The 138,439-nt window shown below is 43.0% G+C and overlaps 1 protein-coding gene across 1 annotated transcript; it reads right to left on the reverse strand.

Moving 5' to 3' along the window:
• Nucleotides 1-4,999: 4,999 nt before the first annotated feature.
• Nucleotides 5,000-112,561, reverse strand: GPC4 (glypican 4). The gene is made up of 9 exons (XM_006057283.3): nt 111,886-112,561; nt 40,298-40,456; nt 25,888-26,279; nt 14,657-14,822; nt 9,410-9,540; nt 9,179-9,325; nt 8,360-8,496; nt 7,544-7,719; nt 5,000-7,438 (listed from the first exon to the last, which is right to left on the reverse strand). The coding sequence occupies exons 1-9, from the start codon at nt 112,043-112,045 to the stop codon at nt 7,236-7,238; spliced, it is 1,671 nt and encodes a 556-aa protein (XP_006057345.1). The 5' UTR covers nt 112,046-112,561; the 3' UTR covers nt 5,000-7,235.
• Nucleotides 112,562-138,439: the final 25,878 nt, after the last annotated feature.

Below are 138,439 nucleotides of genomic sequence, written 5' to 3' on the forward strand. Positions count from 1 at the left end.
CTTCAAATCGGACCATTTACACATTCTAAGAAGACGGTTTGCCTTGAGTCCTAGGAATTTGCTCTTCCCACAACATCTGGGGGTGCGGGTCACATGGCCTCTCAGCACCTGTCTCCGTAGACCAGTGAGGCCTTCACTTGCCTTTCTTTTGGAGGCAGAGCCCTTGGTCCCTGCTGGATTTCAATGACATCTCTCTGGACCTTGCATCAAGGTTGAGATTAAACACCTGAGTCAGAATACCTCTAGAGCAGGACCCTTCCCAAGCTTTACAGCACATACTGCTTGATGGGCACGCTTGGACATGTATTCAGGAAACCAATCAAAGCTCCCAGGTTCTCTCCCCTGCCCACCCCACCTTGCCCTAGGTAGCAAAAGGTGAGTCAAAATCTCTGGACGCTAAAGCACAGATTTTGTCTTCAGATGTTATCATTTCTAAGCAGCATGAAGACCAGTACAGCAGGAGGCAGCTTTTGTTACACTCCCCAGGCTGGAACAGTGCCTGTAAGCTCGGTTGTGCCCTCTCTCTAACCCGGGTATGACTTTGAAATCTTCTCAAGGGCTCTTTAAGAAGCTCAGATAATATTCACTGTGCCTTATTTATTGCAAGATGTATTTACCTCCTCACAAAACTCCAGTTGATTAAACAGGTGTGAATTTTTCCAACATAAATCATGGTATTCTTTTCACTACCATGGTATTCAGTGAGTCGCCTTTCTCAGCAAGGCATCTGTCTAGCACCCCCAGTACCAGTTCATACATGGTCACATGATGCTGTCCTGGGGCAGACAGACAAGGTCACATGACTTAATGCCGGTTCCGTACAACCAAAAGGCAAAGAACACGTGGTCCCCTTGCACTATCATCAAAGCTCTTTCTGATTTGAAGTCAGCTGAGCAAGGAGCCAGTGTGTGTGGTTAGAAAAATGTTCACTTCAAGATTTGTCTCCAGGTGGTCCTTGACTCTTCACCTTGTCCTCGGGCCAGCCAAAGTCTGCAGCCAAGGTCTGCCATGACCCTTACCCTGGCCCTTCCACAGGACCGGGAGAGCTCTTCATGCAGCAAGCCTGACAAGCACCATCCCTTCCTGCTGATTCACACATGAAATAACGGGGAAAGGGTAATAGAAGGAAAAATAGCGCCCAAGATAAGCAGGCCCTTGTGGCAGACCAAGCCCTGTTCCAGCTCTTGTTTTTGCATTTCTTACCTGTCACCCCTTGGACAAGTCACCCAACTTATCCCTTTGACACATCTGCAAAATGGAAGGGTTTCTACTCTGCAAGACCCTGTGAGATCATGGCCGTGGCCCAGCTTTAGTGCCAGGCACACAGGTTCATCCTGCCTCACTGCAGGTGAATTAATAGAAGTACAAAGGAATGACTGTTTTTTACAGTCAATGTGCTGTTTTTCTGTTCATTGCTACTGCCAAAACTTGTTGCAAAGTATTCAGAACTCCAACAACAGAGTAACAATTTTCCCTTATACTTAAATGAGAAGTGAAAGTGCTGGCTGAAAACTCAGCATTCAAAAAACTAAGATCATGGCATCTGGTCCCATCACTTCATGGCAAGTAGAAAGGGAGAAAGTACAAGCAGTGAGATTTTATTTTCTGGGACTCCAAAATCACTGTGGATAGTGACTTCAGCCATGAATGCTTGCTCCTTGGAAGGAAAGCTCTGACAAACCTGGACAGCATATTAGAAAGCAAAGACATTACTTTGCCGACAAGGGTCCATATAGTAAAAGCTATGGTTTTTCAATAGTCACGTATGGATGTGAGTAGGAACATAAAGGTTGAGTGCTGAAGAATTGATGCTTTTGAACTGTGGTGTTGTAGAAGACTCTTGAGTCCCTTGGACTGCAAGGGGATCAACCCAGTCAATCCTAAAGGAAATCAACTCTTAATATTCATGGGGAGGAGCAACACTGAAGCTGATGCTGCAATACTTTGGCCACCTGACTCAATGGACATGAGTATGAGCAAGCTCTGGGAGATGCGGAAGAACAGAGAAGCCTGGTGTGCTGCAGTCCATGGGGTCATAGTCGGACACAACTTAGTGACCGAACAACAACAACAAGAGAAGTGAGAGCAGGGCCACTGAAGACTTTTAAATTTAAGTCAACTGTAGTCAGAGTTGAGATCCTAGGGTGTGTTCAGAAAACCACCTGCTGACCATGATTTATTTCCTTCTGGCCAACTTGGCACAAACTGCCTCATGCAGCAAGTCACCAAGAAGAGAGGGTTATGGGCAGCTTGAGGCTATCGATGGTGAGGCAGAAAAGCAAATCCCAGGCACTGGTTAATCTAAGAAATTCTATCTGGAATGCATTTTATATGTGCATGTATTTTTTTCCCCCTTGGCAGGAGACTTACCTTCCTAATTATGTTTCCCTTAGGCTATTATTAAAATTTGTCTGCGTTCCCCAAGCATACACCACTGCCAGCAGGGAGAAGGCAGCCCTAAGTGACAGGGTAAAGTCTAACTGGGATTGTTTGAAAATACACAGATACACCTCTGTGTGTAGATACACACTCACAAACACACAGGACTTCCAACTCTCTCTGGTAAGAAACACAGCAACACATAGTAGGGCAAGAAAGTTGTTGCAAAACTTCCCCAAAGTGCAGGGAACTTAAATCAGTCTATAAGACCACAAGCTCTTTATTTTCTTTAATGATTTTTATTTTTTCTGGCTGTGCCAAAGAGGCATATGGGATCTTAGTTCCCTGACTCGGGACTGAACCCATGCCTCCTGTGTGGAGTCCCAACCACTGGACCGCCAGTGAAGTCCCAGACCATGAACCCTTTAGAAAAGCATCTTGTGTCATCACACACGTGTTGTTTCTTCACCTTTTATCAGTGTGCATCTGGCAGGATTGATGCATGAGAATCTTTTTCTTTCCAATGATCCTATACTTTCCCCCCCAGAATTCCTAATATTTCTTTAAGAAATACCAAAAGTAGAGTAAAATTGGGCATTTAATTCCACACATGGACCCTCAAGCTGAAAAATGAATTTCGAAATTTTTCTGATTACTTCTGAATTTAGAAGTCACTTCATGCCCTGATGAGTAAAAACTTAATTTTACATGAAAACTGAACTTGGACACATGCATATCCTAATGATTCTTTGACCACGAGACAGATAATTCATGTGGTATCCCAGACAATCTAGTTACACATTTTCCTAACACTCTCATCTCCTTCCTGTGTGGTGGCTGCTGCTATTTCAAGGCATTTGAGCTTGAGGAAACATTAAGAGTACTTTAATAGAATATGAGTCCACTCTAGGCCATGACATTTCCTTCTTGAACCATTTCCAAGCATTAACAGTGGTATTAATGTGCTGTGCTCTAAGAGGATCTATCCAGTCGTGCTGCCCAAGGTCGTCTTTGCTGGTGATGATACAGAAACAAAGTGCCAAAAATGAACCTTAATGAAGCACAGACAGCATCCTAATTGTGCACTCTGGGATTATAGTACTACAATGCCAAACTGCTCCTCAATTCCATGTTTATTTCTCGAAAAATTACTCCGATTAATCTGGGCCAAAGTGCAATAAAAATGCAAATTGTGGTGGCAGAGAAGCCATGCCTTTTGAACAGGAGTCCTTTAGGGTCTCCTCTTCCTCTCAATACTTTTGAACGTTATGAGAAACCTAAACAAATATGAGATGATTGGGCATAATATTCTACATTTCAGGTAAAGAGACAAAAAAGAAAAGCCTCTATTCATGAGATGATTGGGCATAATATTCTACATTTCAGGTAAAGAGACAAAAAAGAAAAGCTTCTATTCATATTTGCTTGTATTTGTATAAAGGAATTTTGGAAGAAAACATATAGAAATAACTAATAAGTTTATTTACGGTGTAGGGATAACTGAGCAGATGAATGCAGGAACAGGATAGAAACTTTCACTTTGTACTTTTGTAGTATAGGTTTTTGTTTTTAAACCCAGTCAATATACGACCTACTTAAAACCTCAATTAGACAAGCAATTCTTACATGGCCATTAGCCTTACTGATGGGCTTGAATTCCTGTATTACCATGTTCTCTTTCAGGTATTTTTCACACATATAAAAAGGATTTTTAAAATTAAACAATCAGGAGTTTAAAGGTAGAAACTGAATTTTTAAAGTATATCACGGAATGCCAAATTATATTTTTCCCACTAAGTTCTAATTAGAAGATTCTTCTCTGTTTTATTTCAAAAAGAAAGTTGTATTTGATAGTGTGGTATTTGCTTGAGAGCGAGTGCACACACACACACACACACACACACACGGGGGCTTCCTGTAGTAGATACTGTTATTAACATACTACCTTTTAGCTATGCAAATAGACATATTCTACCAACACAAAAGGGGAAGTAGAATTTTGTATAGCACCATCTATACCTATTTTTATTGTGGTTTTGTAATCACATACAGTAAGTTTTACTTTAAAGATTGTTAACTGTTAATTTTCGTAAAAAATTATGTGTGTATTGTTAGGTTTCTAACACCCAGGAAACTAAAGTTCAAAAATCTAAGTCCATTGTTTGTACAGTTTTAGCAAAATAACAGGTGCTAATTACTAGTTTTGAAAGAAAATACAATCTAAGAGTCCTAACATGTTTCTTAAGGTACAGAGTGGGTGAAGTGTTTGAAAGTAACCAGTAATTAATCAATGACTTTGTAAAGCACAAACTCTTCACATGCTATTAACTGAGGCTTTGGAAAAGTAAGGTCTCCTCACAAAGCTTTCCTTCTATCTCATATATGGAACTCTTAAGATTTTTAAAATATTCAACTTGCCTTTATTTCTGTTTTGGGGAGAGTAGGGGTGTGAGCCTGCCAGCTGGTTGGAAGCCAACAGTTATCCAGTCAGACCTGAATGGAAAAATCTATGATTTGTTTATTTCATAGTTCAAGTTCAAAGGCAAGAGACAATTTAAATAATAAAAGAGTAACAGGAAAAATTGCAAAGAAAGAAAACAAATCATTTAGACTCCAGAAGAACCTTCAAGAATATTTAATTCGGAAAATGTTATTGGTTTCGAGAACTTGACTGAAAGAAAACAGCTGGGCAGAGATCAAGGTTTTAAATTAAAAACAATCTAACAAGGTCTATGGGGATAACTCTCTGAGCCACATTTTGGAGACCAGATTCATTTCTACCAAGTAAAAGTAATAGCAGTCTAAGCTAAAAAGGAAATTCCTCACAACTGAGGTAGTTACTAAGTATCAGCACATATTCCAAGTTCTCAAAAGGCAGCTTAGCTATTTACAATCAATTTTTCCTCATACATAAATGGAGCGCCTTCTCAATTTTACGTCTTCTGTGATTTGTTTAAAAGAAACAAAACTTATACACATGAGCCAGAATATGCCTATTTTATTAACATCATGCTTCAATAAATAACTGGCTACTTCTAATAAAATTAAGCCTCTGTTTATAACAGCCCCAATATTTCATTTTGTCCATTCTGCAGAATTTGGTGTAAAAAGCTGAATGAAATGTAGACCCTGAGCTATCAAGTAATTACGTTTCAATATAAAAATAGAGAATTACTCTTATAACTGAAGATTGAACAGTAACACAAACAACCTCTCTGTGGGTTTCAGCTTTTGGGGAATTGGTTGGGATCTGAATGGCTGTCTAAAGCAAGAAGAGACTTTGCAGAGTGATTCTTTCTGAAGACTTCTGGAACTCCTTTTAATGTGATTTGTTACATTCTCACAGTTTTATGAGCTGTCATTTGGTAAAGACACAAGGAAACGGCCCCAAAGGGGCCAAGGCAGTGGTTACTCTTTGGTTTGGGACAAGAATTAATGGCCTTTGTCAGTTCACCTGCGTGGTTAAAGGTCACCCCGAAGATGTGATCTTCTCAGTTTTACCTACTCCCATTCCTCCCTGCCCCCCACTCAAACGCCCAACAACATGAGAAGAAAAATCTGGACACTCAGAGCTCCCCAACTGGGGTGCTTGGCTGATAGGGTAGCACACAGCTGTGAACCATGGCAAGACCTTTGGCTTTCAGATGGGGCAGGACTGGGCAAGAAAAAGACTCAATAAGACACTTTAGAATCTCTTTTTTTAAAAACAAAACACTGGATCCAAAACCAAATAAATGCAAATACACACGCATGGACAAAAACTTTTGAGTATTGATACTTACTGCCTGAGCCCAGGCTGTACCCCAATTCTGGCTAGCCCCCCAGATGGCTATGATTGGGTTTGGAATCTGGACCAAGAGGGACCAAGTGAGATTGCTAGCCACTTACTTCTGCTGGTGGGATATCACTTCAAAGAGGGTGGTCTATGGCCATACCACCCTGAACACACCTGATCTTGTCAAAGAGGGTCAAGTGTGGACACGAAGACCAGCACAGTGGCTTGCTAACGTGCCTGTATTAAAAAAAAAAACACCACCAAACCAAACCCACCCCCAAAATAAGTGTGATACCCTGGGATAGCCTGAATGCCTTATATCTTTCGAGGGAGATCAAGAATCTTCTAGACGGATAAGCGGCTTCCAGAAACGGACTGATCTGTGATGGAAGATTATACAACCCAGCTCAAGCAAAATGGGTAGTCTGCAGCCTCCTCCAGCCACCAGCTATAAATGAAGTACAACCTTCTTCTTGTATTGATGCCTGAACACAGCCTGACAATGGCTTGGAAGCCCCCTCGTGCCCTCACATTGCAGAAAAAAGATACAACACCTCCTCTTCTCTCCAGATAAGGCAACTAAAACAACAGGGATAGATGGCAATTGTACTGCTTGTTGGGCTTTTTCTTTTAATAAGATAACGTGATAAATAAAACCTGCTTCTGTACAGCTATTTAATATTTCAGAAATACGTACATGTTACATGCCAAGAAAGGACCCTGGTTTTCTTGTAAGAAACAAGGTGAGATCATATTGAAAGGAAAAAAACCCCACAAACAGAAAGAAAACAAACAGACAGAGTGATAAAAATCACAAATGCACAACTAACTACGCTCTGTACCTACACTGTTAGCCACATTTAACATGACTGAGGAGGCCGGACTGACCTTACGTACAATCCCCTTCTCCCACAAAACTGAATGCAAAAACAAAGTCAGCATCTTTTAAACCAGTGGCCACATAGTAAAAACTGTACATTGTTGTCCATTCATTTAAAAAGCAAAGTCACTAGGATGGTATAAAAGTGATAACCAGTGCCTTTGTAACTGACGATGAACACTTGTTCTCTAAGGTTGAGAATTATCTCCACTCTCTCTGCATAACCAGGGATAAGATGCAGAAGACAGGGAGGAGGTAGGGCCAGGCCGCAGCGGGGACCCCAGTGCTGCTGGCTTTATCATTGGCAGTCTTCCCAGAGTGGTCAGTTGCATTATACTCAAACTCCGAAGGACACTGCTGAGACTCACATCCGCTACCACTTCCTTCTCCACTGCTTTCGTCACCTATTTTGGGGGGGAAAAAAGAGGAATGTTTATTCTGCTCTTTCTCATCTCAAGTTGTACAAACAAACATGTAACAATTTGTTCTTCAGAAGCACACATGCTTACTGATATCAAAGAAGTCCACATCATTCCCATTGTAAGCATTCTTCATCTTACTGGTCATAACTCGAAGAGCCATGACTTGACGAAGGATCAGTATGTCCGGCTTGCTGGTGTCAACCTGCACCTCTGGATTATTGCCCTGGTTGGCTAGACCATTTCCTGTCACAGCAAACAAGTACCTGCAATGAGAAATGACCTCGTTAAGAGGATCAGTAAAACAAAAGCTGCCGAAGATTGGCAAAGATTCTTGCTAGGTTCTGGTATTTGCCACTTGCAGTGAACTGCAAGTGCTTGCCTTTTGAATAACTCGGAATCTCTCCTCTTCCTGGGGATACACATGTTCCTCCACTCTGGGACCTTTTTGAAAACTACCCATTTTGTGGAGGTTGGTGGGGCAGAGTTAAGTGGACACTTGTCTAAGTTACTGGGTATGTAGGGGAGGGACACAGAGCATCATCAGGGAAGACAATGAGACCTTTTGAGAATTGGTACTTGATGAGGCCACGCCATCAGGCACAGGAACACAGGTATTAAATATGAAAAATAATGACACTGTTAGAACAACTCAATCCTTGGTTGCAGCAGTAACGCTATCATATAACCACGGGCATAAACCTTTGCCCCAAGACTCTCTGCAAGTAGCTGGCGGCCTTCCCGACACTTCTACGCCAATTCCTAAGGGTGCTTAGAAATCTTCCACGTGTTGCCACGTGCTTGTGAAAGGCTTCACAATGCCTCGATGAAACGACCAAGCAAACCTTCTCTGAAAGTTCCCCATCATGGAGGGAGAAACGGCACACTTGGCCAACAACGGCTCACCTGCTTTGGCCTTTTCCGTTCCAGCAATCATCCTCATTGCCGCTCCCTGCAGCCATCCTCTCATCGTTGCAGACACTGCTAGGAAGAGAGGACCAGAACTTCTTGGCCTGCTTCAGTTTCTCCTTGACATCAGTAACCTCATTAAGAGAGAGAGAGAGAGAGAACACAAAAACCTCTGTAAAAACCCCAAACTATCTACACATGTGCCTTCAGATCATGTCTAAAGTATCTCCAGAGTCTCTCTGTAGTCTGAAGAGAAAAATGCAGATTTTTGGCTTGGCCAAAAATTTGTTCAGGTTGGTGGGAAAACCCGAATGACCTTTCTGGTCACCCCAATACTTCTATGTAAAATGTATAAAATCAGCACAAGAATTAACAGATGAAATGCAAGCTCTGGATTAAGTTGCCATTTAAAAAAAAAAAAGCTGCCTAGTGCCTGCACCCTGTCCATTCCTGTTCTTCATTAGAACTACCATCTGGGGCCTACCAGGTCCCACGCCCCAGAGATACACTGGAAAAACACAGTATCTTCTGGCAGGGCTTTGATGACTCAGGACCCAGCCTATGAGTTACCCGCACCGTGACATAAAACGTAGGTGTTCAGATAAGCCTCCGAGCACCCCACTTCCTAGCTCTATGGATGAACTTTCTGAGCGAGGAAATCAGAGAAGCAGGTTCACTGACATCGCTGTGCAATTTGCTGGAAAAGTTTCACCTGAAAAGACCCTGTGCTTGGAATCCTCCAAATCAAACTGCATTTTGAGCAAATGTCTTCAGGTTTTTGCCCTTAAACATAGCCATTGCTGCCCCAGGGCTCACCAATCGGTCCAAACTGGTGCCAGCTGCTGTGGTGGGGCGCTCCTCGGGATGGAAGGGCCTGAAGCGGGCACTGAAGGTGCCTTCTGAGATGGAACGGGAAATCCGACCAGCTGGGAGGGGCTTGGGGGGTCCACATCCCTGGAAAACCTGCATGGGCATAAACGTGGCCACATGAGGCATAGCAGGCTAGAGTGGGCCCCACCTCTCCAGTCCAGGACCTGCCTTCCTTACCTTCTGAGATACCTGCACACTGTTCTCCTGCATGTTCATAATAGCATCTGATATCTTCACATCGATGGGATCCATGACTGACTCAATGTTGAAAGGACCCTCCAGCCTCTCAGCCACCATCAGCATAGCATCTAACATGAGGTTTAGGGCAGAACAATACAGCATACAAAGTAAATCATTAGCTTGGCCTTGAGTGATCAGTCTGATTATTTTACTGTCTTTGTTTCCCTTGTGGGGGGGTGTTGGAGGGAAGACATGATTATCATTAATTCATACTTTCCTATCTTTTTCTATGACACAAAACTGCATTCAGTCGCTATGTACCACCAGCTCTCTAGAGTGGGAAGTGGCCAGATGAAGCCTTTATTCCCCCAGCAAGAAAGCACACAATTGGGAACCTTCTATTACACTGATAATTCATCCCTCCACGTGTCAGTAGCTGTCACTGCATAGCTCTGACCTCGCTCCTGCCTGACACACCTAAGGCTGGGAATAGAATAACATGCCGGCTCGCCCAGGGACTTCCACGGCTCTTCCCATTTCATGTTCGATTTACCAGAGTCAAAAACATAAACCACCTCAAATCCTGGCATACCAATTCTTTTCTTTCATTTTCTTAAATGAAACCCTTTCAGATCCTTGGGTACGCAGTTAGAAAATATAAATGAAAGTGTTCCTAGGAATTTTAGGCGCCTCCTTAAGAATTCTAAGGACTTGACAAATAATGGCATTTTGTAAAATCCAATTTTTGTATTAAGATAAACTTCCAATTTCAAATACAAGGGTCCTGAGTTATTTTAAAGCAAAAAACATGTGCCACTTTTTATTCAAATGAAAAAAAACAGACAGGGCACAAAATCTGTGTTTACAATTTGTGTCCTTCACTACTCAGCAAATCATTTCTACATTTTGGAAAAGTCTAGAATTTTTTTAGGACACATTGAATCTCTTAAAGAAAACCACCCCCTGTACTGGTTTTCTTGTCATCCATGGTTCTTGGGATTTAGTTAGTAGTTTTCCCTGATACTCATTGTGCAAAATTAGAAGAAACTGGAAAGGTCATATACAAACGAGAAAAAGGATGCCTCATTTATGACAAGCAGTGAACTTTTCCATGTGTTCTTTCCCCTTAAAGGAGAGTTAGGTCCACATACTCCACAGCCTTCAGGTAGTCCAAGGACGGCTGCTGGAAAGAAGGGCAAGGTTCTAGAACATAGTGAGTCCCTCTCAAAGCATAAGCCACAGCTGAACTTCTACCTAAGCTCGCAGGTGGTCAGCAACCTTTCACCTCCCCCAAGAACAAATGTGGCCCAACATTTTAAAGCTCGAGCTCACTTCTCTCAACCACATGTCACAAACCACAAGTAGACTTCCAAGCAATGCAAATTTGGGGGGAAAGTCATAATGAATGAAGTTGCAGGTCACATTGTGGTAATCACCAAAAACTGACGCTCCCAACCTCTAAGGAAAGCCTGCCGGCATGAATATACCATTTTTCCAGGAGAGGAAAAATGCGTTTGATGTGCTAATGAAAGGGGAGTTCTGTCAACAAGTGGAGCAAAACCTAAATGTGTTCATCACTCTCAAAGCATCAGCACCACCATGTCCACAGAGCACAGACCTTCAGAGCCAAGAAGTCGCCAGCTCCAGAGAAAAACCCCAAATACAGAGGTTTACATAGGAAGGAAACAGTGCATCCCGTCACTACTTATTTCCCTACGGGTGAGGAAAGGCCAGATCACGAACGTGCTTGTGAAAGGGAACACAAACCCCGATTCTTCTGGCTATTTGGCATCTGTCAACTCCAGGCCAGCTGGCCATGCACAAAGGCCTGAGAAGGGAGTGGGGCTGGAACTGTCATACCAGGGTTGCATGTGGTGTCGCTGAAGAATGTGAGTGAGGCTGTGTTTTGCCCAGAGCCTGCAGCCCGGGAGCCAAAGTCCCTGCTCAGTCCTGGGACAGGTCCTGCTAAGCCATCCACTGGGCGCGCCTCCATGATCTGATGATGTCAGATCCAGTGTCATTGCTTCTGATGAATCTAGGCTGCAGGTCTCCCTTTGCAGGATAGCTGACCAGCTCCTGCCTCCTGCCAGGAACTGGCTAATGGCCTAGCCAGCAATCCCAACCCCCTCATACTAAATCCCCAGTGGCAGCGACACGTGCTGTGAATAAGGTTGGCTGGGAGTCAAATGAATGTTAGCACAATGGTAGTATGACGGAGAGCAAGTTGTACCTACACATAATTTATGATTTGCCAGAAACTGACTTTTGTTGTGGGGGCACTATTTTTCAAAAAGAGGGTTTCCTATAACCGCTTATAAACCTAGTCCAAGGTGTTTTAACTATTTGGATCCATCTTTATCAAGGTGGGTGACATTTAATAGGTGCAGTTCAAGAGAGAGAGGAGGGCACAATGGTAAGGCAGACTGAAAAACACATCCTTAGTCTCCTTAAAGGTTCGAGTCCAACTGCAGCATTTCAGTGTTCATGATAGCTCCCTCCCACCCTGCAACAAAGCAGCCCCTTCTCACAAGAAAAAGTGATTCCTTTTGCTCTGTGCTGCTGATAATCACGAACCCACATCTTTAGCCTCACGACCAGACTGGATGAACAAAAGGCAGTTTTCCGACTTAACCCCATGATCTGATTTAAAGAAGCAGGGGGGAAAAGCCCTCCTTGACCATTCATTAACTGCAGTCATTTAAAGGAGGAAAAATTCCTTGTGAAGGAACAACAACAAAAAAACACTGAACTTATGGCACAGGCATGTAAATTGGGACTGAATTCGACAACCACAGAGCAAATTAATTAAACCCTTGTGAAAATCCATGAAAAAGCACTGGAGATTAACAATGTCTGTTACTCCTGGCCTTTTATATCAGCTTATTAGAAATAAAGAATAAAATACCCATTAAAAATTCAGTTTAGATAGAATTATATTCCTCCTCCCTCCAAAAAAAATATTTAAAATAAATGAGGAAAACTGATTCTGAAATCCTACCAATTTCCACTTGAGTTTAATTTTGTTTCTCAAGATAACAAATGTAATTTGTAAAACACACAGCAAGAACAGCAGCCATGGAAGTCCTCCTTGATTTAGAGTACGTGGCTGAAGACATAAATTAAGGAAGCCAGAGTATGGTTTTGATATGGACCTGTAAGCTCTTGGAAAAATATATAGAATTTGCTTTTTTAAATGTTGATTTTTACTAATTTATCTGGCTGCACAGGGTCTCAGCTATGACATGTGGGATCTAGTTCCCCAACCAGGGATCAAACCCAGGGCCCCAGCATTGAAAGCTCAGAGTCTTAGCCACTGGACCACCAGGGGAGTCCCTAGAATTTGTATTTTAAGACAAATTTATGAGTTACACTTTCTCCCAGACACGTCAGAATAACAGAATAGTTTACACTATTCATGACGTGCCTGTAGAAAAGTTAGCCAACCTAGATCACTGTGTGCGGGTGTTACTGCTTTGCCCAGAGAACTAGTGCATTCGGTGCTACAGGGAAACATGAAAAGGCAAACCATCTTGTTTCTTAAAAATGAATTAAGCAAAAGTGAATTGCAAACATGACATTTGCGGGTGGAGGTGAGAAGGTGAGTAAAAAAAGATAGAAAAGAAAAAGTATATCAACTTTAATTTAGATCTGGAAATGTCTTCAAGTAACAGTTTCTCCCATGGCTACCTTCTGGGCATGATGTGGCACTGGTGTGTGTGTGTCTGGTCTTCTTTCATGGGATCCTGCTTTTCTGTGTGTGGACTTTTTTTCAGGTCTTCTAGCTTTGAACTATTTAGCCTACAATTGTGCTACGGTGTTTAATATTCACATCTTTTTTTCCTTGTGTCAGTATTCTCAAGAATCTGTTGGAGCCAATTTATTGATGCACTTTCAGAGTTAATATAATTAGATCTCATGCAGACTAAAAAGCATTCCCCAGCTCCAATCCCCCCATTCCCCTCCCCACAAAAAACCCTCAGCAAATTGCATACATGTTCCCATGATGTGGACAAATAAGTGAAAAATAGGTGCTTACAAAGACACTCAAAATCTGCAATTATGCAAATGCAACTGGGGGATGGGAGAGAGTTTGTTTTGGGGTCCTGAGAGTCTATGTGTGCAGCCACACCGCTAGCAGCTTCAACACCTGCCACTAACATTCCAGGATTCCCATATGCATTAAGCAGGCATCCAGGGAGTTGATGACTGGATATTTCAATTATCCCTAATTTGTCATTTCCCACAAATCATACTTAACCCTCTTGGAAGCTGGCTAGGTCACTTCCATCGCTGTCTGGGTTCCAGTAATAGGTTTTCTAGGTTTCAGGTTGTAGGTGAGAACACTGACCTCTGAAATTCTCAGGGCAAAAGTCCTTCCACTCTCACCAGAGCAGTCTGTGATTGTTAAATCCTCTATAGAAATATAACTTAAATTTCCACAGTCAGATTGCACTTGACCCAAATATCTAAGTGGTATCTGGCAGGTATGCAGAAGATTCAGTTGCCATGTCACAAATGTAACATTTGAAAAGCTCCTTCCACAGATGAGTGATGGCTGTACTCCAGCGTTTACATGAGTATAAGCCTACGATGTAGAACTAAAAGTAACCTTTGGGGGAAAATGTCAAAAAGGCACTTTCTCATTATTGAAACTTGGTATTTGCTTGGTGTCCACTGTCTTCAGAAATGCCACCATTAGTTCAAGGGAACATTTACTTGTAGAGTGGTATGAACTTTGAGTATCATCAGAACTCCAGGAATCACTATATAATGAACAGAAATTCCATCGCTGACAATTAAAACATCCCTTGGGGAATTCCCTGCTGGTCCAGTGGGTAGGACTTGGCACTTTCACTACTGGGGCTAGGAATTCAATCCCTGGTCAAGGAACTAAGATCCCACAAGCCATGCAGCACAGCCAAAAAAAAATTTTTTTAATTAAAAAATTAAACATTTCTTGTGGCTGGAAGGTAAGCTATCTCTAATGAGTGATGTGCATGCGTGGGTGCTTAGTCGCTCAGTCGTGTCTGACTCTGGCAACCCCATGGACTGCAGCCCACAAGACTCCTCTGTCCATGGGATTCCCCAGGCAAGAATACTGAAGTGGGTTACCATGCTCTCCTCCAGGGGATCTTCCCAACCCAGGGGTCGAATCCATGTCTCCTGCATTGGCAGGTGAGTTCTTGACCAGTGGGCCACCTGGGAAGCCCGGGAGTGACACAAACACATTAATCGCCTGCTCACCTATGAAATTGTTCCATTCGAGATCAAGATCCCCTTGGTTGGCCAAACAGCCTCTCATGATGTTGGAGCAATAGTTGTAACAGGGTTTCACAGTCACGAGACCTTGGCAGTGGGAGCAGTACATCATCTTCACCAGGGCATGGGTACACTGGGTGGTGGGATTCACCTAATTTGGAAGAAGAAATAGACAATGGTGGGACCAAGATAGAGACAGCAACTACATACCTATTGCGAATCTATCAACTTGACTTTGAAGGCTTGGCCATGAATTTCACGTATGAGTCACAATGGATCACATGTAGCACAGCCTGGTGTGCTTACCAAAGAGGTGAATTACAGCAAGATTAGATAAAGAAAAAGGGTATGCTAGGAAGGCATGGGGAGGTAGGAATGAACATTCAGCCACTCAGCTGTATATGACACACACACTCAACTACTCCCACTCATTTTAGATGGTCATCACTGTGTGTGCCATGGCAGACTGTAATCTGAGCATGTCTTCTTTGCAAACTGCTAGAGAGCCCTTTCAAATGTAAGCCCCCCAGTCAAGGTTTAGAAGGGTAGCTCGTGTGTACTCCTTTCTGTGCCCATAGCTGCACAGAAGGCAAAATGGATATATCCTACATGGAAGAATATGAATAAATTTGAACTTGGGGTTATGTGAAGGCTGTCTGAGGCTTGGGACCAGCAAAGCATGGAGTGCTCAGGGCGCACTTGATAGAAGATGTAGGACTTAGTTACATTCCAAAGAAGGGGTTGATTTATTTATATCTTAAATTTTATTGACGTACAGTTGATTTACCATGTTGTGCTTCATTTCTGTTGTACAGCAGCGGGACTCAGTTGTGCATGTATTTATATTTTTCAGATTCTTTTCCATTATGTTTTATAACAGGGTGTTGAATATAGTTCCCTATGCCATATAGTAGGACCTTGTTGTTTATCCATTCTACATACAACAGTTTGCATCTGCTGATCACAAGCGGTTTAGATTGAAATGATCAAATGAAGGGAGAACACTGCAGTTAAGGGAGAATGAAATCAACAAAAGCATACATGGTACGGAGCAGATTGTGGATGGGGTTGAGGAATTCTGGGAAATACAGTTGCCCGCGTATAGGATGGACCGCGTATGTGACCAGGCTATTAAGGGGCTTAGACACCAGGCAGAAACCAAGACACCATATGGCAGGACACAGAGAGCTACTAAAAGTTCATGAGCAAGGGAAGCAGCAAGGATGAAGGCGGCACCGAAGTCAGATGCGGCTCGATGGCCTCTGCAGATAAATGAGACTTAGTTTCATCTTTCTACTTCTATAGGATGCAATTGTCTTGGGCATAGAAGAGCTGATCCCATCCTGCCATTCATTTCCATCAATGCTTAGAAAGGATCATGGCCAGGATCACGAGCTGGCAGCTCCCCAAGAGGTCCTGTCTTCTCAGTCTCTCGGCCCCACCCTCCCCTTTTGGAGTCAGTATCAGAGGATTACTGCATTCCTCTCTATCAGTACTAACCAGTTCTGCAAACAGACTTGTGAAAGCAGATACCACCGCAGGGAACAGATGCTGGGACACAGGGCAGTGCAGCAGTGTGCTTCACCTGCTCTGGAGTGTAACTTTGGATACCACTTATCAACAGTAGCCTTAGGAACAGGAATGAGGGATTAACACTGTCAGGAGAAAAACTTCACACTGTTAGGCTCCTATCTGATGTACACACACACTCTCTTATCTCAAACAGAACTCAAGTGTAAAGGGGGACGACTGTCCAGCAGGATGTAATTGTATACACTGAAGTCAAGGCTCCCTAGGAAGAATTAGGACTTTTCCACAGTTTTAACCAGTGCCAAATATTTTCCTAGGCACTAAACTGGTCCTTTTAACCACGTATTAATGTACAGTAAAATCTTGGCTAACCAATACCCTTAAGGAATAGCCATGCTGGAAAGCTAGGTTTTCTGGACAAAAAAAAAAACAAGAGCATGCCTTTAAAGTTACAGAGACTTAGGACTTGGATACTTTCTCACCCTCTCATTTGACAAAGGAACAAACAGGCCTGGAGGGAGGAGAGAAGGTGGTCAGAGAATCATAGAAGTCTTATTAGAGTTGGAGGAGACCCTAGAGATCACCAAGTATAGCTCTCACATTTAAGAGATGAAAAAACCAAAGCCAGAGAGAACGACTGACTTGTGGACTTGCCACTTGGCCGCATCTGACTCTAGCACTGCGCCTCAGCAAACACTGAAATCATTTCCCACATCTGTCATGTTGCTGCCTCTTTAAAGAGAACAATATGAAGCTTAAATGTTAAACATTGCTTGTTTTCTGATCTTTAATTAGGTTCCACACTGGTGAGACTGCTAAAACGGCTGGATTTTGGAGAGGTAAAGATTATTATAAAAAATGTCTGTGAAAAGCAGGCTAGGGCATGACATTTTTTCATTACAATGCTTATTAGGGGAAAAAAAGGACTTGGAGCAGAAAACAAGGTAGAAAGAGTTAAAATGTCAACAAGTAGTTACTGGGCACCTACTATGGGCCAGAGATTTTTCTGAAATGCATTTCTGATTAGGTAGCAAGGCAAGTAGGAATTTCTAGACTATGAGACTTGTTCTAGAAAACACAAAAGAAATTTCAAAATGGTATAGACCATTAGGAAATAGGCAAAAATTTAAACTCCGTAACCGTGCTCAAGAAACACTTTGGTCAAAGATAACTCTAGGATGGGTTCACCGTATCCTTGGTTCAACTATAAGCTAAATCATTTAGGCAGTAGGCCTTGTAGTACTATCCTTTCCTTAAATAGGTTGATGGAGGCTGAAGTTTTAAAAAGAGAGATCAAACCAAGTGACACAGTAGAGTTTTATGAAAGGAAGATTATGAAGCTGGGTTTGGCAGAGTTTTTCCATTTCATACTTTGGCTAAGTATTGGCTCATGTCCTGCACATGATTTGTTGTATAACTACTAAAAATGATCACAAGTAACTCAGCTATAATATGCTATGGGAAACACTAAATACCAGACTGAGAAGAGAGATGGGGAAATTATAAGAAAGCTAGGATGAGAAAGGACATTTGAAACACCAAACTTAGAGAAAACCTGTCTTTCTTCTTCCAAACACTACTCAGACCACCATGCAGTATTCTACATGAAGGGAATTCAGAACCTGGGCTCCAGTCCATGGGATGGCAAGAGTCGGACAGCACTTAGCGACTAAACCACCATGATCATGAAGGTTGAGATATAAACATTCAAGAGAAAAATATTCTCTTCAATGTCAGAATTCATTTTCTGATACCTTTTATTGGATTTCACAGATTTATATGATATTGAGTACTTACTATGTGTGCCAGGGTCCATTCAAAGTACTTTATGCATATTAACTCATTTAAGCTTCAGAATAATTGTAGGAGATGAATATTATCATTTCATTTCACAGATGAGGAAGCAGAGGCCCAAAGAGATTAAGGAACAGACACAAGATGTTCCAGTAAATACCCAAGATTTGAACTCGGGCATTTTGTCTGGGAGCAGGTACATTGAATTTCCTTAATGTGTTTCTTTTGAGTAACAGATTACATAGGAACCTTGAGGGAAGCCCACAGGGCTGGCTCTTCTCCACGGCTCCATGATCTAGTATAGGGTATCCACACACAGTGACTATCTCAGCTCTGGGGCTGGATATTTTCTAATGAGAATTTTCAGGCTTCAAATTTATTCACCAGTTTGTTTTTTTATTTTTTATTTATTTATTTATTTTACTTTTTATTCACCAGTTTTTAAGGTGGGAGAGCAAGTTAGGATGCAACTGTTCTACATGGAACAGTATATGACTGGACAACTATGGATGAGATGACACAGTTTGTAACAAAGATTAATGACGCATGCACTCAATGCTATATCGTTAGAATGCTTCAAGGTGCTACAGGGTAAGAAAGAAAATATTCACCATCAGTAGAGATACAAAGAACTCAAAAGCTCAAGTAAACACTGGTAGACATGGAGAGTAAAGAGGTTACTTGAACAAAACCAAGAGAATGGCATTGAAACATGTATAATACAAGAAATGAATCGCCAGTCCAGGTTTGATGCAGGATACAGGAAGCTTGGGGCTGGTGCACTGGGATGACCCAGAGGGATGGTACGGGGAGGGAGGTGGGAGGGGGGTTCAGGATAGGGAACACGTGTACACCCGTGGCGGATTCATGTTGATGTATGGCAAAACCAATACAACAGTGTAAAGTAATTAGCCTCTAATTAAAATAAATAAATTTAAATTAAAAAAATATATATATATTTTGCTGAACTTTTCACATTTTGAAAAACTTGCAGCCAAATGTAGCAGAGATGATCAATCTCTACTAGAACATGACATATCATTTACATGTGCTTAGTCACTCAGTCATGTCCAACTCTTTGTGACCCATGGGCTGTAGCTCATCAGACTCCTCTGTCCATGAGGATTCTCCAGGCAAGAATACTGGAGTGGGTTGCCATGCCCTCCTCCAGGGATCTTCCCAATCCTGGGATTGAACCCAGGTCTCCCACATTGCAGGTGGATTCTTTACTGGCTGAGCATAAGAAGAAGTTTTGGACATTATTTATAGAAGAATGGGATGGCTTAGTGTGTTTATTTTGGGAGACCTAAAAGATAGAAAGGCAACATCATCTGGACTCAATATTTCTTTATTAATGCAAATCAAAATCAATTTGAGCTACTGAGCATAATGACAATACATTAATAGCCAAATTACAAGCCTTATGAAATCCTCAAGACTGACTATGCTGTGCTTAGTCTCTCAGTCGTGTCTGACTCTTTGTGACCCCATGGACTGTAGCCCACCAGGCTCCTCTGTCCATGGGATTCTCTAGGCAAGAATACTGGAGTGGGGTGTCATGTCCTTCTCCAGGGGATCTTCCCGACCCAGGAATTGATCCAGGGTCTCCTGCATTGCACGTGGATTCTTTACCAACAGAGCTACCAGGGAAGCCCCTCAAGACTGACTAAGGTGTTTCTAAATGGTAAGATAAACAAGCATTTAGATCTTAGCTGCTAGTTTATGTTTTATGGTAAAAGTCCGTCAGGGTGGGGGGGGGGTCCTCTTTTCCCTTTTTAACTAGTAAAGACTCTTTAACTTAGTAAAGACTCTTGAAAATACTCGTTCCTACCTTCCTCAGAATATACATTTAACATGACAGCTGCATGCCATTTCTACTATAAAAAGCTTTTGCAGAAATGTCCTTTTCTCTGCAAAGATTCTCTTAATATAGATCAGGACTTTCTACCAAATAACCTGCATTTTCAAAACACCATATTAAAAACTACTGCAAGCTGCCTGAAAAAAGAGAAATGCTGGAGCCAAGCTCTTCACACAGCCTGGATTTCATTTCAGTAATTCAGAACGAGCCTTCAGCCACATTACACAGTGATGGCAGTCAACATGCGGCACTCAAGTTAAAAACACATTTCCTCCTAGTTTCTTCTAGTTCCTAACACACATTCACTACAACATTTTTTCCCCTGTGCTGCCAATAGTACTGAACAAACAGAAAGGGTCTAGATTTTTATCTGTTGCTTGGTAACATAAGCACCCAATAAAAATAACAGGAAATCGTTTTCCAAATTACGGTTAAAGAAAAAGATAGGGAACCCAAACACACTGTGAGATGTGAAGGGTTTATTCAACAATTTCCCAACTAGTTTTGGATTCAATACGCACACGTGCAAAGAAAGAAGGCAAAGACACTCCTATTTCCCTAATAATAGAATTTCCAAGATGTAACAAAAAACATGAAATCAGCTAGGATTCATTCAGGAGTATGTAGGGCCATGGTAGGTAGAACTGAAACTACATAAATGCTTGAAAATAAGTGTTGTGTTTTTAAGTAGACTTGTTAATGATAAGTCAAGGGGCTTCCCAGGTCGCTCAGTGGTTAAAGAATCCGCCCGCCAGGCAGGTTCAATTCTGGGGTCTGGAAGATCCCCTGGATAAGGAAACGGCAACCCACTCCAGGAATCTTGCCTGGAGAATCCCATGGACAGAGGAGCCTGGCAGGCTATAGTCCACGGGGTCACAAAGAGTCAGACACGACTTAGTGATTAAATCGAAGCATCCTTGTATTCCCACCTTGTAGAGGGCTCTATTACTGTTTTGAGAATCTTCACTCCGTGACACTTCCCATACCCCTACCTTCTTCATCTCTACCTCTGTATATATTATAGTGTAGAGAATATATATACCTCCCTCCTTCCTCTTTGCAATTCTAGTCTTTGTGACGGAAAAAGAATCTTAAGGGCTGAATATATATGTATGCTCAAAAGCTTTTTTGTATTGCTCATTTTTAAAATTTACATTTATAACAATTTGGGAAAACGGAAAAATAATTTGTATAGTACTCTTGTAGGTGTTGGTGCATTGCAAATAGAAATGGAAGAGGGATCAATGGATCTCATTTTCAAGGCAGGATAGTCATTTAGACATCACAATGCTAAGGCACTGATTTCTAATTATAGTCCCCGTGGTTTGGGGTGGGGGTGTAGACATAGCCCCATTATGTCAGTGTTAATTGAAACCATGAGAATGCAACTCTCTTTGGCATAGGAGCTATTGATTTTCATGGTGCATGTAACCACTTGTGCATTTTTGAAAGACCACAACAGACTTCACCCTTCCAGGCAAAACTGCTGCTGCAAGCAGGTAAATAAGAAATGTATCATGAACCATGACAAGTAAAGATGGAATAAGTAATACAAAGATGTGGAGCACCGGGGTATTCTTGAACCATCTGTTCCTAATTAAAGGAACTTTTCTGCAGTTTGAATTGCAAAGCTCAATGGAGTAAGCTGAAATCTCTGGATGTCTGTGCCCAGAAAAACTGAAGCAAGGCAAGTATACTTTAAGAAGTGACTTCTCTTGCTGTCAGTTAAGCCTGCTGGTGCTAATGGCCTTTAAAAGGCTTAGTGACAATCCAATCATTGCTCAACACGTAACCGCAACCCTTTTGTTGCACAAGTAAACTGGAAAAGCAGGGCATATGCTCATGAAGAGAAAGTGGGAACATCTCTGAGTTAAGTAAGCAATAACTAGCCCCAAGACCGCAATGGTCTTCATATTTGACTTTACCGACCTCTTGTTAGATGAAGTGGGTGAGGTGGGTCTTTTTAAAAAGATAATTAATTCTACTGGATACTAAAAGAAGGAAATATTTATTTCTTGGGTTGTTCTAGTCCACCTGTAAAATACAATTGGATAACAGTTGGCAGGGGTGGGAATCTATACGAAAAAACATTCCCTGAGTCCCCAAACTGTTAGAGCTTTCTTATTTTATTAATCAAATGTAGTTTCTTCAACATCTTCAATTTTAAATACACACTACACCTTAAATTAAAATCTGTTGAACTGGTAGTCATAGTCCAAACACAAATGTAATGAATTTACAACCTTCTAAAAAGTAACATTACATAGATGATAGAATTTTTACATAATTTGTCTTTTGGCAGTTTTAGAAACTGATTTCATACTTGAGTGTCTTATTATTACATAATTTAGATACAACTCAACCTAGTTGAAGAGTTGGATTTTAAATCAGTCCTTAGGTTGAGAAGATGCTCAGTAGCAAAGCAAATTATTATTTTTTAAGGTTTCTAATTATAAACATAACATTTAGAATAATCACATTTCTCTAAGCAAGACATACAGATGGCCAATAAGCACACGAAAAGATGCTCACCTTCAATAATCGTTAAGAGAAATGCAAATCAAAACTATAATAAGGTACCACCTCAGTCCAGTCAGATTGGCCATCATTAAAAAGTCTACAAATAATAAATGCTGGAGAGGATGTGGAGAAAAAGGAACCCCACTACATTGCTGGTGCGAGTGTAAATTGGTACAGCCACTATGAAGAACCATATGGAAAGTGAAAGTCGTTCAGTTGTGTCCGACTCTTTGCGACCCCAGGGACTATACAGTCCATGGAGTTCTCCAGGCCAGAATACTGGGGTGGGTAGCGGCTCCCTTCTCCAGGGGATCTTCCTGACCCAGGAATCGAACCAGGGTCTCCTGCATTGCAGGCAGATTCTTTACCAACTGAGCTATCAAGGAAGCCCCATATGGAGGTTCCTTACAAGACTAAAAACAGTTACCACATGATTTTGCAATCTCATTCCTTGGCTTATTTATGGCAAAAACTAATTTGGAAAAATACAGGCACTCCAATGTTCATAGCAGCATTATTTACAATAGCCATGAAATGGCAGCAACCTAAATGCTCATCAATAGACAAATGGATAAAGAACACATGGTACCTGTTCAATGGAATACTATTCTGTTATAAAAAAGAATGAAATAATGCCATTTACAGCAACATGGATGGAGCGAGAGTGTCACATTAAGTAAAGTACGTCAGACAAATACCATATGGCAGTATTTATACATAGAATCTAAAAGATGATGCAAATGAATGTATTTACAAAACAGAAACAGACGCACAGACATAGAAAACAAAATTATGCTTAGCAAAGGGAAAAGGGAATGGCGGAGGGAGAAGTTAAGAGTTTGGGATTAACAGATACATACTACTATATATAAACAACAAGGTCTTACTGTATAGCACAAGGAACTATATTCAAATCCTGGGATAAATAATAATGGAAAAGAATATGAAAAATATGTGTGTGTGTGTATATATATATATAAAAACTGAATCACTTGGTTGTACATGAGAAACTAACATTGGAAATAAACTATGTTTTAATTTAAAATGTTTTAAGTCATAACAGTATTTTCCACTAAACAATTGGCAAGTAATGTTTTACTCAAAGTAAACTGAGCTCTATAGCTTGTATTCATTGCATTCTCACATAATGATGCAAATATCTCTTAGGCAGACATGAGAATACAGAATAGGGATCAATTCTGAAAAAATCTAGGGTCATATTTGGAAAGTAACTTTCTTATACAACTTGTCAAAAGTAAGGTACACAGAAGTTTCTTTCTTGCTTAAAAAAATTCATATCAAAAGCAACATTGGAAATTGTGATTATTTCCTTTTGGGTCACATACTCTTTACAGCATAGGTAAGTAAGGGTGAATGGTCAGTCTTACTGATTGCCCACAGTTAATTCTGAAAACCATGTCAAGACGAATGCAACACAGGGAAGCTGCAAGTGTTCATTTCTCTCCCCTCTGGGAGGTGGCGTGACGAAGACTAGCCTTCTAGCCCTCAAGCTTCTAACCTGCTTCCTTGTTCTGACCACCACCTTCCTACTCCAGTTAGGGATTCTGGAATCTCAGTTCTCTAAAGGGGCCCCAACCTTGCTAAGTGAGGCTAACACCACAGCAGGCTTGTGTCAGCCTGGTCCTTCTTCCCAAGAATAAACTCAAAGGGAAGGGGGAGGTTAATGTAAAGAAACCACTTTAAAACACTTGCAAAGGGTTTTCTAGTCCTTGCTTTTCTCTCTGGCATGCACATGCACATGCACACCGACATTCAAAATCACACAGCAGTGCCTTACTGGCTACTCAGCCAAGGATGCTGCTGCTGCGTCGCTTCAGTCGTGTCCAACTCTGTGTGACCCCATAGACGGCAGCCCACCAGGCTCCCCCGTCCCTGGGATTCTCCAGGCAAGAACACTGGAGTGGGTTGCCATTTCCTTCTCCAACGCATGAAAGTGAAAAGTGAAAGTGAAGTCGCTTGGTCGTGTCTGACTCTTAGTGACCCCATGGACTGCGTGGCCCACCAGGCTCCTCCGTCCATGGGCTTTTCCAGGCAAGAGTACTGGAGTGGGGTGCCACTGCCTTCTCCACAGCTTAGGATAAATGCAAGGAATTGCTGAAAGAGGGCAGATGTGTGAGGGGAACTATGATGTCAATAACTTTGATCTGGACTCACTATGCATTGTTTAGGGACTCTGACATGAGCATCTCCAAAATTAATAATGAGTGCTGGGGTGGGCAGAAGTTCAAGAACCAGGCTATTCCTTTAATTATAACCATCATCTCCATACTTGCTCCCACCCAACTCTCCTATGCCCCAGCATTTCTTTTTTTTTTCTTTTTGCAATTTATGATGAAAATATCAGGAGGAAAAGGAGTGAACAAAATGTGCTGTAAAGAATTGTTTCCTGTCATTTCCTGGCTGGGAAATGTGAACACACACAAATGTAAAAATGAATGCAACCCATCAACTAATACACCATGCAACGCTAAAATGAAACATCTGATAAGCACCTAATTTTCACAATACATAATTCTTTACCTTCACTCTGTTAAATTAAGTTTCGTCTATACTCAGGGGGGCCATGAATCCTGGTCTGCCCATGTTGTCTGGGTATGACCCTTTGAGGGTCTAATGGTAATAACACTAAGATCAGTCCTGCATAGATAACTTTGCTCTGGAAGAGTCCGTCTTCACTGGCACTGAGTCACAGAAAGGTAGAGGCGGAAAGGCCTTCAAAACATTCTCAAATTTCACCGTGGGGAGGGGATGGGTGAAGAAGGCATAGCATTTTTCCCTCCTTGAAATCTTGCTCAAAATCCTACTACAGGGATTTTCAGTGGCCCAGTGGTTAAGCCTCCATGCTTCCAATTGCAGGGGTCATGGATTTGATCCCTGATTCGGGAACGAAGACTCCACCTGGTGCAGCCAAAAATAATAAACAAAAACAAAACCCAACCAACCAAAAAACCCTACTACATAAAACTGAGGAGAGCAAAGGTTTCCTAGGGCAGCTAGGAGGTAAAGGCACAGATGCAGAGTCTTGCCCACTAAGTCTGCATCTCCCTTGTCTCCTGTCAAGGAGGCCCCTGAGGTACCCCCTTAGCAGGCTCCAAAGAACAGTCTGAAAAATACTGGTCTCATCTGATTCTTGTAATTTACAAATGAGGAAAACATGGTTCATTGCATCTGTTCTTTCCTGCATACTACAATTTCATTCTCTTTCCTGATAATTCTGCAAAGCCATTAAGTCAAGAGCAGGTAGTGCCATTTCTAAGAATGGCTACCAAGAAAACCATGAAAAGAATGATGACGATACATGAAGATGTTCATCGCTGTATTGTTTATAGGGATACAGTGCTCATATCAGGACAAAGTGTAGGTGACAAGAGGGGAGAGAAAGAGAAGATGACTGTTATTAAGACAATGGAATTCTAGTTGTTTATTTTTCCATACCTCCCAAACTTTAACATGAAACAAAACAAGATCATGGACTGTAAACAGTACTTACCACTGAGACTTTGCTCACCACATCTCTTGCAACTGCTAAGCCCTGAGCAAAAGTGCGGGCTGCCACAAATGCACGAGTGACCTGGAGCTTCAGTTTCCGAGGGACATCTCCAAAGGGCTTCAGCTGCTCTGTGTACTTGCTCACACACTCCAGATACTCGTCTGTGAAGTGGTACTGGGAGTTCACCAGGCGAAACATGCGCTCCAGGAGGCGGGCCCAGAAGTCATTCAGCATTTCTTCCAGGTTCACGTTCCCTGCCACATAGTAGCGCTTCAACTCTTCAAAGAGATCTTTAAATAGCTCAGAATTCTGCATGTACAAGTGGCCGTATGTCTTCACAAACATGTCATTCAGGGACTTTTCCGCATTTTCAAGTAGTTCTTTGAAGAATTCTAAACACAAAACCAAAACGGAAAGGGTTCTCAATAATTAAATAATGGGAGTGCTTTTCAGGTAAATCTGAAAACTGAAAAAACAAATCCTGATATTAAATTGGAAAACATGCTTGTATATAGGGTGGATTTCTTTGGGGGAATTTGGCATCTCTGATTGTTTTTCATTGAAGGGAAACCTATGTCACAAAGACACCTACATAAAAAAAGAAACTTAAACCCAATTTCTCAGGACTCAATATAAAACTGTATCCCTCCCTCCCTTCTTTTCTCAGTCAATCACAAGGTAAATAAAGAACTGGACAAAAATGAATACATAAAGTTTCCCTGAATTTTTTACTGTAAGAATCTAAACTGAAGTGAATAATGGCTCCTCATTGTAACCTGACACCGGGGCAGGTGTTGTCAAGATGTGCTGTTTACTTAGACATGATTTTAACCGCCTTTCTCCTCCTTACATCTACATGACATATAAGAAAACTGCCTAGGAAATGCTTGAGGCCAAGAAACATAATGAAACACCCCACATAAGCAAGAAAAGAAGTTCTCAGGTATTCCCTGTGACATCAGTATAAATCAGGGTAACCCAGGTGGCCTTGGGTTCCTAAAGGATTCATACAGTAACACCATGAGATTCTTTCCAGTCCAGAAAGACAGAAATGAAATGCATAACAGATTCAACCATAGATCTGGTATATTTATAAGATAACATGGGAAAATAAATAGGGAAAAAAGAATACCTGTCCCCCCTGCCTCCCAGATTTACTTTTTGGCCATCACATACTGCCCCTGCTGCTAAATCGCTTCAGTTATGTCCAACTCTGTGCAACCCCATAGATGGCAGTCCACCAGGCTCCCCCGCCCCTGGGATTCTCCAGGCAAGAACACTGGAGTGGGTTGCCATTTCCTTCTCCAATGCGTGAAAGTGAAAAGTGAAAGTGAAGTAGCTCAGTCGTGTCCGACTCTTAGCGACCCCATGGACTGCAGCCCACCAGGCTCCTCCGTCCATGGGATTTTCCAGGCAAGAGTACTGGAGTAGCATCACATACTCCCACAGCCTACATGTTAAAGACTTAATCTCTTAAATACAAATAGTAAATTAGTTTCTCCTGAATCTTTTCTCAGGAAGTTCACTGAAAAGAGAAGTTAACAGTCTTCTGCAACATTAATCATTCTTAGAAGGCAATGGCACCCCACTCCAGTACTTTTGCCTGGAAAATCTCATGGACGGAGGAGCCTGGTAGGCTGCAGTCCATGGGGTCGCTAAAAGTCGGATATGACTGAGCATCTTCACTTTCACTTTTCACTTTCATGCATTGGAGAAGGAAATGGCAACCCACTCCAGTGTTCTTGCCTGGAGAATCCCAGGGACGGGGGAGCCTGGTGGGCTGCCGTCTATGGGGTTGCACAGAGTCGGACATGACTGAAGTGACTTAGCAGCAAAGAATCTATGTCTGGTATAAAAATAAACACCTCATGGTATCACGTTTATAAGCAGGAAATGTAATAAATACCAAAGCAAAATATAAGGACTGCATCAAGAAAGAAGCTGCCTCCAAGTGAACATGGAGCAAAAGAAAAATAAGACAACTCCTTCAAAGCTAGAAGAACATTAGTGAGCTTATCAAAATGGACTAGCGCTACAAAACCCTTCTCTACTGCTTGCCTTTTATTTCCTGAGTTTTCTTCAGTGAGAGAAAGGGAAACCCCCATTATACTGTACAGCCTGGCATTTTTACCAAAATTCTCTCCCTGAAAGGACATAAAGTACAGAAGGAGCTAGGGGAACCATATGAAAAGAGTTACAGTTATCAGGTACCTGGGAAGAGGCTCTCATTCTCAGCAAGATCCCAAGTGGTTCTTAACTGTGGTCCCATGGTATAGACATGCATCGACATCACTGGGTCATAAGTTCCTGGATCCCACCTTAAACCTACTGGATCAGCAACCCTGGAGGGAGGGGGCAGCCATCTGGGACTCTGCTACACCCTACAGTTTGAGAATCAAGACTCTCAATGAGGGGTGGGATGGGGAGGGAGATGGAGGGGTTCAAGAAGGAGGGGACATATGTATACCTATGGCTGATTCATGTTGAGGTTTGACAGAGAACAACAAAATTCTGTAGAGCAATTACCCTTCAATTAAAAAATTAAAAAAAAAAAAGACTCTCAATGAAACTTGTTCCATTTTGCCTCTCACTAGCAGTCACCACCAGTTTAGGAACTGTGCTGAATGTGAAGCATTCAGGGTAAGGGTTAATGCTTTAATTAGAAGAAAATACATTTCCAATAAATTGGGTTTTAGCTTTTTTTGTTGCTTTCTTGGGGGTCATTTCTTGAAGGTGGTTGGGGGTGAATTTCCTCATGTGGAAGTATCTTGAAACTAAGAGTCAGGATGGAGGTAGCATTTTTCTAAGACTTCAGAGTTGGGGAAAGTTGGGGTAAGAAAAGACGTTAAACGTCAGCTGGTCCACTTGCCATACCGGCCTTGAGTTATTAGCATCCTTGCCAAGTGGTGCTGGCTCTCACATACTGGAAAAATAAAGCCTGGTCACTGATATCAATATGGGAAACTTGTGTCAACCCAGTGGTACTAATATTTCACCATCCAAAAGAGCAGATGGCAAAGACGACCACAGATCCTTCCCTATGCTGGATCTTTACTATATTGCTCATAAAATTGGCACACATCATTTACTGTAGAAACGGGAAGTTGAGAATGATTTGACTTGTGTTTTCACGACTCTTTAAATAATTCTGAATACTCACATTTCTAATGAATGGTTTTTAATGGTTTTAAAACCTTGGTTTTTAAAGGTGGGGGCAGAATGATATGGATAGCTTGGTTTTAACTGAATACCACTATGAAAGGTCAGAGTTTATTTTTTTAGGCTTAAAAGTGTTCGAGGTCAAAGAATCACTAAGACACTGCAAATTTTATGGTAAAAATAAAACATTCTCAAGACTTCCTCATTTGTGTCAAAAGCCCGTGGGTCGGTATAGATATATTTATATAGCTACACTGAGGTACAAGATCAATGATCCAATGAAGAACAGATCTGATTTTAACACAGCATGTTCTCTGCCTAATACCACAATGGACTTTATTTCCCAGGACTCAAATTCTGTCTAGGAAGGTTTTGTGTGTGTGTGTGTGTGTGCATGCACATATGTGTGTGATGTTAGCTTATATTTTTCAGAGTTTACTTTGGTGCTACATACATATTAGGCTCTAATTCATTTAACCATTCAGAAAATTGATTTCCTTTTCTTCACATTTTTAAAGATTCTTTAGTGTGGCCATAACTTGCAAATATAAAGGCTGAGTGGATTATACATAGAAATTCTATAACACTGATATAAGGAGTTAGAAATCTGGTAATTTTCTCTCTCCAAACTATGCAATTTCACAAGTACGTACCAAGTGGTTGCTATGTGCTCAAATCAAAGCACATGGTTTTGCCATGCATCTTAACATTCCTGCCCAAGCAGACTGTAATGAAAATTTCTAGGAAGATGAATTTTCTCCATCCAATTCACCTTTACTATCCTGCTACTTTCCGCACATGCCTTTATGGAGGCACCGGATTTTTAAAGCGTCTATAAAATCCTTAATCTTTCATTTCATATAGCAAGTTTTTTTTTAATATTCATCTATTTCTCACCTACAAAGTCAACAGAACAAAAGTCAAGTGATCCAAGAGACTCAATCTCATTTCTCCTTAGATGTGTTCTTTTCTAAAAAATATTTAGTTTTTTATCTGGCCGTGTTTGGTCTTAGTTGTGGCATGTGGGCTCTCTAGATGAACATGTGGGATCGAGTGCCCTGACCAGGGATCAAATGCAGGATTGTTAGTATGGAGTCTTAGCCACTGGACCACCAGGGGTCCTTCCTTAGACATGCTCTTGATCAGTCGTTTTAGTCGTGTCTGACTCTTTACGACCCCATGGAGGAGCCCCACCAGGCTCCTCTGTCCAAGGGGTTCTTTAGGCAAGAATACTGGAGTGGGTTGCGGTGTCCTCCTCCAGGGAATCTTCCCAACCCAGTGATCGAACCTGCACCTCTTCTGTCTCCTGCATTGGCAGGCAGGTTCTTTATCACTAGCACCACCTGGGACACCCCCCTCCCCGACATGTTGTTATCAGCCTGGTAAATGGGACTATTCCACCTATGTTTTTTGTCTCAAAGAGATCTTTTAAGGATATGGCAGACATAATTTAGATTCTAAAATCCATACCAATTGGGTACAATACCAATCAAAGCATAACAATTTGCTGTAAGGAAAAAAGGGGGGAGGAAAGCTTTTGCATCTGTTCCTCTTACCAAACTGGCAGCTCTCATATGTTCTTGTAGATTTCTTCACATCCCCATCCCCCTCTCTTCCTACATTTCCTTCTACAGTGGGGTACAGAACACAAACTAGACATTCAGGACACGGTCCCCAGCCATCAATAGCAATTTCATTCATTGCTGCAAAGCTCATCTCTACTTTATACCCCATTATTCAAAATCAGATCTTAACTCCCGAAGAAAAACCGAGTGGGCCTGAGATACCTAGCAATCATTCCTTCATAAACATTATGCCTAAAGCCAATTGTAAGACAGTTGGTGGCTAAAACAGAACCAGTCAGGGGCAGTGTCAACCAGAGTTCCACCACAATCAGAAGCTGAATTAATTGGAAATCAGATCTCCCTTGTAAGAACTGCTTGTGTTCATGAAAAATGCTGTTCAGGGAGTCAGTTTTAAGTGATGCCATTGGTGTCTGAAAGAAGAATCAGAGAGGAGACAGTTTATAAGCATTTGAAATATGGTGTCTCTGATCAGGGTTTATTTCTCTTTCAATTTTCAGTTTGGGGGCTTAAGGGTTTATGTTCTAAGGATCAAACAGCTGCTACACCTAGGGCTCATGAATGACCACTTAACATAGCAATGGAAATAAACAGTGTAACATGCCAGGATCTAAAGCAGCATCACACAGTGGGAAAGGCATGAGACCTCTCATTTATGAGCTATGTGACCTTCATGGGACAGAGGATCTAAACCTCACCGAGCCTCTGTTGCTTCTTCCTCCATTAAATGGGACTATCACTGCTCCCCTCATTATGGATCATGCCTCACGCATAAGAGCTGCTCAATAAATGCACACCATACGTGATACATGAAATGATACTGTCACCTTTAGAGTTTCTTTATATATACAATCATTAAAAAAAAAAACTTTCAAGGCTGGTTTTTATCTTTCTTGGCAGAGTCAAATATTATCGATCTTGGGCGAACATAAATTAAGCCAAAGCTGCTGGAGAACAGTTAAGACCCAAGACCTTATAAAACTGGGAGCAATTTACCCAAAGATAAAGATGCTTAATGGCTGCAGCTTCCAATGCTGTAAAATGTCCCAGACATCCACAAGGGTGGAGCAACTCCTGAGTGAAAAACATGGGATGGAGAAATCCAAGGAAGAGATTACACATGATATTACAACAGAATATCATATATAGCACACACACACACACACACATATATATATATATTGCGTTGGCCAAAAACGTCATTCAGGCTTTCCTGTAAGACAGTATGGAGAGACCTGAATAAATTTTTTGGTTAACCCAATACAAAAAGATCAAGGCAAAGAATTAGGGAAAGGAAAATGAGGAATTCAGAAACAGTAGGTCAATGCTCCACCCCCATGTATTTCACCTACGTTCTTTGCCAGAAGCAGCTCAATGCAAGGGTTGAGCTAAGAGACTGGGACTATCTTCCACCTTTACTATGTGATTATTCCTTTTTGTAAAGGTGATTATTCTTCTTGTCAGTAGTACCCATTCAAGATGGGAAAAACTACCAGAGTGAAAAGGCAAAACTTTTCCATATAAAAGTTTTCTATGTAAATATCCTGTCTTTTACAAAAAGAACATCATGTGCTTTTGGAACTTCTATCCACTGCCACTTGTCTTGCATCAAATAAACATTCAAAATTCTTGAAATGGGTCAAAAGGCCTTCAGTTCTGCTATTAAATGCCATTAGTTACTACTTTATAAACAATCGACCGGCTATTGATTAATGAGTTAGAATGCATTCTAGAATTAACCCGTGACCTGAAGAGACTGGGAGCCCTTTCTATTCAATCCATTTGCTTGGTGCTATAAATTACCCCCTTGTATTTATGTTATTAGGAAGCTGCCTTTTACATATAAGGATTAATTTCCTCTTTACTGTAAAGGCCTTATTTCACAGCCCTGGTGTGGTGTGCAAACAGTAAGTTACCACATCCACAAAATTCCTGAGAAAGAAACCTCCTGGTAAATGCTACAAATCATACTTCTCACAGTTAAGAAAACTCAGAGAATTATAGCTATCCATGCTTTCACCCAAGGTCTTAAGTATTTGATGAAGAACAGCTAACACAGGCATCTATAAATGGAGGCGGGGGGGAGGAAATTAAACAAGCATTTTACTGACCAAAGCAGACTGAAACTTGGGCTTCTGACTATCTCCTCTGTCTTGCTTTTCTGGCCAAATCCATGTTAAGTTTTTAACAGGCACTGTCCTCCAGCTTGGCATAATGTCCCTCCTCAGGAGTGCCTGCTAGGGAGGGCATGGTGCACTAAAAGGACTTGTACTTGACTAATGTTCCTCAGCTATCGCCCAACAATGGACCTCTCCTAGGCTGACAAGGCCATTGCCAGCTGCGGCCCTTATTAGGGGCTGTTAACATATGAAAGGGGCTGGGGGATCCAGCCACAGTAGGAGCAGCCCTTTCTTCCCAAGGTTGCTTTCAGTAGTTAATGCATGTTGAATGCTAAAGCTCCTTTCCTTTCTCTCTCCCAGGCAACTTGGCCCAGGACACAAGGCTCACTGCTGTAAGCCCTTCCCCTGGACCTTGTTCCATTTCTAGTAATGATCCTCCCAGCACCAGCTAGCCAAGTCACCTTAGCACAGCTGTATCCCTTCTCACTGAGAATGGCCCATGGGGGCAGGTTTAAGAAACCTCCAACAAAAAAAAGAAAGAGGCTCGAGTACTGTTCCAAGTGCTCCATATACTAACCTCCACGTCTATCTATTATATGATATGACCTTATACACAAACCTCATATACAGTCTATCTGTTCATGATCTAATATAAAATGAAAAATGAGGATGCAGAGTAGCATAATCAGTTATGATTCTGATTTCTATGTACATACATACATTATCTACCTGAGCAAAAAAGGATGAGGCATACAGTGGTGATGGTGGGGTATTGGGGAATCAGCGTGATGTTTTTCAATATGATTCTCAATTTTGTTCACTCCAATTTTGCTCACTCCAATTTTGCAGTGACATAATCAGAAAAGTAATCCACCTCATGCTTTCAAAAATGACTTTTTCCCTTATCATATTCATCCAATTTAAATGCTTCAATGCATTTTTTTCTACTTTTTCCTAATTGTCTACAGTGAGTATCATGATGCTGAAAATAACCCAAAAGTGGCAAAACACCAGAGCAGTTCTTACATTTTTTGTTAAAAAATACTGTTTTTTCCTACAAACTATTCCTTTGAAGTCGTAGCAATGTGGAAAATATGGCAAGGTATGAAGAAAATAAAAATTACCCATAATCCCACCATTAAGAGACAACAACAATGGTTTATTGAATTTCTTTCCTGTCTTTTCTATGAAGGAATGTGTTGTCACACGGTTGAAGTCATACTGTATTTATACCCTGTTCTCATGTAACATTGTATGGTTAGCACTTCCGATTTGATTAAAAAGCTTCCAGAAATATCATTTTTAGCAACTGCATACTATGACACTATATGGCCAAATCATAATGTAATCACTATGGGATGTTTAGACTGATTTCCTATTTTTCATTAATGACAGATAACACTGTGCTGCACATTCCTGTACATAAACCTGTATGCAGATTTTTCTTTCCTGGTGATCAATACTTAGAAGCAGAATTATTGAATCAAAGGGTAAGAATGAACCTATGTGACACATCTGACATACTGCCAGTGACCTACAGAAAAGGTGTGCCCATGTATCACTCCCTGCTTGAGTCCCCTTTATTATGAGAGAGACAGAGAGAGAGAGGTGGAGATGGGCCAGGACAATGAACAAGAAAGGCCTGAATGGCTTGGGAATTCTCTCCGTCAATCAGAGTAACTGCTAGATCAAATAAGCCCTTTTCTTCGCCAGGACAGACAGACGCATGGAAAAAAAGGGTGAGCAGAGATGATCAACAAGGTTCTCAACTCCCAGGCTCAAAGCACAATGAACCAACAAAAACAGATAAAAGCAGTTTGGCTCAAGCTCTTCTGTGTATTTACTTGCCTCCAAACAGATCAGCTGCTTCTTGAAGCCACAGCTAATAGCAGAGACCCAAAGAGAGAGTGCTCAGGGCGCGCTGAAAGCTGCACAGGATTTTCAATGAGCCAACGCCACAGCCACAATTGGTCACACCTGAGATAACAACTCAACAGGCAGAAAACCTCTGTCAATACAGAAACGTGTGCGTTTTGTCTGAGCTCTTGATTTGATTACAGTAAACTGGTAGTGGCTCATTCTAGTCACGTTTCACAGGGAGATTATCAAAGAATTAGAAAAAATACCCAGCTTTTCAGTCTCTTTTGCATGGAGAGAAAAAACAAAAGAAAGAAAACAGAATTGTAAAACATAGAGTAGCAGTGCTTTCCAAGCACAGTATGATCTGAAAGGAACACTGCATTTGCAGGAAAGCCAGAGGCCTCATGTCTTTTTCTATACTTTTTGTGGCTACATCTTGCCTGCTGTGCTTTTCTAGAAGTTTTAAGAAGCAACAAATTTTAAAAAGACATCTTAATGAATGAAACCCGAGGTAAGGCTTAAAATTAAAAACAACACTATGTTTTGTGTATGTTACACATTTCTATGACACGTGTATCTTAAGGATGTCTAAGACTTAAACTAGAGACCCAGGAAGTCTTTAGTAAGTTGGTATGGCCTTGCAAAGGACAGTAAGAGAACTATACAGTTGAAAAATACTTATGGTCAGGGGTCAGGAAAATTCCAGAAATTTCAGCTTAGCTAATGGCCATGAAGTTTAGTTGGCCATATATTTTTCATGGGCATGTGAATTCGAATGCCTTCAACTCGCTGAATCTCCACACTGCTTTGCCTACTGGCCTAATGAAGTAATGGCAAGGATGAACCATGGAAAATTTTTAGTCAGTGATTAAAACACAAATTTGGCTCAATCTGAAGAGTGGCCACCCTTCACTTAAGCTCTCCAGCCCTCTTGTTTTCTATCATTTCACAAAAGCAGGACATGAAGCACTCTTCAGATAGATGGGACAGACAATTATTTCTTTTATGTGCGTTTTAAGCTAATTCAGAACATTTCTACTATTATTCGAGTTAACAAGCTTCAGGCCCATGAGAGGGTTTTCAAAGACCTGGTGAAAGTAGCAGAGGGTTAAGAAATGATAGGAGGAAAATAGAGGGGACCATGCAGACGCCTAATTAACATCTTGTAAGACCTTTCACTGAAGCAGCTGGTCTGGTCACATGTTTAGAAGATTCACAGAATTTGTAGAATTGAAAGGGTCTTTAGAGAGCATCCAACTCAACCCCTTCATTTTATGGATGGGAAAACTGAGACCAGTTAATTGCCCCAGGTCACAGTGGGTTCACAGCAGAAGCAGGCTGATAACTCGGTAGGCTCCACCTCCTGCCCAAAGTTGCTACATTTGCTCCCACAATGGCAAATGAAAGCAGTTTCCCCAATGGACTACCGTCGGACAACACTGCAATTTCCTTAAAAAGTCTTTTTGAACCTGCAAAACAACGTGCAAATAATTTGATTTAGAGAGTCTGTAAGCAAGAATCTATCTTTGTGGTTGTTACCATCATTTTTACTATGTCACTTGGAAATACACGTAACATGGCAGCTCTAATCTTCTTAATCTATTTGGGTTGTTTGATTTAGCTCTGATTCTTTTAAAAACAACTAGCCTCACAAAATGTGACATTTGGGGGCGGGTCTTTATGTTGTGGTCCCCAAACACGGATTATGCCCTGCTTCTATTATTTCTAGTCCTTTTGCCAAGCAATTCTTTCAAAGCCCCCTGAACGGAGTATCTGATTAGCATATTTATGAGACAACTGATTCAGCTATGTTAATTAGCAGTTCTATACTTCAAAAAAAGAAAGAAAGAAAGAAAAATTCCCAGAACTGACCAAGAGGGGGAGCAGCTAACTCTGTCTGGCTCCATGTCTCTAGCCCAGGATAGAAGATTTTTGGTATTGAACATTCTAAGTCAAAGAGTAGATTAAAGTATAGGAGAATACAAAGGTGAGTCCTAAATTCAGAGGTATGGCTTTAATATATGGGATATCTGAGAATGAGAGGTGTGGTTGGGGGGACTGATGCCTAAGGAAGTTCTATACTTCAGTTGGGTCTCAAAACACACACGTGTTTCACAACTTAAAAACTGGTTTATACACTGTACAGGTGCAAAGAACAGAAAATTAAACGTGTAGAACAATGGACCTTAGAGATAAGGGGACTCACTGATTCCAAAACACCAGAGCTGGCGCTCGGACTCTGCCCAGAGCTCATTGAGGCAGTATGATAATGGGATGCTTTCTGGTTAAAAAGGGGGAATTCCTGAAAAGCCTCAAAAAACCTTGTTTTTATTTGAAATTTTATTTTAAAAAAAAGTACTTGTTCCTGCCTTAGAAAAACATGGTATCTCATAAACATGACTGAGGTTTTGATGATAGAGGAAGTTGCCTGAGCTCAGGATAGCCACTTTGAATGTATACTATAAGCTTGGAGATGGCCAAAGATGCTTCTTTGAAGTAGTCTGACCTCCTCTGTTCCCATGTGTCCCTCACTGTTTTCTCAGTACTTATCGCTAGCCTTCTTTGTGCCACCTTGCTGCCCCATTTTCTCTCTCCAGTTGCCATCTTGTTACTCTGCTCAACTTCCTGCCTTCCATTCACATCAATAACCCTTGGTTTGGCTTTTACAAAGGTGGTGACCACATCACCCCACCCTTGAACTTCTGAGAGTCACAACAGCCCCTGTACAACTTCACTCAACATAATCTTTAGGCCTGGTGGAGTACTGGCAGGTCATAATTGCCAACCTTAAAAATCAATCAATAAATGCAGCACCCACCAGAGGATGATTGTTTCTTGGCTACCATTCAATTTTTACCATATAGAAGCAGTTAATTGTCTCAGAAAACCTAACTTGGGGATGGGGGGGAAGCAAAATATCCAAGCTCTGTTCTGATTTGCAGGTCAAACACATTTTAGCTACTACACCTTCAAAATAATTTAAATCTATGCTGCCTACCTTTATTGTCTATGCCATAGTCTAATGTGAAGTCAGAAAAAACAAGCTGGAGTTTCATAATAATTTTTCATGGCCAGTTTTGAAACTGATAAAGAAACAGTGCTAAACACATATATTGAAGGTGAAGCCTGGTAGGGATGGGCAAGAGAAACTGTTTTTCTCTACCTTTTTAAAAAACATATGTTAACACTTACTGATAAAGTTTCTTTGTATGGCTTTTTAAAAACTACACACTGGAGTCATACGAATTATGCTATAAAACCATGGGGAATGTGAAGGGGAGAGAATAGGAAAACCAGCAGGCCCATCGGCAAGAGAAATCACTATGTCTGTGCTCCACACCAGGAGGACACATGTCTAATAAGAAATGGGGTGATCTGGAGGTGGTGACCTTGGAAGTTAACAGCTTCATCTCCACTCCAGCAGGCTACAAACAGGCTGCTGCTGCTAAGTCACTTCAGTCGTGTCCGACTCTGTGTGACCCCATAGACGGCAGCCCACCAGGCTCCCCCGTCCCTGGGATTCTCCAGGAAACAACACTGGAGTGGGTTGCCATTTCCTTCTCCAATGCATGAAAGTGAAAAGTGAATGTGAAGTCACTCAGTCGTGTCCGACTCTTAGCGACCCCATGGACTGCAGCCTACCAGGCTCCTCCATCCATGGGATTTTCCAGGCAAGAGTACTGGAGTGGGGTGCCACTGCCTTCTCTAGCCACTTCTAAAGAGCTGGAATTTTCCCTTTTAAGTCCCATTAGTAAACCCCCAAGTAGTAATTTTTAATTATCAGCATCTCATGTTTTGAAAGATGAGCATCTGACTATCTTCCTAAGTTTTTCTCAGTTATTGTCTTGAATGGGAAATGCCATAGTCAAGGGAATACCATTCTTTTCAATGATCATACTGATAAATTTAGTGACCAGGAGACACAGGTGGTCTAATGATGTCTTTTGCCAATAACACTCATCTCCACGTGGTGTCAACAGGATACAGAAATATATAAATTATTTCCATCTATTTAGAGAAAGGAGATACAGACTAAGCATAATTCCTCATACAAAGTGTTGGGGAAAGTGGCACAAAAATTGGTACATAGAAAAATTTAGTTCACCTACATTACAGTTTAATTATCCATTTGTCATGTAGCCTGGGAACCTACTAACACTTATTAAATCAGTTATCAGTTTCAAATAACGAATCTCAAAGCCAACATTTGAAATACAACCTGTTCTAACTGGGGGCTGCCTTATCAGCTAGATCAAATCTAATTTAGTCCCACTTCTCACCATGGTAATGAGCCCTTTGCAGAAATGCTCAAAGACATTTCACATCTTGAAAATTTGCCTTGTACTTCTTCACCACACAGAATGTCAGGAAAAGCATGCTTCAAAGGTACTATGTAATTAGAATGGCCTTTACAACAGGCACAAAGGAAATCATTTCTATTAAAATTAAATCTACTTCACAACAATCTTCAGATTGAGTGAACAGCACCAGAGAAAGGAATCCTGAGGTGTTTGGGACCACATAACTCTAGTTTTGAAAGTCTGTTATCTATTACATTGCTTCAGATATGTTGAAGTCTCATCTAACTCAGATTGGCTATTTCTTCACTCTGAAAAGATGAAGTGTGCATCTGAGAATCCATATTTGGCACAGGGGACATTATGAAATGGGTTTGTTTGTGACTTTAACATGGATAGACCATTGCTTCTTGGCCTTTTGGCTAAGATCAAGTGTCACATAGATAGACCAAGTGTGAAACTGAAAGTGTTAGTCACTCAGTTGTGTCCAGCTCTTTGCGACCCCATGGACTACAGCCCACCAGGCTCCTCTGTCTACGGGGATTCTCCAGGCAGGACACTGGAGTGGGCTGCCATGTCCTACTCCAGGGGATTTCCCAACTCAGGGATCAAACCCAGGTCTCCTGCACTGCAGGCAGATTCTTTACCATCTGAGCTACTGAAGCTCCAGCTAAAATGAGGCTCTGGATGGAGCCCAGTATACTGAAGACTAGAGCCCAGGAGCTATCTCTGGGTTGCCGCTGGATGGACACTCGAGAGCTGAGCTTTATTCCTGTGTTCTACAGGGTTTCTAGGAATTCTGGTTGGCTTTGGGGGAGCCATTTTGAAATTAAATTTGAAGTCCAGCATCTGCAGAATATCTATGGCTATTTTGGCTACGTTTTCAAATGCCTGTTTTTTATTAGAAAGTTTTTTTTTAAGTGACTTGCGTCAACAACACTATTGAATAAACGAAAATAAACAAAAGCATTTAAACTACTTTAATCTCTTCCTTGGCTTCTTGTGACCATATTTCCATAATGGCTACCAGACCATACAGATCCTAGTGTATCTGGAAGGATTCTAGCACTAAAGCTGTAAGGCTCACTTGCCCCTGGGACCCAGGAAGGAGAGCATCTTGAGAGAAAACGAGCACTGAGAGAAGGGCGCTCAGGGAGAAGCAACTGTACAAATTTCACTGGCAGCTCATGGATGTGACTTGACTAAAAGGTATAAAATGAATTCAAGGGAGTTCCCTGGCCATCCAGTGGTTAGGACTCAGCACTTTGCTGCCGTGGTCCAGGTTCAATGCCTGGTCAGGGAAATAAGATCCTACAAGCAACATGGCGAAAAATAAATAAAAAAATAAGCAAATGACTACACTTACTGAGACCAAAGTTCTAATACATACCATCAAACTTCTTGTAGCGGGAGGCAAAGACAGCTTGTAAATGATTGCACTGTTCGCTGACCACACTTTTGAAATCCTCCTTACTTTGTAGGCTGTACTTCTCCTCCATCTCTTGCGAGCAGCAGGTATAACCCTGGAGACAGATTTTCAAATGATCACCTGGAAGATAAAATGAACAACAATCAATCTCCACCATAAGTCATCAAGTTCAAGAGGGAAGAGGTTGATTTAGGTGCCCATGCTTGGCTTTATCTGTCTGTGATATTCCTGCAAAAGCCCAGATGTCAAGATTTTCTTGTCCAGCATCTTCTGTACAGGTGTTAAGACACTAGAAGATTGACTTTATGACTGTGTGTGGTATAGTCACTCATTCATCCAAATAGACTAATGGCTCTCAATAAACGTAATCTTCAGGTAGCTCAGAGTCAAGGAAAATGTCCAAGACACATTCACTTCATAGCAGCTCAATGCACAAACCATCTGCCTCCCCTACACCAACAGCATTCTGTTTGTGGTTTTGACATCAGAGTCTAGAAAGCTGCTTTTTTATAAACCCCAAACTTCACTCCCGCCTTGTTCCTCCTCTGTCACAGACCAAAATTTACCCTTCGAACAGACCATGCCTCTCTCTCATAATGACCAAGAGATACAGCACCACTCAAAAATAATCCTACCAGGTACCATCACATTAGTTCTGCCAATATTAATTGTTTAGTATAGGTACCCTTGTATAATTTTCTACTGATGTTTACAAGGATCTACCTTCACTGTTCCTCCTGTTGTTGCAGTTCATGTTCCATGATAGACAAAAGGGTTCTGAAAAGACCTAAGGCCTCAGGAACTCAGGAAGGCGTATGCTGAAGACATATGAACCTTTCAATGGTTAAGTGTGAATAATAAATCAAGGGATGAGGAATGGAGAGTAAAATCTGTGTAACAGCACTAATCATGGACATGAACTGGGCCAGGAGCCGACCACTGCTGCTTCTTGGCTGTGGGTGCTTAGAAGAAATAAGTCTTCACCTCGGACAGATGGCAAAGTAGCCTTGTGGCAGGGGCAGACTTTAGATTACATGGTGTTGGCAATTTATTTGACTAACACTAGTGTTGTCAACTGCACAGATGCAAATAATTACATAATCAGATATATTCCTGATCATTCTTCCTTCCTGGCAATTAAAAAGTAGGGAGAGTGTTACTGCCAGACAAAAATGGGTTTGCAGCAGTAAAGGGCTATTTAAAGAAGAAGAGAAGGGAAACAATCTTCAAATAACTTCCTCATCCAGAAACTAAAAAATGCTTCTTTTGCCATTTTGAAATCTTTGGGGTGGGGATGGGGTCGGGTGGGGGCTAAGGAAGGATGTGAGCGAGTTTAGAGCTGTGAGGTTGCCGAACATCTTAGATCTCATTAGTGGAAGAAGCCCAGTTTTCTGGAAACACCTTGTTACCAACCAAAAACAAAACTGCCTCCTCACTGGCTTATCAAGTTCACAGCAGGTCTTTTGGTACTGAGACATCTAATTAGCAGAGAGATACCCAGTTGTCTCCTGGTTTCAGGGTGGAGGATTCCTCCCTCAACACAATCTTCATGCAAAAAATAATGCGAAGGTCCCCAACTACTACAGCAACTACAAGTTACAGTACTTGCTGTAACTGTGTTTAAAAAGAAATCCATATCACACTCATACCCCACATAGAAAATGAACTGAAATACAATGAGAACTTAGGATGTACAAAACTACATAAATGAATTATAATAAGAGAGTAGCTACTTTTTAAGATTTTCACAGGCTAAAAATCATCACAGAGCCACTTCTGCTCATTTGAGCCCTGACTACACCACATAATCTGTCTGCATTTCTAAAAAGTGTTACTTGAAAATGTAATGTGACATTCTTGCCAGAAGCCCTGTCCAAGACACACTTGTGAATTAAATCCCAAACCATACTTGGGCTACTAGGGATTTGGTGCCATAACCAGTTTTGGCTGATGAGAAGTTCAAAGGGAGGAAAAGGGACAAGTCTTGGTGCATCTGAAGAAGAAATTATGGCCCTGCACACTGGTAAGAACTCAAGCAACTCGTTTGATTTTTAAAACATAAATAGTTCTACTTTAACACCAAAAAACAATTTCTATGATTCAAAGCCAGGCCATACGTATCGATGAAAGACATTCCACTTTGTTGGAGGTTGCTTCTACAATGCTGGGTCTGAATGAGAAATGCCTTTTGTTTCTGGAGATCTCCTCTGAACTTGGTGATCCTATGTACTTCTCATTTAAGAAGGATGTCACAATTGGGTCTTTAGGCTGAAAGAGCAGAGGACAGGCACAACAGGATCCAGTGTCGACAGGTAGACAACAGCCACTGCTGGGCCGGGGGTGAGGGCATGTGAGGAGCTTCTGACACACGCCCTTTCTGAAGAATTCTAGCTTCAAAGCCTGAAGCATTAGGGCCACGGAAGCCTTGGGAGTCTTAGTTCATCCAACAGTTCGAGTAAACATGGTTATGATCTACAACCGTCATTTGCCTCCTCTACGTCCCTAACTCAACCTCCTGCTCCTGGGACCCTGGCTGAGTTCTTCATAGCCTTCTTCGGGTCCCTTACCTTTTCACCCCTTTTCACTCTTCTCATCCTATTCTCTCTTAACCCACTCCGCCTCTTTTAACAGCACATAATGAGAAACTGGAGGACTTTTTGTATTTGTTATACTTGTTGAGAGTTCCCTGTTCGTAAGTTCAAAAGCAGGTGTATTGAAGGCTTTATGGATTTCTAAGGAAGCACCTAAATTAAGTTGCTTTTTGTACATGGCCCTTGATTAGGTTTTTTTCTTTGTGGGTCAGTGGCCCTCAAAAGAAAAAAGGTCCCTTAGCCTTGTCCTCAGAGGCTTGGATGAGAGTCAATGAAGCGTGCTTTTAAAGCCTAACTCTGCGGCATTAAAAACAAAAAAATCACTCGAAAGAGCCAAACTTTTTTCAATCACACCAGCTCGATGTAATTTCTCCTTAGTCCTAATATCAATGCCTTCGTTTTTCAAAGCTGAACAAAGACAATCACAATAAATTACTACTCAATCCTGCAGAGTGTGGATTGGCTCTTTTTTTTTTTTTTTCCCCTGTAGCACTTCAAATCAATGGTTAAAGAAGCAGGCATTGAATATGAGGAATCCAGTCCATCCTTTAACATGGCTCTGCAGCGGGCAATCTGCAGAACTGGGCTTTCTCATTTTATTTCATTTACTCCTCCCACCAAAGCTGGCTCTGATGTACAGATGAGGTGCAGCTAACGTCCATTTACTTCTAGTTACTCATAACCCAAATGTTATATTAAAATGTTAAAAATGGTGGTGAGTTTCTTAGCCAGTTCCCAGCCTATTTACTACAAACCTAAGTACTGCTAATTGTAATTTCATTTTGAACTCCAACTAGAAGGCAAGAAAAGGTCTCTCAGATTCTCACACATTTGGAGGGAGATGGTTATACAGGAATACTTGTAATTACTACTAGGGTGTCAGCTTTCTGTACCTGTAGGAGACAGAATACGTCTATTCAGGATTCCTCTGTCAGAGTCCTAAATGGAGGAAACAGCAGCCAGTGTATGGGACACAATGCAGAAAACGCAGGCTTGCCTGCGCCAGCACAATTTGGAAGGCAGACATTCTCTGATGCCCAACTGATTTTACTCAAAATGCAAACCAAATGCCTTTGGTAAATAACAAATATACAAACTGCACCCTAAGGGTGAGCATTGCAGTGAGGGGCATTTGAGAAGAACTGACTGGAAAGTCCTTAGAAAAACTGCCAATGTAAGAGGTTCTGATTTTGCAAAAGCCTTTCAGGCAGAAAGGAATTTGGAGAAAACTCAGCTTTGTTTCTGGGTTTTTGCTTTATTAATTTTACTGAAGTATGGTTAATTTACAATGTTCTTTTTAATTTCTGCTATTGAGCAAAGTTACTCAGTTATACACACACACACACACTCAAACATACATGTATATTCTTTTCCATTATAATTTATCACAGGACACTGAATATAGTTCCCTGTGCAATATAGGGAACAACCTTGTTATTTATCCATTTTACATATAATAGTTCACATCTGCTAATCCCAAATTCCCAGTCCTTCCTTCCCCCTTGAATGTAACAAGTTTGTTCTCCATCTGTGTCTCTTTTTGTTTCATAGATATGTTCATGTGTACTGTATTAAGACTCCACATATAAGTGACATCATATGGTATTTATCTTTCTCTTTCTGGCTTAGTGTGTTAATCTCTAGGTCCATTTGTGGCTAATGGCATTGCTTCATTCTTTTTAATGGCTGAGTAATATTTCATTATATATAAATACCACAACTTCTTAAACCAACAGTCTATTGATGCTCACTTTGCTTCCATGTCTTGGCTATTGTAAATAATGGTGCAATAAACATTGGGGTGCATGTATCATTTTAGGAGTTTTTAATCTTTTCTGAATATATGCCCAGGAGTAGGTGTGCTGGGTCATATGGTAGTTTTTTTAGTTTTTTGAGGAACCCTCATACTATTCTCCATAGTAGCTATAACAATTTACATTCCCACCAATAGTGTAGGAGGGTTCCCTTTTCTCCACACCCTCTCCAGCATTTATTGTTTGTAGATTTTTTGATGATGGCCATTCTGACTGGTGTGGGGTGAGACCTCATTGTAATTTTGATTTGCATTTACCCAATAATTAGCAATGTGGACTACCTTTTCATGTACATATTGGCCATCTGTATGTCTTCTTTGAAGAAATGTCTATTTAGGTATTGTCCATTTTTAAAAAACTTTGGTTGTTTGGGGGTTTTGTTATTGAATTGTGGGAGGTATTTGTATATTTTGAAAATTAGGCCCTTGTAGGTTGCATCATTTGCAAATATTACATCCCAGTCTGTAGGTTGTCTTTTTGTTTTGTTTATGGTTTCTTTTGCTGTGCAAAAGCTTGTAAATTTGATTAGGTCCCGTGTGTTTTTCTTTATTTCTATTGCCTTGGTAGAGTGATCTAACAATGGCACAATTTATGACAGACAATCTTTTGCCTATATTTTCTTACAGGCGTTTTATGGTATCTTGTCATTTTTGTGTATATTTTAAGAGTGTATTCTAGCTTCACTGATTTACAATGTACTGCCCAACTTCCCCAGCACCACTGAAGAGAATCTTTTCCCCACTGTGTATTCTTGCCTCCCTTGTTGAAGATTAATTGTCTCTAAGTGTGTGGGTTTATTTCCAGGCTCTCTATTCTGCTCCACTGATCTAGATGTCTGCTTTTGTGCCAATACCATACTGTTTTGATAGGTGTAGCTTTGTAGAATTGTCTGAAGCGTGAAAGGGTTATGCCTCCTGCTTTGTGCATTTTCCTCAGAATTCCACTGGCAATTCTGGATCTTTTGTGCTTCCATATAAATTTTAAGATTATTTGTTCTAGTTCTGTGAAAAATTTCATGGGTAATTTGATAGTGATTGCATTAAATCTATAGATCGCTTTTTGGCCAGTTTAACAACATTAATTTTTTAAATCCAAGAGCATGGAATATCTTTCCAATTCCTTGAATCATCTTCAATTTCCTTTACTAATGTTTTATATTTCTCAGTGTATAATTCTTTCACCTCCTTGGTGAGGCTTATGAAAACTTAGCTCTTGACAAGCAGTTTTAAAGAAGTGAATTTTAAAAACCTCCAAATACTTGATACTATCTGAGTCTTTCATTCTTCAGGTCTAATGGTAGTCTGGGGATAAGAAGACTGATATAGGGAAATATGGGTTTGAATCTCAGACCTACATGATTCACTGTAAGCTCTAGGAAAAATCACTTACCCCCTGGAGGCTGAGCCCTTTGTAAAGAAGGAAACATTATGAATACAGTGCAATAATACAAAGACTTACATGCAAATGTTAATAGCAGCATTATTCATAATAGCCAAATGTCCCACAACGGATGGATAAACACAATGGGATGTATCTGAACAATGAAATATTATTCAGCCACAAGAAGGAAAGAAGTTCTGAAATGTGTTTCAATATGGTGAACTCTTGAAAATACTATATTAAGTGAATGAGCCACTTGCAAAAGTCCATATATTGTATGATGCCATTTATGTGAAATGTCCAGCCTAGGTCAATCTATAGAGACAGAAAGTGGTTGCATGGAGCTGAGGTGGGATGGTGGCGGTCAGGGGTGAGAAGGAAGGGGTTAAAGCTTCAAGGTATGATTTCTCTCTGGGATAATGAAAATGCTCTAATTGATGTTGGTAATAAACACAATTCTGTGAGTATATTAAAAGCCATTGTATACTTTAAATGGGTGAATTGTTTGGGTAATAAATCATATCTCAATGAAACCATTAATGTAAAAAATCTGCTGCTTGTTAATAATGCATCAATATTGGTTTATCGATTGTGTCAAGATACCACAGAAACATATGATGTTAATAATGGGAGAAACTGGATGTGGGGTACAGGAAAACTCTGGGCTCTATCTTCCCAAATTCTGTAAATCTAACACTTCTAGGATAAAGTTTTTTTCTTTTTTTTTTTAAAAAGCAAGCTTCAGTTTTCAAAGTAAAAAGGATAAATATGTGGGGGAGTTGCCTTTCATCAGTATTACATCAAACACTTGATTTAATCCTAATATTGGGGAATCACATCAAGCTATTATTTGCTGGGGTAATTTTCCTAATCCCTCAATTGCTACTTTACTCTTTTCCTAATTTTTATTTGTTCTGAAGTAAACAATTCCTAGCCATTGGTCTCAACGGTTACCAAAATAGTTTCTGTTCACTTTCTCGATCTAAATTCATGGAGCCACAAAGTGAGCTAAAACACAGGTTGCTGTATAACTCCAGCCCCTCCAGGCTACCTAAGAACCCCAGGAGGAATATACAATGCCCTGCTTCATGGGAACAAAGAAACAAAATCTCTAAAGGTTTTAATGATCCCAGGGGGGTGGGGGAATGTATCTATTAATCCATCCTTCCTCCCTTGCAAAGCAGCAGTGAAATGGCCGCAAGTAAAGCGCTGTGCACATCCAAAGCCTGAAGTCACTCGGCCTAAACCTTAATAATAAAGCACATAAATTATAGTCATTATGGACATGTATGATTTGAGATCACCTACCAATCAGTAGGAGAAATGCAGCTAGTGAGCATTTTGCAAAACCTTGCCAAAATATAGCTCTGGAGGGCTTAGCTGCCAATTATTTTTAGGTCCACTAATCCTGCAAGGTACTCTAGAAGGCCAATCAGAAACACATACATTTCAAACGTCAGTTTTATTATATTTTTCTAAGAATACTTCATGTAAGGGTAGTTGGAAGAGTTAGGGTTGCTACTTTCAAACTCCACACTTCATTTCAGGGAGCTTGCAACAGCTTTAAAACCCACTCCAGATTGAAATCAAGCAGGGCTTTTTATTGCTTTATACTGATAAGCAAATTATGAACCTAAGGTTTTATCCGACAATCTAAAAACCCCATTTTAACTGTACCAAAGGTTTACTAAAGTAAGGCACATCAACCAAACTGAGTGAATGGCCTGAAATGCATACTTTGACCTATGTTACCATTACTTTAGAGCAGCCAGAGTGACTGCATCTATTTTGCACATTTCCAACCACTTCATCCAGATCTAGGACTCAACAGGAATAATAATACTGGCAATTAACCCAAATCTCTTCAACAATTCTGAGGATCCAGTAAATACCACATAAACAGTCGTTTCTAATAAAAGGCTCACTGAAATGTATTGGGGATCTTGGATCAGGGGAGGGGGAGCAGGAGGCAGGAAAAGAAGGTCTCTCACTCGTTTTGCAAGTAACAAAGAACTTTCATGTCAATGAGTCAGGTGCACATACCAAGGGTAGCATCATTTCAGAGTTTCTTGCAAATACTAATCTATGATTTCCATTGGGCTCATCATTTAACAGAATGCCTGAGACCAAATATGTCTATTTCATATTCAACTACAAATAAAAAGTAGCCTAGAGAGGAAACACTACTGGCTACAACATTTTTTTCTTTGGTGCCCAATGGTACTTCTTTATGGAACCTATGTACCCACGCCATGTGTCCGAATTCCTGGTAGACCAAGGCCTCGGGAGGGCCATTTCTAAGACAGTTCAAAGGTCTCAGACATCTCTAAGACCAGGCTCAGAGGAGTCTCAGGATGGGATTCTCAGGATGGGGCCATGCTGGCCACCAACATTTTGTCCTTTCTCTGCACCCCTAGTGTAAGTCTTAAGATGGTCTCTGTGAGCAGTTTCCTGCAGGCAAGCACATCAGACCTCAGACAAAGGCAAGGAAGAAGGCATCCTCAGAAAAAACACTGGCTATGTTCCTTTCCCCCTCCTCCCAGGGGCTGATTGAACACCACACTTCTAATAGGGAGCTATTTTCCTTATTATTTCCCACTCATCTCTAAAGAAACCCCCAAGAGCCTCATTCTAAAATAATCTGCCACAGCCATTGAGGTTTCACAGCAAGATGAGAAAGGGTCAACATCTGGGCACCAACTTTATTCCATGTGTCGGAGAAAAAGGCAGTTGGTGGGCATCCCTTATATGGTGGGATCTAAAAAGAAATGATACAAATGAACTTACTTACAAAACAGAAAGAGACTCAGACTTAGAGACTGAACTTATGGTTGCTGGCGGGAAAGATGGGGGGAATGGATAGTTAGGCAGTTTGGGATGGACAGGTACACACTGCTATATGTAAAATGGATAACCAACAATTACCTACTGTATAGCACTCAATGTTATGTGGCGACCTGGATGGGAACGGGGTTTGGGGGAGAATGGATACATGTATATATATGACTGAGTCCCTTCTCTGTTCACCTGAAACTATCACAACATTGTTTGTTGATCAGCTGTGTGTGTGTGTGTGTGTGTGCGCGCGTGCGCGCGCATGCACACTAAGTCGCTTCAGTCGTATACAACTCTGTGCGACACTATAGACTGTGTAGCCCGCCAGGCTCCTGTGTAGCCCGCCAGAAACATGGGATTCTCCAGGCAAGAATACTGGAGTGGGTTGCCATGCTCTCCCCTCCAGGGATCTTCTGGACCCAGGATTGAACCCATGTCTCTTTTGTCTCCTGCACTGGCAGGTGGATTCTTTACCACTAGAGCCACCTGGGAAACCCTGATCAGCTATACCCCAATACAAAATTAAAAGTTTATTTTAAAAAATGTAGTTGGTGGGGAGGCTTATCAATACCAGACACTTGATCTAATACAAATATTAATACCTTCTGTTTTATAGACATGTTACAGGTTGTGTGGGTCATGAATATTTTTAACATTATTTTCTCTCTTTTTTTCCATGCTTCTTTTCAGCTTTGGTAACTAGAAAAATAAAAACCCTCCTAAGCTTCTCTTTACTCACCCCCTTTCAAGACATACCTAAAATTCCTCTCTCCGGAATAGTGTGAGAATAGGTTTTCAGTGAATCTGCTTTCTAGTGAAAATATACCTAAAGAACAAAATGGTCATTCCTTAGGAATTCTCCCAAAGATATTTCTCCAAATGGCTATTTAGAATGCTTTTACTTTGAATGATAACAAAGTTCACTGACTCACATAAAGAGAAATGATTCTCTAACAACAGATTTCAAGCCACATGAACCAGTCTTTAAAATTCTAGCCAGGAGACTTTCCCCAGTGAAGGGGGGCCAGGTTCAATCCCTGGCTAGGAAAACTGATCCCACATGCCACAACTAAGACCTGATGCAGGCAAATAAATAAATAAATACACTGAAAATTCTAGCCAGATATCAATGAAATAGATTAGTTTGCACTTCATTACAACCCTTAAAATCCACTTCCACAAAATTCTTGTTAAGGGTCACAGTAAGTTACAGGTTACCCTAATACAGAATTGATGCTTTCAGACTGTGATACTGGAGAAGACTCTTGAGAGTCTCTTGGACAGCAAGGAGATCAAACCCATCAATGCTAAAGGAAATCAACCCTGAATATTCATTGGAAAGACTGATGCTGAAGCTCCAATACTTTGGCTACCTGGTATGAAGAGCCAACTCATTGGAAAAGACCCTGATGCTGGAAAAGACTGAGGGCAGGAGGAGAAGGGGCTGACAGAGGATGAGATGGTTGGATAGCATCACCAACTCAATGAACATGAGTTTGAGCAAGCTCCAGGAGATGGTGATGGACAGGGAAGCCTGGCAAGCTGCAGTCCATGGGGTCGCAAAGAGTCAGACATGCCTGAGCGACTGAACAACACTACAGATGCCCACGTCCATGGACCACAGTTCAACAGGGGTTCATTTTTATAACATGAGAGAAAAACTCAGCCTCAGCACATCTTAGCACAGACAGATGGAAGAAAGGCAGAGCCCTCGTTTTGAGGGTTTTCCCCAACCCTCAAAAAAGCTCTCTTCACCATTATCAAGTATCCTAACACCTGGGCCTGCCACCCCTGGGACAGACCCCTGGAATTCATTACCATTTTGTTGCCAAAAGTAAAGTACATTTCCTTTCCTAGGCCATTTACTAGAGTTTTACGCAAAATTTTCTCCATCCTAATTTTGGAGAGAATGCCACTTTAATGTAGCTATACAGAGACTTGACTTATCCCTCACCCTCTGCATCCTGTCTCTAAGCCAGTCGTAGAAGTTGGTGAAACAGTCTCACAATTGTATGGTGATGCCAGTTACTTTACGTTGCCTTGGCTTGCCGTGCAATCCCAAGAGAAGCTTTTTGAAAGCCTAGATAGATCAAGTTCACTGGTTTCCCTTCATCCACATACGCTTTAGTCTCTGGTAAAACACAAGGTCATTAGTCAAGCAGAGACTCCACTTATAGAAATGATCTTGGCCTTCCTAGAAGATTAAATTTGCTTAACTTTCCATGGTCCCATTCTTTATTATATCTTCTACCTGCTTGTCTTTATAAGTGAGGCATCCCAGGTCTAACTGGGATTTAATGGCCATCTCCCTATTTATTCTAATGACTGTCTCCTCGACACCATCCAATCCCCAATCTCACTTTTCAGAATCTCTCCTTTAGGCTCAGACTTGTTGATCAATTATATTTTGTTTGTTCATTAGAATTAGAAAACTCAGTGTGTTTACTACTTCAACCAGTCCACCTCAAGAGATGAAACCCTGTCCTAAAAATTTTCCCAAGTCTATATCAAAGTATTAATTCACTTCTCCAAAACTAACTTTTGGCTTAATTTGGCAACACAAAAAATTTGGGGTGCTTAATCTAGTATTTTCACCCAGTGTGTCTTACATGCTAGATGCCACTCAGTGCAGAGAAGCCAAAATGCTTGGGCTCCACCCTCTTGAAAATGACAAGATTATCTGACGTGGACTTTATTGCTGTTCTATAGGCTTTTTCTCTCTCCCTTTTACTGTATATTCTGAATTACTCCACTCCTCCATCCCCTCCCCAAAAGATCTCTGTGGTCTTCTGATCTTATCTCGAAACAACTCAAGTTCAAAAGACAGGAGAAGAGGTGATTCTATCCCAGGTAAATCCACAACTCATGCATCTTACACTGAGGTTTCAAGAGATGTGCCTTATAGTAGGTCCTTTGGACAAGCTGGGAGAAAGTTACATATTCATATATAATACATTGCCAGATACGCTGTGACCATTTTTTTTGAGTCCTCAACAGTAACAGAAGATATTAGTTTAGACTCAAAGCAAAATCTTGCAATGAGCAAATTCCTGAAGGATATAGTTCTGCTGCCTTTCTTGGTCAATAAAGCAAAATCCACAAAGGAAAAGCTTCACACAAATGCTTTAGCTATTCGGCTTGCCAAATCAGGTCACTAACCACTCAAATTAATTTTAAAACCCCATCTTTCAGACAATGTTCATGCTTTGATTTTTGAAAAGTCTGTGAATCTAAACCTGATCCCTTGATGATGAACTTCCCTAAACTTAATATCCAACAGTCAGTAAATCACTGGTGTGACACCCCATTCAAGTTTTGCTGCTGTGGTCTCAGGAGAGGAGCTTCTATGCCCTCAAGTGACTGACGCACCAAACAGCAAAGGAACTGAGATAGTCCACAATTTCTCTCTACTATGCTAGGAAAAATCCCTGTTTGTTCTGGGCTCTGAAACTCCAATAAAAAGGTACTTAAATGTAAGGTATCAATTAGGAAATTTTTCGGCTGGGCTGCCATGCCAGTCACCTACCATTTTCCTCTGGTTTAAGTATCACAGAGAAGGGAAAAATAAGGGCAGATCTTGGGCACTAAATTAACGGATTAACATGATTACTTATTTATGACACAAACAAAAATTTACTTCCTTACAGAAAAGATGGAAAAGTGATTGCCCTCACCAGCAAGTGACAAGGAAAAGAGAAAAACCAGTCGTTTGCTCTGTGTTCAAGTCCCCACAGGCCTATTCAATTCCTGACCATCCTCAGATATAGGCCTGCCAGATCCAAGGCCACAGAGATAGATATGAATGTTCCAGAAAGCAACTAGTATATTGGAGGTGGCCTGGCCCTGTTTCCTATAGAACTGTCAGAAAACTAGGTATAATGGGGTTTCCTGTTCCCATTTTTCGCTTTGGGTGGGGATAAAAGGAGAGAGGCCATTCTGGTTTGAGCCTCAAAGAAGACAGGAAGGTTCCTGCCCTAGAGCTGCCATTGGAGCCCCTGTCACAGGACCTGAGAGAGCCACCAGAGCATCAGAACCTGAATCTGGCCAGGACACAGTCTGGAGGCCTGCTGTTCACAAATTCAAATCATCAAACAGCTGTCCACGGCTTGGAGCAATGGGAGCATAAGCATCTGTTTCATTATTTCAATATCCAACTTGCTTTCCTTCAATCTTTGGGGCCATGGGCCAACTACTCACTCATAAAGCAAATGATCTGGTCAAATATCTGATCCCAAAGAAGTTCCGATTACTCCTCCAGTCTGAGAAGGTGACCTATCAGCTTAGGGGGATGGGGGAGGTGCTGGTGGCAGGGGGAGGGAGAGAGAGACAGCAAGAACTAAAGAGAAATGGGTCCAGGGAAAGACAAAGAAAAGGAAACTGCTAGAGGACCCAGGGCTGAGGACTGGGAGGGCCACCTAAAGCTGATGCTAGTGGCAATCTGGCACCAGGGCCTCAAGTTCACGGCAACTCCCATCAAGCAGAGGGACGTGTTTTTCTCTTTAGTTTCCATTACACAGAGCCTGCAGACGGCATACTGCATTACTACTGCAATTATTGACTATAATTATTGTGAAAAGTCTTTGAAGTGATAGCAAAATTATTAAAATGGCTCCTCTTAGAAAAGAAGGGCAATAAATACAGTCTCCTTTGGAAAATTCAAGGACCCAGTATCATATGCCAGAAAAGAGTATGTCACTTTAATATACTTGTTTTTGGCTCCTCTCCTTGAAGATGTTTTATCCTATGTGAAGAACGAACAATGGTATGTGGTTCAGGATATATTTTAAGAAGATACTTAAAGGTACTTCAAAGAAAAATAAAACTAAAGTAACCTTCTCCTTGCAGACACACATATATTTGTGCAAGTTCATAGTTTTTCCGGATCCCACAGTAACCCGAGAGACAATTTTTAAAACTGTCTTTGAGGATGAAAACAAATGCCAAGTGACATTAAATGTCCACCTCTTTTAAAGATAACACTGTGCTTATCTGTTTGAATTAGAAAACATTTTAGTGTACTTAAATGAGTATTGGTAACTAGAAATAATGAACAGAAAATAGCTTTCTTTGTCCCTTTTCATTGAACCATAAATTGTGCACTTGAAAGATTTTATTTTTACTTTTCACTTGAAAAATAAAATCTATTTAACCTTACGTTCTGAGTCAAGGTAGCATGATCCCAAACTACAGCCAACGTTACAGGAGCACATGCATTGTTGTTGTTCATTCGCTAAGTCGTGTCTGACTCTTTGCGACCCCAAGGACTGCAGCACGCCAGGCTTCCCTGTCCTTCACCATCTCCCAGAGCTTGCCCAAACTCATGTCCATTGAGTCCGTGATGCCATCCAACCATCTCATCCTCTGTTGCCCCCTTCTCTCCTGCCCTCAATCTTTCCCAGCATCAGGGTGTTTTCCAATGGGTCAGCTCTTCACATCAGGTGGCCCAAGTATTGGAGCTTCAGTTTCTGCATTGCCACAGTTCAAGATTTTCAATCATATTCTGGAATCGATTTCAATGTAGTGAGGAAAGGCCATTTCAATAGCTGAAGCCCACTCAATGTCCAGCAACGATTTATAGAATATTTACATTGTGTTAGGTATTATAAATAATCTACAGATGAGTTAAAGCATATGGAACGATGTGCCAGGATGTGTTGTGGATTTTGGTTTTCTGGGGGATCTTGTAACCATAAACCCCCCACCCCAAGGAATGGCTGTATATTTCTCAGAAGGGGGATCCTTTCTATACCTTGGGGTTCAACTACATTTAGTTAAAGGAAGAGTATTTTCCTGTTGTGATTATTACTGCTGCTACTACTACTACAGGTACTATTATTAGGCTTAGGAACCATTATTTCTAAAAATTACAGAAAAACAGGAATTTAGCTTTATTTAGCCAAAACACAGACTGTCCCTTGGTAAAAATTCAGGCTACAGCAATATCACTTTGGGATTACAGGTTAGAGAACCTTTCCTTTAGTTTTAAAATGACTCTGGTATACTGTTGGGAGATTAAAAATAAGAAGAAGAAGAAAGGTTGATTCATATGAAGCTGCCGTTATTTCAGGTCAAAAGGGTGAAATACCAGCAACAGCCTAGCCTAATATTTTGAGGAATCAACTCTGCATCAATATCTAAGTATTCTTACATGTAAAGTATGAAGCATTTGCATTCTAAGACTCCTGCACTCACAAATACAAAAGGTTGAAATAAGACACTCCTATTTACTTACTTAAATAAGCATCTTACTTTAAAAAAAGCAAACGCATGTCTTGAGTACGTACCATGTTAACTGCACTATGCTGACAAATGATCAGTTCTTTCTCACTAGCCAATCATTTTGTTGAAAGAACACTCTGCTCTATAAGATAAAGGTGGATGATTCAGAAATTTAGAATATCTAAGAATAAATGTGTGTCAAAAAAACAGAAAAAAAAAAAAAAAAAAAAAAAACCACTCACCCTGAGATGAAGGGAATTCGTTCCCTATCACATCAAAGGAAGGGAGAACAAAGATGGAAATGACAGCTCCCTGCACAATTGTGGTGCATTTAAGTGCTGATTTTTTGATGTTGCTGATGAGAGAGAGTATATTGACCTCAGAGCGTCTGTCAGTTTATTACCTGATCACCTCCTTCTACTTGCTTTATTTCTTTGCTATTTCTGTCAAACAGGTCTTCCTCTACCAGGTTTTAGACTGGGACCATAGATTTCTCTCCATTATGCCTCACAATTGTGCCTAAGATTTATGGACATGAGTGAGAAAAGGAAAATTAATCACCATAATACTTACTTGCCAGGATGTGTAGGCAAAGTTTGGAGAGACAAAAAATGCTTCCTGAACAAGTGTTTTTACGTTGGGGGAGGAGGGGTGTGCAAGGAGGGAGGGGAGAACAAGGGCCTGAGATGCCCTGGCCTTGATCCTGAGTGGTATACAGAACTCAGGCACTGAGGAACAGGATAGAGAGTATGTGATGGGGAGCACAGCCCTGTGCAATTCAGCAACTCATCGGGGGAGGAAAAGAAAAGTGCAAAGCACAATGCATGGATTCCCCCCCCCCCCCCCGCCCCACCGCCCATTTTAGAGTAAGAAGCTATGACAAAACCAGGCATCATTGAGGGAGGGAAAAAAAGGGTTCAAAAAGTAAACAGCATGCAAGATATCTGGAGGCTAGTTTGAAAATCCGGGGTGAGGGGAAGAGTCCTTTACCTGTTACTTCAGAGATAAGTGCTCCCAAGCACTTATATTTTGAAAGAGGGCTGGAGAGAGAGGGGGGAGAGAGAAACTTCAGCACAGCTAAAAGGCCAGAGTGAAAAAGAAGTGAAGGTATCTTTGATGAAATAAAAAGCTAATCCCAGACTGGGTATAAAGAAAAGCCCAAAAGGCATGCACGTTAGACACAAAATCAAAATTAGGCAGGAGCAAGTTGCAAGAGATTGCCAAGTCAACAGAGTAAGAGGCTCTTTCTCTCTATCAAAGGGAGGAAGCCATTTAGAGCATCCAAGGACTCACTTAATCACAGTCACAGAGCTAAAAAGGAGACGGGTCGAGAGACTGAATGAATTCTTTGTCTTGGAGGTTCGCATTACCAAACCAGAACACTGAACTCGGCAGGTCAGAGGTACTAGATCAAATAGTGGTAAACACGATGCTATGCATCTAATCACAAACCAGGAGTAGATAAATCACTGGGACCAGATGGTATCCACCAGTCAGTTTTGAAGTAACTCAAGGGTGAAACTGTTTTGACCAACATGTGTAGGCCATCTTTACAAACAGCCGCTGCCCGAGAAACTGGTGCTTGTCAATGCAATTCCTATTCATAAGAAGGGTTCCGAAGGGGACCCTGGGAAGTAGAAACCAGTAGGGCTCATCTCCCAATCAAGTAGGCTGGCCAATTTTATGATAAAGGTGAAATCACTGCATATTTACAAAAATAAACCCTATGGAGGAGACAGAACAACAAATATTTTGGCAAAGGAGAAAACTCCTGTTCATCTAATAAACCAGAGCTTGCAGGGTTGGTGAGGCAAGGAGAATATGCATTTGAATAAATGGGACCCTGAATATACAATTTACGGAGGGTGCTAACAGAAAGCATTATCGTGTACCCGTGCTCCCATATACTGCCACTGAACTTTAAAAGATACAAAAGAGATAAGCAGAATTCCAAAGTTTTAAAAGAGGCTTTAAGAGTATTCTTTTTATTGACTCCTCATATATTAAACTCATTCAATAAATAAGCCCAGAAGCATAGCAACCTCTCACTTACACACTGCTTCAACTTTTGAGACAACCCAATGAGCAAGAGAAGCCTGACTTTAACCACAACAACGGGGGGTGGAGGTGGGGTGCAGGGAGAAAGTCTGTGAAATTTACTGTAGAATATTGGAGCCACCCTCTGGGACATAGCCTTTATTTTGCACACAAATATTCCAGTTGCCTATTTAACCCACTCTGCTGCTGCTGTCTGATTTCTAGACATTCAGTTCTGCCTTGGGTGAAAAAGGACAAAGAGTGAACCCAAATCAATGACAGCTCAAGTGACCGCTGAAAAGGGAGGCAGAAGCAACAGAGGCAGAACTGTATGGGGCCATTTAGCTTAGGGGCAAAGAGTTCCCGTCCTTCAAAAAGCCCTAAGGACAGGACTACGTTAGAGAATCATTTATTACATGATTTTCATGATGGCCCTGGGTCTTCTTTAACTAGTTCATTATGATTTTTTATCATTCTATTTAATTAGGCAAGAGAATAAATATTTCCAAGATATTTTCACAGAGATGTTTAGAACATTTTATAAGTTTGTTTGATCTGTAAGAGAATAATTATCTAGAAAAATCTGTTACCCCAAATATTTCCTTTTCAGAGGAAGCAACACAACCAACACATAACATTTTAATGTCACAAGGGTAAGGTCAACAGTTGTCTGAGGCTACAACTCAAGAGCTTCACAAAAAGTTCTAGATGTGTTCAGAGAGAGATCAATGGGGCAATTCATTAGGGAAAACTGGCTTCTTTCGTATACATTTAAATCCTTAGGTTTTTTTTGTTTCAACAAAACATTCCTCTTCCTCTCACCTGAGTGTGGTGTCCATACCAGAGATACAACTGACCAGAGTGCTGTTTTTTCCTTTCAAAGGACATCAACCGGCTGATTCATATTACCAAAAATATTAATCCCAGAAGATTTAAGAGAGAAGAGTTAAACATGAAAATAAGGTTTATTTCTCAAAGTGGGCTTATTTCTTCAAACACCTACTTTCTCATCTGGGGAGAGACACTCTGCTATCTGCCCTTCAGATTGTTCTTTATTTCTCTCAAGGCAACCCGATCTTAGTGAAGGAAATTGATCTGAAACATCCAAGAAGAAAGCAAAAATAAGATCCTGAAGTGGAGTAATCTCTCAAACCACATGCCTTTAGAAGAAGAACACATCAGGAAAAACACCACTGCTGTCTGAAGTACTCCGGGGAAATGAAATGGAAGAAAACCTGGGTAATATCTAAGAGCAAAATAACCAAAGTTTCTGGAAAACAAAATTGCATAAGTTTTCTCATTCGTTCATTTTACAGTACACATGCAAAAGTTGCTCATCTCTCCCAAAAGAGAACAAGCAACAAGGCAGGACTCAGCAAGGAAAAGACCCCTAAACAAATTAAATACAATTTAAAAGTCACTCAGTCGACCCCATGGACTATACAGTCCATGGAATTCTCCAGGCCAGAATACTGGAGTGGGTAGCCTTTCCCTTCTCCAGGGGATCTTCCCAACCCAGGGATGGAACCCAGGTCTCCCGCATTGCAGGTGGATTCTTTACCAGCTGAACCACAAGGGAAACAAAACACAAACCAAAACCATGAAGAAAAAGGACAGAGAAGGGAAGAAGCTGGAGCAAACAGTAACTCACTATTTCTCATTCTAAAACTGCCAGGACCAAATGTCACTTGCCATACCTGTACCCTACATGTAACACAAACACAATACAAATGTTCTACACTGGTAAGAACAAGTTCAGAACGGTTTTACAATTTTAAAGGACCCTGATTTGGATACTGAGTAATGCCTTGCTAAAGAAGGTATGGAAAGCCTACATGCTGCCAGCATTTCTGAGGGGAACGAGCCTCCTCAATGAGAGATGTCCTGAAAACACTCCTCTGGGATGGCTCGCGCACACAACCTTTATTTCCTGAAAACCTCCACGATGATGACTTTTCAGAAAAAGCTCGTACACTCCTTGCTTCCTCTCAGAGCCATGAATGGGTGCTGCTGTGGATCTGCACAGCTGCCTCCCACTACAAAGTACAGGGAAGTCAGGGACTTCCCTGGCAGTCCAGTGGTTAAGACTGTGCTTCCACTGCAGGGGGTGCGGGTTCCATCCCTGGTGGGGGAACTAAGATCCCACAGGCCCCTTGGCCAAAAATAAATAAATAAAACAAATAACAGGTAAGTCAAGTCAGGCAAGCCAGCCTAAGGACAGAAGGAGTCTGGCGGGGGGGTGGGGGGGGGTGGGTCCCAGAGATGATGCTCCTATTGGTAAAAAATGGTTATGAGGGACAGAAAACTGAGGAATGACTGAGAGCTGAGAATGCCATGACAGAGAGGCCAACGGGTACATGGGTAAATTATTGTCAATTCCTGGCCTGGATCACTAATACAAATTACCCTGACATTCGTGCCCTTGCCTAACAGTCTGAAAAACCATATTTGTTTTTTTAAACCTATAGCTCTGCTATCGGCTGAATGTTTGTGTACCTCCACCTTCCAAACTCCTATGTTGAAACCTAACCCCCCAGTGTGATGGTATCTGGAGGTGGGGCCTTTGGGAGGTGATTAGGTCATGAGGGTGGAGCCCTCGTGAATGGGATAAGGGACCTTATAAAAATACTCCAGGGGCTCTCACTAGACAGTGACTCTGTTAAGTCGTTTCACTCGCGTCCGACTCTGTGCGACCCCATAGACGGCAGCCCACCAGGCTCCTCCATCCCTGGGAATCTCCAGGCAAGAACACTGGAGTAGGTTGCCATTTCCTTCTCCAATGCGTGCTTGCATGCTAAGTCGCCTCAGTCATGTCCAACTCTGTGCCACCCTCTGGACAGCAGCCCACCAGGCTGCTCCATCCACAGGATTCTCCAGGCAAGAGTACTGGAGTGGGCTGCCATTTCCTTCTCCAAGACACTGCCCCTAGACACTCACTAGACTCTGCTGGTCTGGACTCCAGAACTGTGAGAAAAAAATTCTGTTAAGTCACCAAATCTATGGCATTTTTGTTATAGCAGCTCAAAGAGACTAAGTCAAGTTCTTTTTCTTTCTTTCACCCTTCTCCAGACATCCTCAATTCTTCTGTTATGAAAAAGGATATGCTGTTTTTCCCACTGCTCATTTCCCAACATCACCCTTCATTCTCTGGGAATGGAAAATGGTGAAATAAGCTTGTATGTTAGTAATGCCATCAAAGTTTCCAAGTACTAAAACCCAGAAGGGACTTAATGATCTTGAGATCGTGTTTCCTCGGTCTATAGAAGAGAAAATGAAGTTCCCTGCCAATGTGGATGAATTTGTGCAAGGTGGCACAACTTATTTGGTTATGGAGGAGCCTGGTGGGCTGCCGTCTCTGGGGTCGCACAGAGTTGAACACGAATGAAGCAACTTAGCAGCAGCAGCAGCAGCAGCAGCAGCAGCAGAACTCTGGTCTCTTGTGGTCCAGGTTGTAATTCTTGAATCCCATCAGTTAGGTGAACCCTGACATTAGCCATTTGAGAACTAGACATCAGAAATGACACTAACATGCTTCTTTCCATACCCATCCCACCAACTTCTAAAAATCCTAATATAATTCACATACTATACACTTTGCCCATTTAAAGTGTACAATTCACTGGGTTCTGGTATGTTCATAGAGTTTTGCAACCATCACAACTATCTAATTCTAAAACATTTCCCTCGCCCCCAAGAGAAATCTCATGCCTATTAGCAGTCACCATCACTCTCCCCCGTCCAACTGCCTACACACATCAGCCGCAGGCAGTGAAGTGAAAGTCGCTCAGTCGTGTCCGACTCTTTGCGGCCCCATGGACTGTAGCCTATCAGGCTCCTCCGTCCATGAGATTTTCCAGGCAAGAGTGCTGGAGTGGATTGCCATTTCCTTCTCCAGGGGATCTTCCCGACTCAGGAATCGAACCCAGGTCTCCCGCATTGCAGGCAGACACTTTACCGTCTGAGCCACCAGGGAAGCCGCAGGCAACCAGTCATCTATTTCCTGACTCTATGGATCTACCTATTCTGGACATTTCATATGGAAGGAATCATACAATATACAGTCTTTCTGTACTGGCTTTTCTCACAAAGCATGAAGATTTCAAGGTTCATCTGTGTTATAACATGTATCAGTGCTTCCTTCCTCTTTGTGGCTATATAATTTTCATTGTATGGACACAGCAAAGAAGAATATCTCAGAAATACTGCAGGTTTGGTGCCAGACCACCACAATAAACTGAATTACCGCCTGAGCCACCAGGAACCCCGTGTTTACACTGCACTACGACTTAATTTTACATTCCTTCTTTAATACAGACCTTAATTTTAAAATACTTTACTGCTAAAAAATGCCAGAACCAATTACAATAGTAACAAAGACTCCCGACCATAACAAATATAAAGTCTGAAATAGTGTGAGAATTACCAAAATGTGACACAGAGACATGGAGTGAGCAACTAATGTCAAGAGAATGGCACTGACACATTAGTCAACATGCGGGGTTGCCACGACCTTCCATTTGTTTAAAAGACACGCGCGCGCGTGCGCGCGCAAGTATCTGTGAAGTGTAATAAAGCAAAGCACAATAAACTGAGGCAGGCCTGTGTTTTGTTTGTGCGTTCATCAGTTGATGGACACTCGGCTTGCTTCCACCTGCTGACAACCAACTGTGGGCAGTGTTGTCACAAACATTAAATTAGGCTTTTCTTTTGATACTGGACACAAACATTAAATAGGAAGTCATCTTTACAACACTAAAATCTCAGCAATCCCCAAATTTACATGTTTTGTTTTTCTTTTTTCTGCCCAAAAGGCTTCATTTCTCTTAAGTATGTACCTAGGAGTGGAATTACGGAGTCAATCAGATAGGCCAAAGAGTATGCTGAATGCCACCCAGGGACATCTTAGAGTTAAGAATACCATCTGAAATGGCCTCACATACAAGTTTAACACAAGTTATTGGTCTCCACAAGCTGCTCTGGCCACCAGAAAACAACAATGCCATTTAAATTGGGAGTGATGACCAAAACAAACTCCAAAACATGGGTTTTAATCCCTCAAATAAGAAAACACTTAAATATAGTCACTACTTCCTGTTTTCATCCTAGAATTTAGCCAGAGCATTCTGAACTTCCATACACACACACACACACACACACACACACACACACACTTGTAAAACTGCAATGAAATAGTAAATAAGAATCAGATAACACTCTCCTCGTTTTTTAATAACTCTTATGTGAATCACATCTTTCAGAAATGGTAAAAGGAACACATAATCAACTTTCTGGATCAGAATACAACAAATTATCCCAAAGATATCCAGATATAAATGCTGTTGAAAATCTAAGAATATCCACTGCTTCTGACACAGCTAAAACCTGAGTAAGAAATTTAAGACAGTCTCATTCTCTAACAAGAGATACTACCAAGGCAAACATTATCAATTCATTTTAGAGGAGAATGGCTTGGGTGGGTAAAATGTCATTTTTTTTTAAATATAAATTTATTTATTTTAATTGCAGGTTAATTACTTTACAGTATTGTATTGATTTTTGGCGGATTCATGTTGATGTATGGTAAAATGTCATTCTTAAAGATGCTGGGAGGCAGCAATTGGCCTTTCAATGGAGAGTCACAGAGCTTATTTATTTATTTTCATTCAGAAAAATTCTTTTTATTCATTACTCAGGCTGCTGAGCTGAGCTTTTTCTCTGATCACAGCTGCAGAATTTTAGCCCCAAAGACAACTAAGTAATTTTTTCAACACCTCCAACTTGTTTTTTCTTAATCTTTCATTCTATTTCAACTGTAGTTTTGGTGACTGCCTATAGATACAACCTGCGGCTTCCACCTAATTTTTAAAACTTCCCTTTTTGATCCCGGTATCATTAGTGATTTACTACTACCTTGCTTGCTGTACCTATCTCCACCAGTTTTCTTTCTCTAGTCACTCAATGAACATTTACTGGGGACCCAGTATATGTCAGGCATGGTGCCAGATGGTGAGGAAAAAAAATGAGCATACTCTCTGACCTAAAGGAGCTCGGAGTCTAGTATGGATTATCCCACCAACCCACCCCACCCATTTCCATTTCCATTGCAGTTATAACAATATCCTACCAAGATTCCATGTCAAAACCATCTGTTAGAAAGCCTGTTGAATTTGAGGTTTCTTGCCAGAATATCCTCTGACTTACTGATCTCTCATACTCAAATTACTCCATTTTTATTCTGATGTTCAATAGAAACACTGAGTGGTAAATCTCTTCAGAACATGAAAGTCTGAAGCATTTCCATCATTTAATAAACAAAAGTTAAAGTGATTTTATTTTCAAAAGTCTTCCAAACCTACAGACTGATTATTTTCCTTTATTTTTTGTAAGAAAAAGAAACAAGTCTGTTAAAACCTGCAAATATGCACTATTTTCTGCATTACTCATCTTTCCTAAATAGTTGCAGCTGTTTCACATGCTTTTTCCCTGCAAAAAGATGGAGCAACATCCTCTACTGGATGTTAGGTTAGAGGGCGTGCTTTTTAGACAGTAAGATCAGAAATGGCAAATGACTGGCTGATGAAATGTTAAGAAGCAATCCCTCAAGAGCTGGACAACAAGGACACAGCAGGACATTCATCAGCCCTCCAAGTGTTTACATGCTATCAGAGCAGCCTTCTCAAGTCCTTATCAGCTTTATGTATTTCAGGTCAAAAGTATGTAATGAAGGCATGCATGGATCAGGTATGCACCAAGGTGACTCAAGTTTAAAAGCATTTCAGATCATAACATGAAGTCCCAAGACCAAAGCACCAAACGTTATCATTACATTCAAGCACACACACATGCTTTCAATGGTTCAGTTCAGTGGTTCCCAACCTGTTGGTCTTAAGAGACGTTCCCAAACATCTATGGATTTATAAGTCTCCCAAGTTCTACTGAGGCCAAAAAGAGAGCACAAGTGGCACGGTATCATTTAAAGAGCAATAAAGATGAGAAGCCTTGGTCTGTCAACAAGAGACCTGGCTCTGCAACAAGGCAGCTGGATGAAGTGTGGCAAGTAACTGGCTGTCTTAGTCTCAATGACCTCGTATGTTAAATGACTTTTGACCTCCCCTCTGGCTCTAACGTTCAAAAGAGCTCTAAGATCTTATGTTCCCACGATTCTGCTTCTCAGGGGCACCCGGAGACTTCCAGTGGAGGGCAGAGCTGAGGAACATCGGCCCCCAAATGAGCTCCTAGACTTAATGCTCCTCTCGCAGTCAACAGTTTCTTTTATTTTCCTGAGTGTCCTTAGGGCCGCAGTACCTGGCTGAGTTCTCAATAAATGAGTGAATGAATAGGAGGGCTGGGAACGGCCTCCAGACTAAACCTCTGATTTCTTAGTCAACGGAAGTCCTTAGAGGTTCTTAGGTAGATCTCCTGATCACTTTGAATTCTTTCTGCAGTGTACTTTCTCTTCTCCAAGCCCTCGAGTTCAAAGGCAACTTCTACATTCTGCATATAGTAGCAGGCCAAACAGAGTAGCTGTATTTTTGTAAATTATGAGACTACAGTTTTGTCTACCTCTGTGGGGGTGGTTCAGTTCGTACATTCTAATGTACGAATGCCAAAATCTGGGAACTAGCAGAGTTTTCGGTCCATTACGTCTGCAAGGCTGGACGCCTGCCAAGGCTAATGGGGGGAACATTTCTAGACAAATAAATGGAGCCCCTTTGCAGACTTGTGCTTTGAAAACGAATTTTAAACTTCTACCACAAACAAACAGAAAATGATTCCCATTCTATCAAAGGGTAGAGGACTGAAAAGCAGTGATGAGTTAAACGGTAGTAAACTAAAGCAAAGCATTCTTCCCAGGAACACTGCCAGACTAATCTACTCTCACTGCCAGCCTAGCAGGACAGAGGTAAGTCCCTAGGACCAACTTCATAAACTGTGTCCAAGCAACAAACTTTAAGTTTTGGGCTAGCTCCAGGTCTAATATACTACGGTCTTTCTCTATTGAATATTGAAAAGAATCGAGGCCAAATCGCTTACAATTGATTAAGGTAAGAAAAGCCTAAAAAATGTTCTAATCACCACTGACAGTCAGCAGGATGAACATAACCTGTGCCCATGACCATAAAGGTCCACAGGTGAAGCTCTCTGACAATGAACTCCAAGGGGACAGGGCTCCACAGAAAGCAGGCTGAGATGGTCCGAATCTGGACTTAATGAACGAAGGTGCTTTTAAAACATGGGGATCTGTGGGTCTGTCCTTGCTCCTTGCCCTATTCTCTCTGTCATGTCTCTCTGAACCACGCTGCTTAAGCAGCACTTTCTGATTGCTCCAAGGTAATCCAGGTTTCTCAACTGAGATACTCTACTCGTAAATAACTTGTTAACTGCCCTACCACTGCCTACCAAACTAGGTTTTCCTACAGTCAGCCAGGGCTGGACTGGGACCCCATCCTGGCCCAATTTAAAGCTTCCCCAGAGGGGCCTGCCACTCAAGGCTCTAGTTTAAAACACTGCCCTGGAAAAGGAGCTGACCCACCCTAGTGCCCCAGAACTAAAAATAGTCCTGCAGGCAGGCCAGTTCCAGGCCCTCTTACCTCCCACCGCACTTAGGTTGCACATTCCTGTCCGGGGAACTTTCCGCATTCGGAATCTCATTCTGCTTGGGGCAAGGGTTAGAGCTGAAGGCACTTACAAAGCCCTCCATGACCTCTCCTGTTTTAGCAAGTGAGACACAAGGCTGAGTGAGTGAATACATCTACTGGAAGCCAGCACTTCACTCCTTCAACCCCAGAAGAGGATTTCTGTAGCCTTGTTAAGCCTCAAGAAATAGAAAAGGGACCTAAAGCACAGAGGGATTAAGTGACTTATCCAAGGTCATCCAGTGTAGCCTGGAAATCAGTCTCCCAGCTCGAAGTCCACTAAACTACATGCCATCATAAAAAACACATAAATCTGATCCAAAAAACACCTCCTCTGCACTGTTTGGATATTTCTGTACAACTTGGGTATTATGGTGTTCCCTAGGCTGAGGATATTTGATCACTGGGCACAAAACCATAATTCATAGTTTCGCCCTATACTATTGTAACCAGTTTTTTTTTTTTTTTATGCACAAACAAAACAGCAAAGAGCACTTCTTTGCCGTTCTTTGTTGTTCCCTGGAAAGAGGTTCACAAAGAAGAAAAGATTCCCTTTATTGGTCATTTCAAAAACAAAAACACTGGCAAGCCCTGGAGGAAGGCAGTTGCCTATTCAACTCTCAGGCAGAAGCACCATGGAGGGAGGAAGACACTTGAGAGCCCACAAAACCCCTCCCAGGACAGAAGCCCTGACTGTTCTGCGCCTACTGCACCTGCGTGCGCAACCAGCAACAGAGTGCTATTCACAATGGTGGCCTTGGAATGTCATCAGAATCAATTCTGAGTGATTCTTTCTAGACATCATCTAGATGGCTTTCTTGCCTCTAGTGTTCTTCCTACATACACAGAACCCGCCAGGACATCAATCTGCTGCTGCTTCATTCCTCAACCTTACACTAAGTCATGTCTAGAAAAGATTTGCAAGTTCACTTACCCACTGTTTTTTTTTTTTTTGGAGCAAGACTCTTTTAAATCATTTTAAATTATCGAGTTCTTTTTGTGAATATACCATTTCCTGTCCTTAAGGTGACCGTAAATTACAGTCCACACCAGGACACATTAAGAGAGTGAAAAGAGGTACTATCAACAATCACGCTGGCAACAGGTGTAAACCTGGCTGGACTGTGTTGGGCAAACTGAAAAAATGAGCCCCTCCCTCACCTATAATATTTCAAGTAAAGTATTTGCTGAGATTTTCAAATAAAAGGGGTAAAAAAATGCCTAGTGGTTAAACTCTATGCTGTCTATCTTCCAGCTGTGAATCATCTTGAAACGGAACTGGGGATGAAATGTATATGCTATTACTTTTCCTGGCAGCATCTGAAGTCTTAATTTAATCTCAATTATCTCAATTATCTGGATGGCCAAACCATCCTTCAATCTCAATTATCTGAATGGTCAAACCAAACCCTTTGATAAGGATGTGTGCGTGCTCAGTCACTAAGTCATGTCTGACTCTTTATCATCCCATGGACTGTAGCCCACCAGGCTCCTCTGTCCATGGAATTTTCCAGGCAAAAATACTGGAGCGGGTTGCCATTTCCTTCTCCAAGACATCTTCCTGACTCAGGGATCGAACAGGCATCTCCTGCATGGCAGGCGTTCACCACTGGGCCACCTGGAAGCCCCAGGGCCAGTGATGCAGCATATTTTGGAAGTTGCAGAACTTCCAACATCCATGCTGAATACATCACATTCTTTCCAGCCACCACACCAAAGTCTAACGGAATGTCTTCATTTCACAAAAGCACTATTAAGAAAAGTATTCACGTTTCAACATCTTTTGTCCTCTCATTACTTATCATCTAAAAGACTTTATTGATTCACTTAGAGCTTCATTCTCAAGATCTTCAATAAGATGGTAATTTTGTCATCTAAGAAAATATTGACAACATTACTTCAATATTAAGGGATATAAGAGAAAACGTCCATGGCAAGCTAGCGGTTAAGACTCTGCACTTCCAATGCAGGGGGCAGGGGTTCGAGCTCTGGTCTGGAGAAGTGGTGTGGCAAGAAAAAAAAAATTGGATCTTTAGACTTTAACATGGCTTCTTGATTTTGCTCACATATCCAAGTGTAAATCCTACTTATGTGTGCTTAGTTGCTCAGTCGTGTCCGACTCTCTGCGACCCAGGGACTGCAGTCCACCAGGCTCCTCTATCCATGGAATTCTCCAGGCGAGAATACTGGAGTGAGTAGCCATTCCCTTCTCCAGGGGATCTTGCCGACCCAGGGATCCAACCGGGGTCTCCTGCATTGCAGGCAGATTCTTTACGATCTGAGCTACCTGCTAAGTCGCTTCAGTTGTGTCCGACTCTGTGCGACCCCATAGACGGCAGCCCATCAGGCTCTCTCGTCCCTGGGATTCTCCAGGCAAGAACACTGGAGTGGGTTGCTATTTCCTTCTCCAATGCATGAAAGTGAAAAGTGCAAGGGAAGTCGCTCAGTCGTGTCCGACTCTTAGCGACCCCATGGACTGCAGCCCACCAGGCCCCTCCGTCCATGGGATTTTCCAGGCAAGAGTACTGGAGTGGGGCGCCATTGCCTTCTCCACATCCTTGTAAAGACCAGGTCTACTCCCATAATTTACATTTTAAGACAACAGAAGGTTTAATCCAGAGACTGTCCTTAGGCAGGATACATTATTGTTATATAATCTTAAGGAATGTGGAGAAAGAAAAAGTTTGTCCTTTCTTCTTCCTTGAGAAGCTACCAGGAAGCCCAAATCCTACTTATACATAGATGTATATGTGCAAGATGTCATAAAATACAGTAAAGACCGTTCCCAACTTACAGTGGTTCAACTTACCATTCTTCCACTTGAAACCACACTTCAAAACTTTGAATGTTGATCTTTTCCTGGGCTAGGGATATGTGGTAGGTGATGCTGGGCGGTGGCTGCCACTGAAGCTCTTGTCATCCAGGGATTCATGAGGGAAACCATCCATACACCACTGTACCCAGACCACCATTCTGTTTTCCACTTTGGGGACAGTATTTAATAAACTACATGATTTTTTTCAGCACTATCATAAAATAGGCTTTGTGCTAGATGATTTTGCCCAGCTATAGGCTATTTTTAAGTGTTCTGAGCGTGTTTAAGGTAGACTAGGCTAAGCTATGATGCTCTGTAGGTTAGGTGCATTCAATCCATTTTCAACTAGATTGAGAAGATCTGTACCTTTTGATATGCAAAAACAGAACATTTTTAGCCTACTTATAATTAAATAATTTTACATAAAACTGCATCCTTTAATGTCCCCCCAAAGCAGGACACACAACTGATTTCACCTTCACTACTGCTATGTTCGCTTTCAGCCCTGTTACTAAACAGCCCTGTTAATCAAGTGCTCTTCAAACACTAGTTTATCAGTTACATTTGCCTCCTCTGAGAAAGGTTATGACCTTTTTATACCCTGTGGGGCTTTTGACCCTAGTTCCTGTTTTTTTCTTATATTTCTGTGAAGTTCTAGTTCTCACAGAGCCACTGTCACTTACATGAGATAACCAGAGTCTGTCTTAAATGATATTAAATGTATACACATTAGACCATTGGAGCTAAGCTAAGAAACCTAATATACTATTATGAATGACAAGAAACCTAGTCAAGAATGTCAATTTTTTTCAAATGCTTTGTTTGCATGGTGAATTATAATGCAGTCACTCCATCCATGGTACTAGTCTCTCCTAAATGAATTTAAATTGAATTCAACACCCCAGTATTTACAAAGCTTTCCTTCCAGGATACATAATTCTTTCTGCATATGATATGAACACTGAAATGAGGAATTCTTGAACAGCAAGTAACTAGAGGTACAGTACTGAGCATTTAATTATCCTAAGGCACTGGGGGAAAAGAGAGGTCAAGAATTAGGCTTTAAATAAATCATTTTCATCATAAAATTGTTTAGTGACCTATGAAACATTCAACCAAGGAATCTGGAATCAAGCACTCACAGCCCAGCTGTGACTAATATTACTATTACCAACCCACCATTCAAGAGGCAGATCAAAATAATTAACACTCGACTTGATAAAAAAAAAAAAAGGCCAAATTACTCCCATATGATTGCTTTTAAAATAAGCAAGTTATGTCGACCAGTTGATTACTTAGTTAAAAATGAAAGCTGACACGGTGGATTGAGCAGAGGTGGGAGGTCAGAGTTCTCAAGCCAGTACATATGAAAATAAAATTTCAAAGTCAAGTGTCTTCTTACCAAATGCTTTAAAACAAAAACAGAAAAGCGCCTCAAAACCCACCCACATTGCTCCCAAAATAAGTGTTTTTGCCCTGAGAATATGGGACATGCAATCTGAGGTTTTTGTTCACCTCACAGCTACAGCAGCAAAACCTGTCTGCAGCGCTCCCCCCGGCCCAATTTTCTGGTAAAGTTAACAGTCTGTCTTGTCTTTTACTGTCAACCCAAAACAAACCATGGGTGGAAGGGAGGGAGGGAGAGGCTATTTTGCAAGAGTTGGTTAAGGGTTCTGGGCTGGTTTATTTGATGGAAAAAAGCAATTTTCTAGAGAACCACTTGAAATAAAAAGCCAACAAGCAGACACTGGAACACTGGGAAAGCTCATCATCTGGACGCATCTTCATCAATTCAGAGTTCCCATACCTAAGTTTTTCAGGTTGCTTGGAGATCCTTTCTTCATACCTTCATTGTTCCAGGTGGACAACTCCTCCACTTTTCGACTTGGGTCATACTTCCAGTCTTCCCCAAGAGATGCTTTAAATGCTCCAGTTGTAATAAGCCATTCTTTCCTCCTCGGATGTTCTTCAGCCTCCAGAAGCCACGTACAGATTTAACTAATTTCCCTTTTGAGGACTGAATGACCACTAGCTCAGTAACTATTTAAGGACCTAGTCCTACATTCAGAAAAATTCCATAGAACTGCTAACCAAAAGAGAGGTTCTTTTAAGACTAGCTCTTGGGGCGGGGGAGGGGGGGGGCGGGGGTTTCGAAGCAAAAAGGAAGTTTCAATTACTTTGTGAAGTGAAGCAGAAAAATTAAGTGAGATCCAAGCAAACTTTATTAGCTATGACAAGCAATCCTTAGCTTGTTTCATGAGTGCTCTGAAACCTTTGCTAAAATATTTGAAAAATTCATCAAGCTGTGGCATCCCAATTTAGCTGCTGTGTGTGTGTGTACACACATATATGAAATTAATCTTTCAGCAAGTTCCCCTTCAGTGTGTTTTATGAACATCATTTTTCCTAAAAGTCCTAAGCCATCTTCATGTTCAAATAATAAATGTAATTGGAAACTATGGCAAATTTTGAAACTGTTCATTAAAAGTCTACTTTATTCTTGACTTCCAGGCCTAAACTAGCCTCAATATTTCTTCTCTCAGAGTCTATCATGACCCCCACAACAAACAAGACAGGGCAGAACTACAAAAATTGCTAAGAAGCAACTCATACTCACCGATATTCTTTTTTTTTTTTTAATTTTATTTTATTTTTAAACTTAACATAACTGTATTAGATTTGCCAAATATCAAAATGAATCTGCCACAGGTATACATGTGTTCCCCATCCTGAACCCTCCTCCCTCCTCCCTCCCCATTCCATCCCTCTGGGTCGTCCCAGTGCACCAGCCCCAAGCATCCAGTATCGTGCATCGAACCTGGACTGGCAACTCGTTTCATACATGATATTCTTAAGGCAAATATGCAGTCCTTTGAATCACGGTGTTCATTATTTTAAATAACTTTCAGTTGCAGGACTAAACACACACACACACACCTCAAACTTCTGCTTTACTCAAATCACTACTGTCTTTTGCGGGGAAGTGTCAGTGTCCTCCCAGTGCTGAAACATGCTCAGGTTTTGGAATCTAAATCAACTCAAAGAGAAGCCTGTAGCCATCATTTCTAAATATAAATAAAGCCATCTTCATACACAAAGCTTGTCTTTAATGGGCATACCCTTTCTTTGATAGAAAAAAAACAAGCTTGAGTTGATTTCTCTTTTTCCAAATTGGTTCATATAAATATAAGAAAACCTTTAGGCCATTATATGAATTACAAGGTTTCTCACAGGGAGAGGCAATTCACTGACCCAACAGAAACTGAGGCTGCAAGATAATTTGCTTTCCAGGACATTCTACAAGTCATTCTAAGATTGAGCCAAGGGCTGCAGGTGTTTTCAAAGCAATGAATGAGGCCACCTACCCTAAATAAGCACCTCCTTCATTCAACACCCAAGGCCAATACCAAGCCACTCCACCCAGACCCTGGCTCAACAGTTTGAGGCGTCTCCACGAAGCCCAACTTTGGCTTTTCAATTTATGTCTTTTTGTTTTTTAAAGAGGCCCTAAGGGTATAAATTAAGGGCAATCATAACATGCTGGTGTTCATTTTCTGGAACGAAACCTCCTGAACCATTCTCAAGCTTAACACTCAGGCCCCTCTCTTCCAAGTCATCTACCCCTACTTGTGACCAACGACCCCCAACCCGCCCCCGCCACCAACAGTCAGCCAGCTTCAGGACTACTCCTGACAACCAAAACTCTCAGATGTTCATGGAGAAAACATCAGCAAATGTGGTTTCTGGTTCAACAGTAACACCTAACTTACTAGTTCCTTCAAAATTCTTTCCGTTTCTTGCATTTTCTGAAAATGAATAAAGATTGAAACACATGGTATAAAGGAAAATGTGTTCCCCCTCCTCACACACACACATGCGCACACACACACACTCCCCACTCCCCCAAAAAGCAAATTATAACATTTTCCTAAATTCCAAAATATAGTAAAAGATTTTTATTCCCCTGTCACATGTTAGAGAAAAACAGCTGTGGCCTCCATTTACTGATAAACACTATTTGTTCAGCCTTCCTGAGGAAGATGGAGTTATTTCAAAATTCTTGTTGCTGACCATTGTATTTGCAAAGTTATAGATACTTCGCATCTCTGAAAACATTCCTCTGACCTGCTCTTTTACAATCTACTTAAAAGCTTCTCAAGAAATACAGATCCTAATTCTAGGAAAACCAGTCATTACTTCAAGGTCACAGACACCCAGATATGCGTCACTTATTTTCCTAACACAAAATTTGTCTTCTGGACTGTTAAAAAGTCCTTAATAAGAATGAACAATGAAAGCAATTTCTTTAGAAAGGCTTGATTCCTAGCGTTATCAGGTTCCTAAATGGAGCCTAAGGTGGAGCAGCAACAATCCAAAGCTTAACATGAAGCCAAGTGTTCACCGATGGGGTTAACATTGTTATTCATAAATTATGAGCTCTCACAGCCTGCCCAGTGGGGACAGTGCTCTTGGAGGGAAAGTTCTGGTGGCTCAAAAAAGAGGGTCCTCTCAAATTCCTGCCCCTTTGCTTCTCAATTCCTTTTCCACTCTCTGTCCACCTGATTTGATGAGAGTTACATGAAATGCTCATTCCCCACCCCTACCCCATGCCTCAGAGGTTAAGCTCAACTAATACTCATAATTGCCAAACTGGAAGTTTTGCCAAGGCCTTTGATAAGGTCTCTGGTACAAATTAGGAGCATTTGAGGCGTTTGCTTAAGAGCAAGCACATGTCTTTGGAACTGCTACATTCCTGCTTATCACGTTTTGAAAGTTGCCGGGACAGCTGAGATAGCAGGGTTTGCAAGTTCAAAGCAATTTTCAATATTGTGCTCCGTAGTGTGTGGCTTTTCATATCTTATTGCAGGACAACATTAAAACCACATGATCCTACAGGTTTCACTTTGGAGTCTTCACCAATTTTAGAGGGATGTGAACATGCGCTGAGCTTCAAAATGCCCTAAACTCCTGCACTCTCCCCATTAATGTTTTATCGACACCTCAACTTGGACGCCAGGCCCCCTGTTACGGTACTCAGAGGAATTTGAGATAGAATCTCTGAATACCACTTATTTTCTGAATGCACAACATGCATGTCCTCAATGGCAAGTAAAAGCATTCCTTACCAGATGCTCATCCTCAGATAAAGGAGAACAATGCTAAAAGGAACCAAAGCAGCTACATGGAGTATATCTATAGCACTAGTCCGACTGTATCCTCTAAACCTTCTGTTTTTTCCCTTCAAACAGACAGAGCACCAGACTCACAACAATACACAAAATGGCTGAGAGAAAAGCACCCATGTCTCACTAGTACACAAAATGAGATACATTTCAAATTTGTTCTGACAACAGCTTTACATGCTATTTTAAAAATGATTCCAAAGTTGGGTTATTTAAAGAAAACACACACACACACAATGGCATTCATCTTCGTTAATATCAGCGCATGCTAAGTTACTTCAGTTGTGTCCGACTCTGTGCGACCCCATAGACGGCAGCCCACCAGGCTCCCCCGTCCCTGGGATTCTCCAGGCAAGAACACTGGAGTGGGTTGCCATTTCCTTCTCCAATGCGTGAAAGTGAGAAGTGAAAGGGAAGTCGCTAAGTCGTGTCTGACTCTTAGCGACCCTATGGACTACAGCCCACCAGGCTCCTCCGTCCATGGGATTTTCCAGGCAAGAGTACTGGAGTGGGGTGCCATGTTCACTTATTTAGCCAACACTGAGCATCTCCCATGTGGCAGGCATGCACTGGGCTCAGAGCCGGGGAAGTCCCTGCCTTAAGGAAGCTTCCAGTCTTGGGCTTTCCCATTACCAGGGCACCGAGGCAAAGGGGATGCCATCATCTGACAACAAGGTTGCAGGAAGTCAGACATCAGAAAGGGAGGCTCTGCGAAGTCCAACTGTGGAGCCTATAGAAGAGGAATTGGAATACAGGGCACACTCATCTCGAAGTTATTGAGGGAAAACGGGCAAAAATCAGGAAGGCCAATGTCCACGACTCCTCTTATCACAGGGAAAGGACCCGAGACAGGGCTCTCAGGACGCCCCTCTGTCCACAGAAAGCAGATGTGTGGTTACCTAGGACTAAGCAGGGGCTAAAGGGAGACTGATTGCTAAAGGGGTTTCTTTGGGGAGGGTGACAAAAATGTTCTAAAATAGTGATGCTCACACAACTCTGTGACTATATTAAAAACCACTGAATTGTACACTTTAACATGGTGACTTTCATAGTATGCCTTGTAGAGCTGGGGGAAAAATACTCTAATCCATGAGACTGCTGTGGTTGGGGAAGGCTTTGAGAAACCAGAACAAACACTCCCCTCATAGCCACCAAAGGAAAAAGAAAGTCCTACTCTTTAGACAAACCAAAGGGTAATTCATTTGTTTCTGGAATATCATCTGCTGTTCTGAAACTACTGAACACTATCCAGAGACTTTCTAGAGAAGGGCAACAACAACAAAATGAAAGGAACAAGAAGGGAGAAGGCAGATGGGAGAAAAAGACAACTGGAGGAAGGTGAATGGAGGAAGAGAAATGTGGGAAGTCACAAAGAAGGTGGCCAGGGTGAGCCAAGGCTTTCTTTGATCACAGAAACCTTCAAAAGGGTTGAAAGTATCCAAGGCGTGGGGGGCCCCAGGCAAAAGCAACCTCTATACAGACTGTTACATATGTTGCAAGGAAGCAAGGCTGATTCAATCTAACTCTATGACCTTGAGGACAAATCAGTGACCCTTCTTGGGCTTCCACTTCCAGTCTTCAAACACAATGTGATTCCTAATTATGCTCAAATCCTCTCCCATTAATCAAGAGGAGCCCTTAAAGACCCAGGAGCTCCTTGTAGCAGGGCTATCCTATTCCACAATACAGAAACTGACTAAGGAAGTCAATCAACAGGTAGGTGGGTGACAGAAATGAACTAACATTTCACAGCAGATATCAAAAACCCATCCACAGGGAGTAAGACCTTGGTGAAACCTTTGACAAAACATTGTTGGTTTAGGCTATAAAAACTCTCCAGGAGCCTTCAGGTTTGTTAGGAGATTGCTGCAGCCTGTTAGGAGACTGTATTTTTTGCTGCCTGGTTAGCCAATAGAGTCTAAAACACTTCCACTTTCACATACTGCATAATAAAACATCTTCAAAGCTTCTGACCATTCTAGACCTCAATTTGTAAATATCAGCTACCATGCATGACGGAGTAGCTCACAGGATTAATACAATCATGGAAATTCTGCCAACATTTGTGTATTGTGGGATTACAGAAACTGAACTCCACACCTCTGGTATGTATATATGCAGTCGGTTATAGCTTTTTGATTTGTTAATGTGTCCTCAAGGTAATAAATCTAACAGAAGCAGCTCACAGTTAAGTTCTCCCCAAGATACCACAAGAAACATGGCTAACAAGATGGATAGAGGCATTTATCTCATATTTACACCAAAGGGCAGTTTATGGAAAATGGAAAGATCTGTCCATCTATTTTAATAATCAGATGCTCAGAAAACAAGTTATTCATAGTCATGGAGTAAATAGCATTTTTTTAAAAAAGCTAAAAGCCATTAACACTAATAAAAAAGCTTAATACGAAACCTCTTTACAACTGAGGCTATTTCCATTTCTTACGAATATTAAACCGGGAAAAGTACAAGTAGTTACACATTCTTGAAAATGGCCCACTTGTATTTGGGGATACCATAGCCTTTGGCCATTTAGTGATCCGATTGTCAAGCTCTGTTCAGGGGAGCAAAGCCTCCCTTCTTTTATCAAGGCACTGAAAAGCAGACTTCTCATTTTCTTTAAAAAAAAAAAAAAAAAGAGAGAAATCCTAACCTGGAAAAGTTAGCACTGATTCTTACTAGTCCAACTGTTAAAAACAAGTACTGAGATTTTAATTTTCCTTCATATTGTCCATTTCAACAGTCCTTACCATATTTTATTGGTCCAGATACTGGTCTAATCCCCTCCATAGCTGCAAAATCACAAAAGTACACGCGGGGATTATGCTGTAGGGTTTGCAACAGTAAAAACCCATTTAGGAAAGTAGAGAAGAATGTCACTTGAACTAAGACAGAGAGAGATGGCCCCTCTTCAAATTTCCCAGCACAGCATTGAGAGCTGTCCTATAGCCAAGTCTCCCCGGGGTTCTCCTAATCCTCTGCAGCCACTGAAGAGAGCCAGGATGAAACTTCTTTCGGAACAAAGAGAACTGAAAAGGGCCAAGTCTCAAAGTCACAGGTTCCTAGCTCGCCACTGGCTTGGTGCCAAGGAGCAGCCCGCGGGCACCGGCCGGCGGTCCTGCAGCTGACGGACAGACAGCAGACTGGGGAGGGGCTGGCGAGCAGGCAGGAAGAAGCTGTACATCTGAGCCCACAACCACCTCCCCCAGGGGAACAGGGCTGCACGCTCCAGCCCCCAGTCCTTGCCAATGGCATTTCACACTTGCCGGCATCCTGGCAATGTAGCTGCCGTGACGGCCCAGGGCCTGGGCTCGGGCACGGTGTGTGCGTGTGTGGCTTCAGCTGGCAGAGGCAATCTACCCCGATGATGGAATCCAACACAAATACCCTCGCAGAAGCAGACAGCAATGCTGAACCATCTCTTGGTGACAAATCACTTGGCAGGTCGGGAACCCAGGGTGTTCCCAGCTGTAAAACATGATCAGTCCATGCAGGACACTGGGTTATGGAAAGGAGGCACAGAGATAGAAGAAAAGCACCCGGTGAACCTAAACACAACCATATTGACTCTGTGGGCACTTGATACACTCGGTTACGGCCAGCCTGTGGCACTTGCGAGCTTGTTCTCTGGACGTGATCTTCAGTCCCTTTATGTGTTTTCTCTGAGTCTCTCTCAAGTACTAGGGGGAGGGTGGCTGTCTTGGCTCGTGTGTGCCCCTCCTGCGGGAGGCTGTCCCATGCCTGGAGTCTGCATGTGTGAACACAGATGATGGCTCGGCTCTCTCTGGAGGCCCTTCAGCCTGAGAGCAACTGGACCAGCAGGAGCAGCTCGGCATTTTGTTCAGCTTTCTTTTTCACTCACAGATCCTTCTCTGTCCGTTAGGTACCTGCCTTCCATCCCATTCCAGCCTTTTCCTCTGTTGCTCTTGAAAAGTGGCTGCTTTCTTTGCTAGCACGAGCACTTACCACCTCCCAGGTTCCTGGGGATGGGATACATTAGGCGAAGCGAGAGGAAAACCTATCCAAGGGAGCTACTCTATACCACGACTCCTCCACACGAGGACTCCTCCAACTATCAGATCGTGACCTCCAAAGGAACTGGAGAGAATTCCAAGGGGGTCAGAGGCCCTGGAGCCCAGGGCCCGAGACCTCCCAACATCTGTTGTCAGTGAAGGCAGAGCAGCCTTTTTAATACAATTTCCTCTCCCACATCAGTACCAATATTCTTTTTCTAGCCCTTAGGTCTACCCAACACCCCCTGCCACATGACCTCATCTCCCATTACTATCCGAATTATTGCCTCATTACACGGTCCTGTGTTGCTGATTGCCCTCAGCAGTAGGGTTGAACTAAGAATTCAAATTTTAAGAGGAATTTTACCTATTTCCTGTCCTAATTGTCCCATCATGAACACCATCTATCAGTTGGATCTTCAGAAACTATTTTATGATGCTAATATTAATAGTTACCAGCATGCACCGAGCACTGGTTCTGTGTCAGGCACCATGCCAAGCACTGTATTATGTATATTAGCCTCTTTGATCTTCACAACTCTATGAGGTAGGTACAACCTATTATTTTACCACCTTTTACACATACGAACCCTGGAACAGAGGCACTAATGAACTTGTCTCAGGCCAGAGCTAATAAGCAGCAGTAAGGCTCCAGAGCCAACTCTGGTTTTTAATGTTTTAATGAGATGTTAATATAATATGTATCCATTTAAAGTAAAACACAGGGAATTTGCTGGTGGTCCAGCGCTTTCACCGCTGTGAATGCAGGTTCAATCCCTGCTCAGGGAACCAAGCTGAACAGTGTGGCAAAAAAATATATACCACACAATGGTTTTTTGGGTTTTTTTTTTTTTGCTTTTTTAATTAAATTTATTTATTTTAATTGGAGGTTAATTTCTTTATAATATTGTATTGGTTTTGCCATACATCAACATGCATCTGCCATGGGTGTACACATGCTCCCCATCCTGAACCCCCCTCCCACCTCCCTCCCCGCACCATCCCTCTGGGTCATCCCAGTGCACCAGCCCCAAGCATCCTGTATCCTGCATCGAACCTGGACTGGCGATTCGTTTTGTGGAGATTCCTTAAAAAACTGGAAATAGAACTGCCTTACTACTACTACTACTACTAAGTCGCTTCAGTCGTGTCCGACTCTGTGCGACCCCATGGACTACAGCCCACCAGGCTTCTCCGTCCCTGGGATTCTCCAGGCAAGAACACTGGAGTGGGTTGCCATTTCCTTCTCCAATGCATGAAAGTGGAAAGTGAAAGTGAAGTCGCTCAGTCATGTCCACTCCCAGCGACCCCATGGACTACAGCCCACCAGGCTCCTCCACCCATGGGATTTTCTGGGCAACAGTACTGGAGTGGGGTGCCAGTGCCTTCTCCGTAGAACTGCCTTATGACCCAGCAATCCCACTGCTGGGCATACACACCAAGGAAACCAGAATTGAAAGAGACACATGTACCCCAATGTTCATCACAGTGCTGTTTACAATAGCCAGGAAACACAATGGTTTTTAGTATAATTACTGCAACCATCAGCACAGTCAAGATCAAAATATTTTTGTGACTCCTAAAAACTCCATACAACAGTTGTTGCTCAGTTAGTTAGTTGCTCAGTCGTGTCTGACTCCTTGTGATCCCATGGACTGTAGCCCACCAGGCTCCTCAGTCCATGGAGTTCTCCAGGCAAGAATACTGGAGTGGGTTGCTATTTCCCTCTCCAGGGGATCTTCCCCACCCAGGGACTGAACTCGGGTCTCCCACATTACAGGCAGATTCTTTACCATCTAAGCCACCAAGGAAGATACCACAGTTATCACTCCCTAAATCCTAGGTAGTAACTGATTTGCCCATTCTGGGTATTTCTTGGGCTTCCCTGGCAGCTCACACAGTGTGTGGTTCCGGCACCTACACTCTTCACTATCTGACACGGAGGAAGAGGAGGATGGCAAACACCTGTTCTTTTCCCCAAGCCCAAGTTGTAATTACCAACAACTTCCCCTCACAACACAAGACCTCCTGAAACCTGCTTCTGTTGTTGGCTGGAGGGGACACCTGGCAAGGGGCTGCTGGAACCTTTGGGGACTTATTATGAGATGGTATGGCCTAAGAAAATGAACACAGCCTCTGGCTTCAGAAAGACCTGCGTGCACCTCACACCTGCTGATGGGAGTGTGAAACAACGCAGCCACTGTGGAAAAGTTTGGCAGCTCCACAAAGAGTGAAACATAGAATTACCATATGACCTGAAACTCCACTCCTCCATATAGACTCAAGAAAAATGAAAACAGGTGTTCAGACAGAAACATGTACATGAATGTTCATAGTACCACTATTGAAATTGCCAAAAGCTACAATAAACCCACAGGTCATCTATCAAACGAGGAATGGATTACAAATGTGGTATGTCCGTACAACGGACTATTATTTGGCTGTATAAAGAACAGAATACCAATAGATGCAACCGTGTGGATAAACTTTGCTAAGTGAAGAAGTTGGACACAAAAGTCCCAACATTGTATGACTTCATTTATAGGAAATATCCAGAAGAGACAAGATGCTTACAGACAGAAGGCAGATTAATGACTGCCAAGGGTTGGGGGGCACCCGGCAGATGAATTTTTGACGTGAGAAAAGAATTAGAGTGTTGACTGTTGCACAACATTGTGGAATGTACTAAATGTCACTGAACTGCGACATTTTAAACTGGTGAAGTGGTTAGAACTCTTCGTTTTTATTGCTGAGGGCGTGGGTTTGATCCCTGGTTGCTGCTGCTAAGTCACTTCAGTCGTGTCCGACTCTGTGCGACCCCATGGACTGCAGCCTACTAGGCTCCTCCGTCCATGAGATTTTCCAGGCAAGAGTACTGGAGTGGGTTGCCATTGCCTTCTCCATGATCCCTGGTTAGGGAACTAAAATCCCACAAGCCGCATGGTATGGCCAAAAAAGAAAAAAAGAAGGAAATGGGTGAAAAATGGTAGATTCCCTATTATATGAAATCTAACGCAACACCAACAAAGAGTTAAAAACAAAAGTTTTGGGTTCAAACTGCATGTTGCTTGATCCAGTGCAAGGGACCTGGAGCTAAGTCCCGTAAGTGGCAATTGTGGAGAGAAGAGTAATTTTACAATGTTTTGTGAGGATGAAAGGAGAAGCACATGAAAAGCAGGGCTGAAATGGAGCTTCTGTAGAGAAGAGAGTGGTTCTAAAGAGCAAGTAATAACAGCCAAATATGGGGCTCCAGGAGAACTACATAGCTTTGACCCGGAGATGGGATGGTCCTAAATTTTGTTCACAAAACCTTTTTAAAATGTTAACTCCTAATTCCAAGGACCCATTCCCAATCAAGCAGAGTGGTGCCATACCTTTGATGTAGATCCCAGGTAGCAAGAAGTTTTAAGGCTACAGACCTATCTGTCTCAGCCAATCTACAGGAAACCCCAAAGTTTCCCAAGAATGATAGAGCCATGGCATCTTTAGTGAGGGGGATCACTGGAAATACACATAGAGCAGAGCATCTGTCTTTTATGGAGAATCCCTCCCTCCAAACAATAATGTATTTATTCCCCAGAACAGAAGGGCAACATGGTGGTGTTGTTAGAGCACTTGTCTATATGCAAAGTGAATGTCTATTTTTGAAAATAAATTCCTCTCTAAGGTGTTGTTTTCCCTTGGAAAACGAGGTTTTAACATGATTGAAAGTTCTCCTTAGCAAGAGATGGTTTCTATAATCCATAAGGGGAAAAGTGCACAGAAAAAAGACACTTGGAATCCAGTCCTGTTACAATCCATGCCAGAGACTGCAAAGAAGACCAACTTTCAATATGCTTTTAATTACTCTAGGAAGACAGTCCATTTGAGGGCTCAAATATGCAGCCAGCCTTACTTAGACCAGCTCCAGCAAAGCCTGTTCGCCACTCAGTGCTGGCCAATGCCTCATCCACACCAGCAATTTGAGTAAGCTAGAGGTCTTAAACAACCTAGCATTCTCCCATCAATATAAAACCAGAAATCACTCTTTGCATGCTAACCAGCTTCCCCAGGCAGCACGAGAGGCCCCTCGTGGAGGGACTGACTGGTGATAAGAGCCCTGGTCGGTGGGCCCTCAAGAGCAGCTGGACAAAGAAGGTCATATGTGAGCAGTTACTCTGAGGATGAAATTAACCCCCCACACACCCTGTTCAAGAAACTGACTAGTCTAATAGGGTACAATGCTTATTTTGAAAATGTAAATTTCTTCTACTTGAGACTGTTGTATTAGGAAACAATTTGGGCATAATGTGAATTTCACAGCTCCCACATGGTTCCTTCACTGGTGATTTCATCAAGAAACCCTAGGTAAAAAAAAAAACAACAACAAAATAAAGCAAACAATTCCACCAGCTGAAACAAATCATGTAGGAATCCACAAAACGTGTATGGAAGCACACACATAAACACACAAACATCGACCAGTTCCCTCAGTTCACTGTGCTGAGTCACACCCATTCACATTCATTTACATCTGATTTCAGATAACCTTCCATTCACCACTTTACCATAACTTACAGGCTGAACCCTTCTGAACCCCCATGCAAACTTGAGGTGGTTCTTTAAAGTGTCATATTTATTGTAGTTTGTATATATTTTTAGACCACTTAGAATGTACAAAACTAGGTTATTGTTTTTATTAGGTTTCTTGCTATTTAAATGTGCCACTGGTGAAGATACTTAGTGTTGTACCCTAACCCCAATATTCCCATTAAGGCCTCTGGTTTTACTGCACGATTTTGCATAGCACAGTGATTTTTAAGAAGGAATACATTGTGTTATATATAGCAGAACCAACTGGGCTTATACATTCAACAAGTTTATACATTCAACAGGTTAACTGGCAGCTGCACACTGAGTTGATCACTAACTTTTTACTTGCCCTTTCACCAGAATCGTGGTAATAAAAGTGAATCCTTCAGCAAACCCAGGGGGAACATTTACCAGGCATGATCTGCCTTAAAGTCTACATATCTTAGGTGAGATATGTAACCAAAATCAAAATGCCCAGCTGACAGTTAGAAGAGAACAAATGAACATCATAGGATGAAAAAATATTAATGAGAAAATGAACAACCTGATTAAAAACATGAGACTTAAGAAGACACCTCACCAAAGACACATAGATGGCAAAAACACATTTGAAAAAATGTTCCATGTCATCACTGGAGAACTGCAAATTAAAAGAACAATAAGATACCACTACACACCTAGCAGAATGGCTAAAATCCAAAACGCTGACAACACCAAATGCTGGTGAGGATGTGGAACAAAAATAACTCTCATTCATTGCTGACAGGAATACAGAACAGCACAGTCACTCGGGAACAGTTTGGAAGTTTCCTATAAAACTAAACATGCTAGATGGTATTTATCCGTGAGCTGCAAACTATGTCCACTCAAAAGCCTGCACAAGGATGTTTATAGATTTATTCATGATTACCAAAATTTAGAAGTAGCCAACACATCCTTTGGTAGGTGGATGGATAAGCAAACTGTGGTCCATCCAGACAACGAAATATTCCTCAGTGCTAAAAAGAAATGAGCTATCAAGCCATGAAAAGACATGAAGGAAGCTTAAATGCACGTTACTAACTGAAAGAAGCCAATCTCAAAAGACCACATACTATCTGATATCAATTATAGGACATTCTGGAAAAAGCGAAACTATGGAGACAGCTGGAAGAGCAGGGTTTGCCAGGGGTTGGGGGTGGGGTAGGTGGGTGGCAGGGAGGAGGGAAGGATGAATACGCAGAGCACAGAGGATTTTTAGGGCAGTGACACTATTCCATGTGATATTGTAACGGTGGATCCCTGTCATTATACATTTGTCAAAAACCCACAGAATGTACCAGAGAACCCTAATGTAAAGAAAGGATGGGCTTTGGCTGATGAGGCAGGCTCACTGATATAGCAACGTAGGTTCAGATTGCAACAGATGTACGACCCTGGTGCAAGATGTTGATAGTGGGGGAGGCTGTGCATGTGGGCAGGCAGGAGCTATATGGGAACTCTTTGTACTCTGTGCTCAAATTTGCTCGGAGCCTAAACTTGCTCTAAAAAACAAAGTCCATTAAAAATATTATGAGGTGCTCTTAAAGTTAAAAAGCCCTTTCAAAAACATGTAGCTTAGTATTGTGATCATGCAACATGAGAATTTTCTTCAGAGAACTAAAAATGCACAAAGAATTGCACTTTAATGTGTCCATAGGAACCCACCACCTACAGCAAATGGCCATGCACAAAATAAAAAAGCCCTAACTGATTGGGACAATTCTGACTCCTTTATGAGAAGGACCCATACAATCTTTCTCCTTTTTCCTGGAAGGGATCATGCTATCAGTTTTTTACAAGTTAATAAGTCTTAAGGATCTTTGTCAAACAAAGGCCATGTCCTTCAGCTGAAGCTGGGAGCAGAGCCATACCCAGTTGTTAAATCTTTAGTGAATTAAACTCATTTCTTAAAAAACAAACAAACAAACAAAAAAAAAAAAAACACACAACCCCACCCCTACCCTGGATCTCAAAGTTCAAACTTTGAAAGGGGAAAGACAGAGGATAAGATGAGAGGAACTTTAGGGTTGCTATAAATGTCTCAGTGTTCAGTTTGAAAGGTTACTTAAGGATGCACAATTACCTGAGTGGGAGGGAGAGCCCAAGCCAAAAGCAGACTCTGGCCCTTGTCTTTGGCACATGTAAAGTGTTTCTGGAAGGCTTGAGACCTTGGGCTACACGTACAAGCAAGAACCTTGAAAGGTCCTAGGTCAGACATCACTCCCCGGGGGTGTCATCAAAGACCTTACCAGTAACCAGGAGCCCTAAGAAGATCCTGGGATTTCCTGGTAGCTCAGCTGGGAAAGAATCCACCTACAATGCAGGAGACCCTGGTTTGATTCCTGGGTCAGGAAGATCAGCTGGAGAAAGGATAGGCTACCCACTCCAGTATTCTCGCCTGAAGAATTCAATGGACTGACCATGGGATTGCAAAGAGTCAGACACCACTGAGCGACTAACACTTTTCACTTTTTCACTTAATAAGGTTTTCTTATCTCTCCTTGAGGAAATGGCAACTCACTCCAGTATTCCTGTCTGGGAAATCCCATGGACAGAGGAACCTGGCAGGCTATGGTCCATGGGGTTGCAAGAGTCATACATAACTTAGCAACTCAACCACATCTCTCCCTGCTAATCTCTGGAACTCTGCATTCAGTTAAGCATATCTTTCCTTTCTCCCTTGCCTTTCCTCTTTCCTCAGCTATTTTCCTCTTTAGACAACCACTTTGCCATCTTGCCTTTTTGCTTTGGGATAGTTTTGGTCCCTGTTTTCTGTACAATGCTACAAACCTCCGTCCATAGTTCTTCAGGCATTCTATCTACCAGATATAATCCCTTGAATCTATTTGTCACCTCCACTGTATAATCCTAAAGTCATACCTGAATGGTCTAGTGGTTTCCCCTACTTTCTTCAATTTAAGTCTGAATTTGGCAATAAAGAGCTCATGATCTGAGTCACAGTCAGCTCCTGGTCTTGTTTTTTGCTGACTGTATAGAGCCTTTCCATCTTTGGCTGCAAAGAATATAATCAATCTGATTTTGGTATTGACCATCTGGAGATGTCCATGTATAGAGTCATCTCTTGTGTTGTTGGAAGAGGGTTTTGCTATAACCAGTGTGTTCTCTTGAAAAAACTGTTAGCCTTTGCCCTGCTTCATTTTTTACTCCAAGCACCTATGCGTAATCAGAAGTAGTTGTCTCAATAATGGCACCTGGTATGGTTCATATGGTTCTTGAAGCATCTTTCCATATACTGTTTTATTCTGTCATCACCAGAAGCCCTGAAAATAGTATCCTATTTTACAGTTAGAAAAACTGATGCTCAGTTTCTGATCAGAAAAATGAAGAAAAAAATAATCATCTTCTAAGATGCTTATGAAGTTGATGAAAGATTCCCTGAGGCTTATCCCAGAACAGGTGCTCAGTACTAGTCACAATGCAGGTCATTTAACTGCTGAGGTCCTTCTTCTGCTCTGACCTACATCTCCAAAAGTGAGGGAACCAAAACTCCCTCATGTTTGATTTGTGGCTGGCTTATCTTATTAAGCTTATGCTAAAATTAAGGGCTATATCTAAAATAATAATAGTTGGGCAGAGGGGATAGGATGGGGGTTTCAGCTTTGTGCAGCAGCTTTCGATACGGGGGCCCCATGGGGAGGTAGTGGGCTGTGAAATAGCAGTAAGGGCACTGGCATCCATTTCACTTGTGTTTGGTGGTGGAGGGGTGTTTTTTAATTTTTTTTTTTTTTTCTAAATCTCAGCAGTCTTTCAGAGGATTCTACCAGGGACACAAATGGAATTGGAAAATGTTTAAACAAAGAATACACAACTTGCTTGTTTAAATTAAAATTCACTTCTAGGCGATTATCAAGAAACTTTATCTGCAAAAGTAATTGGGCAAAAGCACCACGGCTCTTAATTTTAACACATCATGTTTTAAGGAGAATGAAAAGAACATGATTTTATTCCCTTTCAAAGAACAGCCATAAAGAACCCTGATGGTCCTGTATCACACACGATACGCAGCTCTTAATGACGTTAATGGAAATGGGAGGCAGGTGCACATGCTCAGAGCCTAAAGAACAACCTGAGAAGTGGCTATTAAGTCAGAGATCTGTCTATTCAAATCCCCCTCGCCTCCCTTGTTTTAAGGGCCGGCTCAATAACTAGCTGAGTTGTGAAAGCATTAATAGTGCTAATTCACGCTGACACATTTGAAGTAAAAGTACCTATTCTCTGAGTACAAAGGACAACCCCCCCCCCACCGCCCAGTTTCTACTCCGTTTAGTTTATGTGTTTCAGACGAGGGCTCGTTTTATGCAGAAATTTGATTTTAGGAAGAAAGAACTCACACCCGGTGCTTCTGGACCCCAAGCTAATTCTCATGGCGATTAGAGAGCAGATTCTGTCGTAAGCCTTGAAGAGGGGCAGCAGCCAGAAGCCCCCAGCACCTCCCTCTGAGGGCTCAATCAAGAAATTTCATGCACTGCAGCCTGCTAGTGGTAGCAGAGGTTGGGACCTGCAGCCCACAAAGGCAGATACCTGCGCGGCTGGCCAAAGGGCTGTTCAAGTCTGCTATGTGACTTCTGACCAACTGTGTCCTGACAGGAGCCTGTTTGCACAGATGTCTGCTAAATCATCCTTGGCCAAAACACACCGGCCTCCATTCACGAGGGCCAAGTAGCTTTATGGGAGAAGGCCTCCAGTTATCCTTGGGGTGGGCTGAGCGTGTCTCCTTTGGTCTCCCAGCATTTCCTGTTATTGCAGTCATGCCCCGTGCAAACAGCAGTGGGTTTCAATTATATGCTGCAAATAAAGCATTTTGTAGTGATATTAATTCTGTGTTATTTATAGTTGTCTGCCAGAATGGAAACAGCAGAGAACTGGAAGCAATTCTGGTGAGTAAAGGTTAATTTTTGAACAATAAAATAAATAAATAAGCAAGCAAGCACAGACGACTAAATGAAATTTCCACCTTGTTAGTGAATTATAGCTTATGGGTTTCAAATATTATTTCTCAAATTCTTTCCTGAAAGGTTTAGGAATAATTATATAGCACTTAAAGGACAGGCCTTGCCAGATAAACCTAATAAGTCTATAATCTGTACTAGAGGCAGCATTTCCTGTAAATGAGAGCTGGATTTAATTTTATCATTGTACTTCGAAAGGCTTGCTGATTATTAATCATGTGACCTGTGAGGTAGCAGCCCTTCAAATTCCATGCAGCACTTATGCTTGAATTAAAGGGCTCCAATGCTTGAATTGAATTCCCCCAGTAAGTTCTTCAGTTGCTAACTCTGAACACCCATTTACCCTCAGCGTAAATTATCCCTAGCTATATTATTTTCACGCTAGACTTAAGCTCAAGAACTAGATGATTAGACGTTGTTTTTTCCAACACTGCTGTGTGGTCTAAAAGCCTTATTCTTCCTGGGACAATTCTTCTGCTGGGCTTTCCTACAGCTGAGTAGATGGCATCAAATCTTTTCAATAGATGCATATATTTGTAGCTAAAGCACTTTAGAAACTCTGGGCATAACAAGATTGGTGGTGGGCTGGAATGTGCACTTATCCAGGAGTACGAATGGGCACAAGTCCTTTCTTTGAAGGCTTCACAATAAAAAGAAGACCCTTTCAGTACCTGGCTGACAGTGACCAGTGTTTTCAGTCCACTTGATGTCGAGGGCACTATGTGCTTCAAAGACTAACATGCCTGCTGTTGTTAGATCAAAGAAAGCATCAAGCCAAAGATGATGGTCTGGAAAAAGCTTCTGGGAATGTAAGCCCGGTTTTTTTTTTTTTTTTCATGGGCAGAAAGTTGGGTGTTTTTCAGATCAAGCTAATAAACACTTATGGAGCCCCTGTACCGTGTGCAAGGCACGATGTGGGGGATTACAGAACTGAGCAAGACAGGGTGCCTGACTTCAAGGAGCTTCCAGACCTGAAGAAGTAATAAAACTGATAGCCAGTTTTAATAGGTGAGGATTATTTCCTTGAGGACTGAGATGCGGTCTTTTTATATTCCTAGTAACTGCCACTTAGTTGGGCACATAGACAATGTTGCATAAACACTTACAGAATAAGTGAATGAATATTAATTATTCTAATGTCCACTCATTCGTCCTTCTATTCCTTCCTCGCAAAATGCTACAGGTAAGCAGAAGAGCTGTCCAACTGTGGGTATCAGAGAAAATGGATGCAAAGGTCTGAGAGAGATGCAGAGACTTCATTGGGCAGAAACAGTGACCACAAAATACACTGTGTGGCCAGCGCCCTCGACTGTTGGTTATGTACTGCTTATTGGCCTGATGGCCAGAGAGACTACTGTGCCATAATGATGAATCCTTTGACTTCAGAATAAGGAAGCATATCGGGATGTTAATGCCTAGCCATTGAATTTGCTGAAGGGCTGCTGCTAAGTCGCTTCAGTTGTGTCCGACTCTGTGCGACCCCATGGACTGCAGCCTACCAGGCTTCTCTGTCCATGGGATTCACCAGGCAAGAACACTGGAGTGGGTTGCCATTTCCTTCTCCCTTGCTGAAGGGTTAACTCGATTCCAATTCCCCCTCTGGGACTACGCCCTGAGTCACAGGGAGCAAGATGTCTGTGGCCTTTCAGAAGCTCACATGAAACATTCCAGGCACCAGCCAGACAAGCAAACCCTGAACATACACACATTTGCTGGGGCAGCCTGCGCTTGCCAGCATCCTGCTTCAAGCAGAGAGGCACGCCCGGGGCACGTTTCTCTTTAGAATCCAAGCATCCAAGCTACAGTGTGACTCCAACTTTCTCAAATAGCTCCTCAGCCTAGCTCTTCACCCCAAACCACTTTTTTTGTCTTTTAAAAAATTTTTTTAAGTTTTTTAATTGGAGGGTAATTACTTTATGGGGCTTCCCAGTGAATCAGCAGTAAAGAATCTGCCTGCAATGCAGGAGCTGCAGGAGATACAGTGTTCGATCCCTGGGTCAGGAAGGTCCCCTGGAGGACAGCACGGCAACCCACTCCAGAATTCTTGCCTGGAGAATATCAATGGACAGTGGAGCCTGGCAAGCTACAGTCCACAGGGTCACAGAGGTAGACACGACTGAAGCAACTTAGCACACACTCACGCATACATATATACCCTCCCTCTTGAGCCTCCTTCCTACCTCTCCATCGCCCTCACCCCAGTTCGTCACAGAGTACTATACAGCAGCTTCCAACCTATATAGCAGCTATCTATTTTACACATGGCAGTATATATATATCATTGCTAATCTCTCAGTTCGTCCCACCCTCTCCTTCCCCTGCTGTGTGTCTTGCCACAAGTCAGTTCTCGACGTCTGCGTCTCTATTCCTGCCCAGCAAACAGGTTTATCAGTACTATTTTTCTAGATTCCATATATATGTGTTTATATACACAATTTGTTTTTCTCTTTGTGACTTACTTCACTCTCCAAACCACTTTCTTGATCTTTTACAAGATGAGCCGTCTGGCTAGGCCCTGGGATACACACTGCCTTCCCAGCCCCTTTCCAGTCTCAGTGCATCCTAACCTCCTCTCATCCACCTACTCTTACTAGTTAGCTTAGAGAAGAAATGTGCTTATTATTAACTACACTAATGTCTAGCCTGAGACAAACAGGGATAGAGTGACACACAGCCTATCTGGAACCTAAAAATAAGCCTCCAAAGGCTCTGATCGGCCAAAGGGTCATAGGAGAGGCCCTCCCCCCATGGCTTCTGTATGCTTACTTGGCACAGAGTCCTGATGAGCGTAATGCTACGGTTCCTAAGACCACAAGGGAAGCAGCCAAGACGGGGGTTGGGGTGGGTGGGTGGGGGGGACGGAGAGGAGTTGCTAAAAGCGGGCATGCTGACAGCGGTACAGAATGACAGCTGACAGCGAGCAAGGAGACAAAAACCATTCAGAAAGCTCAGTTACCCAGAACTGCTCATTTCAAGGTTTTATTGTACTCAAGAATACATATGCAATGAGGAAAGGGCTTTCCTCATATTCCTCTCATCTTTCCAGATCATCTCATCAGCTCTCAACACATTTGCAGTGAAATACAGAGTATCAGAGTTGGAAAGGATCTTAGGGATGATCTAGTTAAATGCCCTCCTTTAATGAACACCAGGGACAAACAAGACCCTGATATGATGAGTTATTGAACACCCATCACCCTGCTGGTCAGGGGCCAAACAGGGCACAGGACCCAGGCTTCCTGAGTCACACATGGTCCAAGGAAGGCTCTCTCCTGCCTGGCAGTGCTATATTTCTGTGCTTATGTTATAGCTTGTGTCCACTTAGGGGAAAAACCAAACCAAACAAATTGGCTTAAAGCCTAATGTAAACATTGAAATTGAATAGCATAATGAAATACCTCAGAACTTCGGAAAAGGTCAGCAAAGGAATTAAAAGCTATTAAAAGCATACTGTCAAGTTTCTTGAAACCCCTCCATAAAAAAATTAATAAATTACTGTTGCCAGCACCTGCCTTCACTTAGGAAACTGAGCCATCTTCTTTGATATCAAGGCTCTTTAATTTACAGTGAATTCCTAAAATCCCAGGTAACAAGCATCCTCCTTCATGATAGAAGGCTTGTGCTGCCTCAGCAGATGGCCCTCTTTCCAAGATGCCTTTGTTATTACGGTATTCTAGTAGAAAAAGGCAACATGGACCATCTTCTGCTCCCTGCTTTCACCCTAACTGATCACTCTGTATCCTCCCACGAAGCCACTTGGAAGCCCGAACTGGCCTAGAGCAAGAAAAGGGGGTCTGAAAAAGAACCTCCTGGATCTCGAATCCTTTCAGTTTTGAACTGTCTGAGCTTCACTTGTTTTACTAGTTAATTTTTTAGACCAGTTTACATCTTACATCTTGTTCTTAATTATTAACAGGACTTAATCTATTAAATGTAGTCGAAAACACCATAAATAAAACTGTTCCTGAAACTAGGGAGGCTGTAGGAATCAAAAAAGAAAATATTCTCCTCCTTTTCTTCCAACCACCTGGAATATTGTTGTATAATTCTGAGTTGTGCGAATGAAACAAGACATAAACTGAACCGACAGCTCAGGAAAGAGAAGCTGAAGTGATAAAGAGTCGGATGTAGAGTGGGAAGAGGGGTGAGGGCAGTCTGGTACAGGAGAGAAGATGTAAGGAATCCACATGTTGTTCTAATGCTTCAAACATCACAAAGACCCATGAACCCTACAAGTGGCAATCTCTGGAAGCTACAAATAACCCAAATTTAAATGACCTCGAGAGTTGCTTCAGTTATAACAAAGAGGCACTACCTTATCCAGTAAGCAGTCAGTAATTAGCCATCCCCAGGGGTGCTATAAACTAAAGCAACCGTGGCTAAAGCAAGTCAGGACTGCTGGAAGATATCCTGGAACACCAGAGTCGTTGAGACCACCTGAGATACCATGCTGGCCTGGCCTCTGGGACTGATCCAAAGTGACAGGTCCTCGGGAGAAGGATACCTTTTGAATGATTCATCACTCCTGTGCATCATTGCAGCCAATTAATCTACACAGTTGCATCTTCTACATATCTTAATTCTGTTCCCCAAAACCCCAAAATGGTTCTAAAAAGGGTACAGCTGTCTTCCAACTGGAGGACTTGTTGGCAAACTCCTCCTTCAACACCCCATTGAGGAGAAAGAGCATCATAATTACTTGCCGTTGTGTCAGAAAGCCCCAGAAGCAACAGCCAACCATTCTCCTCTTCCTGCACTCAGATGTCCCTCCTTCTTTACCCCACCCTGTAAGCGCCTCTTTCACCAGCCACCTGTCAAAATAAAGCAAGCCCCGGATCTTTCAAAAACTGACCCTGGAAAGAAGCCGTTGGACGATTTTTCTTCTAGGACCTGTTGAAAGATAAAAGATGAAGCGGACAATTTAAAAGGCGAGACTGTACCCTCCCGATCACAAAGCTGAAAGCAGACAAACCGTGGAAGCCAATGACAGAGGAAACGCCCTTTGACCAGAGACAGACACTAGGCATAGCAATGTTATTTTCCATAAAGAATAAGAAGCTGAATTAAGCCATTTCACAACTAATAGTCATAAAATCTTTTCATTGTCAAAAACTGAGAGAGGAGTGAGAAGGAGGGTTATTACTAGCCCCTCCTTTGAGAAACAATGGCACTGCTTTCTAGGAAGTTCTGTTTAGATGATAAATGTTTTTAGGACAGGTTTTGTTCGGGTTCCCCCACACACACCTTTTTTTTTAAATAGGACACACAAACATGTGGGAAACTTTCCTCCAAAGGGCATAAGAACCACAGAAAAAGGCCCTGCAAGCAAAAAATCCATACTCTCCTTCAGGTTTAATCGCCATCCCCCCACCAGCCAACATTTGAGCTGTTTCTCGAAATACTGCTGAACTACGTTCTTAGGAAGCAAAGTATGTGTAGGTTCCTGGCAAGAGCTGAGAGAGAGTGCATGTGGGAAATGCTGGAAAAAACTGAACTCTTAGAGCTGACCAAGTCCCTAGGTTAAACCTCAGATTTCCTCTCTCTTCCCTGCACACCTGAAACAGAGGAGTCTGGTGTGTGCCGCCAACAGGCTTTAAACACCAGAGGAATGTGTCGGGGTTTTTTCCCCCAAGCTTTCTGAAAGTTTTTTTTTAAAAAAACAGATTTACATAAAATTGAACTGAAGGAAGTTCTTCAACAGAAGCCAAACACATAGGTGTGTAGATGATCACTGTTGCGCTCAATGTACTACCCAACACACATAAACACGTGCATCCACAAACCACCAAAAATAACTACAGTCATATGACATAGGTAAAATAGATTCTAGTGCATCAACTTCACAGACATCTATGTGGCCATTAGAAAATCTGCACTGTATAGAACTACAGAAGCACTTCTCATATTCTGTTTCAAATAGCAGATACAGGAGGAATTGGATGAAGGTGGTCAAAATGTACAAATGTCCAGTTATAAGGTAAGTACTAAAGATGTAATGGACAGCATGATAGCTGTATGTTATATATAAAAGTTGTTAAAAGAGTAAATCCTAAGTGTTCTCATTATAAGAAAAAGTTCTTTTCTATTTCTTTAATGTTGTATCTACACGAGATGATGAATGTTCACTAAACTTGTGATAATCACTTCATGGTATATGTAAATCACATCATTATGCTGTATGTCAAAGATACCTCAATAAAACTGGAAGAAAAACAGCAGATACACTAAGCACTATAATTTCAATCACATAAAAACGTGTTCATGTGAATAGGGTTTGAACTATGATGTGAAAAGGACATAAAAGTTACTCTTTATTATTGTCATATCATCTTTTCAATTGGAAAAAATTTAGCCTACTATAAACAGTAACTCTGGAGACCAATGGGCTTCCATGGTGGCTCAGACAGTAAAGAATCTGCCCGCAATGAGGGAGACCTGGGTTCGATCCCTGGGTTGGGAAGATTCCCTGGAGGAGGAGGGCATGGCACCCCACTCCAGTATTCTTGCCTGGAGAAGCCTATGGACAGGGGAAGCCTGGCAGGCTATAGTCCATGGTGTCACAAAGAGTCAGTCACGTCTGAGTGACTAACACTTTCACTTCTGGAGACCAAATGACACTGTGACAATTCTGAGGGCCAGGTACAAAGTCCTGAGAGCAGAGTTAATCAGGACAGGGAGAAGGAAAATGGCTGAAGAATCAAAGATGCTGTCCAGCTTCCCTCAAATGGTTTCAATCCCTAGATCTAAAGTGGCTTCAGTCCACAGGCTCTCACTTCCCTTGCTGTGTAACTCTTCCTGGTTTTCTGAACATTGCAGGTGGCTGTAATGGCTGCTATCAGGGGGCCATTACAGGAGAGCTCTGACTCAGAAACCAAGAGATATAAATTCATACACGAAAAGGAAGCAGTTATCTAGAATGATAGAGGAGTTGAATTCTTTCGACTAAAGATAATCCCATGGATCAAAAGCCAGACTGAATTTCTCAAATGCTGTTTCTTGGGGTTTTATGGGAGATCAGTACAAGAAATGAAATCATGTTGACGACACTGATTATTACACTGTTTGATGTCTTTTACTTAAGAACCTATATCATAAATTCTTTCTAGGTTTAGTAACAAGGAAATGTCTTGTCTTAAGAACTGTCAGGTTTCTTTTTTTCAATGTGATTTGATTTATATTTTTTCTTTTCTTGTTTTTAATTTATTTATTTTTAATTGCAGGACAATTGCTTCACACTATGTGTTGGTTTCTGCCACACATCAACATGAATCAGCCATAGGTATACATCTGTCCCCTCCCTCTTGAATCTCCTTCCCACATCCCACCCCATCCCACTCCTCTAAGTTGTCACAGAGCCCGGGTTTCAGCTCCCTGAGTCATACAGCAAATTCCCATTGGCTGATAAAAGCTACCTAGAAAGCCTACTGGCTTGCCCATTCACTGGCATAAGCCTCTCTTTTAGAATTCCTCATTCCTCTCTCCTTCCATGTGTCTTTTTATTTTGTTTATATAAAATCGGTTAATCTACATAATGCTTTCCCAAAAGACCCAAGGCGAGTACTCAGTATACACTATCTATTGTAACTAAAATAATAATGATCACTATGCTTGTAGGAATCTTACTGAATATGGATTAATGATCTTAAGTAGGTAGGGTTTATTTTACAATTAAACTTTTAAAGCCTTGGAAGAAAATGACGTGACTTCTCAAAATTTCAGACCCTGCCAGATTTTTAAAAATTAAAGACATATGGCTGAAGACTCGGTCACCAGCTCCTTTTAAAACTTCACCCTTGATGTTGAAGGGACCAACAGATTCCCATTAGTAAAGCAATTAGAAAGCTGATGAAATCATGTTAGCCTCTTCTCGGCTGTTTTTTTTTTTTGATGGGAAAAATATATCAATATTGACTGATTAAACAAAACAAATATTAGGAAAGGAAGAGAAGAGAAAGGAGGTCAGAAAGGTCCCATCAAGGTTACAATAAACTGTTTAAAAAGGAACAAAAGCACAAAGCCAACTGCTTCAGTGGACAGAATCCAATATAACCAAGAAACATACCAGAGTGATGCGGTATCTAAAGAAATTGCCAGCATTTTACATTTAGCTGGAGTAAAATGCCCTATACTTCCTTTTTTTTAAAGTTTTTATTTATTTATTTGGCCACTCTGTGCAGCATTGCAGGATCTTAGTTTCCCAACCAGGGACTGAACCCATGCCCCCTGCAGCAGAAGCAAAGTCCTAACCACTGGACTACCAGGGCAGTCCCTATTCTTCCTTTTTAAAATTAACAATCAAGATTGTCCTTCATTTCCAAGAATGACTCTCATAAGTGACATACCTTAAGGAGGCTGTCCACAGTTGGCATTCTTTCTCCCACAAGAGTGTCCACTACTAAATATACACTATGATGAAAATTGAGGGTTTGATCACACATCAAGTAAATTGAAAATGGTGAAAAATTCCTTTACAACCAATTTTTGTTAAGAAAAACACTTAATATTAGAGGCAATTTATATTTGGCAAGATACACAATCTAAGTCTTACATTTCTGAAATGTCACCCCAGGAAGCCACAAAGCACTGGCATAGCACTCCAGCATATAGCACAGATTCAAAGACATTTCTGAAATTAATAACTATGCCAATGCAATCATTTCCCTTTATTCTTAGTGATCAGCTTGCATTCCTCTCACATGAAAAACACATCTCAATTTGGGGGGCTGTTTTTCCCTCCTGCAAACTCTGAGGATACAACAGCTGCTGGGATTTCAAGAAAGAAAACAAATATCCTACCCTAACAGCAGAACTGCCATTAGTCACTCATGTTGCTATGGTCAATTATAGAAATGCCTTCTATAAATTTGACTAATTGGAGGGAATATGGGTTGAATTATACAATATTTTAAAGAAACGCAGACTTCTCACTTTTTAAACACAAAGTGACTTCTCCCCATACCCCCCGCCAAAGCTTTAAAGCAATTTAGAGACCTACTTCAATAAACAGACATATTTGTAACGAACACAATGGTCTCAATGAAAATGGCTGTCCTTGAGGTGTTTGGTGATAACTCCCTTCCCCTATGCAGGTGTCAAACATCTCCTAATGTACTTATTCATTTGCTTAGCAAACCCTTTTATTACAGACCCAGCAGAGATAAACAAGCTTAGCCTCAGCTTCCTTCATCCCAGAAATCTCTCATTCTAAAACTTAGAAGATATGAAGAGAAAATCTCCGGGCTCCAAGAGAAACACTAGGTTATTGGCAAAAACGGTCCATGCTGTGTCTGTTTTAAAATAAAAGCAGAGACAATTAATCACTTCTCTCTAAAGGTAAAGCTATGCTTAGAGAGCTAATGATTGGTTTGCCTCAGCATGAACCTACATATCTTAGTCCTCACCATGAGTACTTCATAGCATATGAACCATTTGCTTGTTTGGACAACAAGAAACAAAACACTTATGTTTATTTTTAATCAGGCAACTTATCCTTATATAATGACAGTGCAAGCCTATATTATTTAGAATAGGACATATACCAAAAGCTTTATATTTTAATCCATATTTAAAATAGGGCACATGTAAATCTGCATATCTAAACAAGATTTAGTCCTTGCATACAACCTATTTACTATAGATGCAGTCAGTTCACTGCATTAAGTCAAGAACTTGGGACTCCAGCCTTCAACACTGCAAAACACTGGTAATCCTGGGATCTCATGACTACTTGTGTACCAGTACGTAAACCTGCCAAGCATGCAAGGTGCTGCCTATGCATAATTCAGCCTCAGGGTCCCTCATTAGAGCCTGGAATTTCTGAACATACTAACAAAAATAAGGCCCTATTTTTATCCAGAGCACTCATCCAAAATTCTGAAAACTATCAATCCTATTGCAATTTTTTAAAAAATAAAATAGTATCAAACTCTGAAATGGAGTCAACCCTGTTCTGAGGGGCACAGTGTATGGCAGGAAAGGCTCTTTCCCATTCTGTTCCCTTGATAACTGCGGGAACACTTATCACTCAGACTGCATTTGCTTACAATCCCATCTTCCTGGCCAGCCTCCATGCTCACCGCCCCCCTCTCCACACACACACACAGCCAGGGAGACATGCACACTTGGTTGCCATTCATAAAAGCTTGGAGAGGTAAGGAATCCTGCTGCCGACTGGCAGGAGCATCAGATCCATTTCTGCTGAACCAGGATTCTACTGGAACAGTCTCCATGGGGCCAGAGGGCTTTGTTCTGAGCCACTTGGTCAAAAAAAACCCTAGCATTTCAATTACTACAGAAAGGCAATTCAAAACTAAAATGAGGCACCACCTCACACCAGTCAGAATGGCCATCATTTAAAAGTCTACAAATAATAAATACTGGGGAGGGTGTGGAAAAAAGGGAACCCACATACACTGTTGACTGGAATGTAAATTGGTACAGCCACTATGGAAAAACAGTCTGGAGGTTCCTTAAACTAGTAGAGTTGCCATGAAAAAGTGACAAGTGTTAGTCGCTCAGTGGTGTCTGACTCTTTGCAATCCCATGGTCAGTCCATGGAATTCTTCAGGCGAGAATACTGGGGTGGGCTGCCATTTTCTTCTCTAGGAGATCTTCCCGACCCAGGGATCGAACCTGGGTCTCTCACATTGTAGGCAGGTTCTTTACCATCTAAGCTGCCAGGGAAGCCCCAGAGTTGCCATATAATCCTATAATGCCATGCCTGGGCATATACCCAGACAACAGTATACTAATTTGAAAAGATACATGTACCCCTATATTCACTGCAGCACCATTTACAATAGCCAAGATATCTAACCATCAACAGATGAATGGATAAAGCAGATGTGCTGTATACACATACGTGTACACACATACACACATTTGTTGTTGCTTTAGTTGTTAAGTCATGTCCAACTCTTTTGCAACCCCATGGACTGTAGCTCACCAGGCCCCTCTGTCCATGGAATTTCCCAGGCAAGAATACTGGAGTGGATTGCCATTTCTTTCTCCAGGGGATCTTCCTGACCCAGGGATCAAACCTACGTCTCCTGCTTGGCAGAAGGATTCTTTACCAACTGAACCACAGGGGAAGCACCACCCCCCCTGCCCACACACACAGAATATTATTCAACCATTAAAAAGAATGAAATAATGCCATTGGCAGCAACATGGATGGACCTAGAGGTTATCATACTGAGATAAGCCAGACAAAGACAAATACCATAAGATATCATTTATATGTAGAATCTAAAGTACAACACAAACGAACATATATGCAAAACAAAAGCAAACACAAATATAGAGAATAGACTTGTCAGGGGGGAGGGGTTTCTGAGGGAAGAATTGGGAGTCAAGGAGGAGGGATGGCTGAGGGAAGAATTGGGAGTTGGGGATTAGCAGATGGGTTGGATGGCATCATTGACTCAATGGACATGAATCGGAGAAAACTCTGAGAGATAGTGAAGGACAGGGAATCCTGGCAAGCTGCAGTCCATGGGGTCACAAAGAGTCAGACGTGACGGAGGCACAATGAGACACAGATAATGTCAAAAAAGCTTAGATAATATTAAACCAGTCAATCCTAAAGGAAGCCAACCCTGAATATTCATTAGAAAGACTGAGGCTGAAGCTCCAACACTTTGGCCACCTGATGTGAAGAGCTGACTTATTGGGAAAGACCCTGATGCTGGGAAAGATTGAAGGCAGGAGGAGAAGGGGACAACAGAGGATGAGATGGTTAGATATCATCACTGACTCAATGGACATGAGTTTGAGCAAACTCTGGGTGACGGTGAAGGACAGGGAAGCCTGGCGTGGTGGAGTACACGGAGTCACAGAGTCGGACACAACTGAGAGACTGAACAACAAAAACAAGATGCAAACTATCACATGTAGGATGGATAAACAACAAGGCCCTACTGTATAGCACAGGGAACTAGATTCAACATCCTGTGATAATCCATACTGGGAAAGAATATGTATAACTGAGTCACTTTGCCACACAACAGAAATTAAATACAACACTGTAAATCGACTATACTTCAATAAATGTTTTTAACTTGCACTTCTGCGGTCTCTACAGAATTAAGAATGGACACTGAGCTTTCACAGAAACCTGGAGGGTTCAGGACTCAAGAGTGTCTAGTGGTTCCTCTGCAGAGCACTCTGAGGACAGAAGACAACGCTGCAAAGTGACACAAGAGTTCTCTGCATTTCCCGGTGCCTACGGAAGCCCCGACTCGAAAGTGATGGCCAAGGGACAAAACGAGAGAAGAGTGCTAACGCAGGCCCATCTCCCCTGTGCTGCCCCAAGTGCTGCAGACTTACATTTCAAGACCCTGCCATTCAAGTGTATGTGGGGGGCGGGGGGCGGGGTGTGATGGTGTAAAACGCACACCTCCTAGGAAGTGAGAAGAGCCCTATGGGCCTAAGTGCAGGTTCTAAAGTCCCAAAACACTCTGCTTCACTCTGATCATCATTCATCCAAGCTCAAGGGCTTCTCCTTGGAAGAAGTTATCACAGCTGTCACTAAATACTGATTTGGAGATTTGTCAAGTCAATATCAGTCTCCTCATTGAGACCGTGAGCCCCATGCATGTGAGGCCAGGCCTGTATAAGGCACTAGTAAGGCTGCCTTACCCCCAGTGCCCAGGATGATGCCCCTCAATTCAGAGGCACTTGGTAAACAGTTGTTAAATAAACCTTCAGCCTAGGCACCCTCTTTCTACAAAGGGAGGGTAAGGTATGTAGCCTCACACTGACAAGTAGGATGTTCTTAGGAAAAGGCTTTTGGAGGGTAAACCGCATGCTACTTGCCAGGAGTACTCACTCATGCATTCATTCATTCAGTGAACACCCAAGTACCAGGCAATGCGCTAGACACCAGGTGTAGATAGGACAGTGACTAAAGAGGCAAAGTCCCTGCCCTCGGGTCAGACTGTGAGATCGAATAGAGCAGTGAGGGAAAGAGACAAAGTTTATGTGGAGGTGGGCATTCTAGTTCACACAGAAGTCAGGAAAGACTTCCCCATGAAGGTGACAGGTAAGCAAAACCCAGAAGGAAGATAGACCAGCATGTGGAGACAACAATAAAAAAAAACACAAAGAAGACAGTACCATCTGGCATGGGAGGGGGCAAGAGGCAGACCCTGTAAGGCTCCCTAAGCTCTGGCTTTCCGTCTGGGTGGCAAGGGGAGTCACTGGAGCTCTTTGAGCAAAAGTGATAAGATCCCAGTGAGGTTTAACAGAATAGTATCACACTGGCTGATGTGCTGGGAATAGACTGATGGAGAGGAGGAGGGAGTGAGAGCCAGACCAGAGATGTGTCAGAGCCAACTGTGATAATCCAGGGAAGAAGTGATGGGGGATGAGATCAGGACTGTAGTTATCGGGGTGGTAAAGAGGAAGACAGATTCTTGGATACATCTTGAAAGCAGAGCCCAAAGGCAGAGATTCTGGAAGAATCTAAACAGAAACATTTCCCACAGTCATCTCAATCTGTGTGTTGATCACAAGAAAATGGACAGTCTCTTATTTTGGAAGGTTCTGGTTTCTTCATTTGCCCTCCCAACTGAAAGATACAAGACCATCTTCTCCCATCACCACACGGCTTAATGATCAATCCACCTCCCACCAGTAGAGCCTTCTTCCCAGAATGTATCCAGGCCCATGGGACCTGAAGGGGCAGGGGGGAAAAAAAATTAGTTCCAAACTGAGGATAAACAAGGCAGAATATTAACGAACCAGCCAGCTGAGGGCATTTAGCTCAGATTCAGTTTAAAGTGAACCCACCACACGCCTCCCCTTAAAAAAAAAAGTCTCCCCATAAACACACAAAAAAACTATTCCTCATCATAGCTTCTGACATCCTAGTCAGCGAGTGATTTTTAAGGACCATTTCTGAAGTACACCAGTGAAAAGTTGTCTTGCGTTGCTTTTTAAAATCTTCGCATGGGGAAATATTCTATAATTAAGGCAATTTTAACAATAGTAGATAATAATTTGACTATAAATTGTAAGGAATGTAATGACTGCTTATTCTGGCACCAAAGAGGCAGGACTTTCTGTGAAGTGACTGCCAAGAAAAATGATACTCCCACTCAGGCTGGACCATTGCAAGTAGTAACTGTTAACCACATGCTTCACACTGCAGTTTGCAAGGACACAGTGCTTTGTTTTCATCTCTAACCAAACACCAGACTGAAAACTCAATGGAGACAAACCCGGGTGGTGGAATAGAAACAATAACTGAAGGGAAAAAATTTTTCCTGTGGCTTGATGCTTGCTGGGATGCCGACGTCAAGGGTTTGGAGAACTAAGGAAACCTCTGCAGTCCAAGAGAAACCACTTCCCAGGCTGCTCCTGTAGACAGAAGCCCAACATCAAGAAGAAGCCAGGCTTAAAGAGGCTTGCAAAAGCCAACGGACAAAGTAGCTGGGAGGAGAAAGGACAGGCATGAAAAGAATGGCCGCGGGGTTGGCGGGAACCAGGTGACCTTGAGCTAGACTAGACAAAGACAGGCGATCCTGCCTGGGGCCCAACCTGAGCTGCCTGAAGAAGGGGAAGGACATGAACACCAGGCTGAGAAGCCGAAGCAAGAACAGGAGCAATGGTTCTTTCTCTCTAGAAGCACCTCGGCAGGTACAGTGGAGTTGCTGTTAACGTCTGGAACAGACAATGTAAGAAGCAGCAACCATTTGTCCACCAGGATGAAAACAAAGCACGTGAAATACTTAGCTCCCATCTCTGGACGAACTGAAAAATAAACACTACAAGTTGGTTTTTGTTTTTTTTTTAAAAGGTTATTTATTTTTCTCACTTAAGCATCTAGTACTGAATATATTTGAAATTTTAAAATAGTTAAAATTAATTGAATTAAAAGGGATGGATGAATAGAAATATTCATTCCTCGAAGGAATTTACCAAAGTCACAAATCATGCTTGAACTTATTTGTCAACCACAAACATTTCTAACACCTATCATGTGCCAGGCAGTGTGATAGAACCTGGAGCTACACAGCCTCTCAGAGCATGAGTGATCCGTCAAGAATGGCTTCTTTTTCTTTAAAGGTTCAAACAGCCACCTCATCAGAGATGGGCATCCTCAAATGTGTCCTCACTTTTAATATAGTACCCCTGTCCTTAACTTCTACTGTTTCTTTATATATGATTATCCATTTACTTAGTTTGGTAAATGTTTACAAGGGAAACCAACATACACATATTTAAACCTGTCACGGGTTTCCTTGGTGGTCCAGTGGTTAAGAATCCACCTGCCAATGCAGGGGACATGAGTTCGATTCCTGGTCTGGGAAGATCTTATATGCCATGGGGGCAACTAAGCTGGTGTGTCACAACTACTGAAGCCTACGTGCCCTAGAGCCTGAACTCCACAACTAAAGAGTAGCCCCCGATCGCTCCAACTACAGAAAGTCTGTGCAGCAATGAAGACCCAGCGTAGCCAAAAATAAATAAGAATAAATTTGTTAAAAGAAAGAAAGAAAATCTGGCTGATGAAAAAGGAATATCACACTCAATTAAAAAACAAAAAACAAAAAACTGTCACCTCTAACTCAAAACCAACCCTTGCCTTTAATGACTTTAGGTCAGAATGTCAGTTTCCCAAGGTGAGTTTAGCAGGTGGTGAGAGTATAAGAACAAAATCTACCTGGGACGTTCTAGGGGGCTTAGAAGACAAAGTTCAGAGCAACAAAATCACCAACCAAAAGTTCTGACCATGAGTAAACCCCTGAATTATTAATGGGATTGCCTGGTGGCTGAGATGGTAAAGAATCTGTGTGCAATGCAGGAGACCCAGGTTTTATCCCTGGGTCAGAAAGATACACAGCCTTTAACTTTTTTTCCCCCCCTAGAAAATGACAAAGTGACACACGGAATTGACTCCTTATTGACCCAGCTCTGTCGGGAAACTAGGTGCTCTAAAAAGGCAATATGCCTTCAAGGGCAATGTCTGTATTTTGAAGGCGTCCACTTTTTCTAAAATCTACTTTCTGGGACTTTTCTGGCAGTCCAGTGATTAAGACTGTGCTTTTACTGCAGGGAGATGTGGGTTCGATCCCTGGTCAGGGAACTAAGATTCCATAAGCTATGCGGTATAGTCAAACATACACACACACACACACACTTTCTTAAGTTTTAAATCAGAATATTCCAAACACATTTAATACTGCCCTGAAATATACCAGTGCCCTCAATGGTTAGAGAGGTGTCTCTGAGTATTTGCCCATCCTAATAGGGCTCCAACTGCCAAGGATCAGCAAGTTCTGGGTCTGCTATTCAGCCTCTGGCTGCCCAACCTGTTTCACAGTCATCTCTCACTCCTCCCAGATGTCAAGCCTCTGAATCTACCCATTCCTCTGACCCATCCATTCTCCAACTGGCACTACTGGCTACTCCTATGCCTACTCCTAATCAGTTTTGGACTGGGAAGCCAGGTGACTTAAGCTTTTTATCTTCTTACCTATAAACCCTATCTACCAAATTTGAATATAAGTGCCTCCAAAAACGGAGAAGGCAATGGCACCCCACTCCAGTACTCTTGCCTGGAAAATCCCATGGACGGAGGAGCCTGGTGGGCGTCTGTCCATGGGGTCGCTAAGAGTCGGAAACGACTGAGTGACTTCACTTTTACTTTTCACTTTCATGCATTGGAGAAGGAAATGGCAACCCACTCCAGTGTTCTTGCCTGGAGGATCCCAGGGACGGGGGAGCCTGGTGGGCTGCCGTCTATGGGGTCACACAGAGTCGGACACGACTGAAGTGACTTAGCAGCAGCAGCAGCCTCCAAAAAGCTGGATTCTGGTTTTGAACAAAATCTTTGAATCCCCAGCACCTAGCATTCTGCTCGATACAAAAGGCATTCAATCAATGGGGATGATAAATTTCCAAAGGCCTTTTTCTCCAAGTAGAATGCATGGGCTTTATGACAGCTGTTTCCATCATTTAGCTTTTCTGCTTACTTCCACATTCCCAGCTGCGTTCTGGATGACTATGCCGGCCAGAAGCCTAGGGATTTACTGTACTTCTATTTCTTGATAAGATACTTGAAGAGAATAAACACATGGCAAAGAGGACATTAAAGTAAGGGATAAAGCGATTTTTTTATTTTACCAATAAAGATAAAGGGAAGAAGTATCACCCAGTACACTGACACTTAATCAATAAACAACAGCAAGGCTGGATTCCTGTCTAAATCTCTCCAAAGTACTTTCAATGTCCTAGTCTTTATTTCTCAACCATCAGCAAAGCATCACTGGTGATGGCATGTACTTGCATCTTGACTACAAAATATTTTTCCCAAGTTTAACAGATCCTTCTCTTAAAACCAAGTTAACCAAAATCAAAACAAGCATGCACTGGATCTCAATCAAAGCGTTCTTCTGAGATAAGTTTGTGATGAAATTTATTTATTCAATATCACAGAATCTGAGGTGAAAGGGACCTCAGATCATCTAGGGCACTGTTTCTCAACCATGGCTGCTCATCAGAACCACTGAGGAGCTTTGAAAAAATTACAAGGGACTTCAAACGCAGGGGGTGAGGGTTCAACCCCTGGTAGGGGAACTAAGATCCCACGTGCCGGGCAGCATGGCCAAAGGAAGAAAAGAAAAGAAAAATTGAAAACTTACCTAGCCCTACTGCCAAAAAGTATGATTTAATTGGCCTGGGGTAGTGCCCCAGGCACTAGTAGATTTTAAAAGTTCTCCAGGTGGTTCTAAAGCATGGCCAGGGTTGAGAATCCCTGATGTAATCCAGTCTTCTAACAACCCCACACCCATTTTTCAAATGGAGGCGAAAGAACCTGACCAAAGGGATCAAATAACTACTTCGTCACAGAGCTGGGCTAGACCCGCTCTTTCTAAGAAACCATGGTCTTTCCATGTAAACTACTCCACCTAGGACAGTGGGATTTCTTCCCTCTCCCCCTCCCTTCCCTTTTCCTTTCTGCAATAAACAAACATTCTCACCTATCCCAAAGTAAATGAATTTCCTGCATATACTCTGCCTTGGAATCCCATTGCCTAATTCTTGACAGTCTAAACGAGGTCTGTTTCCCTGTATGCACTTGGTTCTTTTCTCTCAAAGAACTCTGGGAGGTTAATCAGGCATGGCTGCCCCTTAAAGAAGCCATATTGCTTTTCCTCTGAGAGGCTGGACTCACTAAGCCCACCTTTTTCACCATTATCATCACCTGGGCCCTCTTTCAAGTCCCTGGCAAGGCTCACCTCCGATTCTCTTTCAGCTCACTTAATTTCTAGTTTGTACCTGCCCTGCTACACCTCATGGACTTCCTCAACTCTTCCCATTTTGTGAAAGATGCCTTTTCCCCTGAAGCAGCCTCTTTTACTCTGCCAGTTAGTCATGCCGGGTTCTTTTTTTCTTCCCCCAAGCAGCTGGTCTTTTTGATGTTTGGCACACATTTATCTGGGCTTCCAATAAGATGTTTTTACATAGTTTCCAGGCTTCCTGCAGGTTATTGACTTTTTTTTTTAACTCTTCCATTCAATTTTTTCCTAATTTCTAACATTTGTTAGAGTTTCTTTTTCAAAAGTTGAATACCTGGCTGATGGATCTCTTTGATTTTTCCCTCCCACCAGATTGCTGAATTAAATGCATCAGAAATTAAATATAATATTTCAAATTACCTCCAGGATGGAATCGCTTCATGAATTTTCTGCACTTTCATGTTCTCTATAGTAAGAAACAGATGTTTAACCAAGTGGAATTGAAAATGCTAGTTTTTACCTGTTCCCATTTTAGTGTGTCTGCTTATATAAAAGAACATTTTTTTTTTGGTCACACTGCATTGCTTGTGGGATCTTAGTGCCCTGACCAGGGATTGAACCCAGGCCCTTGGCAATGAAAGCATGGAGTCCTAACCACTGGCCCACCAGGGAAGTCCCTGCTTATATAAACTAGTGATATCCTGAAGCCTGTGTTGTTCACCTTGGTAAAGACAACAAACAAGATTTTTTTAAAAGGTCACTGATGTGCATCAAACAGCTCTATATGCTGAATCTAAGGTGTTAAATTACTCTTCTCCATTTGCTTTAAACTGCCTAATCACAAAAGTCCCAATTGTTTGTTTCTTAAAGAAACCAGGAGGAAAATCAGAATTCCGAATCCTTCTGAAAAATTCGTATGACACTCAGTTATTAATGAAGTGGTAAAGACGAGTAGTCCCATCAAAGAATAAAAACAGTCTCCAAGTTATAATAACATTTCTAGGAGGTTTACTCTAAATTTACTGCTTTTCAGAATGTTTAGACCTGAAAGTTTCCCAGGAGAGCAAGAGACCATGGGATGACGATCTATTATCAAAGCCGCATAATCCGAGATAGCACTGGTGTCCTGCCAGACAACACGATCTAATTGTCTGTGTGACTCCTTCCCCCCCCTCCCACCATACACACACCTGTTTAACAAGTATTGCATTGCACTCCTGTACCTGGGACCACTGGGCACGCAACACACCAGGAGCTCGTGCCCTCGGTTTACTTACAGCTGAGGCAAGAAGACACACATGTGCCTGAGCACACAATGAACTACGACAGAAGACAGCTGGGTGCAAAGACCATGGATCTGATTCAAGCCAGGGTTTCAGAAGAAGGCACATAACCCTGGGGGGTTCAGAAGTGACTCAATGAAATTATCATTTGAGATGCTTGAAGCCAGGGAAGCTCAAAGCGGAGGAATGACTCCACTCACAGCACTGCTGAAGGGAAAGGAAGCTGGTGATACTCAGGATGGAATGGGGGAGGGGGACAGACAAGAGGCTGGTAGACCAGTTAAGAACTACTTAAAACAGCCTCCCTACCTTTATCCCCCTTGCCTCACCAACCCTGAACTCCCAGTGCCACTAGTTATCTTACAGAAACAGTATGACTAATAACATTCCCCTCCTCAGAAGCTATCTTTGGCTCCCCATGGCCCAGGAAATACAATTTACAGTTAACATTAGATTGTCCCCATTAGGGTACAGCATCAGCATAGTGCTGTGATGATGGTCTTTAACTAGTTACTGTTTCTTTCATGGGCTTCCCAGGTGGTTCAGTGGTAAAGAATCTGCCTGCCAATGCAGGAGACACAGGATTGATCCCTGGATCAGGAAGATCTCCCGGAGGGGGGGCATGGAAACCCACTTCAGTATTCTTGCTGGGATAATCCCATGGACAGAGGAGCCTAGTGGGCTCATGGGGTCACAGAGAGTCAAACACCACTGAGTGCACAAGTATAGGTTCTCTCATAGCCTATGTTTCCAAAACCAGCCCTCTACGGGAGTTGGGACTATCATGTTTAGGACCAGGCCCAGAGAAAGCACTTAATAGCCACCCATCTTTTCACCGCGACCAAAATGCATTTTTGGAAAACATATACTGCCAACCAATTCAGTGCTAACACAGATGATGTTATTCAGGAGCCAACTGACTTAGATGAACACTGATGCTGTTTCCCTTGTTGAGACAACAAAAGAAAACTTCCTTTTTCATTCCTCAGTCTAGTCTCCAGCTAATCCTGAAATTGCATGCAACCCAATGTGAGTCAAATCAAAAAGGAAAATAGTAATTATGCTGAATCAAACATTTTATATTTGTATGTTCTAACTAGAGACTGGGCTGCGTAAGCTAGAACTTTTCCTAAATTCTTCTCTGAGCATGTCCAGGAAACTTGGGACAATTTCTATACTGACAGGTGAGAAAAATCACAAGTTCTCAGCAAAATCTAATCTACAGAGTTAAAGTATGTAAGAGGGAATACAACCTTGAAGACATGCTGTGTGTCTTACATGTAATAATCAATGCAATAGCAGAAAGTATTCCTACTTCTCCCACACACATTCTCCCACATAATCCTAGCATAGCTTATGCGATTCCCTTGGAGATACACACATGAGCATGCAAGCACACTCACAGGTCCACTGGTCATAAACGTAAATGGGAACAGGAAAACAAACTCCCAAATCACAACTATGATGCCAAGTTCTCCTTGGTAGCCTTCGATCTCGCCTTGGCAAGCTTAAGGTTTCTAACCAAACTGGCTCACTCCTCAAGATAATTTGAAGCAAAGATTAGATGAGTAATAAAATGCCAACTGTTGCATGTCCTTTATCCTGTCCTTCTGGAGGGAGGCACAATGAGAATGCTAAGATTTTACAATTTTTCACCATAAATATTATTTTCTTTAACTACTGAACTACCATTAGTGAGTTAATACCCTAGTCCCAAATCCCTTCTCCCCTGAACTCCCCAGGCCCTCCTTTCTCCTCACCTGCACCACTCATATGGTACTTATCACACACCATGTTGTATTCCCATCATGTGTATACACAGCTTATCTCCCTATTACCTGGGAAGGTCCTAGTGGCAGAGCCCTCCTGTCCTCTTTGTTGCCTCCACGATGCTGAGTGCCTCCAGGAAAACTGCACATACGACGTGTTCCAGAAGGTATGCCCATTGAAAGCTGAATAAAAATCTATATTTTGTGTTAAAGATGCCTTTTGATCATGGCATCTGAGCTGCCCATTATTTGGTAAGTACAGGGGTCAAGTGGATAGGCAGTGCAAGAAAGACCTAGGTTGGAGGCCCTGTCAGCCTGATGTATTCCCTGACACCCTTGAGAGCACATCAAATTATCTTAATTATGATCTTAAAAGACTGAGAGTCCTTAAGAACGTGGAGTAGTCTCAAAGCCTGTTCAAACCTCTAGAAGGCAAGTGCAAGGCCGCTGGGAATCAAACCTTCAACTTGGGCTAAGCCTGGGGCTAGGCACTCAGACACCGTGACCCTTTGCCTGGAAAACAATCGCGGACTTTTTGCACTTAAGAAAATACACACACCTCCCGCCTCAACCAAGGAAAGTGCCTGGCAATTAATTCATTCAAACCACCCCATTGACTATGCTCTCCCAAATGACCAAAATTATCTGAGTGGAGCATAGGGGAGACAAGGACAATGTAGGCATCTGGAGAGGCCAGGGTGATAGTAAAGATTACCCCTGTTTCTATACTGACCATCTAAAGGTATTTACTTGGGTCTGTCTGTGTTGTGACAGTGTCCTAGACTCAAATGAATGCCTCTAACACTCCACATTTTTGAGCCATTCAGTCATGCATTTTTGTTATTGTTGAAAGTGGTGCGAAATTGCACTGCATGAGCTAAAGTCCTTGGTGGTCTTCCAAGGATTCCAGCTAAAAAGGCACTTCCTTTGTTCCTCGGGAGAATGCAGTCCAGTAGGTCATTCAAAAGGGGAAATAAAAGCAGCAGCCCTGGGAGGGAGATGAAGGACAAGACAAAAAGAATAAAATGTTTTGGGTGTGAGCACATTAGCTTCCATTTCCTGCTGCTGGTCACTAATAACGCTCCTATCTTTAGGGGGGATATGTCCAGAGGAACATTTATGCAAAAAAATATTCCTCAGGTGTTTTCTGGGGACCATGACAATTGAAGGGAACACCTAGCACTGTCCTTGAGCACTCTGAAAACTTCCTTTTTCCTGAGATGCTGGCTGGGAAAGATGTCCCTCCCTGGCAAGGCTGCACAGAGCAAAGCTGGAGAAGGTGGGGAGGGCAATTTCAGCACCCACTCCCCCAACGCCTCCAGGGCACCTCAAAGGCACATACTGTTTTGCATGGGCAGAAGATGAAAACTTGTCACATTCCCATTAAGTGCATCGCTGCATCTATCCCTTCAAAACGTGGGAATGACAACTGTAACCTTCACGCCAATCATCTCCCCTGGGCCCCGGGGCCCAAACCGTGCAGGGCACAAAGACCCTAGGTCTGACCTGTGCAGCCTCCCAGCTTCAGTGGCTGCTGGCTTAACTTTACTTTTTCAGGAGGGGCGGAAGGGAGAGGGGAAAGAAAGAGGGCTTTTTTAGGACACTCCAGCCAATAAACTCGTGCCGCTGAGAAGACCGACTTGACCTCCCCAAAAGACAAGCAGCTCAAGGGCAAACAGTCTCTAATCAGTAATGTGCTAGTTACTTGATAACTGCCCAGGTGCCGTGGGCTCCTAGGCTGCTCCACCGATTTCTTGGGTTCTATTTCTAGATAGATGCCGGTCACACTCTTAAAAAGTGTCCAGCAACTTCCCTCAATTACCTTTGTAATTTATGTGTAATTGATGACTGCACTTAATCTCCAAGGGTATTAATAGCCCTTTCCAAAAAATGACCCCCGAGTCTTCCTAAGCCTTTGGAAGCGCCTGGTTGAAATTACAGTATTTCCTCTGGGGCTGCCGCCCCCCTGCACGCCCCACCCGTGTGACCAACACCGCGAGGCAAAGGCGCGCTCTGCTCACTTCCATGAAAGGTTCGGAATGGAGCTTGGCCCCCGGGGCTCGAATCGCTCACTTCTCCGTTAGGTTAAGCTGGTCATCGGCCAGCTAGATTCGTGATTCTTTCTGAACCCTCAGGGCGAACAGGCTACCTGCCCCGGCGCGGCCCGCGGGGCTGCGCGGAACAGTTGGCCTCTCTGCGAATGCTTGAGTGCCACCCAGAGGGGACCGGCCCGGCCACCGCCGCTCGCCTGGCGAGGAGGGCCGAAGGGCACCCGACGCAAAGCTGCCTCCCCGGCGCTCGGAGAAGGGCTTTCATAAACACCCCACGCATCCCCAGCGCCGAAATCCGGGTAACTTTTTCACTGGCTAAACCGTCTCTATTTGCATAACCGTATCCAAACTGAGATTCAGGTTTCCTGTAATCAGTCCTTTCAAAGGTTTGTAATTGAAAGTGCAATTAACCCTTAAAATGAGGTGAGAAAAAAAGAAAGGGGGGGGATACCCTTCTCGTCCAACACCTTCCGGAAAGCAGGAGAGTTCCCAAAAGTCAGGGTTTGGAGGACTGGAGAGTCGTTTTTCTTTTTAAAGGCCACTTATAAAGCCGCTGGAGCTACTAAAAGTCCTAATCCATGTCAGGGGTGGGAGAGGCGGGGAGTGGAGAGAGGCGGGGAGATTTTAAAGAAAATCAATGAAACATCAACTCAAATTCCACGTTTCGCGCCCCCGGGAATCTGGCAAGTTCTAGAAACCCCCTCACTGGCGGCCCCCACCCCCACCCGACCTCTAGTCACCCCGACAACAAAGCGGGGAGCCCAGTAAGGAGTTCAACCCGGAAAAGGCGAGGGAGCCGGTGACACGCACTTTGCGGGCCAGAGTCCTCTGGGGCTTCCTGGGACCCGGGAGACCGTGGGAGGGGGTTGGGGGATGAAAGCAGAGCGCGAAAGTGACACCGGGCAACTACAGGATGCCCCTCCGCCCGCGGCGCACCGGGGGCCGCCGCGCCGCGGGGCACGCTCTGCGCCGGGGCTCGCTCCAGCGCGCCCGTCCATTTCTCCGTCTCGGCTACCTGCGTCCGGCGGCGCGGAGACCGGCGGGGAAGGGGGCTGCCGCGGCCCCTTCTCCGGGGTGCCCGTCTCGGAGCTCGCCTCCCGGGGGCTCCCACCTACCGTTGATCTCGTGCATGGGGGCATCGTTCTTGTCGAATCCTTTGGACACGTAAAGACGTCGCACTTCCGAGCAACTTTTCGACTTGGGCTCGGCAGCCAGCAGTGCGGCGCTGAGCGCGGCCAGGGTGCAGAACAGCGCGGGCAAGCCGAACCGTGCCATGGTGCGGGCCGGGGCGGACGCGCTCCCACCTTTGGGACCGGACGGAAAGTGGCGGGCGGGCGGGCTCGGAGACAGGGGCTCGAGAGCGGAGCCAGAGAGCGAGGGAGTTGGAGGAGTTGGAGAAGGAGAACAGGAGGAGGAGACGCGGGGCGAAAAGTGGAGCTGGGCCTCGCGCGTCAGGCAACGGTCCCCGGTGCCAGGCGCCCGGCCCGGGGAGCAGGAGGAGGAGGAATGCGTGGAGGCGCTGCGCGGCCCAGAGGGAGCGGAGGCGCGGGCCGGTGACCTCCGGGCTCCACGGGGGCAGCGACCCGGGCGAGCCGGTCGGCAGCGGGACAGGGGCGCGGGGAAGGAGGGGAAGGTGGCAGGCGCCGCGGGGGCCGAGGAGGGCGTGGGCGGCGGCGGGCGCTCGCGGCGCGCGGCTCGGGCTGCCCGGCGCTGGTCCGCTCCGCTGGCTCGACTCGGCTCGGCTCGCTCTGCCCTCGGCCGCGCGGCTGTGCCCTCTTCAGCTTTACCGCTGATTGACTGGCCGGCGTGCGCGGCGACGCTCGACAAACTTGGCCCAGCGGGCGGTACTCAGGGGGAGGGGGCGGGCGGCGGGGTGGGTGGGGGGGAGTGCCGGAGACGGGCGGGAGCACGCAGGGCCGGGACGGGAGAAAACCTGGAAGCGGGGTTGGATCCGGAGCAACCAAATCCACTTCCTAGGGGGCCGCACCGGGTGCGCGGCGCTCCCTCGCGCGACACGCCCCGCAGGACTCCTCCCTCCTCCCCTCCTCCCGGGAGGCGGGGAGCTTGCCCGCCGCCCCCCACCCGGAGAGGACCGGCTAACTTCTCCGGGTCGAAAGGCCCAAGTCCCTGGGGACCGGGCCGGGAGGCTGGGACTTGAAACCCACGTCCGAGTCCTAGGCCTTCTGCGCGTCGCCCCCTGACCCGCTGCCCGCGGGCCAAAGCCGGACCGAGCCCTCTGGTCTCGATACCTACCCCCGCAATCCATCCCCCCCACCCCACCCCTGCCGCTGCGCCCCGCAGCCAGGAGGACGCTCCTCACCGCCCAGCTCCTGGGCTGGGAATGGAAAACGCTGGCATTAATCTCATTGTTTGCTGCAGGCAGCCTAGGGACTTGTGACTACGAGCTGGCCCTAGAGCCTCACCTGGCCTCCTCAGACTTGCTTTCCATCAAACGGTGCTCACCTGTTTGGAAACCTGGCAGGCATTCTCAGCCCACCCACACCCCCACACCCCCAAGCTGGTTCTGCTACAAGTCTAATCAAACCCTAAACCGGGAGGTTCTGGACCCCCCCCCCCACCCCCAACTGCCGCGTGAGCGGGGCAGGGGGGGGCGGCGCGCTGGCAGATTCAGGGTTGACCTTGGAAATCTTCTGGCCCAAACTAACTTTCTGGCCCCAAATCTCCTTCTGCACAAAGGGAAACTGAGGCCCAGAGAAGGAAAGTCACTTGGCATGCAGCTGGGGGGTGCCCCCAGATCCAGAGATAACTCCCAGGTCACATGGAATAAAGGTAGCCAAGGACCCCCTAAGCCTCTTGACAGAAACCCAGACCTCTCTAGGACCCCGTCTCCACGTAGCCACCTGAAAACTGGAAATGGGTGAGTCTTCCCACCTTCTAAGCTTCGTCAGATTCCATTAATGAATGTTTTTGAAGCTCCCAGGGCTCCTTAATGAAGGGAACTGTGCAGATTGGGAACTTGTCATTACCCTTGTTATTGTTACAGTCTGCTGTAAGAGGTTAGGGTGAGAAGTGCCTCAGACACCTCGGGAGTGTGCTGGGAACTGGGCAGATAAAAGGGGCTGGAACTTATTATTTGGCTAGACTCTCAATTCCCATAAAATTACATAGGGTGAAGATAGGAACCATCATTACAATTATCACCCTCATAGGGTTTGTTGAGACTCCCCCCCCACACACACACACTGTTGTTCGTAAACCTGGTTGATGTGGTTGGCTGTGAGAAGCTGTAGAAAGTAGCTAGCTGTTGTTTTGAAAGCTCACTATAGACTCTTCTACATTTTATTAACTTAGAGATCATCAGCATAAACAGACGGATTGTGACCCATCTGTAAGTGGGACTTCAGTTTCTGTGGGTTGGCAGAATGGTTAACTCTGCAACTGTGAGAGGACTCTTTCTAAACATGCAAACTCCAGTACAAATGAATTTCCTGCCATTTTCGAGGGACTTGCAAATGGTCCAGGTTTTCCTTAAACTGATAATCATCAGGTCCTCAAGGCATTGCTAGAACTTAGCCCAGCAATTTTAACTTTCATTCACTGATGCATTTGCTTAAAGATGTTCTTTCCCAAAGAGAATACGATCTGAGATGGGACCAACGTTAATAATAAAATGAAACCCAACCTCCTTAAAATGAGAAAAAGATACTCCCAAACTATGCAGCCCAAATCAGAGAAAACTTCCTTTCACATCAAGCACAGGGTGAACTCATTCCTTGTCCCCCATTTTACTCCAGCTCTTCCTGTTCATATATTATTAACCAAAACCTGAGCCTTTTCCACCAGAAACAGTAACCTCTGGCTAGAAACGAATCTGGACAAGTCTGAACTTTACCACACAAGGCAGGAACCCCAAACCCTGCTCAGAGGCAGCTCCCACTTCAAAGCCTCCTTTCATTTAAATACAAACAGGGTGAACAACTGGCAATCTGCGAAACAAATACCATCTAGCTTCCCTTTTCTGATGGCCTGTAGCTCTCCTCCTCCCCATCCCCCTCACTCCCATTCCAGTTTTTCTGCACTCCTTAGTGGAGATGCACCTACTCTGTAAGTTCTCTGAATGCCAAAAAATGGACTGGGGGCTGCGGGTAGAGTGCAGGAATCAACAACTTCTCAGGATGATCAACTTTCATATTGCCTTTTGGGTTTGGTTTTTAAATTGAGATAAAATACACTAACCAGGAATTGCCTGGTGGTTCAGTGATTAGGACTTTGCTTTTACTCATGGGGCTGGGTTCCATCCCAGGTCAGGCAGATATGATCCTGCAAGTCACCTAGTGTGGCCAAAAAAAAAGGTGTACAATTTGGTGGCATTTAATTCATTCACCATGGTGTGCAGCCATTACCACTAACTAGTTCCAGAATATTTTCAGCATCTCAAAAGAAAACACATTAAGCAATTAAAGTACATTCCCTTCTCCCCCCTAACCCCTAGCAACCACTCATCTTCTTTCTGTCTCTATAGATTTGCCAATTCTGGACATTTTGCATAAAAGGAATCATGTCATATGTGGCCTTTTGTGTCTAGCATCATGGTTTTTTTTTTTTTTTTCTTTTAAGATCCACCCATGTAGTGGCATGTGTCAGCATTTCCTTTTTGTGGATGGATAGTATCCCATTTTATGGATACACCACTTTCGCTTCAGTCGTGTCCAACTCTGTGCGACCCCATAGATGGCAGCCCACCAGGCTCCGCCGTCCCTGGGATTCTCCAGGCAAGAACACTGGAGTGGGTTGCCATTTCCTTCTCCAATGCATAAAAGTGAAAAGTGAAAGTGAAGTCACTCAGTTGTGTTCGATTCCTAGTGACCCCATGGACTGCAGCCTACCAGACTCCTCAGTCCATGGGATTTTCCAGGCAAGAGTACTGGAGTGGATTGCCATTGCCTTCTCCAACTTTGGGTCATAGAGTACTTCCGAGTTTACAAAGTGCTTCTAGGCACACTCTCATAGAAAATTTTAGTGATTTTGAAAATAGATCAGCAAACTGAGTCTCACTGAAGTTATGTGGCTTATCCACAGCCACAGAGCTCTTAAGTAGCTGAACCAAGACTGAAAAAAATGTAAGGCCTTTGGCTGAATCCCATGTGTTCAGTTCAGTCGCTCAGTCGTGTCTGACTCTTTGTGACCCCATGAACATGGCAGGCTTCCCTGTCCATCATCAACTCCCGGATCATCATCAACTCCTGGCTCAAACTCATGTTTGAGCCATCCAACCATCTCATCCTCTGTCGTCCCCTTCTCCTGCCTTCAATCTTTCCCAGCATCAGGATCTTTTCCAATGAGTCAGTTCTTTGCATCAGGTAGCCACAAGTATTGGAGCTTCAGCATCAGTCCTTCCAATGAATATTCAGGACTGATTTTCTTTGGGATTGACTGGTTTGATCTCCTCGCTGTCCAAGGGACTCAGGAGTCTTCTCCAACACCACAGTTCAAAAACATCAATTCTTCAGTGCTCAGTTTTCTTTATAGTCCAACTCTCACATCCATACACGACTACTGGAAAAACCATAGTTTTGACTAGACGGACCTTTGTCGGCAAAGTAATGTCTTTGCTTTTTAACATGCTCTCCAGGTTGTTCATAGCTTTTCTTCTAAGAAGCAAGCATCTTTTAATTTCATGGCTGCAGTCACCATCTGCAGTGATTTCGGAGCCCCAAAAATAAAGTTTGCCACTGTTTCCACTGTTTCCCCATCTATTTGCCATGAAGTGATAGGACTGGATGCCATGATCTTAGTTTTTTTAATGTTGAGTTTTAAGCCAGCTTTTATAGTCATATGCGTGCCTGCATGCTAAGTTGCTTCAGTCATGTCTCACTCTTTGCAACCCTATGGACAGTAGCCCACCAGGCTCCTCTGTCCTTGGGATTCTCCAGGCAAGAGTACTGGAGTGGGTTGCCATTCCCTACCCCAGGGGATCTTCTTGACCCAGGGATTGAATCCTTATCTCTTATGTCTCCTGTGTTGGCAGATGGGTTTTTTCCCACTAGCGCCACCTGGGAAGCCCGAATCCCATATGAATGTCCCTATTTCAGATTAATAAATGCTCATTGAGCATCTACTGCATGCCAGATGCTACCCAGCCTGAGAGGGAGGAGAGATATACAAGCCAAAATGTATTTGGCTTGTATTCGGTAGAGTTGGTTTTTCCAGGTGAGGTATTTCTCCTGAGGTGGCACTGGGGTCGCTCGCTGGCAGGCAGAGAGAACAAAGTATATACTCACTGCTGCTGACTTCCAAGCCAGAAACTACTCAAACCCCGTTCACTCTCTCAGCTTTGGGACGAGATGGCCAAGAGATGGCCCGCTGAGGAGCTGCTTTGGTTGCCAAATATGTGGATGAGGAGTAGGATGTGGCTTCCTTCCTTAATACTTGATTGTCTTGCAGCCCTCCAGTCTCTCCCCTACCATACCCAGCCATCCCACAGCCATCACAGTGAGCCTTTCACATCACTTGAACAATGTCCGTCCCCTGCTTAACCTTGCACCTCTCCCCCCATATTGCTTTCCAGATCAATTGCCAAGTCACTCGACAGCTCTGGATTTTTGCTGTTGGGCCAGAGTCTCCATTACCAGCTTTCTCACTGGCCCTTCCCTACCCTGTATCTAGTGCTTGGCCCCACAAGAATGCATCACCATTCTCCATCATGCCTGCATCCTCACCCTGCCCTTGCTGGGAATACTTTTCATTCCCCTCCATTCCTTGGAAAGTCGTTCATACTTTTCCATCAAAATTCAGCTAAGAAAAAAAATTCAGCTGAGGAGACTTACCTGATGGTCCAGTGGCTAAGACTCCTCACTCCCAATGCAGGGAGTCCAGGTTCAATTCCTGGTCAGGGATCTAGATCCCACATGCCAAAACTTAAGAGCTCACATGCCACAACTAAAGATCCCGCATGCAGCAACTAAGACCAGGTGCAACCAAATAAATATTAAAAAATAAAAACAGAACTCAGCTGAGATAGCACCGCTTCTTGGAAAACCTTCATGGATCTGCATCCCCCCACACAAAAGAGCTGATGGCTCCTGCTTCTAGGCTTCCAGAGCCCTGTCTATACAAAATGACTACCACACTTGCTCCTTAGTAGAGGTCCTGATTTCTCTCAGGATTCTTTGACCCCACCCCCAGCAGCCTCCAAAAGGTCTTTAGGCTTTTCATTTGAATGCCTCTTGCCCGATGGGCAGTTTTCCAGGGGGAAAAGAGACCTAGAATTGTATCTGAAATCTTATTTTTTGTTTTTGGGCACACAGTGCAGCTTGCAGTATCTCAGTTCCCTGACCAGGGATTGAACCTGGGCCACGGCAGTGAAAGTGTCAGATCCTAACCACTGGACCACTAGGGATTCCCACGAGGGAATTTCCAGAAATCTCCTGTTGCTTAAATGTTAATGATTACTTCAGAACTCTTAAAAGTTTACTGGACAAATTAAGCCTGTCCTCAGCCTAGATCTCACCAGGAAACTTTCCTCCCCTGCCCCTTTTCAAGCAACCAAGTGGACTTCCTGGGTGGCTCAGTGGTAAAGAATCTGCCTGCAATGCAGGAGACACAGGTTCAATCCCTGATCTGAGAAGACCCCACGTGCCATGGAGCAGCTGAGTCCATGTGCTGCAACTAGAGAAGAGCCCCTTCAGCAGCAGAGACCCAGCACAGTCATAAATAAATAAATTTTTAAAAAAGAATGAAAACTTGAAGAAAAAAAGAAAGCAGCCAACCAAGTGCTGTATTCTGACTACTTCCTGTGTGCAAAAGTTGGTTCTGCAAAGGCCCTAGAAACTCCAAAGACCAGAGACTTTTGTGAAGCTGGCACCCTGCTTGGGGAGGTAGGATCCATATCCATGTAGAGAAAGACACTAGCAAAAAAACACAAGACAATGCACAGCCCTTAGGACACTCATCCCAATTTGCTGTTTGTTCCATGGATGCCACTCTTCCTCTTTGTCCCTCTGCAAATTTACAGAAGTGCCAGCAATAGAAGGATCAGTGCCTTTGAAGAAGCTGATGGATGTGCTCTGTTCCTGTCTCCTTATTCCTTATCTCCCTTCGGTATTCTTTCTCTAGTGTCTGAAGTTCGCCTTGCTGCTGCTGCTGCTAAGTCACTTCAGTCGTGTCCGACTCTGTGCGACCCCACAGACGGCAGCCCACCAGGCTCCCCCGTCCCTGGGATTCTCCAGGCAAGAACACTGGAGTGGGTTGCCATTTCCTTCTCCAATGCATGAAAGTGAAAAGTGAAAGTGAAGTTGCTCAGTCGTGTCCGACTCTTAGCGACCCCATGGACTGCAGCCCACCAGGCCCCTCCGTCCATGGGATTTTCCAGGCAAGAGTACTGGAGTGAGGTACCATTGCCTTCTCTGAAGTTCGCCTTAGTTTCTCTTCTCTCTGAGAGCTCATTTGTGTTTACAGATTGAATCACCAGCTCCAGGAACCTCTCCATACTTCCCTGTTTGTGCCAGTGCTGCCTACTGTTATCCCAGGGCCATAGTTGCCACACTTCTTCTCTCTTCATTAAAAACCCAAACTGAGTCTTCCTTTCCAGTCAGGCTCCATCAACTCTTGTCCAAGTTCCATTACGTCTTGTCTGGACTGTAGAGCCAATGCCTAAGAGATCTCCAACCTCTCCCTCCCTCCATCCATCCAGGGACTATCACAAAATTAACCTTCCTATAGCATGATTTCCAAGTGTCACACTCTTTGGTGAAAAAAGAATTCCATGGGAAGGCAATCTCATGCTAATAACACATTTGTTTAGTGCAGCAGAGTTCAGATATTGAACTCTATTGTGAAGCCTGCATTATTTTCCATAATTTATGGGTGAGGAAACTGGTTCTGAGTATTAAATCAAGGCCCTCTGAGTCCATGTTCAGTGACACAGTCACTTCTCACTATGCCCCAAGCCCAAAATATGCCCAGGAAAACTTCCAAGACAGTGCAAGGCTGATGTGCAAATGAGTAGAGAAGGTAGGTCTCCCTTTGGACCATGAAGGATGGGGAAGAATCACTAGGCAGAGAGGAGTGGGAATTTTTTTTTTTTAAGATTTATTTATTTTTATTTTGGGGGCTCTGTTGGGTCTTCGTTGCAGTGCTTAGTTGCCCGGTGGCATGTGGGATCTTCCTGAACCAAGGATCAAACCTGTGTCCCCTGCATTGCAAGGCGGACTCTTAACCACTGGACCACCAGGGAAACCCAGGAGTGGGAATTTTGAGGCCAGTGATGACAACATTTTGACCAAGTACAGGCTCATCTGGATGACTGTCAGGAAATACAGTGCCAGATAATGGCGCCACAATACCCTGGGAAAAGATAATGTAAGTTGAGTCAAAAGGTTCAAGTAGTGCATTCAAAAGACTGAAATGAGGAAGTGAGGAGGCATAGAATGGACTGAAAAAAGGCAGGTTAGGCCCTGGCAGTCTTTTCAACCAAGTGATGAAGTCCCAACAATTCTCATCTGGGTATTCTATATGAAGGGCAGAAAAGAAATATAAGACAGAAGAAAGAGTGTTGCCCAGTGAAGAAGGTGAGGCTAAAGGTTCAGGCAGCCCGAGAGCTAAATCCTGGCTCTGCTATCGCCTGTTTGTGTGTCCCTAGATAAGTAACTTACCCTCTTCAGGGTTCCCTTTTCTCATGTGTCACGCCTACTCTGTGAAGATTACAGCGGGAAACTGCATTTGGGATGCCTCCATGCGGTTTCCCATAACCATCATGTGTTCCTTTGTAGAGCTGAGTACTCTTCCTTTGTGTAGATGTACCGCAGTTTGTTAACCTATTCCCTAGTTGACATTTAGATTGTTTCCAGGTTTTGGTGATTATGAATAAAGCCAGTAAAACATATGAGTACAAAAGAAAAAAAAAAAAAACACACCAAAACATATGAAAAGCATTCCTCTTGGCCTGGAGCATGTCGGATTCCTTTTAGTGCCCTCAGCTCCAGGCATGGAGGATAAAATACAAATATGTTGAAGTAATCAGAAAGCACTTAGCATAGACTGGTATAAAGCATTTGTTTATTTGTCCATTCACTCATTCCTTCATTCAACCTGTTTTTAGAAGATCAACACTAAGTCTTGGGGAATATTTTTTTGAATAAAACAGCATCTCTTCTCTCATGGAGCCTAAAAGTTGGGGCTCAATCAACATGAGCTAATATTGTTGTTATTATGGTTATTATGTGTTTGCTCAGTCACTCATGTCTGACTCTTTGAGACCCTATGGACTACTGCCCAATAGGCTCCTCTGTCCATGGGATTTCCCAGGCAAAAATATTGGAGTGGGTTGCCATTTCCTTCTCCAAGGGATCTTCCTGACCCAGGCTTCGAACCTGTGTCTTCTGCATTGGCAGGTGGATTCTTTACCACTGAGTCACCTGGGAAGCCCAATGGTTATTATAAATTCCATCTGCTTCACAGTTTGCTCTGATCCAGCCCTATCAGCATTGAATGTTGTTTAGCATGGCAATAAATTGGTCTAATAATTTTGTATTGCGATACATGAATTACCACTGTACTGGTCCATAATTAGCATTGAATTATAAATTATACAAGTTGTAGAGCAGAGAGGGATCTGAGTTACTTTCATACAGTACCCTTTCACTATAGGGAAGATGTTTCTTATTATCCCCATTTTCCTGATGAAACAACTGAGGCCCAGAGAGTAACATGGACATTTTTAGGCAATAGTCACATATTCACTGGTATTGATATTTTCTCATACTTTATTACTGGGGCAAAAGTTTCATAAAGTCTGTAGCTTCTGTATAAATTCCAACTAATGTCTCATGCTTGTAGAAGAACAAAAACCAGGGGTTGTATGGGAAAGAGATCTTTGGTCTCTGGTATTGGTGTCCTGTACACCTAAGCTCTTGTTTATAGTGTAATTTATAAAGGGGATTTCTAATTACTGGGGGAAATGTGGGTACATTTTTCAGTGGGTACATTTCCATGTGATGGCAAAATTGTTGCCATAGATAATCATTACTCTAGCTTGTTGACCATGAGTTAACCTACAGCTTTAGATATAAAATGTGTATTTCAATATAATTGGGAGAGTTCTGTCTCTAATTTACTCACTGGACATAAATGATTCATACATGGAAAGAAAATTATTTCTTCATATCGCTTTGATTAAATAAAAATACTAATAACTCGGTGTTTGGTACTTAGATTGTGAAAGCATTCTGGAGCATTTGTTTTTCAAAATTGTTTCTATAACTTCCACATCTCGCCTAGCTGATGAGAAAATTGCACAGAAAAAAGGTAGAGTGGAGGCAGGAAACCAGCAGAGGCTTCTCGGCTGAGCAGAGGCTTCTAGACTGTGAGATCTGGAAGGGACCTTGGCATTTGTTTAGTCAATCCACCTCAAACTTGACCTTTCCTTTTGGGTTTGAAGTTTCAAGCCAGCAAAAGACTGTCAGAGGCAAAAACATAGGTTCTGACTAGAACAGTGGTCATAGTAATGATGTTTGTCCAAGCTGCCTGCTTCTACTCAGGATTCACCTGAGAACACAGGCTCCTAGGTATAAGGAACACTGTGGCTCAACGTGGCGAGAAGGACACCCAGGGACATGTGACCCTGCCTAGTGCATTTTATATTAATTCTCCACCTTGCTTGGAAAAACAGAGAAAGCATCTGGTGCTGAAGGGCACTCTCCCCAACGCTGGCCCTGAACATTCTAAAACCAGTTCCTTCTCTGTGAGGATCAGGACACTGAGCCACAAAACCAAGGCCCCATTAGAAAGCTGCAGAATGTTTTAAAGGGACAGAAGGAAATTCTTAATGAAGTGTCAGTTTAGCCCAACAGGTTTTTGGACTTGCACTTCAAACCTGAGAAGTCTGAATGAATGCCTTTTCTTTTCTTTCTTTCTTTTTTTTTGTCTCCTCCTCTTCTTCTTTTTCCCTAGCACCATCATCCCTGCTTTTATGTGAAGAGACAATGTGCATTTTTAAGAAGACCCAGCAGGGAGCAGGCATTTTTATTCCAAAGAGATACCACAGATAAAAAGAGCTGAAGAGAGTCAGGGTCAGACATAGTTTGACATTTGTCATTTTCTAACCAGTGATGGGTAAAGTCTACAGAACGGCTGCTGTTGCTGCTGCTCTAACAATAACGCATTCAAATGAGCAAGGAAACCATTAAACCTGGACAGACATTCCGAGCCCCTTGCTGAATCCAGGCTGCACAGGCAGCGCAGGGGGTTGGCCTTTCCCATGTCCCTCTCTGCTGACATCTTCTCTCACCCAGACTGACTTTCCAGAATTCAGACGGCCAGGCTGTTTTCTTAATTCTCCGAGTACACAGCATGCATGCAGCTTGGTGGGTGGGGGTCGGGGGAGGACGCACAGGAACTGGTAGAAATGATAAAGAGGCCCTTGCCTGCTCTTCCACTTTCACTGCCTCCAAGAGAACCTGTCCTTTCTGCCCTTGACTCTTCAGGGTCAAGGTAAGGAGGCAGCTACACAATGTATCAAGAGAAATTTATTTTCATGTCAAATCTCCAATTTAAATGCACTCACGTGGGACTTCCCTGGTGATCCAGTGGTTAAGAATCTGCCTGCCAGTGCAGGGGACATGGGTTCAATCCCTGGTCCTAGAAGATCTCACATGCCGTGGACCAACTAAGCCCGTGCACCACAACTATTGAGCCTGTGCTCTATAGCCCGGGAGCTGCAACTGTTGAAGCCCATGTGTCCAGAGCCGTTGCTCCGCAATAAGAGAAGCCACCATAATGAGAAGCCTGAGCACCGCAACTAGAGAGTAGTCCCGGCTTGCCTCAACTAGAGAAAAGCCCACATGCAGTAATGAAAACTCAGCACAGCCAAAGATAAGTAAATAAATAAATAATTTACTTACAAATAAATGCTCTCATGTCTCTGACTCCTAACTTTACTTCCTTTGATGTACAGATTCATTGTCTACTTTTATTTTTTTTTTATATTTTAAAAGTTCCTTTATTATAAAACAGAAATGAGATGAAGGACAGTACATGCTTTTAAAATACATAGACCTCTGTCTATACTATATGTGTGTATTTATGGTCGAGCATGTGTTTATATTTTAATGTATACAAGAATACATTTAATGGATTTTTCTCCCCTCAGGTCCAAGTAAACATGACATATGATTCACAAGGAGATGGATTTGTACATGTTTTTACTTTTAATACATATATGCAAATGATATGGTCTTTAAAATTTGCTGGTGTTAGCCAATATTTGGGACTTCCCCGCCCCAGTGGCTCAGTAGTAAAGGATCCACCTGCAACACAGGAGATGCAGGAAACATGGGTTCGATCCCTGGGTCAGGAAGATCCCCTGGAGGAGAGTATGCCAACCCACTGCAAGAGAATTCTTGGCTAGAGAATCTCATGCCACAGGAGCCTGGTGGACTGCAGTCCATATGGTCCCAAAGAGTCAGACACAACTGAAGCAACTGAGCAGGCATCACAGGCAATATTTATGAAAAAAGGGTTTCAAGAAAACCTGGGAGTGCCAGAATGTTCTATATCTTGATCCATGTGCTGATTACATGAGTGTATACACATGTAAAAATTCATCAGGCTATATATACATTGCAGATGTATGTTACGCAAGGGGGGAATACAAGCCACAACTATAATTTTTTTCAGTGGATGGGTTGAGGTGTGTGTGTGTGTGTATACATAAAATTTGGAAACTTCTCCATATTTTACAGTAAATATGTGTGACTTTTACAGTCTCAAAAATATTAAACGTATATTAGGATGGTCACATCCTCTGAGCTGAATACTGTTAGATGTTGCACTTTTAAGATCCAATACTCATTTGGCTCCTTGGTTGTTTCTTTCAGGCTGGTGGAAGAGGTTACTGTCCTACCCTAGCTAACAGCTACTCTATTGAATTCTTCTCATCTCTACAGCCTCCGTAAAAATATAATTTACCACCTTTTGAGCACCTGCTCTGTGTTATTTAGACTTTGTGGCAACTCCATGAGGTAGGTTCTGAATCTTCATTTTACATATAAGTAAACTAAGGCTCAGGGAGATTAAATCACTTGCCCGAGGGCACCCAGATGGCCTGTGGCAGAGCTGAGAACTATGCCTGATTCTGACAGTAAAGCCCTGCCCTTGACTGCCAGGCTATCCTTACAACACTATTTACATAGCAGTGAGACCATGTGCAGTGCTGGGGGCAGCCAGCAGTCAGATATGGCCCAGACTTATGAGCTAAGATGCTGACATGCTTTTTTTCCCCCTCTTTTTTTGTTTCAACTGACTTGGAATTCACGTAACATAAAATTATCCATTTATTATTATTTTATGATTATTTTTTGACTGTGGTGGGTCTTTGTTGCTGTGTGTGGACTTATTCTAGTTGCGGCAAGTGGGGGCTACTCTTCGTTGTGGTGCATGGACTTCTCATTGTGGTGCTTTCTCTTACTGCTGAGCACAGGCTCTAGGCACGTGGGCTTCAGTAGCTGCAGTGAGTGGGTCAGTAGTTGAGGCTTGCAGTCTTTAGAGCTCGGGCTCAGAAGTTGTAGCACATGAGCTTAATTGCCTATGGGATCTTCCCAGACCAGGGATCAAATCAGTGGACCTTGATTGCAAGGCAGATTCTTAACCACTGGACCACCAGGGGACCCCAAATTAACCATTTTAAAGTGAAGAGCTGAGTGACATGGTGCATTCACAATGTTGTACAAGGACCACCTCTAATTAGGTCCAGTCCTTTTCATCACCCAACAAAGAAACTCTTTACCCATTAAGTAATAACTCCTCATCTCTCCCTCCTGCTAGGCCCTAATAACCTCTCATCTATTCCCTCTATTAATTTTCCTATTCTGGACATTTCATATAAGCTGTTGTTCAGTCCCTAAGTCATGTCCAACTCTTTGTGACCCCCACGGTTCATATAAGTGGGACCATACAATATTGGTTCTTTTATCTGGCTCATTTAATTTAGCATAATTTTTTTGAGGTTTATGCATACTGTAGCATGTGTCATTACTTCATTCCTTTTTTATGGCTGAATAATATTCCATCGTATGAATATGCACATTTTATTTATTTTTTCATGCCCAGGTATTTATTCTAAATAAATAAGCAGGGAGATGCATAAAGAGATTTTTATAAGGGTATTTATTGTGTATATCAGAGAAGGCAATGGCACCCCACTCCAGTACTTTTGCCTAGAAAATCCCATGGACAGAGGAGCCTGGTAGGCTGCAGTCCATGGGGTCGCTAGAGTCGGACACAACTGAGCGACTTCACTTTCACTTTTCACTTTCATGCATTGGGGAAGGAAATGGCAACCCACTCCAGTCTTTTTGCCTGGAGAATCCCAGGGACGGCGGAGCCTGGTGGGCTGCCGTCTATGGGGTCGCATAGAGTCAGACACGACTGAAGCGACTTAGCAGCACCATTGTGTATATATACTGCAATTTGTTAATCCATTCATCCTTTGCTATGAACATGTACACACATGTATTTGAATACCAATTTCCAATTCTTTGGGGTATTGACATACTTTCTTTATCATGGATTGTATCCAGCTATTATAAGAGAAGTTTCTAGCCTGCTGCCCTCTGTGGCACAGCAGTTGAGGAGTCTGTATTTGGCAGATTTTGGAGAATGCCACAGTAAGAAGCCATTGGACCATGAATCTGGACATCTCTGATAAGTCCTAACTTGCTACTTCCCACTTTCTTTTTTTATGTCAGTTTTGCCACGTTTTTAAAAAAGAATTTACTTATTTATTTGGCTGTTCAGGGTCTTAGTTGTGGCACATGGGCTCTTTGGTCTTCACTGTGGCATGTAGGATCTTTAGTTGTGGCATGTGGGGTCTAGCTCCCTGATCAGGGATCACACCTGTGCCCCTGCATTGGGAATGCAGAGTCTTAGCCACTGGACCGCCAGGGAAATCCACTGCCCACTTTTTTAACTTCAATTTTCTCATCTCTGATATGTGAGCTCTGGAGTTCCTTCTGGTTCTGATGCTTGATTTTTGCTCTAAACGAGATTCTAGCCCCCAAGAAATTTACAATTTAACTGGGCAAACAAGGCCACAGCATATGTGAAACACTAAGAATTAGTCTTCCTGGTGTTGGGAGAAAGGAGTTTTATTTCCATCTACCTTCTCCACTCAACATGAAGAAGCCCTTTTTGATGATTTTCAATTATTAATATTTTTTTAATTGCAACAGCAGCTGCTGCTGCTGCTGCCAGAAATTTAGACATCTTGGGCACTTCTAAGTTGGGATATTACCCAGAGGGACCAAGGGCAACAGTGAAAACAGAAATGTTACAAAGGTTGAAGTGCTGAGCTGTCAGCATGCCCCATTCTGGCTGCACAAAGCTAACCCTTTACTAGGAAAGAGGAGCAGCTGGCCACAGCCCTCCCCCTTCACTAAGCAGAAGGAAAAGCAGTGAACACTCTAGCTCCACCCCAGACCCCTGAGGAATATGGCTCTCCCACCTGCATGGCAGCCTCTCCGCCCATTCCGCAAAGAAGCACAGCTATAGACTGCCCCGCAACCTGGCCGTTCCTTGCCCTCTCCCTTCTTTCAACTCTCTTCTAAATGTTACTTGACAATTGGATAAAAATCACATTTGAAAGAATGCACTGGACAATGTGCAGCAGGGACCCATTAAAACACTGCTTTGGTATACACCAAAATATACTCATTTTCACAGATTTAAATACTTCTCAGCTCTCTCCAAAGGACTGCATGACAGATGGTTTCAAAGCGAGTCACGTCTACAAACAGCAGACAGAAATATTATTTAGCAGATTTTCTAAAAGTTCTTCTGAGCCTTCCAGAACCCGTCTTTCCCCATGGGCTCTTTTATTTCTAATTCATGGAGGCCCAAAGGAAAAAAAAAATCTCTCTTACTTCCTAGCAACCTCCATATGTGTATTTCCTGGGCTTGTACAATATAAGAATTGAAAGAAGTTCTAGTGCTATGGAGCTGGCTCTTGTGTTATTTTGAAAATACTATCCTGGCCTGAAAAATATGAACTACTGGCCCATCACAACCACTGAGCCAAAGGCCAGGGTTGGGGCAGAGGAGGGGTTTTGTGAGTAAGAGAAGAATGAACTGATAGAGGAATTGTCAGGAGAGTTATGAATCATATATGCAGCCATTTAGTTAGTTATGCTTTGATGAAAGAGATCAAAATAGGGACCATGCCCTGGACAACTTCTCTGTTTTTCAAGTTTTGAAAAAAGTCAAGCATATATTATGAAGAGGGAATAAGCCACAGCCCTGGCCTGGCCTCTGGGAGCATCCACTTTTGGTGAGGACTGAGCTATTAACTCACAAAACAGGCCATGTATTAGATCCAGATAGCCTGTGGTCCTCATGGTCGGAGGAGGGGTCAGGTGGCTTGGCCTTCCGAGGCTGGATTTAGTTATCCACACCAGCAAGACCCCTAAAGGGATGGAAAGATGGCGGAAGGCTTGTCACATCATCAGAATATCTTGAACAAAGGGCTAGAGGATGTGGAGGCTTTGGGAATGAGCAGAGGGAGGGCTGTGAGGGACATTTCAGCTTGCGGGAAGAGTGGATACAGGTGGAGAGGAGCAAGGGAGCTGAGCCCATGGGGTTGGCAGCCAGGAGTCCAGACTGGCTGGGTGGGAAGGATGCTCTGTAATGTCAGTGTGACCCATCAGGTTCTGTTCTGTCACTGCACCAATGAAGACTGCCTTCTTTTTCTTACTGTTAGCTTAACCCTGAAAAACAACGATATTTACACCATCTCTAATGTGTATTGACAAGGAGAAGGAGAAAAAACCTGAGCAAAGCAACGAGAGAGATCTCTCCCGCTTTCTGGTTAACAGCACAATTGTGGGCTGTTGGAGCAAAGCCATCCTACAAGTAGTTGGTGCGTTCTCATCTCTTACAGTGAAATTTTCCTGTTTATTCCTCCCACTCATGTTCTAGAATTTTATTTATAACACTTTTTGGCCTGCTCTTTAAAGTGTGCTTGCATGCCTGCCTCTGTGTGTGAGAGACTGACTGGGAAACGAAAGTACTCTACTGGGCTTTGCGCTTCTGGAAAGCAGGCCCCACATACATTCCAAGTATTATAATTATGATCCATTAGGCATAAAGAGATGCAGTATAGACGGTGCCCCTCTGTTCTGGCTGCACCAATCCTCCAGCACCGCCTCCTGGGCTCGTATCCATCTATTCCATCCCAGGAAGGCTGCCTGTCCACCAGGGCCTGCTGCCAGGCCTGCTGTCTGGGACCGGACCACCCTGACAGGTGACGACAGGTGTCCAGAGAGAGGCCACCAGCACAGCTGGGCACCTGGCACAGAGGTGAACTGGCCTGACAGGAAGGAAGTGCTTCCCAGACCCAACAGGGAGGAGGGCGTCCCCGTGCCCTGGTCTGTGGCTAGTGGCAGGGGCTGCAGGGGGCAGAGGCCTGGAGGAAGGGCGGGCCTGGCCCACACAGAGGCCACAGGGAGCCTGGTGGCTTTCCTGGCTTCCTTTTCAGCCCCAACCGAAGCCTGGACATTCAATCACTAGCCTTTCAGTGGGGTGAGACTCAGAGATGGGCCATCCCTCTGGCTGCAGTTCAGGGCTAGGGGCACTTCTTGGACCGAAGGGAGGCAGAGAGCCACTTAGCACTTAGCCTGGGGCTGGATGCATGCAACTGAGTTTTTTCCTCTGTTGTCTCATTATCTGGGTTAACTCATTCATTGCTAGGAAGCAACATGATGTAGAGGTAAGAATCCTATTGATATTTTTGGAATTAGGTAAACTTGTGTTTGAATCCTTGCTCTGCCATTTTGTTCATACATGATCTCAGGAAAGATATTTAATCTTTTGGGCTTCAGTTTCCTCATCCGAAAAATGGGAATAAAAATGAGGCATTCCTCAAAGAAAGGTCGTGAAGCTTGAAAGTATCTTGAACATAATATACAGATGACAAGTATTAGTTCCCTTCAGTTTTTACATCAGTGCGCCATATCAATTTTTTAAAAATCCATTTCAAAACAACATGAAAGATCTATGTCAATTTCTATTGATCTAAATATTACTTTAATAAATGTACCACTGCCTAGAGTTTTAACCAGCACTTTGCTACAGGGAAATGTGGCTGGGATGACTTATTTTATAGGAGAATCTTATCTGTATACTCAGCATGTTTTATTCCTGTGGTTTGTTTTTTTTCCTGTGTCCTCTTCAGATTTATTTTTCACTGCTCTGCATAAGAACTCCAGGTTGGACCCAGGCTTTCTTATTTTTGCAGATTAACATTTCTGAACAAGTGAAATACTGATAGTACTGCTTTCATTAAACTTAATAATCCTTTCTATTGTATTAAATGAAATATCTTATGTAAAGTGGGATAGGGTAGGTATTCAATAATTAGCAGCTGCTATTATTATTATAAAGCAGGAGCCAGTAGGGGAAGATACTCCAGGGGAAAGCTTTATCATTCCTCTCCTCGATGGAATGCCAAGATCCACATGGATATACAAGACACCAAAGGCCTATTCAGCCACTTCACCAAGATATTGAAATACCCCCATCTGAAGTCAATGAAGTCCCCAGTGTTATTAACTTGATCATTGACCCTGAGACCAGAGAGAAAGTGGAGGCTGACCAGCCTTGAGGTCTATTTAATTGCTCCAAATAAAAGGTTAATGAGGAAGTGGAGAGGCCCTTCCTGGGGAGACACAAAGGCAGAGCCCTTCCCTCAAGGAACTTAGAATCTCTGCTTGGCTCACTCTCCTCCCTATTATACCCATTTGTATCTTGTTTTTTAAGTGTCCTTAAGTCTCTTCTCAAGAGAGTCGATAATGGGCCTGTAAATCCATCCGAGACAAGGGCCCTGGCTTTTACTTCTTTTGTTTCCCTCTCAAGGCGACTAGAACTGTACTCAGCAAAGGGCAGAGGCTCAATAGAAGTTGCTGACTGTCTGACTTTGGGGACTTGATCAACACGCTAGGTAGAAGCCCCAGTGATAGTAGTGTTAAGTGGCATTCACTGGTGACCCTGGCTGGCTCAGACAAGGCACAAGGAACCACAAAGTGCAAGCATGCCAAAGGCAGTTTGGTTCAGAAAGCCAGCCTGTGAGCAGATGGGCGGGAGTAGGGGGTCAGTATGTGGCACAGCGTGATGGCTCAGTCATCTCCTTCAGTAGATTGTATATGCTTACTTCTCCAACATGAGCCCAGATTACCTTCTGTGGAATTGAATCTTTGACAGCAAACTGCCTATTTTTTTAAAATTAAGTTTTATTTATTTATTTTTGACTTTTGGCCACACCGTGTGGCATCCAGGATCTTGGTTCCCCAACCAAGGATCGAAACCGCACCTCTTTGAAGTGGAAGCACCAAGTCTTAAAACCAGTGGACCACTTCCATTTGGAAGTCTCCAAATTGCCTATTAAAAGTCTGTATATCTAAGGCTGATTCATGTTGATGTATGATGGAAACCATCAAAATATTGTAATTATCCTCTAATTAAAAAGAAAATTAAAAAATTTTAAAAATGGTAAAGCAAAAGGGAGTGGGGAAGGGGAAGGAGGGGTGGGGGTAGGGAGACTGGGTTGTCTGTATTGAAAAGCCTGACTTTTTAAGGTATGTTTAATACTGTAAACTTCGGATATCTTCTGGCTGCTACTACTTCCACTACAGTAAAGGGATTTGTGTGATACTTGCTTCTGTTGGCTAAGGAGTCATTGATCATACTAGCCAGAGCAGGACATTCTGGTTGATAATGGAAATTCAGGGGAGCCTTTTTATTGTGGGGGGGGTGGGTGGGTGTAGAGGACTGCATACCTGGAGTCAGGAAGGATTCCTAGTGAAACCACTGAGAAATTTTGTAACTTAGGAACTGTCATGTCTCCTTTTAGGATCAATTTCCTTATTTCCTTCCCACATAGAATCATAAGGATGCAAAGGCATCTATCTAACCAACTGCCTATCGCTATAGCCAATGCCCAGCTAAATCTGAGAGTCAAGGAACAATGTTCTTAAGGCCTCTTGGGGGAAGAGAACAGATTTAGTCCATGTGGTTTCTGAATGAGAAACTGGGAACAAAGGGTGGAAGTTACAAGGATGCAGATTTCAATGCTATATAAGGAAGAGATTTCTAACCCACTAGAGCTGTTAAAATCTAAATGGGTTGCCTGCTAAGGTAATGAGTTCTCCATGTGGGTAAGTGTTTAAGTTTCTGATTTAGTCCTCCTAACCACATATCCTGCTTCTCTGCCCAAATTTGCAAAACCAAAGCCCTAACTGCCCATGATTCAAAGTGACTAAAGATGAGATCCTGGCATGCTGACTTTGGTGGCTGTTGAGTCCAGGGCCAATGCCAGTGCCAGCTGGTAAAATGAGGATTTCTTCCCTTAGAAATGTAAATAGGGTCCCCCAAGTCTGCCTCCTGTAGGGGGCATGGCTCCAGACCAAGTATTAATACTTCCTGGAGTGAGTTGAGATGCTCCTGCTTTGACCCTGAGGGAGCTGGGCCCTCCAGGTGTTGGACCTTCCTTCTGTTATTGGGCTTTCTGGGCACCAGGCAGGCCCTCTGGCTCTAGCATCCCACCTGTTCAGTCGCTCTCCAAGCCAAGTCCATTCTTCTGTCCCAATGAAGAGCTACCACCAAGCAAGCTTGGCAAGTAAATACAAGATGTTTACAAACTCCAAACCATTTTCCACCAGTTTGCCAATGCCTTAAAGGTACTCTAAGAGTAAAAGACGAGAAATTAGCATTCTTGACCTTTGATCCTACACAAATCATCATTCTCTGAAAGAGTGGTTTTTCATAGGCAGAATTCAGCCATTCAGGCCTGATAGACTCAACCTGGAGATGTGCACTCGGAGAGGCAGATTTAGAGCCTGTATGTTGAGTTCCATCTAAGGTTTAAGTGTATTCAGCCCTTACATGAATATTCAATTTAAAGAAAGCATTCAAGACTCTTGAGTACTACTTTCAATCATGATACTTTATGGGGGAAGGGGGGGTGTGGGTATTAATTTATAGTTTACAAAACATTTCATTTCCTGGACTTCAAAGCCTCAGCCTACCACAGGAACATATGCACTCCCTGAATGTTAAGATCTCAGATGAAAACTTGGATGTCAGAGCTCCGCTGGGGTGAAGGTAGATTAGGGTCACACACTCTCAGTTACAGATGAGGAAACTGAGACTTACAGACATTCAGTGGGTTATTCTCTGGCCTCATCTGCCAGTCAGTTCCTTTCGGTCATGTCTGACTCTTTGCGACACTTTGCAACCCCACAGACTGCAGCACGCCAGGCTTCCCAGTTCATCGCCAACTCCCAGAGCTTGCTCAAACTCATGTCCATCAAGTCAGTGGTGCCATCCAACCATCTCAGTCTTGAGCTAAACAGGGCAAGCAGAAGCCATGAAAATGTACTGACCCCGTGCTGTTCTGGGGAAGGCAAATCTTCTGCAGGCAAGTGGTGCTTTGTTACCAACCTTTGTGCTGTTCTGCACCCTCCTTCACATCTAAGCTGCAGAGTCGTGGCAGTCCAGCAGGTCTGGGGACAGAAACATCTTTTGCTCCCTTCAAATCTTACACTAGAAGTAAAGGAAAAGCTTTTCATTATTTTAGTAACTCAACAACCCAGGCATTTCTTTGCCGAGTTTCTTTGCTGTTTTTGTTAGATTTGAGAAAAACTTCATTATCAGGCTCTCTGGTTTTCAAAAGTTTTCCAGGGCTTTTTTTTTTTTTTTTAAGTTTTTTTCTCTTTTTTTCCCCCATATTTCTTAAGAGGGACAAGTGGAAAGCTGGTAATGCCTCAACTTCTCTCTCATTTAAATGAACCTGTTACCTAGGCCCCTTGATTATTTGTGTTTTTTTAAATATTTTTAATTAAAAACAATTATTTTACTTTTTTTAAGGCTCCTTGATTGTTGGTTTTGTCTGTTGCTGGCTTGGAGCCCACTTTAATGCATTGTCATAAGTGGCTGTAGACACTCTGTGGGCCCTCCCCGCTACCATCACCTCCCTTATGGCCCTTGAAGACATCAAGAGCTTCCTTTCTATGAGTTCTTGTGAAGAGAAGCAAGGCAGAGCTTATCACCAACTTGGGCTGACCGTGTTCCAGGGCTGAGCCCTTTGAAGGAGAGCTAGGAGGGTGGACACGACCACCTCTACTCTGCCCTGTGCACTCATGGGCAAGGAGAGGGGACAGGCATGGGACGACTGTCTTGGGGCATAGCTGAAAACTGAGTCAAACAGAAGACTCAATGGGAAATCTGCTGAGGAAATTCTTGCCCACGTGGGTGGCAGAGAGGATGTTGGAGAGGGAGCCCTTATCATTTGTTGAGGGCCTGCTAGGTGTTACTTATTCATTTCTAGGTGCTTTCTTATGTTATCTCATGTAATCTTCCTAACAACCTTGTGAGATGAATGTTAATATCCCCTTTTGTGTGGATGAAGAAACGATGCCCAGATGGGTGCCGCACCTGCCCGAGACCACACAGCTGCTCCTCCGGGTACTCCTGTGTGGCTAGCTTCAGCGTGCCTGTTTTCTGAGCTTCTCTGCAGCCTTCCAGCTGCCCCAGCACTACCTGACAGGGAAGGAGAAAGGGGCACTGGCAGGAGAGACTTTTCTCTCCTGGATTTCTGCATTTTCCAGGCACACCCCCGAACTGGGGAGGACCAGGGGAGGCTATGCTCCTCTGACTGGTGCCTGTCGGCCTATTCCTGAGCCGACTCTCCAGGCACCCCGAGAAGGAAACACACAGTCTGTAGTGCGCTGTCTTCCCCTTCCCCTCCCCCTCTCTACAAACTGGAGCTCTTATCCTAGAATTCAACCCTCCCCGGAAGCAGGAATCTATGTGCTAATGTGTTAATCCTCCTATTCAGAAGGTCGCTCCTTCCCTACTGTGGGGACCAGCAGCAGTCTATAACCTGCCCTATACAGTATTTCTGTCCTGGGGTGAGCCTTGTTCCAGCCTAATTATAGCACAAAGGGGAGTTTAGACCCACTCATGCAGTTGTTTAAATTTACTGGGAGCAAATGGGGCTAGGGGATTTGGAAGGTAGCAATGGGGTCCCAACTTCCAAGCTACTAGAGGCCGCATGATGGCCAGGGCTTGTGGAGAAACTCTGAGGGCATAGAGAGAGTGGTGAATGTATGCCGTAGCTTCAGGGACTCCCCCTAAGAGGCAGGAGTTGTGTGGGCAAATCACCCTCCCCGAGGCCAGGACTGGCCTTCTGGAGGAATGTGGCCCTCCCTCTGGTGTGCCAGGGAAGTCTTGGAAAATATGGCCTCCATCGTGGGAACCTTTCTTTCCTGTGTGGGAAAGAACTGGGCTCAGGTTTCAAGCAGGCCATTCTGAGAAGGCCCGGAGAGAAGGGGATGGTGGGAACAGGTGACCAAGGCTTTATTTCATGATGGCAATGATGGCAGGCCTGGAGGAGATGTGACAGTGGCCTTGCTATCTGATTGGGGCTACCCAAAGGACAGAGGCCAGGTGTAGTTACGGGCACTTCCTCCTACTTTGCCGAGCAAATGAAAACAGAGGAGATCTGGGAGAAGACAAGTGCCTCACATTCAGTTTTTCTCCTGCTTCTCCTCAGCAGCTGTGGTAAGGCAGCTTACCAGGAGGAGGAGGCCCTGGTCACTGGACTTGGGAAGCTGCTGTAAAGACTGGCGATTGAGAGGAAGGAACACTGGACTGGAATCAAGAGTCAGGGGTCCAATCTCTTTCAGTCTCTGTCCTGTGTCTATTTTATCTACACTCTAGGTTGGACTAGCTAATTGCTAGGGACCTTGCTGCTGCTAAGTCGCTTCAGTCATGTCTGACTCTGTGCGACCCCATAGACAGCAGCCCACCAGGCTCCCCCGTCCCTGGGATTCTCCAGGCAAGAACACTGGAGTGGGTTGCCATTTCCTTCTCCATTGTGTGAAAGTGAAAAGTGAAAGTGAAGTCGCTCAGTCACGACCAACTGGTAGCGACCCCATGGAATGCACAGCCCACCAGGCTCCTCCATCCATGGAATTTTCTAGGCAAGAGTACTGGTGTGGCTTGCCATTGCCTTGAAGCTCCAATATTCCAGTGTTTACCTGGATAGGACAGAACATGAGTCTGGAACACAGAGAAGACCTTTTTACCTGGAGAGTCAAAACTAGGACACCATGATGGTTGCTGCTGCCACAGGCAACAGCCGTGGCCCCTCTGCTTATCCCTCCGGAAGTACTTGTGTGAGGCTACCAGTCATGGCTGCCCCCAAAGGTCCCTAGGTTCCACTGAAGAGCACACCTTCTGACTGCCAAAAGGCTCAAGGTGCTAATGAGCAAGCTGGGCAAAGTGGGAAAAATATGTACCAAAATGCTGAGATTCGGGATAAGAAGTTTTCCCCTTTTCCTTATTTTCCAAATTTTCAGGAAAGCATTTATATTAATGGTTCTAAAAATTGCTTTGTTACAGAAATTCCCTGGTGTCCAGTGGTTAGGACTCAGTGCTTTCACTGCCTGGGCCCGGGTTAAACTCCTTGTGGGAACTAAGATCCCACAAGCTGTGTGGCACAGCCAAAAAAATAAAAATAAATAAAAATTGCTTTGTTAAAAGTAAGTTTGCCAGAAGCAAACTGATATTGATCTGCAGGTGGCAAGGTGATTGGGGCCTTCATTGGGCTGAGATTTACTTTGGAATTGTACTGTCCAATATGCTACCCACTAGTTAAGCATAGTTATTTAGAAATAAAATTAATTGGAATTAAGAACAATTTAAAATTCAGTTTAGTTGCACCAGCCACGTTTCAAGTGCCTAGCAGCCACTTGTGCTAGTGACTGCCATTTTGGACAAATATAGAATATTTCCATCATTTCTGAAAGTTCTACTGGATAGTGCTGCTTTGGAACATCTATGAAAATACGGTTGAAAGTCAAAGTCATATCCAATGTGTGCTAATGGTACCCAGCCCTACTAAAGAGACCAAATGTCTTAAAAGCACCTACTTAGAATCCTTTGCTTATGGTAACCTGATTGTTTCACTTTACTTCCTTCTTTTCATTTAAAACGGGGACCCTAACCTCTTTGGGGAACACTTTCTTACTGTTACTATTTGGTCAAAAGTAATAGGTTTTATTTCCTGAAAGCATGCTCTTACCACTTTTAAGGTAGTAACTGACTATGACTCATGGAAAGATCCAGCTTTCCCCATCATTCAATAAGACAACTGGTCCATCTGAGAGGTTTTGCAGGACAGATGAGGTCTCCCATCCTAGATCTTGAAATGTCTAAGATTTTAAAAGCTAGTTATTACCCTCACGCCTCACAGAAAACTAGGCCTTAGGGAGTTCCCCGGTGGCCTAATGGTTAGGATTCCAGGCTTTCATTGCTATGGCCCAGGTTCAATCCTTGGTCTGAGAACTCAGTTCCCATGGGCCAAATGGCACAGTGACATTTGACTATTATCTTAACACTTCAAGAAAATAAAAATATCGTCCTTATAAGGAGATGGGGAGGCCCCAGAAATGCTACTCTTTTCCCTCCTACACCAAGAGAGAACACCCTTACTGCACTCTTGCTGAGGTCTCACCCACTAAAACTCCTCAGGCAAGTTTAGACATCATTAAATGGTCCAAGCTACTCTGACCAGGTTCATGTGCTAGGCACCAAGGACTCAGAAATGAGCAAGATCTGGTCCCTGCCCTCAAAAAATCATACTTTCACAGGGGAAACAGACATCTAAACAGTGTATTTCAAGTCAGTGGGCAGGTGCTATGAGAGTACAGGAAAGGGAATGCTGCACTCTGAATGCAGACATAAGGGGAGATTCTTGGAGATGACACGAGAAATAAAGGATGAGTAGAAGTTCACTAGCCAAGAACAGTGGAGAGTTGGGTGTTCAAGGGAGAAGCATTGAGGCGTTGAAAAGTCTGGCCTTGGATGGTGGGGGTAGGGGAGAAAAGACTAAAAGCAGTTAGCTGTGGCTTCAGCACGGGGCAGAGGTGGGCAGGAGTTGGGTGACCCATCACCTGGGTGATAGACTTGTCATGGTAGGCCACAGAGCACCTTAGGAGTTTGGACTTGATGACCAGGGGAACACACTGGAATACATACTGGTGAGAATGGACTAGAGGGGAGTAAGTGTGCATGGAATAAATCAGTAGAGTGTCAAAGACCTTGCTTCGACTCCCAAGATATTTATTGGAATCGCTCACTCAGGGTCACTCAGCTTCCAACCAAATTCTCTCTCTACAGTATATTCCATAGTCTCTGAAAATGTACCACAGGTAACAGCCTAGGAATGGGCCAATAAGCTAATTTCCATTCATTCAACTGATTTTTTATGAATGACCCAAAGTGCAAGGCACAGTACTAAGCCTTATTTAAGCACTCTGGGACTATAGAGAAGAATAAGACATGGCCAGTGCCCCTCAACTCTTCTGCTATTTGAATAATCTAGAAATTTGTCAGAGGGTTTGACTGTAACTTTTAATTTATTTTGTTATTATTTTATTTTACTTTTGGCCATGCCCAACGGCATGTGGGACTTTATTTCCTCAGCCAGGGATCCAACTTGTGCCACCTGCATTGGAAGCACTGGACCACCAGGGAATTCCCATGGCTGTAATTCAAACAGGAACAAATGTAACACTGAGACATGTAAACAGGTTTAGAATGATAACTTCTAATAATCACTTTGGTAATATAAAAATCTTTAACCAGGAAATGATACTG

This window comes from Bubalus bubalis, chromosome X, assembly GCF_019923935.1.
Source record: "Bubalus bubalis isolate 160015118507 breed Murrah chromosome X, NDDB_SH_1, whole genome shotgun sequence".
NCBI lineage: Eukaryota > Metazoa > Chordata > Mammalia > Artiodactyla > Bovidae > Bubalus > Bubalus bubalis.

What these genes read in the sequence shown, in the direction of transcription:
- GPC4 (XM_006057283.3), bottom strand. Translation starts at nt 112,045, where the DNA reads ATGGCACGGTTCGGCTTGCCCGCGCTGTTCTGCACCCTGGCCGCGCTC. An exon ending in CCGCTACAAGAAGTTTGATG is followed by an intron (nt 26,280 to 40,297) that starts GTATGTATTAGA and finishes TTTTGTGTTTAG; the next exon opens with AATTCTTCAAAGAACTACTT. An exon ending in TGGTGAGCAAAGTCTCAGTG is followed by an intron (nt 14,823 to 25,887) that starts GTAAGTACTGTT and finishes CTTCCAAATTAG; the next exon opens with GTGAATCCCACCACCCAGTG.